General features: G+C 41.0%; 7 protein-coding genes, 1 long non-coding RNA gene and 1 pseudogene across 8 annotated transcripts in view; 4 read left to right on the top strand and 5 right to left on the bottom strand.

Moving 5' to 3' along the window:
• Window positions 1-3,500: 3,500 nt before the first annotated feature.
• Window positions 3,501-10,086, top strand: LOC115366081 (B-cell receptor CD22-like). The gene is made up of 7 exons (XM_030061315.1): window positions 3,501-3,522; window positions 4,699-4,959; window positions 5,619-5,879; window positions 8,167-8,248; window positions 8,356-8,416; window positions 9,642-9,850; window positions 9,952-10,086. Exons 2-7 carry the CDS (start codon window positions 4,710-4,712, stop codon window positions 10,031-10,033), a joined length of 945 nt encoding a protein of 314 aa, XP_029917175.1. The 5' UTR covers window positions 3,501-3,522; window positions 4,699-4,709; the 3' UTR covers window positions 10,034-10,086.
• Window positions 10,087-16,093: 6,007 nt separating this feature from the next.
• Window positions 16,094-44,647, bottom strand: LOC115357954 (B-cell receptor CD22-like). Its single transcript, XM_030049719.1, has 10 exons — window positions 44,620-44,647; window positions 43,944-44,174; window positions 43,165-43,434; window positions 42,217-42,480; window positions 22,261-22,530; window positions 20,075-20,341; window positions 18,627-18,717; window positions 18,464-18,524; window positions 16,605-16,771; window positions 16,094-16,502 (listed from the first exon to the last, which is right to left on the bottom strand). Exons 1-10 carry the CDS (start codon window positions 44,645-44,647, stop codon window positions 16,424-16,426), a joined length of 1,728 nt encoding a protein of 575 aa, XP_029905579.1. The 3' UTR covers window positions 16,094-16,423.
• An 11,211-nt stretch (window positions 44,648-55,858) lies between these two features.
• On the bottom strand, window positions 55,859-58,191 carry LOC115366119 (uncharacterized). Its single transcript, XR_003928812.1, has 3 exons — window positions 58,119-58,191; window positions 56,043-56,124; window positions 55,859-55,919 (listed from the first exon to the last, which is right to left on the bottom strand). It is a non-coding gene; the product is annotated as an uncharacterized LOC115366119 (long non-coding RNA).
• Window positions 58,192-60,332: 2,141 nt separating this feature from the next.
• LOC115357965 (B-cell receptor CD22-like) lies at window positions 60,333-65,002 on the bottom strand (the record flags this gene model as incomplete). The annotated part of the gene is made up of 5 exons (XM_030049730.1): window positions 64,975-65,002; window positions 62,569-62,790; window positions 62,021-62,239; window positions 61,270-61,539; window positions 60,333-60,571 (listed from the first exon to the last, which is right to left on the bottom strand). Coding segments are annotated over exons 1-5 (978 nt in total), but the record flags the coding sequence as incomplete, so codon positions are not given.
• A 5,703-nt stretch (window positions 65,003-70,705) lies between these two features.
• Window positions 70,706-75,361, bottom strand: LOC115357976 (Fc receptor-like protein 3). Its single transcript, XM_030049741.1, has 6 exons — window positions 75,355-75,361; window positions 74,399-74,560; window positions 72,524-72,605; window positions 72,356-72,416; window positions 71,676-71,890; window positions 70,706-71,507 (listed from the first exon to the last, which is right to left on the bottom strand). Exons 1-6 carry the CDS (start codon window positions 75,359-75,361, stop codon window positions 71,426-71,428), a joined length of 609 nt encoding a protein of 202 aa, XP_029905601.1. The 3' UTR covers window positions 70,706-71,425.
• Window positions 75,197-76,337, top strand: LOC115357982 (uncharacterized; annotated as a pseudogene).
• Window positions 76,338-82,657: 6,320 nt separating this feature from the next.
• Window positions 82,658-90,102, bottom strand: LOC115358025 (B-cell receptor CD22-like). The gene is made up of 5 exons (XM_030049805.1): window positions 90,036-90,102; window positions 84,913-85,134; window positions 84,371-84,589; window positions 83,613-83,882; window positions 82,658-82,929 (listed from the first exon to the last, which is right to left on the bottom strand). The coding sequence occupies exons 1-5, from the start codon at window positions 90,100-90,102 to the stop codon at window positions 82,658-82,660; spliced, it is 1,050 nt and encodes a 349-aa protein (XP_029905665.1).
• A 9,042-nt stretch (window positions 90,103-99,144) lies between these two features.
• arhgap19 (Rho GTPase activating protein 19) lies at window positions 99,145-112,495 on the top strand. Its single transcript, XM_030061228.1, has 12 exons — window positions 99,145-99,200; window positions 101,384-101,670; window positions 102,445-102,525; window positions 102,818-103,027; window positions 104,208-104,434; window positions 106,181-106,267; window positions 106,571-106,636; window positions 107,433-107,639; window positions 108,485-108,592; window positions 109,485-109,598; window positions 110,304-110,405; window positions 111,246-112,495. Exons 1-12 carry the CDS (start codon window positions 99,157-99,159, stop codon window positions 111,300-111,302), a joined length of 1,590 nt encoding a protein of 529 aa, XP_029917088.1. The 5' UTR covers window positions 99,145-99,156; the 3' UTR covers window positions 111,303-112,495.
• Window positions 112,496-122,460: 9,965 nt separating this feature from the next.
• The window catches only part of slit1b (slit homolog 1b (Drosophila)), a 108,288-nt gene continuing 86,569 nt past the window's right edge, over window positions 122,461-144,179 (top strand). The window contains exon 1 of the mRNA XM_030049818.1: window positions 122,461-122,696. Coding sequence (XP_029905678.1) covers window positions 122,461-122,696 — 236 coding nt within the window. The remainder of the gene's footprint in view (window positions 122,697-144,179) is intronic.

The following is a 144,179-nucleotide window of genomic DNA, read 5'->3' on the forward strand; positions in this document are numbered from 1 at the left end:
CAAAGTTTTTGCAAGCATGCATATTTTTTCAGCTCTGCGTTGCTTCACGTACAGTCTGCTACTGTAGTTCACTGAGCAGCTCAATTACAGGAGACAAAGTGCCTTGCCTTAGGTGCACTGAACTTTTCATGATATTTTTAACAGATGCTCCAAAGGTTCCCTCAGTGTCAGTGAGGCCCTCTGGTGAAATAGTGGAGGGCAGTACAGTGACTCTGACCTGCAGCAGTGATGCTAACCCAGCAGCTACTTATACCTGGTACAAGAAGAATGGAAATCCAGACCAGGAACCTTTCAGAACAGGACCACAGCTGGACTTTGTTTCCATCCAGTCCTCTGACTCTGGAGAGTTTTACTGCACAGCGCAGAATGAGCTGGGAGAGAACACCTCTAGCTCCACCTCCATTGATGTCAAATGTGAGTGACAGACTGTACAACTACTGAAAACTATTTTTGGCGATTTTAACTAAGCTATTAACAAGACAACAGCTTTACAAGTGTATATGTTTTTTTCAGCTCTGCCTTGCTTCACATTCAGTCAGAGTAAAGAAGTGTTACTTAGCCACTTTTGTCACTCAGATTTTTTCAGCTGTTGTGGGCTATGTATCTATTAAATATTTTTCAGTTAAACTGTTAAGAAACAACACATCTCCGAATAGATTCATTGGCCAATAAAAACTGTGTTTCATACAAAGCAGGTGTAAAAAGGTAATATATTGTATAACTCACCACCTTCCTACAGATATCTCAGGATACATGATTAATTGTGCCTCCATACAATTTGTCCACTAGATGCTCCAAAGGTTCCCTCAGTGTCGGTGAGTCCCTCTGGTGAAATAGTGGAGGGCAGTTCAGTGACTCTGACCTGCAGCAGTGATGCTAACCCAGCAGCTACTTATACCTGGTACAAGAAGAATGGAAATCCAGACCAGGAACCTTTGAGGACAGGACCACAGCTGGACTTTGTTTCCATCCAGTCCTCTGACTCTGGAGAGTTTTACTGCACAGCACAGAATGAGCTGGGAGAGAAAACATCTGACTCCACCTCTATTGATGTGAAATGTGAGTGAAAGACTGTACAACTTCTTCAGTTCATCTTATTTATTTTTTTCAGCTTTTATTAACAATGCAATGGTTTTGAAAGTGTGTATGTTTTTTCAGCCCTGCCTTGCTTCACATACAATCTGCTTCTGTAGTTCACTGAGCAGCTCCGGTGCAGGAGATAAAGTGCCTTGCCTAAGGGTACATTGACAGTAGATGATGAAGTTAAGAAGAGTGTTACTTAGTCACTTTTGTCACCCAGATTTTCTCAGCTGTTGTGAGGATTGGAACCATCAGACTTCTGGTCACATCACCCCATTTACTACAAACCTGATCATTTAAATCCAGTATGTGCCATTGCAAAAAACACATTCTCACCTTAAACTTATTTTCCAGATGGTCCCAAGATGCCTTCAGTGTCGGTCAGTCCCTCTGGTGAAATAGTGGAGGCCAGTTTAGTGACTCTGACCTGCAGCAGTGATGCTAACCCAGCAGCTAATTATACCTGGTACAAGGAGAACCAAACTCTGCTTCAAGGACCAGAGAGAAGTTATAACTTCACCTCCATCAGCTCTGAGGACACAGGGACATACCACTGTCAGTCTGAGAATCAACACGGACAGATAAACTCTTCTTCTGTACTGATTGATGTCCAATGTAAGTAAACAACATTAGCAAATCTCATTAAAGTTCATTAAATTATTCTATATCATCAGTCTTCAGTACATTCCAAAAGTTATTTTGTGAAGAAGTGTTGTGATTTACAGTTCTCTTGGAGCCACTTTGACTCAACCTGACTACTTTTCCCAGAATGTCTTTTGACAGCTTCAGCAGAACTTGGTCCACTCAGCTGTAGCTTTTACCTGTCAGTGGAGAAAGCAGCAGCTGTGGTGGCTGTAGCACAGCGACAGGTTTCCAGTTGAAAATAAACAAGACTCAAGCTCCTTGTCCCTTGTTTTGTAGCTATGTTGTGGTTTGTTAAGGTTGCAGTTGGTGAAGAAATTAGTATCTCTGCAGCTGCAGTGAACTCCTCCCGGTCCTTTAATTGAACAGCGGTATAATTTGTCTCCGTGTTGCCAGGAAAAAATATTGAAATTTTGCTTTTCTGGAAACCAATGCTACATTGAAATGTTATGTTTTAAAGTTTTGTGATGCAGAATAAAACAAACAAAAACCACAGCCTTCAGAGGTAGGTGAGGTGGTGGATGGCCCAGTCAACAGGAGTTTGTTTCTACAGACTGGAGTTCAAGTCCCATGTCAAACAAGAGCTGTGTTTGTTTTCAGCTAACATTCACTGGCTACTATTAGCGAATGCTAGCAAACTTTTCATAACCATAAACATGACCTTTTCCCAACCTTTTGGTGGCTAACAAAGCTAACAAAGCAAATGAAAGGCTAAAGTAGCTAATGAGCTAATGTTAGCGAGTCAGTTAATAGCAATGTGATGTTGACGCAGGCTCCGCTACTTTGGCTCGCAGTCTCAGTGTTGGTATGCAATGTAGTTATAATTCAGAAATGCTGACAATTCAACGTATTTGTTGGTTTACAGAAACATGTAATAACAACATTTTATTCAGGCGACTAAGAAAAATGACAGCTCTAGATCCAGAGACGCTGACACCAAAACCTGATCTTCACTAATGTTTTTCTCCCCTCTCTCAGATCCATGTACATGATCCTCCATATACATGACCAGCTGCCAAACACAGTAATCCTTACATGTTAAATATTGATTGAAAATGATTTTACAAGCTCCTGCCAAAGCAAAAAAACAGCTTAGCAGAACTTCAGACATAGTAATTCTAAATTAAGCTTGTGACACTGCCATTTGCCTACTCCTCAAATAAATTGAATAAATGCCTGAAAAATGTTGCATGTTCCTTTTATTTATCTACAGTATCATCTTGCTGGCACAGAGTATTGGAAAATTTAAAAAAAAAAAAAAAATTGACTGGACTCTACTGTGGAGTGATATGAATAGATGATGTGGTTTGATTAGAGCCTTCATTTGGTGCCAGCTGGGCTCTATCTATTCAGTATTTTTCAGTTAAATTGTTAAGAAACAACGCAACTCTGAATAGTTTCATTGGCCAATCAAAACTGTGTTTCATACAAAGCAGATGTAAAAAGGTAATATATTGTATAACTCACCACCTTCCTACAGATATCTCAGGATACACCATTAATTGTGCCTCCATACAATTTGTCCACTAGATGCTCCCAGGATCCCCTCAGTGTCGGTGAGTCCCTCTGGTGAAATAGTGGAGGGCAGTTCATTGAATCTGACCTGCAGCAGTGATGCTAACCCAGCAGCTACTTATACCTGGTACAAGAAGAATGGAAATCCAGACCAGGAACCTTTCAGGACAGGACCACAGCTGGACTTTGTTTCTATCCAGTCCTCTGACTCTGGAGAGTTTTACTGCATAGCGCAGAATGAGGTGGGAGAGAAGACATCTGACTCCACCTCTATTGATGTGAAATGTGAGTGAAAGACTGTACAACTTCTTCAGTTTGTTTATTTATTTTAGCTTTTATTAACATTAAGTGTGTATGTTTTTTCAGCTCTGCCTTGCTTCACATTCAGGGCTCTAGTTTCGCAGACCAGGCAAGGCGGGGGCGTAGCGCAGATGCGCTTTGCCAACTGGGTGTGGCCAGGCGGATTTTCCAAGTTTGGCACGCCATGCTCGGTGGCGCAAGTACTCCGCCGTCCCTCCTACCGGCGCAAGGGAGGAGAGAAGGCGTGGAGTGGGTTTGACACAGCCGATTCACATTTAACCAATCAAATGAGCCCCTGTCCTCGCCTTTAAAATGCGCTGCGTGAAGGCGTAATGAAAGTTTACACAACAGACAAGGAGGTCTACTGCCGCAGGCGGAGCGGAGCCCAGGAGACCGGCGCGGAGCGGAGACCGGCGAGCAGTGCGGACACGTCACCAAAACCTCACAGGCAGGCTTCCGGAATGTCAGGCACATGAACGATGCAATAAATACTGAGAAAAAACACTATTCAATGCTACGATCACAATCAGCACATACATATATCTCCATATCAACTGTCCCGTCACAACTGATGTCAGATCAAAGGAGATTGGCACCGTTTGTGCTGATTGTGAGGTTTTGGTAATTTGTGCCAGCCAGCCAAACTTCCACTGCGCCAGCTCCGCTCCACCTTGCGCAGAAAGTAGACCTGGTTTCAGATGGCGAGCTTTTGGCGCACCTCGGCGAAGCCTTTTGGCACGAAACTGTCACTGCGCCAAGTTGAATCTGTTGACACCTCCCCCCACTGCGCCACCACTCCCATTTCGGCGCAAGTCCGTCTGCGAAACTTGGACACTGTCCGCCTCTCTCTGCGCGGGGTTCGCCTCACTGCGCCACCCCGCGCTGCGCCGGGAAACTAGAGCCCTCAATCTGCTTCTGTAGTTCACTGAGCAGCTCCAGTGCAGGAGATAAAGTGCCTTGCCTAAAGGTACATTGACAGTAGATGTTGAAGTAAAGAAGAGTGTTACTTAGCCACTGTTGTCACCCAGATTTTCTCAGCTGTTGTGAGGATTGGAACCATCAGACTTCTGGTCACATCACCCCATTTACTACAAACCTGATCATTTAAATCCAGTATGTGCCATTGCAAAAACACATTCTCACCTTAAACTTATTTTCCAGATGGTCCCAAGATGCCTTCAGTGTCGGTCAGTCCCTCTGGTGAAATAGTGGAGGGCAGTTCAGTGACTCTGACCTGCAGCAGTGATGCTAACCCAGCAGCTAATTATACCTGGTACAAGGAGAACCAAACTCTGCTTCAAGGACCAGAGGGAAGTTATAATTTCACCTCCATCAGCTCTGAGGACACAGGGACATACCACTGTCAGTCTGAGAATCAATATGGACAGATAAACTCTTCTTCTGTACTAATAGATGTCCAATGTAAGTAAATAACATTAGCAAATCTCATTAAAGTTCATTAAACTATTCTATATCATCAGTCTTCAGTACATTCCAAAAGTTATTTTGTGAAGAAGTGTTGTGATTTACAGTTCTCTTGGAGCCACTTTGACTCAACCTGACTACTTTTCCCAGAATGTCTTTTGACAGCTTCAGCAGAACTTGGTCCACTCAGCTGTAGCTTTTACCTGTCAGTGGAGAAAGCAGCAGCTGTGGTGGCTGTAGCACAGCGACAGGTTTCCAGTTGAAAATAAGCAGGACTCAGGGTCCTAGTCCCTTGTTTTGTAGCTATGTTGTGGTTTGTTGAGGTTGCTGTCGGTGAAGAAATTAGTATCTCTGCATCTGCAGTGAACTCCTCCCAGTCCTTTAGTTGAACAGCGGTATAATTTGTCTCCCTGTTGCCAGGAAAAAATATTGGCATTTTGCTTTTCTGGAAACTAATGCTACATTGAAATGTTATGTTTTAAAGTTTTGTGATGTAGAATAAAACAAACAAAAAACACAGCCTTCAGATGTAGGTGAGGTGGTGGATGGCTCAATCAACAGGAGTTTGTTTCTACAGACCGGAGTTCAAGTCCCATGTCCTACAGATATCTTAGGAAAAAACAATTAATTGTGCCTTCATGTAAACTTTCCACCAGATGGTCCCAGGATCCCCTCAGTGTCGGTGAGGCCCTCTGGTGAAATAGTGGAGGGCAGTGCATTGAATCTGACCTGCAGCAGTGATGCTAACCCAGCAGCTAATTATACCTGGTACAAGAAGAATGAAACTTCACCAAAAGCATTGGGACAGACCTTCACCATCACAAACATCACATCTGAACACAGTGGAGAATATTACTGTGAAGCCCAAAACATAAGAGGACGTCATAACTCCAAATTACAGCTGACTGTTGTGGAAGGTAAATTATTAATTAAACACCCACACACCCACACCCACACACACACACACACTTTATCTGAGGTTTTTATTTTTATTTATACAGCTAATATTTTATATGTATTCTTATATTTTTATACTCATTCATTTTTCTACTTTTACTGATGTCTGTTTGAACTTGTTTGCCAAGAATGTACCAAACTGAATTTCATTGTACATTGTGCAGTGACAATAAAGTCTTCTAAGTTCTAAGTTCTGACATGCCACAGCTAAAAGCTGCAGCTGCAGGTCATCCATATCTTAATATGACACATTGTATTATTTAACGACAAAATGTAAAAAAATATTCATTTTATGTGGCTTCAGTTCATATCTTCAGTTCCTGTATTCCTGGATGTAGTGTTTAGGTGCAATCAATGTACCATCAGAGCATCGTCAGATCAAGTGGAAAATGGCTTGTGACTAATTATAGAATAAATTCACAAGCTAAAGACCACACTGGAGAGCTAGACCAAAATAGCAGATTTTTTAGAAATAGGCTCTGCTTACCTGTATTTTGTGGCCACCATGCTTTTGGTCAGAAGATGCCCCCACACTGGCCTTAGGCCCTCCTGGCTGGCTCGCCAATTAATGTTGTGGATTTCTTGCTACAGCTAGGCCAGTTGATCTTCAGGTTCTTGTTGAGCCCATTTTCCTAAATCTCCCCCACTATGGCCATCACCATTAGATATATTTTTTGTGACACTGTAGTGGTTTTCTTCCACCATTAGCTTTTAGCAATGATACAATGATGTCATTGTTTTTGTACATTGTTTGTCCAGTTCTAATGGCGTCATGTCACTTGTTCCTTTACCAAAAACAAAAACAAAACAAAAAAACACCTTCTAGACTCCCTGGTGCCCTTCAAGGTGCTGCAGATTTACCTCTCACCAGCACATTACAAACATGAGGACTATGCTAACTTTCCAGCTCATCCAGAGTAGCCCATCTGCTACTAATGAAATCCACCACAGTAGGACAGCCATATCAAGGTTAATGATAAGAACAGGGGGAGCTGTGGTGTGGCTCTGCACATAACCCTTTCCTAAAGTAGCTCTGATTCACAAGCTAAAGAACACTACAGCAACTAGTTAAGAATCATAACTTGTAATGAGGTGTGACTAGCTGATTCAGTTTGGACTCCATCCCAGGTCTCTGGAGTGAAGGTCGGTGTGATTTATCCAACCATCTTCTTCTGTTATTGACTTTGTTGGTCTTTATACTACAACACAGTACATCTGGCTCCAGCATCTGCTCCACTGCTTAAGATAGATTGAAAATAGGAATAGATGATGAAAGTTATGCTTAGGGGTGGTAACCAAAGTTTGAGTGGTTATCACAGGTTGATGATAAGAATAGATGCCAACAGTTTCATACCCACTAGACGGTGCAGTAGGGACCTACTAAACAAACCTGTGGGGTGATTACGACTGTTAACGTCCAGCCAGTTGTTTAATAATATTTGACTCAGGCGTATTATATTGATATTGCAATACGGTATAAGTCTTGCGATATAGTCTTTTCCTGGTTACATTACAGTAAAGGAATGCTGTTTTCTGCTGTAGCTCATTATCATATCCACATTACTGATGACTGTTTATCAAATATATCACTGTTGTGGCATATTATTAATATGTGTAATTCCCGGTTTATTGAGAATGGCTGGAACTGATGTAATTTAACAAATAGGCTTGGATAGGAATCAGTCCTGAACTACAGAAGTGTCAGGCGGCCCCACTTGTTGGTGTGGCTTCATTTAAGAGGGAAAACAATGTCAGCCTGGGAGTAAAGAGGTACTGCAGGTCGGCAAGACAGATCACGTGTGGTTCAGTTTTGCTTTTGTGAACTTTTTGCTTGAAGTGGATTCTGGTAAATTTGAACATGCGAAATAAGTTGATTTAGACAATTGCAACTTAAAATTGCCATCTTACCTTGTAATATTTATAAGGTGCTCATTTCAAACCATCTACATAGAAAACCAGCTAAAGCAAAATAAAGACGGTGATGCAAAACAATAAGGGAATGCAGGCAGTGAGTTAAACCTTGAATCATGGTAGCGTTTTCCTTTAAAGCACTTCAGTTTTGCATCATTCATATTTACATGAGTGTACTTTGTGTTTTAAGAGGGCTGTTATATCAAATTGTCTTTTCAGTGGTGGATATGGCCCAGAATTGTTGCCTTTTGTGCAGATATCAGTCAGAAACAGACCCAGAAGTTTTTAAATCCCCTAAATAACTGTCAGTGTCTTCATCTGATCTGAACTCCCCAGCTGCATGGAAATTAATCAGTGCTGTAGCATCTGCTACCGTTTTGCCGGCTATCATACTGACCTGTCTCCTCCTGTGGATTAGGTGAGGAGTTCTGTCTCATAGTTTTGTCTGGATTATCTAAAATACAGTTATTTATTGAATAGTTCAACTGTTCATTAATTTTATCATTCATTCGTTCTCCTAACCAGGAGAAAGAGCGCCACCAAACAGCTGTCTGCACCAGGAGAGGGACCAGACAGCATGCTGCAGGTGAGGAAGAGGAAATAATTCCTGTGAAATACAATAAAATAAAATACTCAGCCAGTCTTGCTCTCGAGTGGTGGGATGACCTTCCTACCCCAGTTGTGACTCCTGTTTTCCAGTACAAACTCAAAGATGCTCTGATTGAAAAACATTTCATGTCCTTCTTTCTTTCTGTTTGCTCCAAATAATAACGATTAAAAAAAAAAAAAAAAAAAAACATAATACAAAATACAAAATGTATACATAACACATGCAGGACATAGAAATTGAGAAGAGAAAACAATGACTTTACAAAAAAGGAAATTTTCAGAATGAGACAAAAAAAAAAATGCATAAGGGTTTGTCAGGTGGCACACCTAGAACGAGACATACAATATAAAAGCCGATATAGACAAATATATGAAAACTTTAAGGGGAATATATATTTATATAACAAGCACTGTGAAGATATATTAAGACAGGGAAAGTGGTTATGATGTTGCGTTGCTTAATTGGTCCAAAAAGAAAAGTATAGTTAACTTTTTTAAAAAGTTTGGCTGGTTGAATTTCTAATGTAATCTGGTAAGCTGTTCCAACAGAGTTAGGCCTGGAAAATAGGAAATAAATGTGTTAAGTTTTACAGTGTTCAAATTTTATATTACCTCTTACAGTCCATGTTGCATAAAGAGCCATGTCTAAGATCTGCCCTGCACAAAAGTTAGGTGTAAGTTCAATTTAAACCTGTGTTAGGTTTGTTGAAACACACAGATCATCAGTAACACAACAATTTATCTCTGTAGGCCTTCAAACTCTTGTTTAAAGGCCTACAGAGGACTACTATGTTGCTTCATCCACATTGTACATTGTAACATAAGCCATCTATAAACATTATTGACCTCTGTTAGTGACCAGATAGAGGTTAGTAAAGGTCATATATAGAAATTCTTCTACATGCATAGCACTGTCCTGTTCAGCACTTGATTGTTTAACGCTTGAAAGTTTATGCAGTTGTGTGTGTATATATACATATATATGTGTGTGTGTGTGTGTGTACATAGATAGATAGATAGATAGATAGGTATACAAAAATACAAAAATGGCACAGATGGCGCAGATCAGCTTCCACCATCTTTAAGGTGAAAATCCAGGATGATTCCCTTATTAGCAGCTGTGTTATTAGATGTCGGGGTGTGGGTGTAGGTCCAGAAAGTGAGTTTTCTAAAATCCTGTCTGTGTGATTTCTACCCATCAGCTAAACTCCATGTATGAAAACATATCAGCTGCAGCATCGAGACACCAGACAGAACAGCAAGATGAGCTTCACTACACCTTCATCCATTTCACCAAGAAACATGAAGATCCTCTCTACTCCAACATCATGATGCCTCGGCCCCAGAAACAGGAAGAAGAGAAAGTCCAGTATGCTGCTGTAAACTTTAAAACAGACAAAACTGAACCTGGGTGAGTGGGTTTCACATTATAGCTTAGGAACTTTGTGACTTTTTATTGTTAAATTTTATATATTATATTCAGAAAACACTAATTCATTATTTCTCCCTCAGAACCACAACCCAAGGAGCTGAGGACGATCCATCTGAGTTGTACAGCAAAGTCCAAAAATTCCACAAGAAACCGAGGGCCTGAACACAACACAGCTCTCTGGTGTATTATTAATACATGTTGTTCTTTCATTTTTATTTTACCACATTGTTATTAAACATATGTTTTCAGGAGAGACCTGGCATAGAAAACAACATTGTGACAACCATAAAAATTTAGCTATAAACATCATGACAACAGTATACTTATGTAAATATCTGTATGTTCAAGGACTTAGCTTTGTGTGTTTTGCTCATATAGTCAACACAGGTCAGCTACAAAGAATATGCTTTACTTCACTTCAAGCAAGTAAACGTATTCATGTGTTATAGACTGTAATTAACACTTCACTGTGCATACTTTGTTAAAATATGGATACAATTTGGATAAAATATGGTGAAAGATGAATGGTAACACATATTGGTGGATATTAATATAGTACATTTCAAATGCATGTTATATAATGTGGACATCAACTTCATTTCCAAGTGGATTCATCATCATCACACCAAATCGATGTCATGGCTCTAAAGTACCACTAGAGGGAGCAAAAACACATGAAAGTTCTTCTTTCTTTGCAGATCCCTCTGAGCCACACATACATGCAGGCCCGTGCACAGTTAGACCCCAGGTGGTGCTCACACACAAGCACTTGTAGCCTCTGACTAGATTAGTGCATTTTTTGCAAGGATTTTTTTTGCCCTAATTTCATTTTTTAAGAGTTTAAACTTGGCCCATGGCCTAAAATCTCGATTAAGAGAGAGTTGTTTCTGCATTTGAGTTCTAAGACCGCACAAGCCCCTGTCTCTCTTGTCTTTGACTTCCCTTGTCACAGCCATCACAGTTCATGCACCCAAATGGAATGCCTTGCAGAGCTTTATAATCCACCTCTGTCTGGCTGGCTTATTAGTGACAGACAGTCATTAAAAACAGGAAAAAAATAGTAGTAGTAGTCCAGTAGTGGAAGAAAACACTCTCCAGATTCTTTCCTCGGTAGATGGTCATGTTTAATGTTCATCCAACTTAAAAACACAGTGAAATGGCAAAAAATGTAAAATTAAATGGAACATTTCTCTTTTGAGGAGGGATGATCAGTCTTTATGTGGTGGAGGTGCTGTGACACTGGGGACATAAGAACAATTTCTGAGTATTTGTACATGCTCGATCTCCTCTGTGCTGCCATTTGTGGATGTCTTTTTTCCTTTGGTCAGCCTGCTGTGGTGTCTATGTGATGGGTTGCAGGTGAGCTGTGACTGTGTGTGTGTGTGTGTGTGTGTGTGTGTGTGTGTGTGTGTGGATGTGTGCGTGCGTGCGTGTGTGTGTATGTGTGTGTGCAGGTTGTTCCAGGGAGCTGATTGGTTCCAGCATCTGAGGGTGAAGTTTAAAGGCTGGCTTCTCTCAGCTCCTGTGGGCTCTCCTCTCTCCACCTCCAGCCAGCACACTGCCTCCCAGCTTGTGTTGTGAAATGTGTAACTCTATTTGTTAAGTAATACACCAGCCTGGGGTTAGTAGGGGTGGGGGGCATTTTTGTTAAGTTAGGGGTTAGGTTAGCCCTTTGTCTTTTTGTTTCTTTTATTTTGGTAAGTAGGTTTAGGCTGTCAGTTTTCATTGTCTTTTGTTTGATGTTTTGTCCTTTGCTCACCCTGAGGTCAAACCAGATAAATAAACCTGGGCTGCAAATCTCTTGTTGTCGGTGATTCTTGGGAGCTGGGAAGAGAGCAGGCTCTTTTCATTTATTGGTTTATTTAATACAGGGATAGTGCAGTGATAGTGATAAAATAACCATGAATAGATTTTAAAATTCTTGGAAACAGCCATGACATGTACAGTGATTTCTTTTTAAGTGCTCAATTAAATTGAAGAACGTTGTAGTTGATTTAAATACCAGCAAAATATCAAAGATGTCAAAGTAAACTTGCAATACCTGGCACAAACATAAGGAAGACAACAAATCCACTTGCTGCTGCGGTGAAACTCATAGCTGGTCCTCTCCTCTCTCTGTCGGGGCTTCAGAGATGTTAAAACACATCAGCAGGTAGAAAACATACAGAACATGAGAAATCTGTCCGTCATGTCACCTTTCTAATCAATGTTGAGTCTCAAAGCTGAACTGTAAAACAACATATGAAAGATGCAAAGAACAACACCTTGTAGGGGAGGAGGATATGGTCTTGAGAGGGAAGTTTCTTGTATGGCACTTCTGTTGTCAACAAACAGAGACAAACTAGAAATGAACTGGCTTCCCTCCTCTTCACACTTTGAACAACCACATATTTATGGTAAACCAGACAAAGTTTAAAGGCAAAGATTGAAATTTAAGAAAAAATTAGCTCATGTTAGGAACATAGAGAGATTCCTGCTTTGGTTCCTCAGAGAACCACATCAGCAGCATCCACACAGAGTTTGGTCCAGCTTCTGAGAAGAAGCGTCCTGGCTGGACGAACGTTGGGCATGACGTAAGTTAATGCTATCAGCCCTCACCCAACCATAACTCTCACCTTAACCACGATGGTACATCTTGCCCAGAACATTTTTTCCCTGTATTACTTCGGCCTAATGAGAAGATTCTGCAGCTAGGGGCTTTATCTTCTGGGTGCTGTTTTCCACAAAATGATCATCTCATGTCTCCATCAACCAACACAGCTCTGTTCTTTTCAAGACTTTTCAAGGGAGAAATGTCACAGGGTGATGGTGTGTCTGTGTGGTTGTTCTGCAAAATCCCAGAGGGGGGCTCTCTGGGATTTTGCAGCTTTCTACACCAATGTGGAAGGACGCTCAGTGTGTTGTGACTGGTGCACTGGTCTCTGCCTCCTTACAGCTAAATAAGGGAAAAGGGCAGATGTGCCGGACAGGAGAGATGGAGAACTCACGGATGGCAAAACAGTTGAGCAGAAATTTAATGTGCATGGATGGAAGATGACAGCCTATGGCCTGGTCACATACAAGGAGAGTGGGAAAGCCAGGAGACAAAGCCAGGACCATCAACATCCCCCAGGAGCCACGAGAGCCTCAACGCCCAGGGCGCACTGCACCCACAAACTGCTGCCAGAAAGAGGGACATGCTTGGTGGGAAAATGGAGGGGTGAATGTGCGCTTCGCCGCTCCTTACGTCCTGCTTTCAAAATTGCTTTAAATGATTGAATGTGAGGAGGCGACACAAATCTATAACTCGAAATGCTCTGGAGAAATTGATAGCAACTACACACTGAATGGGAAAGAGCCCTTCTTTTGTGTTCGTTTCTTGTTGTTTGCTTGACACATTTGGTTTATCTGTATTGGCATTTGGTTTATTTTTGTTGTCAGCTTGTGTTGTTAAGTGTGTAACTCTTTGTTAAGTAATGCATCAGCCTGGGTTTAGTAGGGGTGGGTGGCATTTTTGTTAAGTTAGGAGTTAGGTTTGCCCTTTGTCTTGTTTTTTTTTTGTTTGTTTTTTTTTCCTTTTTTTTCTATTTTGGTAGCTAAATTTAGGCTGTCAATTTTAATTCTCTTTTGTTTGTTGTTTGCTCTTTGCTCACCCTGAAGCCAAATTAGATAAATAAACCTATAAGGGCTGCAAATCTCTTGTTGTCGGTCATTCGTGGGAGTTGGGAAGAGGGTAGGCTCTTCTCATTGATAGAAATTACCTGATCTTCCAGTGATTTGTAAGGGTCCCTGTCAGTCACAGGCCCTTAGAATCATCCTAACCTGTTCACTGCCCGACTCTACGAGGCCCATGATGTCGACATTTGTGTTTTGTAGCTTTGATTTTCTTAAGTATATTAAACGTGTCACAATACAAGAAAATGTGCACTGATATTCCTTATGTAAAGAACAAGTAGCCTCCCTGAAAGAAGACAGTATTCATTTACTTGCCTCCTCAAAAATAAATTGGTGCAAAAGAGCTGAGGTCTCCCATTTTGTAGATTTGTAGATTTATTTATTTAAAAGAAAGAAATGGGACAGTACATGTTAATGCACATATAAATGTGAACACGTGAGATTGTAGCCGTGTGGCTAATTTCCATCTCTAGTCCCATTGGCAGGTTGGTGTTGTACAACGTTCAAAACAAAACAAAACAACAGAACAAGACAAGACAAACAACATAGTTGATCATAAAACATACAGGCCAAGGCTCAGGGGACCGTGCGCATTTCACCACAGCTTAAACACTAAGTTAAACACTAGAATTATATGTCGAGGGGCTGGTTAAAGTGCAAAGTGCTAAAGTGTAAAGTGCATTATTGTATTGCAAATTGCCCAAAAAAAAAACAAAAAAAAAAACATAAAGTGCTATTTTGATTGCCTAATACTCAATTGCATATTACAATAATTTAATACCAACGATGGTAATTTGATACCTAGAGTACCTAGTTATATAGAAGTATAAAGTGCTTGTTGCGTGGCAGATTGCCCCAGTGCCTAATTAGTGAAAATTGCACATTACCCGATTACATATTGCAGTAGATGATTGTATACCAACAATGGTAATTTTATGATACAGAGAGTACCCAATTATGCGAGAACATAAAGTGCGTGTTGCATTGCACATTGCCCTAGTACCTAAAAGAAAAAATAAATGGAGATGTAGCCTAATAAATAGAAAAAAAAGAAAAAAAAAAATTAATGAGGAAGAGGAGTAATAATAATGTATGTGCTCAATAGAAATTGCGGATGGAACCCTTGACATATTAATTACATTGAACAAATACACAGGTTTATGCATGGTTATGGTAACAGTGTTGTTCTTCCAGTAGCCAAGCTTTAAGCTGTTTAGTAAAAGATGTCAGAGTCGGAAGTTCACGTATCGTGCTTGGAAGTGAATTCCAGGTGTGAGATGCACGAACAGAAAAAGTGGCTTGACTACGGGCACTTTTTCTAAAAGGAACTACACAGTCACCTCTGGAGCCAGCTCTGGTTGATCTGTTTGAGTTTTTTTTTAACAAATTCTTGTAGTGGAGGTGGTGCTTGGCCATGGAAGATTTTATACATCAAGACGGCATCGGTGTGTTTAACAGTGTTGTCCCAGTTTAAGCGCTCATGCTTTTTTAATATCTGACAGTGATGGTGCGTTTTGGGTTTTTTATCTAATACTTTCAGAGCTTGTTTATAAACTGTTTCGATCGGCTTTAGTGTTGTTTTACAGGCCGCTGCCCAGCTTGTTACGCAATAGAGCATATGTGACATGATCATAGTGTCAAAATATAATTTTGCTGACTCAGGAGTTAAGTTGTTCCTAATAAATCTAAAATTGGACAAGTTAAACTTAATTCTGTTCACAATCCTTTTTATGTGTTGTTTAAAAAGAAGTTGTGAGTCAAGAGTGATTCCTAGATATTTGAACTCTTGCACCACCTTAATTGTTTTACCTTGCACCAAAACGTTGGGATCACTGTCAGTATTTGCCCTATTTGAGAAGTACATACACACAGTCTTGGATATGTTCAAGTATAGTTTTGACTTCTCAAGCCAGGTGTACACATTCATCATAGCATCTGTCAGTTCTTGAGCAGCGTGTTTTTTGTCTTTGGCATGGACATACAGAACAGCATCATCAGCATACATTTGACAGGTAACATTCAAAGGACAACAGCTTGGCAGATCATTTATAAATAAACTGAAAAGCAGTGGACCTAGGACCGATCCCTGTGGTACCCCAAGATTGTTGTTACGTGACGCTGACTTCATGTTCTGTATCCTGACACACTGTGTTCTTGAAGAGATGTATGATTCAATCCATTTCAATGTGTGTGAAGAGAAATTAAAATAAGACAGTTTGTTTAACAATATCTGGTGATTAATAGTGTCAAAAGCTTTTCTGAGGATTTTCTAATTTTCTGAGGTGCTGCTTTTTGAGAATTTTTTGACTGCTGTGAATCAGGGGTTACTTTTTCTGAGAAACCAGTTCTCATTGATTGAAATGTACTGCTGTCAACTTTCATGTGTGTTTGCTCCCTCTAGTGGTGCTTTAGAGACACAGCACTGATTTGATGTGATGAGTATGAATCCACTTGGAATGGAGTTGATGTCCACAACATATGAAACATGCACTGGAGATGTATTATATTAATATCCATCATCATTTATGTTACCATTCATCTGACAAAATTTTACATCAACAAGTCAACATATTTCATCACAAAGTATGCACAGTGAGGTGTTAACTACAGTCTACAACACATGAGCACTATGCAGATTTTTATTTCTTTGCTTCCAGTGAAGTAAGGTTTTGCAAAAGGCATATTCTTTATAGCTGACCTGTGTTGAATTATGAGCAAAACACACAAAGCTAAGTCCTTGAACATACAGATATTTACATATGTATACTGTTGTCATGATGTTGCTTTCTAAGCCAGGTCTATCCGAAAATATATGTTTAATAACAATGTGGACACAGGGTAAAATAAAAAAAGAAACAATAACATGTGTCTGTACTACACCAGAGAGCTGCGTTGTGTTCAGACTCTCATATTTTTGTGATATTGGACTTTGCTGTACAACTCAGATGGATCGTCCTCAGCTCCTTGGCTTGCGGTTCTGAAGGAGAAACAATGAATTAGTGTTTTCTTAAGATAATATATAATATTTAACAATAAAAAGTCACAAAATTATTAAGCTATAATGTAAAGACCTACTCACCCAGGTTCAGTTTCCTCTGTTTTAAAGTTGACAGTGGCATACTGGACTTCCCCTTCTTCCTGTCTCTGGGGCTGAGTATTAATGTTGGAGTAGAGAGGATCTGTATTGTTCCTGGTGAAGCGGATGGTGGCATAGTAAAGTTCATCCTGCTGCTCTGTTGGTTGCCTCTGTGTCAATGTGTACATACAGTTCATGAGTAAATTACAAAAAAATGTTTACTTTCATTTTATGTTTCACTGGCACCTCTATTATACACATGTTGGCTTTTTATCTTTTATGTTCAACAAAAATGGAGCAGCCTACACAGGCAAATGGAACAAGACAGAATGATTCCTTTTATTCAATTTAAACTTCTTCAAAGAATAGGCAGTTTGAATGCCAGTGTGTCCTGGAAAACTCACTTATTATGACCTGTTTTATTGGCTAGCCCTGAATAAATAAAGCAGATGCATGAATGAGTGAATACATGAATACATGAATGAATACATATGCAGAAAGGCTTTGTTTTGTTACATAAATGTGAACATTTTTTATTATTATTATTATTTTTTCTATGTAAGATTGCCAAAACTGCTGCCTGAATTTGATAATGACATATTTTTAAATCATAGATTATGTGCAAAATGCATGGGGAATGGGTTAAAAGGCGCTGTAGGCTCAGTGGAGACTGAGCTTCACCCTACAATAACTTTTTGTCATATAATCTCATGTCTGATGGGTGACTAATTTGTCAAGAGGAAAACAAGATTTAACTCCTTCATTACCTTTTACACAGGTTGCTGACCTTGTCAAGATCCACTGGGAATAAACAGAGCTTAAGACTGAGTTAAAGGGCTAGTAAAACATTCAAAATCCCTCCACACCACTCATGAGCAGTTTGTGCTTCGAGTAAATTTCTGACAGATCTATCCCATGTCCTGCACTCTTGAGTTTTTACCCTCAGGTAGATGGTACCACATTCTAAAATGCAAGCTTTATCGCTTTAAAAACTCATTTGTTCCCATTTCTGTTCGAATTTTAAACAAATAATAAGATAAGATATTCCTTTATTAGTCCCACGGTGGGGAAATTTCACAAATAAAATAATCACATATAAAAGAGTTAGAGCAGGGGTGGACAATCATGTGCCATAGTGAGCCGAGAGGCTGCAGGTTTTCATTCCAACCAAAAACTCCACCAGGTGATTTCAATAATTAATTAATTATTAATAAGTTATAGGGTTGGTGCAATAGTTGGGAGATGCAGGGGCAATTCAATTATTCCATGGTTTTCATGGTTTATTGACAGTATGAACGTCTCTACTGTTTTCAGTTTGGCATGTTTATATGGTGCTGTTTTGTTGTATGTTGTTTAACGGACTAGTGTAGCAGATTCTTGAGTCTAAGACAAATCTCTCCTATGGAGAAAAAAAAGTATATCTCATCATCCGTAAACTGAAGATCCGTTTTGTGAACTCTGACCAAAAATAGCTCTGATTGATCTTGTGTGGCTGTGTTTCTGGTCGATACCAGAGTGTGTCGAAAACTCATGTGGGAGAAGATCGCCTCTGTTGATGTTGGTGCAATTTTTACTGCTCACCAGTAGAGGTCAATAAAAGTCAAGGATAATTGTTTGCCCCTGTTCAAACTACGATTATGTGGACAGAATCGTCTGTATGCCTCAGTTTGGCTTGTGACCTCCCTCAGTTCGTTTGATTGAAGAAGGTAGAGGAGAGAGGCACATGAATTCCTTCTCATGAAGTTGACCCTCCAGCTTGTAACCCAGGAGTCTGAACTGGGAAGCTGAACTGTGTGAGGAAAATGTTTTTTTTTTTTTTTGTTTTTATTTTGCAATGGAATTGTTTAATACTTCTTCCTCACCTGTAACGTGCTGTCTGTTCTTTCTCCACGTTCATATTGACGTTTAAAGTTCCTCTTTATGCTGGTTAGGAGAATGAATGAACAACTGAATTACTGAAAAAATGCTGGAATGTTAGATGCTTCAGTCAACATAGGAATAGCATAGCTAAACAGAATTATTCACCTAATCCACAGAAAGTACACACAGAACAGGGCAATGATGACAACCAGGGGAACAGCGATGAATAATACAGCCACTGCTGCTGTCCTGTGACCTAGAATATTGTGATCAAAAGAGAATATTCACATTTATTAGAGGTGACAGAATTTCTAAATCTGTCAAAAAAAAAAAAAAAAAAATCCCTCAAGTCTGTTTCTTTAAGAAACTATCAGCAGCATGGAGTCCTTAGTAATATCTAGTGGCAACTACAACAACATCAGGAAACCACATCTCCTCCTCTTCCTCCACAAATCTCAGCCTCAGCACTCAGATCTGCCCTCTCTCATCCTCACACCCCTCTCATCTACAGCGGCTTGGAGAACATACAAAGTCACGCTTCACAACACTGACCAGATTTGTCGGCTTGCCAAGTGTAATTACAGCCAACATCATTCTGAAATGTTAACCCAAGAGGCAAAATATTCCTTACTGGTCAACCCTGATGTCTTAGTCTTAACTGTAGCTACTGCTGATTCATTTTCACCATCTTTTACCTTTAGCTACTTATAGGCACAGACTGTAACCAGCTGTGCTGTTCCGACTAAGCTTGGAGCTTCTCCCAAAACAGAGTACGGGCTGGATTCTGAAAGCCTGAATTCTCAGTAGCCATTGAGTTAACAGTGAAGTGACTATTGGGGATCTACTGTTCAAAGACTATATGATCATCTCTTGAGAAACTTTATGAATCAGTCTACCATGACATCATACTAAAGCTGGCCAACAACACTGGTTCTAACTTATTAGGGTCAAACTGAAGCACATTGTGTCAATCAGTCAATCCTAAACTTACATGAGGAGTGCAATCCCATATCAAACATAAGCTGAAGTGCCTTGATATCTGCACAAAGTATTGTCCTCAGTGATTGTGATTCTCTGTAAATGTATGCATTTTTTGTTTCCTGTCCGATTATCTTTTTTGTTATATGCAGTTAAAACGGAGCTGCTGTTGATACATGACAAATTTCAGCCCTAGCTGACAATAAACTGCAACTCAATCAATCAATCAATCAATCAATACATTATGGTATCAAACCCCTTGAATTTCTTTTTTTCTTTCAAAAATATTACTCTTTGGCTTATACAGATAACTTTTTTCAAACAAATCATATATATATATATATATATATATATATATATATATATATATATATTTTTTTTTTTTTTTTTTTTTTTTTTTTGTTTGTTTGTTTTGTTTTTTTACTTTTTTGTCATATGGCACAGAATTGCAGTTTTTACATACTGAAACTATTTAGATGAAGTATTTTATATACTTGTATACTGTATATAAAGTGTAACATTTTTGCAAACATTTGATCCACTGCCAAGGACCATCCACATGAATGATTTCTGTGCGTGTGTGTGTGTGTGTGTGTGTGTGTGTGTGTGTGTGTAGGTGAATGAGGATAATTTACCTGGCACAACGGTCACCTTTAAGGTGCTGCTCGAGTTATGGTGTCCTCTCTTATTCTGGGCTTCACAGTAATATTCTCCACTGTGTTCAGATGTTATGTTTGTGATGGTGAAGGTCTGTCCCAAAGCTTTTGGGGAGGTTCCATTCTTCTTGTACCAGGTATAATTAGCTGCTGGGTTAGCATCACTGCTGCAGGTCAGAGTCACTGAACTGCCCTCTACTATTTCACCAGAGGGACTCATCGACACTGAGGGAACCTTTGGAGCATCTGGAGGACAATATTTATAGAGACAAAATTCATTATAGTTTTAGATTTTAGCTTAACATCAAAGTGCTGTGGTAGCACTGTGATTTCCTGAGCTAAATATTTAATCAATGCAGTAATTTTTCCACGAGACTTAGACATTCAGCAAGTTGCTTCCCAGTTTGTGGGTGTGCACCTCAGCCTCCAGTTTGATGAGGTTTGTTTGATTTTTCCCACATTATCTTGTGTACAAATGCAAAGTGTGAGACAGAGTAGCTACTTTTTTGGTCTCTGCCAATTTCCTTGTTTGACAACCACTGGCATCAGACCCCAAGACTATTTGGTCGTAGAACATCATCATGTTGGCACTGACATTGGGAAACTGGCTTTTAAATTTTATGCTCCATAGCTGATCCCTTTTAATTAATTTAAATCTCTTCTGACTGACAGCAGTGTGAATACATGTTTTCTTTGGACTGATGGTCCTCGTGTTGATGTCTCAAGTCTGTTTGCTGCATTATCTTTTGATGTATACTGTAACTTTTGTGTGTGTTTATTGCTTTTATTTGTGCTGTATTCAGGGCATCCTTGTAAAAGAGAGCTTGCCCTCAGTGCAAATATAGGCTTTAATAAAGAGCAGTGTATGAAAAGGTGGATTTTTCCCTGGAAGGATGAGAATGGTTTTGCGGTTTTAGATCCTCAGGAAGGATATAATGCTTTCTACTTACATTGAACATCAATGTATAAAGGAGAGGTTGGCTGTCCATGATGATTCTTAGACTGACAGTGGTATGTCCCCCTGTCCTCAGAGCTGATGGAGGTGAAATTATAAATTCCCTCTGGTCCTTGAGACAGTACTCGGTTCTTCCTGTACCAGGTATAAGTAGCTGCTGGGTTAGCATCACTGCTGCAGGTCAGAGTCACTGAACTGCCCTCCATTATTTCACTAGAGGGACTCACCGACACTGAAGGCATCTTGGGACCATCTGGAAAATAAGTTTAATGTGAGAATGTGTTTTTGCAGTGGTATATACTGGATGTAAATAATCAGGTTTGATGTTTCTAATTTCCAGTACAGCTGGGGAAACCTTGGTAATAAAATACAATCAGTCAGACTCTCCTGTCCTTCAGTTACTACTGTCCTTAAGCTATGCTCTTTATCTGCAGGTGCTGTTGTCTGTAAATATAAAACAAAACACAGCTGAAAAAAAAAATTACACCCTAATAAACCTTTTCCTGGCTACTAAAAACTAACGATGACAGATTTAGGATATTTGTTCCCACATGATATCGAGAACCAGTTACATTACACTCACATTTGACATCAATAGAGGTGGAGTCAGATGTCTTCTCTCCCAGCTCATTCTGCGCTGTGCAGTAAAACTCTCCAGAGTCAGAGGACTGGATGGAAACAAAGTCCAGCTGTGGTCCTGTCCTGAAAGCTTCCTGGTCTGGTTTTCCATTCTTCTTGTACCAGGTATAATTAGCTGCTGGGTTAGCATCACTGCTGCAGGTCAGAGTCACTGAACTGCCCTCCACTATTTCACCAGAGAGCGTCACCGACACTGAGGGAACCTTTGGAGCATCTGGAGGATATGATGTTAACATACATTGACTTTAAGATTATCATATATTTTATTAGAGAGTGATTCATTCATTTGAGGGACCAGGAAGTAGCATGAATGCAAACAGGCAGCACTATAACAATGCACTTATTCTACCTTGTGTGATGACATTATGTGCTGTTAAAAATATTGTAAAAAGCTCAGCACACACGACAACAGCTGGCATTTTCTATAATCCTAGACTCACTGAGATGTGACTTCCTCTCTATCATTAGTAATGTTTAGTTATATACTACATGTACTCATATTATGAGAATTAAAAGCCACAGAAGACTAAAAATTATATATTTTATGATGAATGAGTTGGATTTCACTCACATTTAACATCAATAGAGATATAGTCAGATCTTTTTCCTCCCAGCTCATTCTGCGCTGTGCAGTAAAACTCTCCAGAGTCAGAGGACTGGATGGAAACAAAGTCCAGCTGTGGTCCTGTCCTGAAAGGTTTCTGGCTTGGATTTCGTTTCTTCTTGTACCAGGTATAAGTAGCTGCTGGGTTAGCATCACTGCTGCAGGTCAGATTCACTGAACTGCCCTCCACTATTTCACCAGAGGGCCACACCGACACTGAGGAAACATTCGGAGCATCTGGAGGACATGATGTCAACATATATGACAATTAAATGTGTATTGTCATGGAACAAAGTCAAATAGTTAACACTTCCTAGCTGTGGGACGTCAGAATCCTAAAGGTTAGAGAACCAGGTCTGTGAATGAAGTTGACAGACATGTTGATGTTGAATAACTACCTTTGTGTTAAAGGCAATTATTTTAGTGGACAAACTTTGTGTGTGCATGTGTGTACATATGTGTGTGCATGTGAGTGTGTGTGTTTTGGGGTTTGGTGCTTTAAAATACGCACTTCTATGTTACCATGATAGTGACATGCTGTGGAATAAACTCACACATTGGAGGAGAGCAGAAACTCTCATATCCTTTTACAGCACAGGAATAGCTGTTACCAGGATAAATCTTGGCTTCGTAATAAGCAACAGTTCCTTCTGTAATTTTCTCTCCATTCTTGTACCAGACGTAGGAAACAGGACCAGCTAGAGGACAGCTGCTGACACACTTCAGCTCTTTCTGGTTTTGGTAGACTGATGATCTGATCACCTGCACCTGGAGATCTGGATCTGTGAACACAGAGCAGAACTTTCATTGGTTACTACTTTAAATACTCAAACACACACACACACACACACACACACACACACACACACCCATACACACACTTTTCCTTGATTTTTAACATCATTTGGAACAACATAAATAAATTAACAATCTGATGAAAATGTTACCTGTGACTTTTAAAGTGACTCCACTAGAATCCCGTTCTTGTTGGTTTGTTGTGAACTCACACACATAGTCAGCTGAGTCACTCTCTCTCAGGTCTTTGATTGTCAGTGTTTTGTAAGGCCGATCATCATGAATCTCCACACGACTACTGTTTGTCGTTTGAATCAACCATGATACTTTTCTAATATTATCCGGATGCTGATCTTTGTAGTTGCAGTCTATGTCCACTGTTGATCCTCTGAAGGCACAGATCTCAGTAGGAGTGTAAGTAAATCCCGAGACATACTGGCCCTGTCCCACTGCAACATAGAGAACATCAAAAACCACAATCATGAACTACTATTTTCCCCAAAACCACTTTGGTGCTCATTTCATCTAAGCGTCAATGCAAGTCAGTGAGACAAAGAGGATCTTAATGCCAAGACGGTTTTCAGAAAAGGGAACCTGGACAAACCTCAAACTCTTCAGAACAACAAGTGCTGATCAACTGCAGCTGCTGTGTAAGCTCCTCATTATACACCTAAGTAATCAATAGACAGTTCCTATCAGTTGACTATCACATATTATCTTTCCAAGGATGAAGGAATATTTGAGCTTTGCTTCAAATATATAGTTAGGACCATAGGTATTTGGACAGTGACACATTTATATTTTTGCCCTTGTACATGGAAAAGACACCTGAAGTCCCATATTTATTGCCAGAGGCTACTGTATACATGTGGGTAAATATTGAGCTTAGGAACTATTTTATGTAATTTGCATATAAAAGAGCTAGTCTAATATTTTAGCACAGAATCAGTGGATGTGTTTCAGTTTTTTTTTGCATTTGCCAAAAAGTGATATATAAGGTTTAGAAGTGAAATGCGTCATTTGTTATCACGAGGTGCTGTGGCTTCGGCCTTTTTATCGTAGAGCTGAAGCATCTCTGTGAGCTCGAATTAAACTCACTCACTCACAGGATCGTGCTTAGCTGTGGGCAAGTGTGATTTGGATGTGATGGCTTCATGCTTCTTATGTAGCGGTGAGGACAGAGCAAACCATTTAAAGGGAGTGTGGACAGAACTATACGTTACTGGCTGTTAAAATTGTGTATCTGTAGCTGTGAAAACAAACCATAAATTAAACATTATTTGCTCTTCATCAAAGCCAAACTTAACTATCGTCATCAATGCCGATACAGAGAAGTAGAGCAAAGGAGTTTGTTTTCAAAACCAGAAATCATAAAACGACTGCAGACAGTTTGTGGTATTTCCAAAAAGTATGCAGTATTTATCTATATATCTTTGACAAAAAAAAAAAAAAATAATAATAATAATAGCACTGCTGGATTCTTTATAGTTTAGAGCTCTTGAATGATGGTAGAAATGTTAGCTGGCCCCTAATAGACATGTAGCAAACAGGGAATTAACCCTATATACAATGATTGAAACCTTCAGACGAATAATTGTGAGTTCATACAATTATAATTATAGGGATGTCTCCGATCCGATACTATGATCGGAAATCGGGCCCGATCACGTAATTTTCAAAGGATCAGAATCAGGTGGAAAAGATCTGGATCACTGATGTAGGCCTATTAATGTAATGTTGCGTAATGTCACGTCTATGTTGTAAACACTACACATGTGCGGAGAGTGGGCACATAGAAATATACAGACTAGAGCTAGTCATGTCAGCCCTATGCCACATATTCAATGTCACAGAGTAGGCAACGAAGCTTCTAGCACTGTGTATCTCTATGAGTGGGTGTGCCTTCATGCGTCAGTGGCGGTGAGCTGAGCCGTGAGCTGGTCACAGGTATTAGGCTAAGAAAGCGGTTTTGAAAAACTGACAAGACAAGCGTCTCAAATGTCTGCCGTTTGGAAATATTTTAAAGTGGAAAGCGAAAGCAGTGCTACAGCAACATGCGATGTCTGCAAGATGGAGATTTCGCACGGTGATACTCAAAAAAAGATACTCAAAATCAAAGGACTCGGACTCGGACTCGGACTCGGACTCAGGGGCAAAAAAGTGTGATCGGGACATCCCTAATTATAACTGTACATTCATTTGAAGACACACTGGATATGCTGTCATTAATTTACATAGTGCTTGATACAAACTATACAGCATATAGTGTATGTTTATTATATGACAGATAAAGACAACTGTGCGAGTGCGGCACTAAGACCGACCACTCAGACACCCCCAGTTCTAAAGAAATAGAGGAGGGTTGGTGTTGTAAGGTTGTAAAGGAATACATCCCATAATAACTCTACTTTAATTCTATTTATCTTATGCAGCCTAACTCACAGTCACTGTGGCTACAACCCATGCACTGCTCATTAATGTTTATTACTTGTTATTAGGACTCGTCCAGTAGAACACTATGTTGTTATCACGCCTTTAATTTCCGTAGTGTGACAAAACTGCACTTCAAGCGCATAAAAAAGTGCAAACAAAGCAAGCTAGTACTGTCATAGGACCCCCACCCCCACACAAGTCTTTGCTGAAGTCTGCTTGCCTCCTTATGTGTTTTATTATATTTGTTATTTTAATAATCAGGCCACCTGGTCGGCACACCCGATTGGCCAGGAAGGGTCCTACTCTCTCTGTGGTCCTTCTTCAAATTTCTTCCCCTTGTCTCTATTATATGTTGTTTTTTGGGGAGTTTTTTTTTTTTGCCTGTAAAGCCCACTGAGACTGTAAAGAGTGATTTGGGGCTGTACTTAACTTTGAACTTCAATGTTCAACTTACCAGCCCAGGGAAGGATATGGGGGCAACTAACGCAGATATTCATCCACCATGTGGGCTCGTATCACACCCAGGTAACTATAAAACCAACACTCCACCCAAGTTCAGCTAAGCTTATACTCATCTCAAACTTAATGTAATCTAACTGTACTTTGCATAACTATTCAAGCAAAATGACTAAAATGTAAATGTTACCTGTCACAGACAGAAGGAAGACAAGAAATCCACTTGTTGCTGCAGTAAAAATCATAGCTGGTCCTCTCCTGTCTCTGTGGCGGCTTCAGACATGTTACATATCAGCAGACAGATAATAAGATGAAAAAAAAAGATCAATTTATTAGTTAGTCACATCAAAAAACAGGTCTGCATTACCATCGTCAGAGAACAACGATGATGCACAATAATATGTTTGGCTCTCTAACTTTTCAAATGGTGGTTCAATTTCTAAGATACGCCACAAGAGAAAACATCAAAAATTATTTCTGGTAACAACTTACTGTGAAGAAGGATTTTGTCTTCTGTTGTCGACACACTTGGTTGTTCAAGAGTGACTTCCTTCCTCTGCTATATCATTTGTATGCATGAATGAGAGACAGAACGTCAGGAAATCACCTGGTTCGACGCAGAAATGACTGCTTTTGTCATCAAATTATGATTTACTTCTTAATATAAGTCTAGCTTGTATAGAAAATAGTGAGAGAGACTTGCTCTGCAGAGTGCCAATACCTCTGATCTTCCCTGATCTATAACATATCCTCTGGAAAACATGTATTTTTTAGCGCTTGGTTTTTATATTATTGGTGGAACAATTCAGCTTCTAAAACACTGATCTCAAGCAAGCTGGTTCAGCTTTTGCAACACAAATCTCAGCTCCACTGGAAGGTCCACTGGAAAACTGGCTGTGTGCAAATAATGTCTGCATATATAACAAAAGGAGACACAGAAAATTCTGGTGTGGTCTGGGTGTAGGACTGAGATTTGTTTTTTGCAAATTTAACTGGGGCACAGGAAACTGTCATGTGGCTCAAGCGGCCTCAGCACTACTTGGCCTCTTTTCCAACATGCTTCATGCTGTAAAACTCACTAATGCTAACTGGCCACAAGGTTAACTTGGTGAAGTGACTAATGTCGATGTTACCTTGGAAGCACTAAGCAGTAATTGCTTGATTTGTTAACTAAAGCGGAAATCAGAAGTTTTAACAGCAAGACAGTGATGATAACCATTAAGTGACTTTTGGCCTTAAGTTTTCCTTCATGTGTCCCTTAAGTGTGCTGCAGAAAATCACTTGACCAATCAATCAATCAAACTTTATTTATATAGCGTCAAATCACAACAGAACTTACCTCATGACGCTTTACAGGTAGAGCAGGTAAAGACCACGCTCTACAAATTATAGTAGGAAAAAAAAAACAAGAAACCCAACAGATTCCCTCCTGAGCATGCTCTTGGCGATAGTGGCAAGGTAAAACTCCCCTTTAACGGGAAGAACTCTCAGGTAGAACCAGACTCAGGGCGGGCAGTCATCTACCTCTACCGGTTGGGTGGGAGGGGAGAGAGAGAGAGACAAGGAGACAGAGACAGGGGGATAGGGACAAACTGGGACAGCAGACAACAACAGAAACAGCAGGGCATCCTGAACAGGTAGTCTAGATGGAAGTGACGCGCAGCATCCAGCCTTCTCGTCTGCAGCTGGATGACCTTCCAGGATGAGCAGGACAGTATAACCTAGACAAGACACAAAAGGCACAACGAAAGCAAAGGGGCAGAGGACTCTGGAACAATAGCATGCACTGAGTAAAAAGGAGGGGGGGTATAGAGGAGGACAGGAAGAAGAAGAAAGGAAGAGGGAAGAGGAAGATTAGAAAAGAGGAAGTGCTCAGAGCATGATATGGAGTCCCCCGACAGTCTAAGCCTATAGCAGCATAACTAAGGGCTGGTCCGGAGCAACCTGGGCTGGCCCTAACTATAAGCTTTGTCAAAAAGGAAAGTTTTAAGTCTACTCTTAAACATAGAGAGTGAATCTGCCCTCCGAACTGAGATAGGAAGTTTGTTCCACAAACATGGAGCCTGGAATTGGAAGGATCTTCCTCCCAATCTAGTCACTTGAGGTAAAATCTTAACAGAAAAGTGAAAAAAAGAAATTAAGTTTCAACGATTTAAGGGAAAATCTCAATTGAAAAAAACTTCAATGCAGGATGAGTGGGATTTGTCAGCTGCAACATTAAAAGTTGGCCCCACCTCCCACCGGCAGAGAGTTTTTGTTTCCTAGGATGGTGACGGAATGAAAGGTCCACCCAAAATGTTACATCGCCATCCTAGGAAAAGAATTTGGCCCACCGACACCTACCTGTCCAACAGCAAACAGGCCAACGGTGCGTCACTCTTCATCCTTCATCCATTATAGAACTAGGCTAGGCTTCATACAGAACTAGGCTAATGACTCCCATAGACTTCAAGTCTTTATGCTAAGCTAACACAAAATGCTACCCACAGGACCCAAACCAGAGGGGGAATGGTATGAAAATGGTATCAAACATCTTGTCCCAGTCTGCGTAAGAGATACTCCTTTACCTGTTTTCAGCAAGATTGCCACAAAACACTTACTCACTGTTTGCTGCTGTGGACATTATAAGTAGCTTCTGAACTTCTATCCATCAGGGACTGCACTGAATTTGATTCCTTCTTCGATGACAAAATTCAGAAACTTAGACAGGCAGGATTTGGAAAAACTTTCGTGCTTTTATCTTCAGTCAACTCGACTACAATAACGGTGTCTTTAAAAGTCTCTAAAAAATCTGTAAGACAGCTGCACCTTCTGCTGTAAACCATCCAGACCTGTCAGATGGTCTGGGGCAGGTCTGCTGTCTGTCCCCAAAAGCCAAAACACGGAGAGGCAGCTTTTTAGTTTTAATGCACCACAAGCTGCCAGAAAACTGCAGGTCGGCTGCAACTCAAAGTTCCTTTAAGTCAAGACTTTTCTGTTTTCCACTGCCTTTCATTAAACTGTTCTGTTTTGGCTTTTTTAAAATGTCTATTTAAGTGTCGTTCCCTTGTCTTATCTTGCTTTTATGTTTGATGTAAAGGCACACTGAATTCCACTGTAGTTGATATGTGCTGTAAAAACTGCCAAGTAAACAAGTGGATGTGATCTAAGTACATAATCAATTTTATCTTAATTTATCAGCGACAAAATGATCAGCTCTCAGTGAACACTACAGAAACAGACTGTCATTGTCACTGAATTATTGTTCTCAGTGCTTACAACAGATACATATGTGGTTAGCTTCTGTGATGCCACAACTTCCTATTTTTGTCTTCTGGAGGCGTTGCAGACCAAACTCAGTGGAGCATCTGTGACAGAAACTCCCACGTGACAACGCCAGTGGTAAACTCACTCGCATTATTATTTTAAAAATCTATTTATATTCCATTTTTGATGGAGTGGTGTTTGTCTTTCCATTTGACACCAACCACAGAGACACTGTCATGGCCAAATGCACCAGGTGCAGCAAGAGGCTCATCCTCAAGCTATTCTATGGGTGATGACACTGGATCACATTTCCTCTTGTCTGACCTGCTCTAGAGTTTGATTCACATATTTGGATGCCACCATGTATATCCAACAGATTTTACAATGTTAAAATGCACTGAAGCAATTCTTACATTATGCCATTTCCCACATAGTTAACACTCATTCATGTCCATTTAGGCAATTTTTGGACTGAATTAGTTAGCTTTTCTTCAAAAAAGAAAAGAAAGTGACCTGAAAAATTGCCAAAAAAAAAGGCTCTTGGGTTTCAATGGGTTAACCCTCCTATTATGTTTGGGGTCAATTTGACCCCAGCCAATGTTTGACGTCTCTAAATGAATGATTAACATAATTTTTTTTGCTTCATATTTAATGAGTGTTCCTAATGTAATGGGCACTACCTGGTAAAGATGAAATTGACATGATGATATGTTTTCAATGTCCTGTTCACACTTTGTAACGCATTGGTTATAAATAACAAAAATCTGTACTTAGAAATAATATAAAGCCACTAAAACACCAAAAATCAATATTTCTTTCCAATTTCAGATCAATCAGTGAGATTTTATGGTGATTTGCATATTTTTCCATTGTCGCATAATAGGAATTCTGGGTGTATAAATGGGGGTGGTGGGGAGTTATGTTTTATTCAAAGGGCTATTTAGGTCATCAACAAAGAAACATAAAGTACCTGACACATAAACTGTGATAACAATTTTAGTTATAATAATTTTGTGGAAGTTTAAACTGCAGGGGTCAAATTGACCCCAAACATTAAAGATGTTCAAAAATGTGAACATAACAGGAGGGTTAAACAAGATGGTGTGGTCTTTTGCACATACTAGAGCAAAAGCACACCAAAAGGGCTCAAAAGAGAATGCTACAAAGTCTTTTGGGCTTGTGTCAGACAGGCTGTTCATCTTTTAGACCTACGCTGATCTATTCTTGGTGAAATGCAAATGTGTGAGGGCCCCCAGATGTCTAGGGATGGGACTGATTCAAACAGAATACTATATGGCGAGATATGGCAAGATATGAAACTTAAAGCTGCACGGGGTAAGTGTGAAAGAGAACAGGAAGACACACTGAGCCCCCCGCTCGCTCTCGACTCTAACCACCGAGGCAGTAGCATTCTGCAAACCGCTTGTTGAGAAGTCAGATCAAACCCTCCTCCTTCACACTTCACCTAAACCGATCACATGCCCAACCTGCAAAATTCACTTTGAGAACAAACAGCAGAGCAATGGATTCTGGTGTAAACTGATATACTTTACTCAGGCAACATTACTTTTTCCTGAAGTCAAACAAAATGTCAAATTTTTTCTGATTTCTGAGGATTTCAGATCTCTGAGTACTGAAGTTCATGCCATTTAATATCTCTAGAATGTAGTCTCTTTTTTTTGCAGATGGTGCTTCTGCATTTCATTTTTGATATGTCAACACAACTCTGCATTTTGAGATATTTCAGCGGACAAAGTGGTTAACCCAAGAATCCACAAAGCAGGACTTTAGGATTCCCTACTATGAAATAGGTTCCCTTAAAAATCAGAAACAAAAAAAAACTACAACTAGAGGTAAGCGATTTTGGACTATTAAAAGAGTTCATGCAATCTTTATGAAGAAATTCTGAAGAAGTTGCTTTGTGGGCCCCTAGGGATTCCTTGATGTGTCACAGTCCTTGCGGGTGCTTGTCTTTGAGTGGAGTTTACCTGATGCACGCTGCCATAAATATTGTAAACTGCAAATGATGATAGTTTGGACCAAGCAGTGGATGCAGCTGTAATCAAGCATGGCTTTCTTCTGTGGCAACGCTCCTGTTCATGTGTTTGAACACCTATTCAGCAAGGGCAAAGATAACCTTACTGTCTGCAGAGTGATAATAAGAAAACAGGAAACCAGAACCTGTACTCGGTTGTGTGCACACACACACACACACACAAACACACACCCACACACACACCATATCAACCACAAGGAGAAGCCATGCCTCTCGCCTCACACATGAACTTGAGTCTCACATTCACTGTTTTGTCTTCAACGAGGATTTTGCGAGGCATGACAGAAGAGCAGCGGTAAACTGGTGTTCCACTTTAGAGAAATATAACCCAGTGCAACTGAGACACACACTGACATAATCTGTGTGTGTGTAATCTTTCTGTCATAATCTGTTTCTGTGTCTGTTGAACAGCTGTAACTTTTTTTTTCACAATTCGATCTGTCTCCCTGAATTTCTGCTGTTTTTACTAGAACAACCAGCTGTTTGTTCTGTAATGGTCCAATTTCAAATATGTTTGTCCCTATCAGTCATTTGAACCTCAAAAGTTGGAAAAAAAAAATAGGGCGCATTTTCTTAGGATCTTCTTAGGAACACACACAACCTGGGAAGATATTGGTGAATGAGGCCCAGAGTCCTCAGTCAAATCATCAGAGAGTTTAGGCTGAGCCGCTGATCGACCAGACTGCCTGTCCTGACGGCTGAGCCTGCCAGGCACTCACCTGCAGCCTCTCCAAGGCTCCAGCTGCCACGGCTGCACTGCTGAAGCTGACCAAGGCCCAGACGTTCTCATGAGGAACTCTGCTGCCCCCTATCTGCAGATATCTCTAACCACGGAAACACACGGCCTCTCACTTAGAGCAAAGAGACGAGGAGCTGCAGCTGAGATGCTGCTGGTTCTGACTGAAACAAGAACATTAACAATGCATATGATGTTATTTTAATAGTGATGAAACCCTGCGTATTTTATTAAAGAAGAGCTTTGTTGCACTGACAGAGATGAGTCAAAGGCTTAACCTCTGCTGACCACACCCAGAAGTGACGTACCACCGTGATGTGTGCACAACTACTGCAGCAAGGTAGAAATTTCAGCTACCAAAGATGTAAGGAAATCCAGATTTTGCATTTTGAGTTTGCTGTCCCTTTAATTTGTGTGCTGCTGTAGTGAAGCCACTACTACTACTACTACTACTACTAGGCCTACTACTCCTAGTAATACTGCTGTTGCTACAGGCACTAGTCCTGTTAGGACCACTGCACTACACACACACACACACACACACACACACACACACACACAGACACACTCCATACATTCCATTTTCTTATTAAAGAAAGAATAAACTTGCAGTACTTACAAAATATTCAGCAGTATGACGTACCCAGAGGTCGCGTTAACTGAATATTTTCCGTCATTGACGGGTTTTTTTAAACGGTGACGGAAAAATCTGAAGGCCATCTGTCATTTTGACAGATTGCAATTCACACCCCTGACCACTTGGTGGCAATGACAGGGCTGATAGCAGTCCGGTGCCGTGCCAGATCTCCGGCGTACTGGTGTGAGTGCTGAAAAAAAAAGAGGGTTCGGCCAGCTTTATCTAACAGACATTTCTCTGGATCCAATAGAAGCACAGCTTTCGTTCTCAGCCACACTAACAATAGGCCTACTAGCCAATCAGAAGTAGGGCTGGGGCGGGACTTGGGTGTTGACAATCAGGCACTCCATGTGGCGTCGAAAGTGAGCCTCGTTAGCCTTCAGTGACGCACATAGACATATACCGGTATGTCTATGTGACGCACTGCAACCCACAGGATGGACCGCAGGTTCATGAAGCCCGGGGAAGACAGCAAAGACGTCTCTTACACCGATGATGTCGGCGCCGACAGGATTCAGCATGCATACTTTACATATCGATATCTCCTAGACCGTTTATGACATACAGAAACTTAAAAAAAAAAAAAAAAAAAATGTCGGGAACTGGAGAAACGGAGCTTTGCGCCTATATACAGTGCCATTACGGTAACTCCGTAGGACTACTGACACTTTGACCGTCCAGTCACAGAAGAGTCCCCGGTGTGTCACTTGTTTGTGTATTTGTAATAAGAGCTTCTCATACCGTAACTCCTGAACCAATGGTGCGATCAAAGAAAAATCCGACAGTTTCTGAGAGCAGAGAACCGGAGCTTTCCAATGGTGTGCAAAAGCACTCAGTCATTGCACAATTCTGACAATTCTACAACCATAAAAAGCAAAATAAATCAAGGCGGTTTTAGTTCAATTGCAGGCTTAATAAGAATAAATGGCGATGAGCTTGGATAGAGCAGAATGGGCAATGTAGCAATAGATAGTTACAAGATAGTTAATATTTCAAATAATGTATATATGTTATATGATGAAATTTGCCGCATACAAAATGTCACGGCAGTTGAGTGTCAGAAGTTTCTTTAAATGGATACGGTTTGGATTTTCTGTTCAGCTAACTTTGGACTGAATATTAATTAAAAATGAATGAAAAAGAAATGCTATTGAATATGTCCTTCTTATCATTTAAAAAATTAAAGTGACTGGTAAAAATAGATTATGATAGGATTTTTATGACCCTGTCAGTCAAAATGACAGACAACAAAAAAGTCGGAGGTTTCCAGTGAACGCTGTAAAGACACAACTAAATGTGCAGAACAAACAGCCAAAGTCTCATTTGCTGTTCAGAAATCCACTCGTCCCTGTTTATTTTAGCTGCAGTCAGCTGTTTTTAGTTTCCTGTCGACCTGTAAGTGACAAACTGTCTTCAGCTATTAACTCTTCATTCTTCTTCATTCAAGAAAGAAGACCATGGCAGCTCTTTGGTGGAAGGAAAACAACTTTGGGGCTGAGGTGAGGTGTTGTACTTTGTACAACAGAGATAGTCTAAGGTGAAAATTATTATTATTATATTGATTTTAGTATAAATGACCATATACACTACTCACAAAAAATTAGGGATATTCGGCTTTCGGGTGAAATTTCAGGATGAACCTAAAATGCATTATAACCTTTACAGGTGAACTTAATGTGACCTTCTGTAAACTTTTGAATGCACATGTCCAACTGTTCAATGTTTCAGTACTTTTTGCACAAGTTGCTGTTCTCTAACAAGGAGTTTAACGGCAAAATTCACATCAGGTGTTTGATCCATGAATCAACCAATAAATTTCCTGGTTCAATTAGAATTGGTATTTAAACAGTCCTCCTCATCATGCTGTTCACATTTTGACATCATGAGACCAAGACGACACCTAACAATTGATCAGCAGCACCTCGCCATTGCGAGGCTTCAAACAGGATGTTCTCAGACGGAAGTGGCCACTGAGCTTAGAGTGTTACAGAGTGTCATCAGCAGGTTGCAACAGAGATACAGAGAGACTGGAAGAGTCACAGAAAGGCAGTAGCGGTTTTAGGCACGGGCGAAGCGGGCAGCCGCCCGGGGCGGCATATTTTCATGTCACGTGGGGGGCGGCATGAGCGCAAAAAAAAAAAAAAAAAAGAATCATCCATTTTCTATTACCGTATTCATCTGAATATAAGACAATATTTTTTCCACTGAAAATGCCCTGAAAAAACGCCCTCGTCTAATATTGGGGTCTAAGCAAATACACATGTATTGTGCTTGCATATAAACCAGTAGGTAGGCTCGCCTGATGCCGCGATTACCGGCGAATGGCCGCATTGCGCAGTCAATAATCAACCATGTTGTCTGTGTCACTGTCTGTTGTGCTGCTGCAGCCGCGTATGAACAAAAGTTGATTTATAATGAGAGGATGGCAGTATGTGTGTGCCGCTCACCTGTCAGATCCGGCAGACCCGGCCGGGTGGGCGCGGCACCTGTAAGCATCAAGCCGGTGCCGCGGCCGGCCCGCCTGATGCTGACCGGTGGCTTTTTTTTTATGTAAACAAGATTTTGTCCATATAAAAAGTATTTTTCCAAAAAAAGGTATTTGTGCAGGTGTTGGCGCCCCTGCTCTGGGAGGGGGGCGTGTAGCCGCCAGAGGGGCACCGGTAGCGGCCGTTATCGCTTGGAAGTTCTTGCTCCGCGCGCGCACGCACGCACGCGCGCGCGACTAGAACGGAAGGGCGCAAGGCAGTAATTTCGCCCAGGGCGGCAACATGGGCAGAACCGCCACTGCAGAAAGGCATAGAAGTGGACGTCCTTTGGCCACATCCCACACTGATGACCGCTTCATTGTGAACAGTGCCCTGTGGAACCGGATGATGAATGCCACTCAACTCCAGGCACGTTTAAGGGAGGTGAGAGGCACCCAAGTGTCACGTCAGACCATTCGAAACAGCATGGTCTGTGTGCTAGACGACCTGCAAGGGTACCTGACCACACCACCAGGCACAGGTGTCATCGTCTTGCATGGGCCAGGGAGCATTTACGCTGGACGAGGGACCAGTGGGCCTCAGTGCTGTTCTCTGATGAAAGCCCATTCATGTTGAGCAGAAATGATGGCCGCCAACGATGTTGGAGACGTCAAGGAGAGCACTATGCATCAGCCACTGTTGTCACCAGATGAGCCTTTGGTGGTGGTGGTGTTACTGTGTGGGCAGGTGTGTCTAGTCAGTACAGAACTGCCCTACACTTTGTGAATGGTACAGTGACAAGCCCATACTACCTGAATAACATCACTAATCCAGTCATTGTACCCCTGCATGAACAACACAGGCCTAATTTCATCTTCATGGACGACAATGCTCCATCTCATCGAGGTCGTATCATTAGGGAACGGCTGCTGGAGACTGGGGTACCTCAAATGGAGTGGCCTGCACTTTCTCCAGACCTGAATCCCATAGAAAACCTATGGGATCAGCTGAGTCGCCGTGTAGAGGCTCGGAGCTCTGTACCCCAGAACCTCAATGTCCTGAGGGCCGCCCTTCAAGAAGAGTGGGATGCCATGCCTCAGCAGACAATAAGTCCACTTGTGAACAGCATGAGACGTCGTTGTCAAGCTGTAATTGATGCTCAAGGGCACATGACAAGTTATTGACACTGACATTTTTTGTTGTGGTATACCCACCACTGTTGTTGGCTTTTGTTTCAAGAAATTGTTTGAGACGAGGAAATCACCAGTGCATGCTTCTACTTAAATGCCCTACTTTCATGATATAATATCACTGTAGCGTGAACTTTTTATATTTTCCGTAAATTTCACCCGAAAGCCAAATATCCCTAAGTTTTTGTGAGTACTGTAGTTTGCTATCCATGATGTTTTTTTTTTTTGTTTGTTTCTGTTGTGTACTGTATGTACTGTAACTGGCAAGTAAAGACTCCCTCTTTTTAAAGATTTAAGGCTGAGCTGCCCCCATTTGGTGAGAAGTGGTACTGCAGCTGGCTGGTGCCCCTTGGCTGCCTCAGGTGAGGCGAGGTTACTTTACTTTCATTCACTCATCTTCTAAACCACTTATCCTCAGTAGGGTCGCGGGGGGTTGCTGGAGCCTATCCCAGCACACATAGGGCAGAAGGCAGTGAAACACCCCGGACAGGTCGCCAGTCCATCGCAGGGCAGACAGACAAACACTGACATTCACACACAATCATATTTAGCTTCTCCAATTCACCTAACCTGCATGTCTTTGGACGGTCGGAGGAAACCGACGCAGACATGGGGAGAACATGCAAACTCCACACAGAAAGGACCTTGGGTGGGAATCGAACCCAGGACCTTCTCACTGTGAGGCGACAGTGCTAACCACTGCACCACCGTGCCGCCCCTACTGCCTGCTTTTTATAATACATTTTAGGTCTACATTCCTATTTTGTTGCTTTATGTTTGTGCAACATGTTAAAGTGTCTCAACACAACAAATGTGCTTGAATCAGCTCTTTCAGTTCTTGTTCATTCTCCACCTGAGGTCTTTATTCCCTCACCTGCACATATAGTCAACAGAGTCAAATGAGAAAAAATAATTCATTTATATTTTCGCTGAGTGACTCATTAAAACAGAACATTAAAGCACGCAAATGGTACACTGTTTCAAAGAGGTATAAAATAAGCAAAATTACTTGATTTGACCGTTTATTACCGGTTAGCGACATAGGCTTCTGAAAATGTTACATAAACCTGTAATCAAATTGTATTCTGACAAACTATGCACACGGAAGTATTAAAATATTTACATCTACAGTCAATCAGACATGCAAGCATGCGGCAGCGGTGACAACCCATTCATCCGTTCACATTTCAAGGTGTTTACCGTACTGTACACATCTTCACTCTCAAGTTTCAAATATGCTGAATTAAAAACATCTGGACAAAAATGTCTAATTTCGTTCAGTTAGGAGCCTTCCTAAGCAAAAAAAGACTATTCCACAACAGCCTTGGGCTCCTGTCGCAATGGTAAACTGTAGATTTGTGAAATTCTCAGCAAAATCTACAGGTTTGAACTTGAGCGCAAACACAAGCGTGGTTAGAGTCAGGTTTAGGGTCAGGGTCAAGGTTAAGGTTGGGTTTGGGGTTAGGGTTAAGGTTAGGGCAGAGTGAAGCGCTACTGTCCAAGGAAGCATGTGCGAGAGTTTCACAAATCTAGGGTTACCATCTAGCCTCAACCGGAACATGGCTTGGGCTCTGAGGAGTTTTAGCATCTATTCACTGCAAAATAGCTCCATTTACCTCTAATATTGCACTGCTAACTTCATACTCACCATCATAAACACTCTCTCTCTCTGTCTCTCTCTTACTTCTGCACATACATTCTGTGAATCTTAACATGTTAAAAATGAACCACAGAATCATGTTGAGAGTCTGGGGTCTTTCTGGGGATGTTGGACTGTGCTGTACAATGCAGACAGATCCTCCTCAGAGTCCTGACTTCTGGTTCAGAGAGAGAATAAGCAAATTAGTGCTCTCTGAATATAAGAATATATAATAAACAATATTATTTTATTTTAAAGTCACAACATTGATTGAAAAACAGATTAAAACAAATAAAAGCATTATTATAAATATCCTACACAGGGTTTAAAATGAAGACCCGCTCACCCCGGCTCAGGTTTGGCTCTTTTAAACTTGACAGCAGCATATTGAGCTTCTTGGACCTCCTCTTTCTGTCTCTGGGGTCGATGCATCTTGATGTTGGAGTAGAGAGGATCTTCATGGTTCTTAGGGAAGACGATGGAGGTGTAAAGAAGCTCATCCTGCTGCTCTGTCTGTTGTCTCAGTGCTGCAGCTGATGTGGTGTCATATACAGGGTTTAGCTGCTGGGTAGACACCACACAGACAAGATTTTAGAAAACTCACTTTCTGGACCGACACCTACACCCTGACATCTAATAATAAAGCTGCAAATGAGGGATTCAGGCTGGATTTTCACCTCAAGACGACCTTTTTTTGTAGGTCGGCTAAGCCACATATTGCATATATATTAAGCTACGACCATTCCTATCCTAATAAGCTGCTTCTTTAGTCACAGAAAAGGGCTTGATGAAGGACAGCAAGATAAAGAGAAAAGGTAGAACTATGAGGAAGAGTCAATCAGGTGACAGAGGAAAATATTATTTATTTGGGTAAGAAGGTTTGTGAAACAGGAATATGAAGTGCTCCTCGATCAGATGAGCTTTTAGTTATTATTGTTATTATCAGCTTTCATTATTATTGTTCTTGTTCTCCCTATTATGAGTAGTCGTGGTAATAGTATTTTATTGTTTTAATGGAATTATTTATCTCCTCTTCCTCACCTGCAGCGTGTTGTCTGGTCCCTCTCCTGGTGCAGACAGCTGTTTGGTGGCCCTCTTTCTCCTGGTTAGGAGAACGAATGAACAATAAAATGAATTGAACTACTCAATAAATAACTGTATTTTAGATAATCCAGACAAAACTATCAGACAGAACTCCTCACCTAATCCACAGAAGGAGACAGGTCAGTATGATAGCCGGCAAAACGGTAGCAGTTACAACAGCAGCGACTGATTTCCATGCAGCTGGGGTGTTCAGATCAGATGAAGACACTGACAGTTATTTAGGGGATTTAAAAACTTCTAGGTCTGTTACTGACTGATATCTGCACAAAAAGCAACAATACCTAATGTATATGCAGATAACACTCCTATGGGCCATATCCACCACTGAATGATGAAGAGGACTGAAGATGATTTGAAATTACAGCCCTCTTAAAATACAAGGTACACTCATGTAAATATGAAAACTCCCTTGAGTGATGGTGCAAAACCAAAGGGCTTTAAAGGACAATGTCACCATGATGCAAGGTTTAAGTCATTGCCTGCATTCCCTTATTGTTTTGCATCACTGTAGATCACTTTCCAGTGGTTCAGTGGTTTTGCCCTTATTTTGCTTTAGTTGGTTTTCTGTGTAGACGTTTAGGAATGAGCACTTTATAAATATTACAAGGTACAATGAAGAAGGTAATTTTAAGTTGCAGATGTCCAATATTAAGTTTACATTTGTCATTTGTTTGATTTTACAATCGACAACATGCTAGATTGCCATGTGAAATATGGCCAGCTGTGATTCTATTTCCAGGTTCAAATTCACCAGAATCCATCTCAATCAAAAAGTTAACAAAAGCAAAACAGAACCACACGTGATCTGTCTTTTCTCTTTACTCCCAGGCTGACATTGCTTTCTTTCTTAAATGAAGCCACACCAACCAGTGGGGCCACCCGACACTTCTCTAGCTCAGGACTGATTCCTACCCGAGCTTATTTGTTAAATTACATCAGTTTCAGACAGTCAGAGAGTTATTTCCCTCCAACCCACTTTTAATCTCAGAAACAGGCCCGACTGGCATCTTGTTTCACTGCTGTTTACATAATATTCTCAATAAATCGGGAATTCCTCTCATTTTTCATACGCCACAACCATGATATTTTTGATAAACAGTCATCAGTAATGTGGATATGATGATCAAGTAGGTAGATACTAAGAACAGAACAGCTACAACAGAAAACTGCAGTCCTTTACTGTAAAGTAACCAGGACAGGACTCTGTGTCTCATATATCAATATCAATATAATACACCTGATTCAAATGTTATCACATAACTGAGTGGACGTTAACAGCCAGTAACACACCTTTATGTTGTACGTAATCTGTTCCGGGGAGGGGAGTTTTCAGATCAATGTATTGAAATGTCAATTCTGAGTCGATTCTCATTCAGCTGCTACATAACAATATATCCTGATGTCTGAGGTTGTACCATGGCAGTGATTCAGTGAAAAGTAGGAAAAAGATTACTGCGCTAACATTAACATGTACAAAATGTAAATGGTGTAATGATACATTTAATTGGTTTTAGGAAGTATCCAAAATTCAGTTCACATGCGGTACATCATACTGCTGAATATTTTGTAAGTACTGCAAGTTTATTCCTTCTTTAATAAGAAAATGGAGTGTATGGTGTGTGTGTGTGTGTGTGAAGGTAAATGACTTACCTGTTGGAACATTCAACTGTAAGGTGGATCGATGACGTCCTCTTCTGTTTTGGACTTCACAGTAATATTCTCCACTGTGTTCAGATGTGATGTTTGTGATGGTGAAGGTCTGTCCCAATGCTTTTGGGGAGGCTTCATTCTTCTTGTACCAGGTATAATTAGCTGCTGGGTTAGCATCACTGCTGCAGGTCAGAGTCACTGAACTGCCCTCCACTATTTCACCAGAGGGCCACACTGACACTGAGGGAACCTTCGGAGCATCTGGTGGACAATTTATATGGAGGTAAAATTAAGTGTTTATCCTAAGGAAGGTTGTGACTTATACATTATATTACCTAATTATATATACTTAATTTGGGACACAGTTTTGATTGGCCAATGAATGCATTCAGAGTTGCATTATTTCTGAAAAACTATTTAATTGAAAAATATTTAATTAATACATAATGAGCCCAGCTGGTACATAATGAAGAATCCAGTCATATCACATCATCTATTCATATCACTCCATAGTAGAGTCCAATCCATTTTTTGTTTTGTTTTTGCAATACGCTGTGACAAAAAGAGGTTACTACAGACAAACCAAAGGAACATGAAAGATTTTTCCAGTGTTCATTTAATTTATGCAAGACATAGGCTACAACACTTTTGACTGGTGGTAACATGCTGAACTGCAATGTCACAATATTAATTTAGGTTAGTATAATTATGTTAATACGGTTGCATTGCTTCTAGACTGTTTTTTTTTTTTCTTTCTTTTTTTTTGGGAAACTTGTAAATAGTTTAATAAAAAAAAAAATCAGTTTCAATCAATAGTTAACATGTAAGGATTACTGAGTACTGAGATTACTGAGTATATAGATAATGTACAGGGGTCTGTGAGAGGGAAGATAGGCATCTATAGCAAAGACCAAAATCTGGTGTCAGTGTCTCTGGATCTACAGCTGTCAACACAGTCACCTGAATAGCCATCCACCTCCCCACCTGCCTACCACTTACCTTAGTCTGTGTTTTTTGCTCATTTTATTCTATGCCACAAAACTTGAAAACATGACATTTTGTTCTCTCCTTGATTTGCAGAAAAGTGAAATGCCTACATTGTTCCTAGTGTCAGGGCTGCAGATTTCACTAATGTTCAACAAAAAGTTCACTGCAGATGCAGAGATACTAATTTCTTCACCGACAGCAACCTCAACAAACCACAACATAGCTACAAAACAAGGGACAAGGAGCCTGAGTCTTGCTTATTTTCAACTGGAAACCTGTCGCTGTGCTACAGCCACCACAGCTGCTCCTTTCTCCACTGACAGGTAAAAGCTACAGCTGAGTGGACCAAGTTCTGCTGAAGCTGTCAAAAGACATTCTGGGAAAAGTAGTCAGGTTGAGTCAAAGTGGCTTCAAGAGAACTGTAAATCACAACACTTCTTCACAAAATAACTTTTGGAATGTACTGAAGACTGATGATATAATATAGTTTAATGAACTTTAATGAGATTTGCTAATGTTGTTTACTTACATTGGACATCTATCAGTACAGAAGAGGAGTTTATCCGTCCATGTTGATTCTCAGACTGACAGTGGTATGTCCCTGTGTCCTCAGAGCTGATGGAGGAGAAATTATAACTTCTCTCTGGTCCTTGAAGCAGAGTTTGGTTCTCCCTGTACCAGGTGTATTTATGCACTGGAGGGTCAGCATCACTGCTACAAGTCAGAGTCACTGAACTGCCCTCCACTATTTCACCAGAAGGCCTCACCATCAGTGAAGGCATCTTGGGACCATCTGGAAAATAAGTTTAAGGTGAGAATGTGTTTCTGCAGTGGCATATACTGGATTTAAATAATCAGACTAGATGCAAACAGCTGTGGAGGTAATGTCACTAGAAGTTTGGTGTTTCTAATTCCCAGTACAGCTGGGGAAGATTTTCTGAAATAAAAACTAAAGAATAGAATAGAATAGAATAGAAACTTTATTGTCTGTCCTTCAATAAAAACAGAAATTTGTCTTTGACACGGCTTCATCACAAATTAAAAAACACACAAACACATTCACACACAACAACAGATAAGAACAGTACAGCCTATTTTGTGCTATTTAAAACAGTTATTGCAGAGGGGATGAATGATTTCTTGTAGATGTTTTTCCAGGCCAGTGGGGTTCTGTATCGTCTGCCTGATGGCAGCAGCATGAAGGAGTGGTGCAGGGGGTGGGAGGGGTCCTCAGTGATGAGGGTGGCTTTCCTCACCACTGAGCGCCTGTACAGTTCAGTCAGAGGTAGTTGGGGTGTTCTGGTTATTTAAAGGTCTGCCCAGTGAGCACTGAGATAGGCTGTAGCACCATCCGCAACCCTTATGACGATAAGCGGCTTGGAAAATGAATAAATGAATGAATGAGTGAAAACAAAAGGTGGCAGATTTAGAATATTTGTTCTCACATGATATCGAGAACCAGTTACATTTCACTCACATTTGACATCAATAGATGTGGAGTCAGATGTCTTCTTCCCCAGCTTATTCTGCACTGTGCAGTAAAACTCTGCAGAGTCAGAGGACTGGATGGAAACAAAGTCCAGCTGTGGTCCTGTCCTGAAAGGTTCCTGGTCTGGATTTCCATTCTTCTTGTACCAGGTATAAGTAGCTGCTGGGTTAGCATCACTGCTGCAGGTCAGAGTCACTGAACTGCCCTCCACTATTTCACCAGAGGGACTCACCAACACTGAGGGAACCTTTGGAGCATCTAGAGGATAGTTAATCTGGATTAACTACAAAATGAGGATGTGTTTTATACTGTAGTTTTATACTGTGTCATACTGTAGTTAAACAGTGGTAAATACATATGTACATAGACCTAGAGCTTGGTTTGTAACTTGGCTTGAATCCTCTGAGCAGCTGAGAAACTCTTAAGAAGCATGAAATTTACAATGAGAATGTTTTTTTTTTTTTTTTTTTTTTTTTTTAAATCATGGAACCTATTTAAACTTTTAAAACTCCATAGTTGTGGGATGGCAGTCTTGTAAATGTAGGAGAAGAAAGTTTACGAGGCTAAAAATTATTTTGAATAAGTGATGAAGGTTTAATAACTAACTGGGTGATGGTAAATGTTCGGGATAAATAGCCAGATAGCCAGGGGCTGAAGTCCCTCTAAGGTAAAACATATTGAATACATGCTGTCCTGTTACAGTGCATTAGGTAAAAGCTTCCACCAGGTGGCATTATGTCACTGATTAAACTGTGGAATAAACTCACACACTGAAGGAGAGCGGAAATCTTCATGTCCTTTTACAGCACAGGAATAGCTGTCCTGATAATTAAAGTAATCTGCATAGGAAGGAGAAGTTCCTTCCTTCATTTTCTGTCCATTCCTGTACCAGACGTAGGAGGGACGACCAGCTAGAGGACAGCTGCTGACACACTTCAGCTCTGCCCAGGAAGAAGACTGGTAGATTGATCTGATCACCTGTACGTGCAGATCTGGATCTGTGAACATGGAACAGAAATGTCACACAAGCCCACACATACACACACACACACACACACATACACACACACACACACACACACACACACACACACACACACACACACACACACACACACACACACACCATTTTAGATGCTTTAATTAAAAGCCATCCAATGAAAATGTTACCTGTGACAGTTAAGGAGACTCCAGGTTCACCAGTGTATTCCCCTCCTGGTTGGTTTGTTATGAACCTGAACTTGTACACAGCTGAGTCACTCTCTCTCAGGTCACTGATTCTCAGTCTGCTGTGTGGCTTGTTACTGCTGTAATACCACTTATAATCATAAGACCTCACACGACCTTTGGACTTTGATCTCAGTTCCACAGGTTCATTATCCTCCTCAGTAAACCATAGTGTTTTTTTAACTATGGTAACATAGTAACTATGGTAATGTCTACTGTATGGGTATGTGTAGTTGCACTTCATTTCCACTGTTGATCCTTTTAAGGCACAGATCTTAGTACGAGTGTAAGTCACTCCCCAGCCATCCAGTCCCTGCACCACTGTAACACAGAGCACATCAGAAACCACAGATTCATCAGATTCATGAAAACATGAGAGGACAGACTTTGAACAGTAGTGAAGCTGATTCAGTAGAAAAGTAGCCTATGGTCTACTCTAGACTGATGATCAAGATTACCCAAAACCACTTTGGTTCTCACATCGCCTCAGTTCCACTTTAAGTGAATGAGACAAAGAGCTTAGGACCAGCTTTGTCTGAGCTTAGCTTCATACCAAGATGCTTTTGGCAGCACTGAACCTATGCAATTCACTATGTGCATTGAAGCAGGGTGTCAGTATGGAATATGGAGGTGTGTTGAACAACCATTCGAATGAAATGAGGTAGTTTTACTGCGTAGGATAAAAGCTGAAAGCATAAGCCATGAAAAGGGCTAGATGCGTGACATACAACCCTGACTGTACTTTAGTTTGTTCACACTGTTTGTTTCCTCTCTGCTCACACTGTGGTCATTAGGCGGCTGAATGGAGTGTGACAGGAAACTGCAGATATATGCCGATAACTAAGGTGTGAGAAACAGTTAAATGTGTGACATCTAAACAAGTCAAAGGCCCGTTAGTATCATGAAGACATACACCTGGTACACTCTCCATCATAATGTTTACCAGGAGGGTTTGGTACAGTTGTTTGATGATAGATAAAACAGCTGATAAAACAGCATTTGAAATTGCTAGACACATCAGTCATTTTTAAAAGAGCACAGTACTTGTGAATGTCTCTCTGTGTGTTTAAACTCTCTAATGTTGAACAAAAATGACATGTAGTCTTTTGGAAACAAACTCCTGAGTCACATAAAATCGAAGCAAAATGCCACTGTAATTCTAGCTGTACAGTCATTAATATTTCCTTAAGTTGTATATGTGTATTTCAAGTCCACATGATACACTGTGTAAATAAGAGTTGTTGCTGTAAGGTTTATTTTTTCCCTTTGACAGAGCCAGGCTAACGCTCCCATAGACTTTAATTCTTTATGTTAAGCTAACACAAAATGCAACCCATTGCATCCAAACCACTGGATGTACAGAGGTGAACATCTTGTCTCAGTAAAGTAAAGGACAACTCTGCCTTAACAGAATGGCTGTCAGGGCAGTTTAGCTGCGATACAGGAACACCTTTACTACTGATGCTTCCACTGGTACAGAGTGAAATCTAAGACAATGGTAATGTAACAGTCTAACCTTATTCTAACACTAAACCTTTTCTCCTCAATAAGTGTGCCAGCAAGATGCCTGAAATGTGAATGTACGATACCTGGCACAGACAGAAGGAAGACAACAAATCCACTTGCTGCTGCTGTTAAACCCATAACTGCTCCTCTCCGCTCTCTTCTTGACGTTAATACACATCAGCAGGCAGAAAAGCACATAGGATGAGAAATATGAGTTAATCTCAGCAGAACTCAAAACTTTAATATGAAAATACTGGAATTACTTATCTAACATTTATCAAGCAGTGTTTTGTCCACTGTATGCTGCTCTGTATAACAACTCCAACAAAGAAGCAACCCAGTGTTTTGGTTCTCCAAAATAATCTTAAATCCAGCATAACTCTTTAAATGGCTGTTAACTTCCTAAAGTAACACATACATCGAAACATTAAAACTACTTATCTCATAGAACTTACAGTGGAGAGGGACGTCGTCTTCTGTCATCAATGCGGTCAGCAGACCACAGAAATACTCAGAGCCAAGACTTGCTTCCTCTTTACATCATTAGCATGCATGGAGAGGAGACTGAGGGTAAACCACTAAGTTTAATTGCAGAACTGATTACTTTTGTTGTTGGCAAACTGTTTAAAATAGCATCTATAGCCAGCCAGACAGAAAACAGACAGAGCCTCACCTTGCAGTCTGGGAGTGTGTTATCTGTACCACCCCTATACACAGCACCACATGTAACCACAACACAGCCTCTGAAGCAACACTTTGAAGAGGAAGGAAAAAGAAACTTTCTTTTAATAATAGAACTATTTCCATTTTTTTTTTCTCCAACACATCCCACCCCATCCACACAAGATCGGACAAAATGGAAAACAGTAAATCTTTCTTTGTTTATTAAAGGTCTTGAACATTGAACAAAGAAAGATGAACTGTTTTCCATTTTGTCGGATCTAGTTTGCCTTTTGGAAAAGGAGACAAAAGTTTTCCTGATAAAGGCTCTGCATGTCTCTTGCAATATTAATGCCCAGGTATTTAAGGCTGTTTTAGACATATGAAATGGTACTATCCTGTAGTTATGGAGCCACTTCATTAACAGGGCAGCATTCACTTTTTTAAAATTCAAGATATGAGGTATACTTTGAATAGAGTCTGATAAATATAATAATTAATCATCTGCATATAGTGATAGTCTATGCTCTTTTCCTCCTCTGTGAATTCCACTTACTGATGGCAGTATTTTGAGTCTGATGGATAAGGGCTCTATAGCTAAGGCAAATGCAAATTCTGTCAGTTACGCGGCATTTACTGTTAAGACGATGTGGATAGAGAAAGAGAGAGCAGAGGGAAACAGTACAATTGAGGGAATGAATAATAATAATAATAATAATAATAATAATAATAATAATGTTAATAATGGTGTCACATGCAGCACTGCAATCAAATAGGATGAATAAGGACATGTATATGTTATTGCAGACTGTGTTATAGTACACTGATGTTTGGTATTTATGCCTTTGTCCACAGTCTCAGACTTTGAAAATCCCTCTCTTATACAACAGAATGTGGACCTTCAATAACACCAATGATTATTAACCTGCTCTCACTGTTAACAGTTATATGTGACTCCGTTTGCTTGTGAGGATTATATTTGTTGTGGTCAAAATGTACAGGGTGCAGTGATAATCAAAGCCACACTGAGACCTGCATTTCACCACAGCCATGGGTAACAGTATGGAGGTTTTTCCCTATCTTAATTCAAGAGCGTATTATATCAATTTGAGAGCATTATCTTCTGATTTCATGTTCAGATTTTGTAATATTGTCTCTCAAAACTCTGCCCTCAGACTCAAAAGCCTCTGCTTGTGCTTAAATTTGCTCTGCTTGTGCTCAAACTGTGTGCTTGCACTCAGATGTATTGCTGCTCGCACAGAATTCCTGCGCTCAAGCTCGAGCTTTGTGTGCACGCTCATGAAACTTGTGCTCTCGGATCTTTTCTCTGCTCTTGGATTTTTTTCTCTGCTCTTGGATTTTTTGAGTTGACCAATCACATTATCTCTGTTTCTTTGCGGATGCACTAGCTACTAAGAGCATTGCATACGGGCGGGCACTCTTTTAACCGGGTTTATCCACTTCCGCCCTCCAGGACTGTATTAAATGTCGTTCTCTTTATTTCTTTTTTAAGAACATTTGGAATAAAATATCAGTTAATTCATTCACGAGCACCCGTACTTTCCATTAGCTACATAAAGTATAATAATAGCCGCATGGCACACCGCTGTGCCGGCAGAGAAAACGATATTACCTTCTAGACGGTGGGCCGAACACGTTTTTCGTGTTGTCGATCTCCATCGATAGAGTACACAGGTTTTTCTGTGTGGCATTAGACAATTATATAGAGTCTAGGTAAATTTGTTGGCAGCTCTGGTTTGATTATATATTTTGACAAACTTGACTTTTATTTGTCACTCTGCTCAGGCAAGTTGTGGGACAACTGAAGCTGACGAACCAATCTGATTGTAGCTTTGAGAATATGAACCAGTGGCACACGGCCCTAGTAGGACCCCAATGTAAACACGCTAACCAGGAGGAAGCAGACTGAAAGCTCGTCTTATTTACTTCTTGTGTCAAAATCTACAGTCTGTGGTCAAAACAAACGATTACATCATGGTATAGAATCATCATCATCATCATCATCATCATCATCAATCATCATCAATCGCCAGTGCTGTGATTTTTTTTTGTATGTAATCTTCTCATATTGTTCTAATATTCAAGATTAATTTTTGTAATTTATTTATAATAAACCATAAACTGACTAGTTCATAAGCTTTTGGTGTGTAACTTGATATTTCCGGAAGCATGACTTAATAATAGGCAAGGCAAGGCAAATTTATTTGTATAGCACATTTCATACACAATGCAATTCAAAGTGCTGTACATAAGAGTGCAAGAAGCATTAAAACAGAAATAAAAAACACAATATGTAAAAACAACACAAGAAACTGTTGCAGTTGTTCTTTGTTGTCACCACAAGACAAGAACTTAGACCATTGTTTGGGTGTTTTCTGTTCAGCTGAATATATTTTAGTCAACTGACATCCTCTTCTTCCTCGTCAGTCTTGTTCTGCATTCTTTATACTCTGTTTTTCCAAGTGTGCCATCTAATGTTGGTTACCACAGAGAGTGCTATATGCAATATACCAACAAAAGGAACATTGAGAGAGCTCACAAGAGGAAAGAAAGGGCAGTACAGCAGACTGAAGGTTTGTACAACATCATAGATTTTACTTTGGACAGCACATTCAATTTTCTGATTCAAAAAATCATATCATACAGTGGTAGAAAGTATTCAGATCCTTTAAGTGACAATACTCCACTACAAATGAAAGCCTACTGTCATGTCTTCATTATTTGTGCGGTTTCCATTTGAGTTTTGTACTTCCTGTTTTATTTTGTCTATTCTCCCTTTGTTTCAGATCACTTCCTGTCAAGTTTCCCTCCTGTGTGATTACCTGCCCCGCCCTAATGTGTTGCACCTGTGTCTCATTGTCTTCCCCTCACTAGTGTATTTAGTCTGTGTGCTCCCTGCCTTCTGTGCCAGTTCGTCTTTGTCTTTTGCCAAGCAATCCAGCCTTTATTCTCGTGTTTGATTCCTAGTGATTTTGACCTCTATTGGATTTTTTAGATTTTGCCTCTGCCTTTCCCTTATTGGACTTGTTTGCCTTCTCTGACTGACCTCCGTGTACCGAACCTGTTTTTTGGATTAAAGACTGATTTTCTTGGAAAGCCTTATTGTTGTGAGTCGTGCGTGTGGGTCTACATCTTGTGTGTGTGTCTGAAGCCCTCTGACAGCACGAACTGGCCACACTATGGACCCAGCCGACCCAGCCACACTGGAAACTGCTCTCCGCTCTCAAGGCAAACTTCTCAGTGAACATGCAGGTCAACTGAGTTCCATCTGCCACGGCCTCCAGGATCTCAACACCCGTCATGGAGAGCTTCAAACTTCACTCACTGCCCAAGTGAGTGCACTTTCCAGTCAGATGCAGACACTCGTGGCCCAGCTTACTACTCCGGCTCCAGTTTCACCAGACGCTTCCCAGCCAACTGGTAATTCTTCTTCCCCAGTTTCTTCCTCAGCTGCTCTTCCATTATCCCGTCCTGAGCACTTTTCTGGGGATAAGAACAACTGTAGAACGTTTTTGGTACAGTGTGGACTACATTTTGAGCTGCAGCCTGCAGCTTTTCCCAGTGAACGCTCCAAAGTGGCTTTCATCATCTCTCATCTCTCAGGGCAAGCAGAGGCATGGGCTACAGCGGAGTGGGCTCGTAATTCTACCATATGTCAAACTCTGGACCTTTTCACGTCCACACTGTCCAAAGTTTTTGACCACTCAACCCCAGGCCCTGATGCTGCCCGGGCTCTCATGGAGCTACGTCAAGGAAGACGCACAGTGGTTGACTACGCCATTGAATTTCACACGCTGTCAGCAGACTGTGGGTGGAATGTTCCTTCCCTGCTTGATGCCTTCCACCATGGCCTTGCCAATGCAATTAAGGACCAGCTGATTTCCTTGGAGCGCCCTGCTGACCTGGATTCGTTTATCGCCTTGGCTATCAGGATTGACAATCGTCTGAGAGAACGAGAGAGGGACAGAGTCCGGCAGCACCTTACCCCTTCCTCCCAGAGGGGGCGCCCTCTTGGTAACTGGTCTCCTTCCCAATATTCCCCTCCTCGTCAAGCATCTTCTACAGTGGCAGCTGCACCCACTGTTGGGCAGGAGGAGCCTATGCAGTTGGGTCGTGCCAGATTATCTCCAGAGGAACAACAAAGACGCATGCAGGAGCGACGATGCATCTATTGTGGCCAAATGGGCCACTTTTTGAGTACCTGTCCAGTAAAAGACCAGGCTCACCAGTGAAGAGGAGGGCATTGGTGAGCCAAACAAACTCTCCTAACTATAAGTCTCGCTCTCTAACTGATGTTGAGTTGTTCTCTCCTGTGCACTCTGATAAACTCAAAGTGTTGATTGATTCAGGTGCTGATGAAAGTTTTATGGACTGGAAACTTGCTAAGAAACTGAAACTAACTATGTTTCCTCTTCCTAAACCCTTAGAAGCCAGCGCCTTGGATGGAAGATTATTATACAAAGTCACTCACCGCACTGAGCCTCTTAAAGTCATTATGGCCAAAGGACATACTGAAGAGCTAAGTTTTCACCTTTTTAGCTCCCCACTGCACCCACTTATTCTAGGATTCCCCTGGTTAGTCCAGCACACTCCCCAAGTCAACTGGTCTACTGGTGAGATTTTGGCTTGGGGAGAGAGCTGTCAGAAAGACTGTTTCCCTTCTCTCTGTCCTACTGATTCAGAACCTCTCTCTCCCCAGCTTAAGTCAGTTAGTTCAGAGTCTCACAGTGTCCCTCCATTACAGTCAGAGAGCACAGAGGTCCCAAACCTTCTGAAAGCCCTATTGTTGTGAGTCGTGCGTGTGGGTCTACATCTTGTGTGTGTCTGAAGCCCTCTGACACCTACATTGAAAACCATAATTAAATAAAACTATGCAAGCATCATCTGCAGAATGTACTTAGAGTCTCTGATACCTACAAAACACAGAGTATAAAGAATGCAGAACGAGACCAACGAGGAAGAGAAGGATGCCAGTTGACTACAATATAGCTGAATAGAAAATACCCAATCAATGGTCCAAGTTCTTGTCTTGTGGTGACAACAAAGAACAACTGTGTCACATTAAGGATGTTGGGAACATCTTTTCAACCCACAACAGAACTGTATGAAGCAATTGAAACATTTACATGTGCCCCGTATGACCTCAAAGGCTGTAGAGATGTCTACTATGCAAGAGGTCAAATGTTCAAAGGCGGAAAGTGCACAGACAGAAGTCTACCACCAAACAGGGATGCCTTATGGAAACACTCTCAGCAGGCAAACTACCAGGCAGCCATATACAGGAGGTGCTTGCAGAGTCAGCCAGATATACCCCCGCCAACGGCCCATGGCTGGAAGATCGAGGGAGACTTCTTTGGGATTGACTGGATGACACTACCCCCAGCCCCTGTTGGCATCTTGGAGCTTGTGTAATGCTCCTGTAAAAAACACAATGTGTGGAAGGGAGATGTACATGCAAAATGAACGAGCTACCATGCACAGACATGTGTCTTTGTTTAGACTGTGAGAACATTTCAAACTAGGCCTATGTGTAGGCATGTTTTTTGCCTTTGGGCAAGTTAAAAAGGAACTATCTAAACTAAGATTGATAAATGAGTAAGATTCAGTTTAGATCTTTACCACTGCAATCTCTGTCTTGTCTGGTCACTTATATAAGTGAGGATAAAACTAACTTTGCTGTAATACAGTCTTGGTTTCGTCTGGATCTGCTGGACAGTTTAATTCCACAGAGCTACAAACCAAAGAGCCTAATTTACGTTCTGGTATTACAACATGCTAGAATGCTATCGTTACATTAGACGACGTATAGTAGGCTATTTAAATGCGATGAAAGTGCTTTGTGCAGGTGTCTAGTAGCGACTACAAAAATTTAGCATACTGAGTATTGTTATAACATAAAATTATGGATTTAAAAAGAAATTTAAACCTTACCAGACCGCAGTATCGTCGCTTCTGTAGCCGTATTTACCTCCTATTTGGACATATATCATTGGCAGACTTCAAGTCAGGTGATGCTGGAACTTGAGTCTCTCTCGAGTAGTTTATCAAACATAAGCTCCGTTTTCATAAAAACATGATCAAAAACCTATCCTGAGGATCGATCATTTCAAAAACGAAAGCAGATAGCGTCCTTCGGCCCACCGTCTAATTATGTGGCAGGGCACAACATTGGAGAGGGTGGTCACCAAAGTTTTACTTCCGTTGTTGGATAGGTTCCTTAATATCCTTTACTCATAATTACGACTTTAATCTGGTAACATTGCGACTTTTTTTCTTGTAAAGTTACGAGTTTATTCTCGTAAAATTATGACTTTTTTCTCGTAATATTACGACTTCATTCTGGAAATCTCAAAAAATATTTTTTCTGCTCAATGTGACCCTAAAACTCCGTCATAAGGATGCGGTGAAATGACAAAAGTTAGTTAGATTCCCTACATTTATATGACTTTTGAACGTTTGAGCTTCCCACCCTGAGCGAGACGTCGGAGGAAGATGGCCGCCGGGTGAATATGTTCTATTCTCTGGCCAATTAATTAACTGCGCATGATCTACCACTTTTAAAAGGACATAAAAACATAATATTGTTCAATTCCCTACTGGAGTATATTCTGAGCGCATTTTTAAGAGAATGTGTCTTGTTATATTGCAACGCCCAGTAACTATAAGGAAAAAAAAAAAAAAAACACGACTGCTCAACTTGGGGCATCTCAAGACGACTCGGAGGTTTCCGACAGATGATTTGACTCATCGCCTTTTAGGGGTAGCCAGCCGTGTTATGATGTGTGAACATCGTAAAGACACAAGTAAATGTGCAGAATAAACAGCCAAAGTCTCATTTGCTACTCAGAAATCCACAAGCACTAGTCCTTGTTTATTTTAGCTGCAGTCAGCTGTTTTTAGTTTCATGTCGACCTGTAAGTGACAAACTGTCTTCAGCTATTTACTCTTCATTCTTCTTCATTCAAGAAAGAGGACCATGGCAGCTCTTTGGTGGAAGGAAAACAACTTCAGGGCTGAGGTGAGGTGTTGTACTTTGTACAACAGAAATAGTTTAAGGTGAAAATTATTATTATTATACTGATTTTAGTATAAATCACCATGTAGTTTACTATCCATGATGTTTTTTTTTTTTCTTGTTTCTGCTGTCCCTGTGCTGCATTATTATGTACTGTATGTACTGTAACTGGCAAGTAAAGAGTCCCTCCATTAATCTCTATTGTGATTTAAGGCTGAGCTGCCCCCATTTGGTGAGAAGTGGTACTGCAGCTGGCTGGTGCCCCTGGCTGCCTCAGGTGAGGCGAGGCCTACTTTACTTAGTTTTTCTAATTTCCTGCTTTTTATAATACATTTTAGGTCTACATTGATATTTTGTTGCTTTATGTTTGTGCAACATGTTAAAGTGTCTCAACACAACAAATGTGCTTGAATCAGCTCTTTCAGTTCTTGTTCATTCTCCACCTGAGGTCTTTCGTTTTTCACCTGCACATAAAGTCAACTGAGTCAAATGAGAAAAAACAATTTATTCATATTTTCGCTGAGTGACTCATTAAAACCGAACATTAAGGCACACAAATGGTACACTGTTTCAAAGAGGTATAAAATAAACAAAATTACTTGTTTTGACCGTTTATGACCGGAGGCGACATAGGCTTCTGAAAATGTTACATAAACCTGTAATCAAATTGTATCCTGACAAAGTATGCACACTGAAGTATTAAAATATTTACATCTGCAGTCATTCAGACATGCAAGCATGCGGCAGTGGCGACATCCCATTCGGCTGTTCACATTTCAAGGTATTTACTGTACCGTACATATCTTCACTCAAATCTGCTGAATTAAAAACATCTGGACAAAAATGTCTAATTTCGTTCAGTTAGGAGCCTTCCTAAGCAAAAAAAGACTATTCCACAACAGCCTTGGGCTCCTGTCGCAATGGTAAACTGTAGATTTGTGAAATTCTCAGCAAAATCTACAAGTTTGAACTCGAGTGCAAACACAAGTGTGGTTAGAGTCAGGTTTAGGGTCAGGGTCAAGGTTAAGGTTGGGTTTGGGGTTAGGGTTAAGGTTAGGGCAGAGTGGAGCGCTACTGTCCAAGTGAGTATGTGCAAGAGTTTCACAAATCTAGGGTTACCATCTATCCTCGACCGGAACTTGGCTTGGGCTCTGAGGAGTTTTAGCATCTATTCACTGCAAAATAGCTCCATTTACCTCTAATATTGCACTGCTAACTTCATACTCACCATCATAAACACCCTCTCTCTCTGTCTATCTCTTACTTCTGCACATACATTCTGTGAATCTTAACACTTTAAAAATGAACCACAGAATCATGTTGAGAGTCTGGGGTCTTTCTGGGGATGTTGGACTGTGCTGTACAACGCAGGCAGATCCTCAGAGTCCTGACTTCTGGTTCAGAGAGAGAAAAAGCAAATTAGTGCTCTCTGAATATAAGAATATATAATAAACAATATTATTTTATTTTAAAGTCACAACATTGATTGAAAAACAGATTAAAACAAATAAAAGAATTATTATAAATATCCTACACAGGGTTTAAAATGACCCGCTCACCCAGGCTCAGTTTTGGCTCTTTTAAACTTGACAGCAGCATATTGAGCTTCTTGGACCTCTTCTTTCTGTCTCTGGGGTCGATGCATCTTGATGTTGGAGTAGAGAGGATCTTCATGGTTCTTAGTAAAGATGATGGTGGTGTAAAGAAGCTCATCCTGCTGTTCTGTCTGTTGTCTCAGTGCTGCAGCTGATGTGATGTCATACACAGGGCTTAGCTGCTGGGTGGACATCACACAGACAAGATTTTAGAAAACTCACTTTCTGGACCGACACCTACACCCTGACATCTAATAATAAAGCTGCAAATGAGGGATTCAGGCTGGATTTTTGCCTCAAGACGGCCTTTTTTGTAGGTCAGCTAAGCCACATATTACATACATATTAAGCTACGACCATTCCTATCCTAATAAGATGCTTCTTTAGTGACAGAAAAGGGCTTGATGAAGGACAGCGAGATAAAGAGAAAAGGTAGAACTATGAGGAAGAGTCAAACAGGTGACAGAGGAAAATATGATTTATTTGGGTAAGAAGGTTTGTGAAATAGGAATATGAAGTGTTCCTCAAACAGATGAGCTTTTAGTTATTATTGTTGTTATCAGCTTTCATTATTATTGTTCTTGTTCTCGTTATTATGATTAGTCGTGGTAATAGGATTTTATTGTTTTAATGGAATTATTTATCTCCTCTTCCTCACCTGCAGCGTGTTGTCTGGTCCCACTCCTGGTGCAGACGGCTGTTTGGTGGCCCTCTTTCTCCTGGTTAGGAGAACGAATGAAATGAATAAAATAAAATAAATAAAATGAATGAACAGCTGAACTACTCAATAAATAACTGTATATTAGATAATCCAGACAAAACTATGAGACAGAACTCCTCACCTAATCCACAGTAGGAGACAGGTCAGTATGATAGCCGGCAAAATGGTAGAAGTTACTACAGCAGCAACTGATTTCCATGCAGCTGGGGAGTTCAAATCAGATATAGATAGTGACAGTTATTTAGGGGATTTAAAAACTTCTGGCTCTGTTTCTGACTGATATGTTTGCACAAAAAGGAACAATACCTAATGTATATGCAGATAACACCCCTCTGGGCCATATCCACCACTGAATGATGAAGATGACTGAAGATGATTTGAAATTACAGCTCTCTTAAAATACAAAGTACACTCATGTCAATATGAAAACTCCCTTGAGTGATCAAATCAATTGTTTTGCATCACTGTAGAACAATTTGCAGTGGTTCAATCAGTAATTTTTGCCCTTATTTTGCTTTAGTTGGTTTTCTATGTAGATATTTGAAAATGAGCACTTTATAAATATTACAAGGTAGGTACAATAAAGAAAGTAATTCTAAGTTGCAATTGTCCCAAATTAAGTTTAAATTTGTCATATTTTGTTTGTTTGTTTTTACAATCACCAACATGCTAGATTGCCATGTGAAATATGGCCAGCTGTGATTCTATTTCCAGGTTCAAATTCACCAGAATCCACTTCAACCAAAAAGTTCACAAAAGCAAAACTGAACCACATGTGATCTGTCTCATCGACCTATCTCTTTACTCCTAGGCTGACATTGTTTTCCTTCTTAAATGAAGCCACACCAACCAGTGGGGCCACCCAACACTTCTGTAGTTCAGGACTGATTCCTACCTGAGCTTATTTGTTAAATCACATCAGTTACTGACAGTCAGAGAGTGATTTCCCTCCAACCCACTTTTCATCTCAGAAACAGGCCCGACTGGCATCTGGTTTCACTACAGTTTACATAATATTCTCAATAAATCAAGAATTCCACATATTAATAATATGCCACAACCATGATATTTTTGATAAACAGTCATCAGTAATGTGGATATGATGATCAAGCAGGTAGATACTAAGAACAGAAAAGCTACAACAGAAAACTGCATTCCTTCACTGTAACGTAACCATTTTTTAATTTTATTTATTTATATTTTATTTCGGTCCATTTAAGAAAAAAGAAAAAATACATAGTTTACAGTCTAGTCCACTAATAGTGGTACCGAAAAGGTATAGGCTGAAGCCAAAGCTTATTTTGCCTACCCTTTTTACAAGGAAACTATGATATTTAATAACAAAAACAATGTCACAGTTCTAAAACATTGTATACGTAAACTGAAAACAAATAACCATGAAAGGACTGTGAGTCTGATATCTCAATATCAATATAATACACCTGATTCAAATGTTATCACACAACTGAGTGGACGTTAACAGCCATAATCACCCCAGATGAGCCAGATGTACTGTGTCGTAACATGAGGACCAACAAAGTCGATCACAGAAGGAGATGGTTGAGGTGGTGGATGGGTAAATCACACCGACCTTCACTCCAGAGACCTGGGATGGAGTCCAAACTGAATTAAAACCCAGGTTCATTTTTACCTCGCTAACTTTCACAATATTTGTAGCGCTGTTTTGAACTGGTGAATGTTGCATTAAGTTTGCTACCTTTAACCATTACCTTTTCCTAAACTTAGCCGTCACAACAAACCCTTTTCTAGCTACCCTAATGAAAGCTAACAAAGGTGGCTTTGAGTGGTTATCACAGGTTGATGATAAGAACAGATTATAACAGCCTCCTGACGCACTAGAAGGTGCATTGGGACTTACTCTCCCAAACCTGTAGGGTTGATCATGACAATGTTCATTCAACGGTGTGATAACAGTCGATAAAATTGACGATATCAATGTGTAATTTTGATATATTGCCCAGCTAGTCACACCTCATTACAAGTTAGGATTCATAACTAGTTGCTGTTGTGTTCCTTTGATTGTGAATTAGAGCTACATTATCCCAGGTTCATGTGCAGAAAGTGGACTAATGTGTGTGTTTGTGTGTGTGTGTGTGTGTGTGCGCGTGTGTGTGCGCGTATGTGTGTGTGTGTGTGTGTGTGTGTGTGTGTGTGTTTGTGAAGGTGAATGACTTACCCGCCACAACATTCAACTGCAAGGTGGAGCGATGATGTCCTCTTCTGTTTTGGACTTCACAGTAATATTCTCCACTGTGTTCAGATGTGATGTTTGTGATGGTGAAGGTCTGTCCCAATGCTTTTGGTGAAGTTTCATTCTTCTTGTACCAGGTATAAGTAGCTGCTGGGTTAGCATCACTGCTGCAGGTCAGAGTCACTGAACTGCCCTCCACTATTTCACCAGAGGGACTCAGCAACACTGAGGGAACCTTCGGAGCATCTGGTGGACAATTTATATGGAGGTAAAATTAATTATTTATCCTAAGATATCTATAGGAAGGTTGTGACTTATACATTATATTACCTAATTACACATACTTAGTTTGGGACACAGTTTTGATTTGCCAATGAATGCATTCAGAGTTGCATTATTTCTGAAAAACTATTTAACTGAAAAATATTTAATTAATACATAATGAGCCCAGCTGGTACATAATGAAGAATCCAGTCATATCACATCATCTATTCATATCACTCCATAATAGAGTCCAAACTGTTTTTTTGTTTTGTTTTGTTTTGTTTTTGCAATACGCTGTGCTAAAAAGAGGTTACTACAGACAAATAAAAGGAACATGAAAGATTTTTCCAGCGTTCATTTAATTTATGCAAGACATAGGCTACAACACTTTTGACTGGTGGTAATATTAATTAATTAACAATATTAATTTAGGTTAGTATAATTACCGTATTTCACCAATTAATCGCCTGGCCGCAAATAGCTACCTGGTTCTTATAAACGCCTGGGGTCTGCACCCATTTTGCGTATTACACGCCCACTCGAATAACCGCCGGGGCGATTATTTGCATTATATTGAGGTAACCCAAAATAAGGCTATTCACCTTATTTTTGCAGAAGTAAACAGTTAGCCACACAATAACTGTGCTGCACTTCCATTTTCTGTCAAAATAAGAGAGCTAGCTAACGTTAGTAAAAAAGGGTGTAGGCCTACCTTCTTAAATGACCGACTGTAAACATGTTGGACAGTAACTGTCATCACAATAATGGCCTGGTGCAGATCTGTGCAAAAATAAATAAAGGCCTGCAGCGAATAGCCGCCTGGTTATTTTAAACGCCTGGGGTCCAAGTTGATTTTGCGTATTAAACGCCCGGGCAATTAATTGGGGAAATACGGTATGTTAATATGGTTGCAGTATTTCTAGACTGTTTTTTTTTTTTTGGAAACTTGTAAATTGTTTGATAAAAAAAAAAAAAATCTGTCTCAATCAATATTCAGTATGTAAGGATTACTGAGTTTGGTGAGTACTAATGTATATGAATCATGTGCAGTGATTTGAGAGAGAGAAAATAGGCATCAATAGCAAAGTCAGTGTCTCTGGATCTACAGCTGTCAGCAAAGTCACCTGAATAAAATGTTGCCATTTTACATTTCTGCAAACCAACAAATATGTTGAATTGTTAGTTTCTGTACCAAAAATACATTGCATATCATCATTTAAAAAGTGGTGGAGCCTGCATCAGTGTCACATGATCAACTAACTAGCCAGCTAACATTAGCTCATTAGCTACATAAGTCACTTTTGTTTGCTGTTACCTTTGTTAGCCACCAAAAGGTAAGGAAAAGCTAAGCTAATGCTAATAGTAGTTACTGAATGTTACCTAAAAACAAACACAGCTGTGTTTTTTGCTCATTTCATTCTATAAACTTGAAAACATGACATTTTGTTGTATCCTTGGTTTGCAGAAAAGTGAAATGCCTACATTTTTCCTAGTGGCAGGCCTGCAAATTTCACCGATGTTCAACAAAAAGTTCACTGCAGACGCAGAGATACTAATTTCTTCACCAACAGCAACCTCAACAAACCACAACATAGCTACAAAACAAGGGACAAGGAGCTTGAGTCTTGCTTATTTTCAACTGGAAACCTGTCACTGTGCTACAGCCACCACAGCTGCTGCTTTCTCCACTGACAGGTAAAAGCTACAGCTGAGTGGACCAAGTTCTGCTGAAGCTGTCAAAAGACATTCTGGGAAAAGTAGTCAGGTTGAGTCAAAGTGGCTTCAAGAGAACTGTAAAACACAACACTTCCTCACAAAATAACTTTTGGAATGTACTGAACACCACAGACTGATGATATAGAACAAGCTTTAATGAACTTTAATGAGATTTGCTAATGTTATTTACTTACATTGGACATCTATCAGTACAGAAGAGGAGTTTATCCGTCCATGTTGATTCTCAGACTGACAGTGGTATGTCCCTGTGTCCTCAGAGCTGATGGAGGTGAAGTTATAACTTCTCTCTGATCCCTGAAGCAGAGTTTGGTTCTCCTTGTACCAGGTGTATTTGTCCACTGGAGGGTCAGCATCACTACTGCAGGTCAGAGTCACTGAACTGCCCTCCACTATTTCACCAGAGGGACTGACAGACACTGAAGGCATCTTGGGACCATCTGGAAAATAAGTTTAAAGTGAGGATGTGTTTTTGCAATGGCACATACTGGATGTAAATAATCAGGCTAGATGTAAACAGGTAGGGAGGTAATGTCACTAGAAGTTTGGTGTTTCTAATTCCCAGTACAGCTGGGGAAGATTTTCTGAAATAAAAAATAAAGAATAGAACAGAATAGAATAGAATAGAATAGAATAGAAACTTTATTGTCTGTTCTTCAATAAAAACAGAAATTTCTCTTTGATATGGCTTCATCACAAATTAAAAAACACACTTACAAACACATTCACACACAACAACAGATAAGAACAGTACAGCCTATTTTGTGCTATTTAAAACAGTTTTGCAGAGGGGATGAATGATTTCTTGTAGATGATTTTCCGGGCCAGTGGGGTTCTGTATCGTCTGCCTGATGGCAGCAGCATGAAGGAGTGGTGCAGGGGGTGGGAGGGGTCCTCAGTGATGAGGGTGGCTTTCCTCACCACTGAGCGCCTGTACAGTTCAGTCAGAGGTAGCTTGGGTGTTCTGGTTATTTAAAGGTCTGCCCAATGAGCACTGAGATAGGCTGTAGCACCATCCGCAACCCTTATGAGGATAAGCGGCTTGGAAAATGAATGAATGAATGAGTGAAAACAAAAGGTGGCCGATTTAGAATATTTGTTCTCACATGATATCGATAACCAGTTACATTTCACTCACATTTGACATCAACAGAGGTGGAGTCAGATGTCTTCTCTCCCAGCTCATTCTGCGCTGTGCAGTAAAACTCTCCAGAGTCAGAGGACTGGATGGAAACAAAGTCCAGCTGTGGTCCTGTCCTGAAAGGTTCCTGGTCTGGATTTCCATTCTTCTTGTACCAGGTATAAGTAGCTGCTGGGTTAGCATCACTGCTGCAGGTCAGAGTCACTGAACTGCCCTCTACTATTTCACCAGAGGGCCTCACCAACACTGAGGGAACCTTCGGAGCATCTAGAGGATAGTTAATCTGGATTAACTACAAAATGAGGATGTGTTTTATACCGTAGTTTTATACTGTGTCATACTATAGTTAAACAGTGGTAAATACATATGTACTTAGACCTAGAGCTTGGTATGTAACTTGGCTTGAATCCTCAGAGCAGCTGGGAAACTCTTAAGAAGCATGAAATTTACAATGAGATTTTTTTTTTTTTTTTTTTTCGATCATGGAACCTATTTAAACTTTTAAAACTTCATGGTTGTGGGATGGCAGTCTTGTAAATGTAGGAGAAGAAAGTTTGTGAAGCTGAAAATCATTTTGATGAAGTGCAAAGGTTGAATAATTAACTGTGTGATGGTAAATGTTCGGGAAAATATCTAGGGGCTGAATTCTTAACACACATTGAATACGTGCTGTCCTGTTACAGTGCATAAGGCAAAAGCGTCCACCAGGTGGCGTTATGTCACTGATTACACTGTGGAGTAAACTTACACACTGAGGGAGAGCAGAAATCCTCGTGTCCTTTTACAGCACAGGAATAGCTGTCCTCATAATTAAAGTAAGCTCCATAGGAAGGAGAAGTTCTTTCCTTAAATTTCTCTCCATTCTTGTACCAGACGTAGGAAGGAGGACCAGCTAGACGACAGCTGCTGGCACACTTCAGTGTTACCCAGGAAGAAGACCTGTATGTGGTCACCTCTATCTGGAGACCTGGGTTTATGAACATGGAACAGAAATGTCATTGGTCAATAAATTTTCAAACACACACACACACACACACACACACACACACACACACACACACAAAATCATAATCACAACAGTATCCTAGGTGCTGGCATTATGTGGGACTGAATTAAAAAGTCATCTGATGAAAATATTACCTGTGACATTTAAAGAGACTCCAGGTTCACCAGTGTATCTCCCTCTTGGTTGGTTTGTTATGAAGCTGAACTTGTACACAGCTGAGTCACTCTCTCTCAGGTCACTGATAATCAGTCTGCTGTACAGCTTATAACTGCTATAATACCAACTCTTACCCTGATACTCCAAACGGTTTGCATATTCTGAGTTTGATCTCAGATCCACAGGTTCTTTATCCTCCTGCTTAGTAAACCACAGAGTTTTTTCAACTCTAGTAACATAACCATTTTCTCTGTATGGGTATGTGTAGGTGCACTGCATTTCCACTGTTGATCCTTTCAATGCACAGATCTCAGTGGGATGGTAAGTCATTCCCAGTTTATCCATACTCTGCACCACTGTAACACAAAGCACATCAGAAACCACAGATTCATCAGATTCATGAAAACATTAGAGGACAGACTTTGATCAGTCATGAAACTGATTCAGTAGGCCTATGAAAAGTAGCCTATGGTCTAGACTGATGATCAAGATTACCCAAATCACTTTGGTTCTCACATCGCCTCAGTTCCAGTTTAAGTGAATGAGACAAAGAGCTTAGGTCCAGTGTTGTCTGAGCTTAGCTTCATACCAAGATTCTTTTGGCAGCACTGAACCTGTGCAAGCTACAAGCTCATCACCATGTGCTGACCTGCTGCGGCAGAAAATCACTTTAACAAACAATTTCTCTCAGGGATGGAGCAGTAAAGCAACAATACTTCCCTGCTGTTGCTTCTGTTTTGAAAATTTCTGTGCAAATAAAATCGGTCAAGCCAAGGTGAACACAGGCCAAGGGCTTTGTGCAGATATTCAGTTTTATTGCAAAGAGACAGTTGCAGATGTTCACATGCGTTGTCACTATGTGCATTGAAGCAGGGTGTCAGTATGGAGTATGGAGATGTATTGAACAACCATTCGAATGAAATGAGGTAGTTTTACTGCGTAGGATAAAAGCTGAAAGCATAAGTCATGAAAAGGGCTAGATGCATGACATATAACCCTGACTGTACTTTAGTTTGTTCACTGTTTGTTTCCTCTCTGTTCACACTGTGGTCATTAGGTGGCTGAATGGAGTGTGACAGGAAACTGCAGATATATGCTGATAACTGAGGTGTGAGAAACAGCTAAATGTGTGACATCTAAACAAGTCAAAGGCCTTTAGCATCATCAAGACATCATCAGACACACTCCATTATAAAGTTTACCAGGAGGGTCTGGTGCAATTTTTTGATCATAGAAAAAACAGCTGATACAGAAAAGTTGATTTTAAGAATTTCATTAGAAAATGAGAAATCTGCCATTTGAAACTGCTAGACACATAAGTCATTTTTAAAAGAGCACAGTACTTGTGAATGTCTCTCTGGTGTGTTTAAACTCTCTAATGTTGAACAAAAATGACATGTAGTCTTTTGGAAACAAACTCCTGAGTCACATAAAATCAAAGCGTTTACATGAATAACTATGAATCCATGTTGAATTTTTTAACTGCCACTGCAATTCTAGCTAACAGTCATTAATATTTCCTTAACTTGTTTATGTGTATTTCAAGTCCACATGATACACTGTGTAAATAAGAGTTGTTGCTGTAAGGTTTATGTTTTCCCTTTGACAGAGCCAGACTAACAACTCCCATAGACTTTAATTCTTTATGCTAAGCTAACACAAAATGCAACCCATTGCATCCAAACCACTCGATGTACAGAGGTGAAAATGGTATTGAACATCTTGTCTCAGTCTGGGGAAGTAGGAAAAAGGGGATTCTGCCAAAAAAAAAATTGATTTTTCTTTTAAGATAAAAAGACAAAAAGAGATGTCACTTGTTGACACATAAAAATAGTTGAATGTGTATGTTTACAATATAACCGATATAGTCAACTATGGGATTTCAGCACTAAAACTAAACACTTTAAATGTTTCGATAATTGGAGAACGTCAGGTGTTATAAAGCTGTAAAAGACAACTCTGCCTTAACTGTGTTTGTCATTTACAAACTGAATGACTGTCAGGGCAGTTTAGCTGCGATACAGGAACACCTTTACTACTGATGCTTCCACTGGTACAGAGTGAAATCTAAGACAGTGGTAATGTAACAGTCTAACCTTATTCTACTGTTAAACTTATTCAACTAAATAAGTGTGCCAGCAAGATGCCTGAAATGTGAATGTACGATACCTGGCACAGACAGAAGGAAGACAACAAATCCACTTGCTGCTGCTGTTAAACCCATAACTGCTCCTCTCTGCTCTCTTCTTGATGTTAAAACACATCAGCAGGCAGAAAAGCACAAAGGATAAGAAATATGAGTTAGTCTCAGCAGAACTCAAAACTTTAATATGAAAATACTGGAATTACTTATCTAACATTTATCTAGCAGTGTGTTGTCCACTGTAGGCTACTCTGTATAACAGCTCCAACAAAGAAGCAACCCAGTGTTCGGTTCTCCAAAATAATCTTATATCCAGCATAACTCTTGAAATGGCTGTTAAATTTCTAAAGTAACACATACAACGAAACATTAAAACTACTTATCTGATAGAACTTACTGTGGAGAAGAACGTCGTCTTCTGTCATCGATGCAGCAGACTACAGAGAAACACTCAATGCTAAGACTTGCTTCCTCTTTACATCATTAACATGCATGAAGAGGAGACTGAGGGTAAACCACTAAGTTTAATTGCAGAACTGATTACTTTTGTTGTTTGCAAACTGTTTAAAATAGCATCTATAGCCAGCCAGACAGAAAACAGACAGAGCCTCGCCTTGCACTCTTGGAGTGTGTTATCTGTACCACCCCTATACACAGCACCACATGTAACCACAACACAGCCTCTGAAGCAACACTTTGAAGAGGAAGGAAAAATAAACTTTTTTTAAATAATTTCTTTTTTGTATTATTGGTGACACAATTCAATTTATGAACTACTTGGTTGACCATTTCAAGTTTGCCAAGTCAAACACACACAACACAGTGATGATATAGAATTTTTTTTTTTTTTTTTTTTTTTACAATATACCTCCTACCCCATCCACCCACCACACAAAGAAAGATTATCTGTTTTCCATTTCGTCAGATCTAATTTGCCTTTTGGAAAAGGAGGCAAACGTTTTCCTGATAAAGGCTCTGCATGTCTCTTGCAATATTAATGCCCAGGTATGTAAGGCTGTTTTAGACATATGAAATGGTACTATCCTGTAGTTATGGAGCCAATTCATTAACAGGGCAGCATTCGCTTTTTTAAAGATCAAGATATGAGGTATACTTTGAATAGGGTCTGATAAATATAATAGTTAATCATCTGTATATGGTGATAGTCTATGCCCTTTTCCTCCTCTGTGAATTCCACTTACTGATGGCAATGTTTTGAGTCTGATGGATAAGGGCTCTATAGCTAAGGCAAATGCAAATTCTGTCAGTTACATGGCATTTACTGTTAAGACGATGTATATTATGCCACTAAAAATTAGAGAGGCAAAAAATTCATTGTGATTTAAGCATACCGTTATGTTCAGAGCTAATGTGGCCCAGCAGCTGAGGACTCCACTATGGCTGTCAGAGAGAGAGTGTGTGTGTGTGTACGTCCCCTGCAGGCTCTTCACAGAAGCCCCTTTTCCATCAAAAAGAACCTGGTGCTAGTTCGGTGCTGGTGCTAGAGCCAGTGCTTAACTGGTTCCAACAAAGAACCGGTTTGATTTCCATCAGCCAAGAGCCAACCGAAGCAAAGTCAGAGCCACGTCATTATGTCAGCGGAAAACGTGATGACGTGTGTGTGCGAGACCCCAGGTTTAGCAGTATCTTGATTTATTAGCGATGCAAATACTGCTGGTGTCTTTACAAGCCTACATTGTAATCCAGAGGCGAAAAACGCAATTATTGCTGGCTACCTGTCGCATTCGTGGTCGAAATGAATGACAACTATGTTTAGTTATAAAACAGGTGCTTCCCATCCTTAAATGTGATTGGCTGAGCCGCGTTCCATGCCGTTGTAAAACCAGTGTAACCCACGGCTTCTCGGGGCTTATTGCTTAACTATACGTTTATAGCATTCGCTGTTGGTGCTAAGTCAGGCACTGGCTCTGAACCAGCCCTGGAACCGCTTTGGTGGAAAAGGGGTAAGAGAGGTGAGGGATGACTGGGTGTAAGCCTGTGAACAGAATTTCAGCCTCTGTGAAGACAGGAGCAGTTTAGAGGAGCAGTTGTGGTTCATTTCTGGGAAGCCACAACTTCCTCTTCAGCCTTCTGCAAGTGATGTAGGTTTTATTCCAGAGGTTTTCAAGGTGGGGGGTGGGCCTCCCCAGGGGGACACCAGACAGCTTCAGGGGAGGCTCAGAGGGTGAGAGGGAAAAAAGTGAGAGAGAGAGAGAGAGAGAAAGAGAGAGAGAGAGAGAGAGAGAGAGAGAGAGAGAGAGAGAGCAGACGGACCAAAACACCTTAGCTAGCCAGGCTCCCAGTCAGTGCACTCTGTAGCAAAGTAGATAAACGTAGCCTACCTTCTGCCTGGAAGCTAGCGGATCAGGTCAGGGTATGAAGAAGCTTTGTAATCCCACCTCCAGCTTCATTGTCTTTTCAGCCACGCAGTCATTTTATCGCTAATGTTAGACATAGTGTAGCTTTGTGGTGTCTGTAGCTACTAGCTAGCTAGCAGCAGAGCCGGCCCTAAACAAGATTTTGTTTGTGGCCCCAAAACACATCCAGCACAACCATCAAATCATGCACACACTGCTCCTAACTGCATGAATGCAAACTCACACACACACACACACACACACACACACACACACACACACACACACACACACACGAGAAATGGACAAATGAATTAACAACAATTTCTTACTTTATTTTTAACAATACATCCATCCATCTTCTGCTGCTTATCCGGGGCCGGGTCGCGGGGGCAGCAGTCTAAGCAGGGACGCCCAGACTTCCCTCTCCCCAGACACTTCCGCCAGCTCCTCGGGAGGAACCCCAAGGCGTTCCCAGGCCAGCCGAGAGACATAGTCCCTCCAGCGTGTCCTGGGTCTTCCCCGGGGCCTCCTCCTGGTGGGGCACGTCCGCAACACCTCCCCAGGGAGGCGTCCAGGGGGCATCCGAAACAGATGCCCGAGCCACCTCAACTGGTTCCTCTCGATGCGGAGGAGCAGCGGCTCTACTCCGAGCTCCTCCTGAGTGACTGAGCTCCTCACCCTATCTCTAAGGGAGCGCCCGGCCACCCTGCGAAGGAAACTCATTTCGGCCGCTTGTATCCACGATCTTGTCCTTTCGGTCATTACCCAAAGCTCATGACCATAGATGAGGGTAGGAACGTAGATTGACTGGTAAATCGAGAGCTTCGCCTTTTGGCTCAGTTCCTTCTTCACTACGACAGACCGGTACACCGACCGTATCACTGCGGAGGCTGCACCGATCCGCCTATCAATCTTATGCTCCATCCTTCCCTCACTCGTGAACAAGACCCTGAGATACTTGAACTCCTCCACTTGAGGCAGGACTTCTCCACCAACCCGGAGAGGGCATGCCACCTTTTTCCGTTCGAGAACTGGACTTGGAGGTGCTGATTCTCATCCCCGCCGCTTCACACTCGGCTGCAAACCGCCCCAGTGCCTGCTGAAGGTCCTGCATCGATGGGGCCAACAGGACAACATCATCTGCAAAAAGTAGCGATGAAATCCTGTGGCTCCCAAACAGGACTCCCTCCTGCCCCCGGCTGCGCCTAGAAATTCTGTCCATAAAGATTATGAACAGAACCGGTGATAAAGGGCAGCCCTGCCAGAGTCCAACATGCACTGGGAACAGGTCTGACTTATTGCCGGCAATGCAAACCAAGCTCCTGCTCCGGTCGTACAGGGACCGAACAGCCCTTAGCAAAGGGCCTCAGACCCCATAGTCCCGGAGCACCCCCCACAGGGCACCACGAGGGACACAGTCGAATGCCTTCTCCAGATCCACAAAACACATGTGGAGTGGAGTAATATTTTCAGTGATGAGGTATTTTTTCATTTGAGCACAGCTAGCATTTTGAGCACATTCTAAACGTCTGATTGACCAATCAGATTGCTCGGTCAGATCTACGTGTTGTATAATAGATATTTCATATGCATGCGCTATCTAATTTGAGTTCTGCGGCGTTAATTGACCCTTGGCCAAGGACCCCACCACACATTACTGTCTATCTATCTATCTATCTATCTATCTGTACAGACAGGCATACAGAGAGACACAGACAGAAAGACAGACGGATAGATAGATAGATGTAAAAAATACAGAGGTAGGTGTGGTTAGAACTTAGAAAAACAATGAGAAATGAGATATCCCTCTCAATCTGACTGAAAAAATGGCTTAAAAATTTTTCGCTGGCGCGGACACTGCCTCCCTGGGATCTTTAGTGCCCCACGTGTCATTTCTTTCTGGATACGGGTCTGGGTAGCCAGCCATGTTATGATGTGTGAACGTTGTAGAGACACAAGTAAATGTGCAGAATAAACAGCCAAAGTCTCATTTGCTGTTCAGAAATCCACTAGTCCCTGTTTATTTTAGCTGCAGTCAGCTGTTTTTAGTTTCATGTCGACCTGTAAGTGACAAACTGTCTTCAGCTATTTACTCTTCATTCTTCTTCGTTCAAGAAAGAGGACCATGGCAGCTCTTTGGTGGAGGTGTAACAGGATAGACTGGTATTTGCCAAATCGAGTGACTGCTTGGAACAGTGTGCAGTGGTAGTGGTGTGGTGTGCAGTGGCATTGTGTTGGGGTGTGTCCTTCAGTGTGGTGTGGTGTGGTGTGCAGTGGCATTGTGTTTGGGGTGTGTCCTTCACGTGTGGTGTGCAGTGGCAGTGTGTTTGGGGTGTGTCTGTCACGAGTGGGGTGCAGTGGTTGGTAATTGGCTGATCGGTCACAGGTGTGTGAGGTGTGGGACCTCATGCTCTGCAGCATATTTAGTGGAGTCACAAGAGTTGCGGGGAGGTTTTGTTTTGCTGGGCTTTCATTCATGTGCAGGACCAAGTCTTTGGGCAGCTGCTGGCACTGCAGATCCCCCAAGGGCCGTGAGTGCTGTGGAGACGGGTGAGCGGAGCAGCCGTTGGTGTAACCCCCCGAGACTCCAGACAGGAAGCAACAGCAACCGGCTACGCAGCAGAACCAGCTACCTGGGTGCTCCGGACAACCACTCGGCTTCGCCAGGGCCCGGACATGAGACCAAGCTGCCCGCGATTGACTTTTTGGTCCAGTTAAGACTTCCCCCTCCCTTGACTTGGGCCTCCTTCTTTTTATCCATATTTATTGTTAGTAATATTAAATAAATTGAGATTTTAACAGTCTGTCTTTTGCCTCATTTACACTGGTGGTCAAAGCCTGAACGAGGGTGTTACAGAAGGAAAACAACTTCGGGGCTGAGGTGAGGTGTTGTACTTTGTACAACAGAAATAGTTTAAGGTGAACATTATGTCTCCTTATATTGATTTTAGTATAAATGACTATATGGTTTGCTATCCATGATGTTTTTTCCTTGTTTCTGTTGTCCCATTGCTGTATTATTATGTACTGTATGTACTGTAACTGGCAAGTACAAATAGTCCCTCCATTAATCTCCATTGTGATTTAAGGCTGTGCTGCCCCCATATGGTGAGAAGTGGTACTGAAGCTGGCTGGTGCCCGTGGCTACCTGATGGGAGGCAAGGTCAGCCTGAACAGCAGTGTTGGGGTGTAACTGGTTACATGTAATTTACATTACAAAATAAATGTAAACAGTTGCAGTAACTGAGGAAAATTAAATTACAGTAACCAAAAAAAATGTTGGTGATTATAAAGAGGTTACATCCGAATATATTCTCTTCGGTCAAAAGCTTCTATGTATAATACTCAAATTTTGAACACTGTTTCTGATTGGTTCTTGTTTGAATTTGCACTGCCTCTCATCAGCCAATCAAATCACCTGCCGTTGCTCTCAGGCCATTTTACAAGGCCAAGCCTAATTGTTTTGTGCCTACTTTACTTATTTTTTCCTATTTATAATATGTTTAAGGTCTACATTCCTATTTTGTTGCTTTATGTTTGTGGAACATTGTATCAGCACAACAAATGTACTTGAATCAACTCTTTCAGTTCGTGTTCATTCTCCACCTGAGGTCTTTCATCCCTCACCTGCACATAAAGTCAATTGAGTCAAATGAGAAAATTCATTTCACAATTCATTCATATTGTCGCTGAGTGACTCATTAAAACAGAACATTAAGGCACACAAATGGTACACTGTATCAAGGAGGCATTTATTGTATAAAATAGGCAAAATTACTTGTTTTGACCGTTTATTACCGGTTAGCGACATAAGCTTCTGAAAATGTTACATAAACCTGTAATCAAATTTTATCCTGACAAAGTATGTACAGTGAAGTGATAAAATATTTATATGTACAGTCAAACAAACATGCAAGCATGCGGCAGCGGCGACATGCCATTTGGCTGTTCACATTTCAAGGTTTTTACCGTGCCATACATATCTTCACTCTCAAGTTTCAAATCTGCTGAATTAAAAACATCTGGACAAAAATGTCTAATTTCGCTCAGTTAGGAGCCTTCCTAAGCAAAAAAAGACTATTCCACAACAGCCTTGGGCTCCTGTTGTGATGGTAAACTGTAGATTTGTGAAATTCTCAGCAAAATCGAGCGCAAACACAAGCATGGTTAGAGTCAGGTTTAGGGTCAAGGTTAAGATTGGGTTTGGGGTTAGGGTTAAGGTTAGGGCAGAGTGGAGCGCTACTGTCCAAGTGAGCATGTGCAAGAGTTTCACAAATCTAGGGTTACCATCTATCTTCGACCGGAACTTGGCTTGGGCTCTGAGGAGTTTTAGCATCTATTCACTGCAAAATAGCTCCATTTACCTCTAATATTGCACTGCTAACTTCATACTCATCATCATAAACACTCTCTCTCTCTGTCTCTCTCTTACTTCTGCACATACATTCTGTTAATCTTAACACGTTAGAAATAAACCACAGAATCATGTTACGTTGAGAGTCTGGGGTCTTTCTGAGGATGTTGGACTGTGCTGTACAACGCAGACAGATCCTCCTCAGAGTCCTGACTTCTGGTTCAGAGAGAGAAAAAGTGAATTAGTGCTCTCTGAATATAAGAATATATAATAAACAATATTATTTTATTTTAAAGTCACAACATTGATTGAAAAACAGATTAAAACAAACAAAAGAATTATTATAAATATCCTACACAGGGTTTAAAATGAAGACCAGCTCACCCCGGCTCAGGTTTGGCTCTTTTAAAGTTGACAGCAGCATATTGAGCTTCTTGGACCTCTTCTTTCTGTCTCTGGGGTCGATGCATCTTGATGTTGGAGTAGAGAGGATCTTCATGGTTCTTAGGGAAGACGATGGTGGTGTAAAGAAGCTCATCCTGCTGTTCTGTCTGTTGTCTCAGTGCTGCAGCTGATGTGGTGTCATACACAGGGCTTAGCTGCTGGGTGGACATCACACAGACAAGATTTTAGAAAACTCACTTTTTGGACCGACATCTAATAATTAAGCTGCAAATGAGGGATTCAGGCTGGATTTTTGCCTCAAGACGGCCTTTTTTGTAGGGCAGCTAAGCCACATATTACATACATATTAAGCTACGACCATTCCTATCCTAATAAGATGCTTCTTTAGTCACAGAAAAGGGCTTGATGAAGGACAGCGAGATAAAGAGAAAAGGTAGAACTATGAGGAAGAGTCAAACAGGTGACAGAGGAAAATATGATTTATTTGGGTAAGAAGGTTTGTGAAATAGGAATATGAAGTGTTCCTCAAACAGATGAGCTTTTAGTTATTATTGTTATTATCAGCTTTCATTATTATTGTTCTTGTTCTCGCTATTATGATTAGTCGTGGTAGTAGTATTTGATTGTTTTAATGGAATTATTTATCTCCTCTTCCTCACCTGCAGCGTGTTGTCTGGTCCCACTCCTGGTGCAGACGGCTGTTTGGTGGCCCTCTTTCTCCTGGTTAAGAGAACGAATGAATAATAAAATGAATGAACAGCTGAACCACTCAATAAATAACTGTATTTTAGATAATCCAGAGGAAACTTTTAGACAGAACTCCTCACCTAATCCACAGGAGGAGACAGGTCAGTATGATAGCCGGCAAAACGGTAGCAGTTACTACAGCAGTGACTGATTTCCATGCAGCTGGGGAGTTCAAATCAGATGAAGATACTGACAGTTATTTATGGGATTTAAAAAACTTCTGGGTCTGTTTCTGACTGATATCTGCACAAAAAGCAACAATACCTAATGTATATGCAGATAACACTCCTATGGGCCATATCCACCACTGAATGATGAAGATGACTGAAGATGATTAGAAATTATAGCTCTCTCAAAATACAAAATACAAAGTACACTCATGTAAATATGAGAACTCCCTTGAGTGATGGTGCAAAACCAAAGGGCTTTAAAGGACAATGTCACCATGATGCAAGGTTTAACTCATTGCCTGCATTCCCTTATTGTTTTGCATCACTGTAGATGAATTTGCAGTGGTTCAATCAGTGATTTTTGCCCTTATTTTGCCTTAGTTGGTTTTCTGTGTAGATGTTTAGGAATGAGCACTTTATAAATATTACAAGGTACAATAAAGAAGGTAATTCTAAGTTGCAGATGTCCAATATTAAGTTTACATTTGTCATTTGTTTGATTTTACAATCATCCACATGCTAGATTGCCATGTGAAATATGGCCAGCTGTGATTCTATTTCACAGGTTCAAATTCACCAGAATCCATCTCAATCAAAAAGTTAACAAAAGCAAAACTGAACCACATGTGATCTGTCTTTTCTCTTTACTCCCAGACTGGCATTGCTTTCTTTCTTAAATGAAGCCACACCAACCAGTGGGGCCGCCTGACACTTCCCTAGGTCAGGACTGATTCCTACCTGAGCCTATTTGTTAAATTACATCAGTTTCAGACAGTCAGAGAGTGATTTTCCTCCAACCCACTTTTCATCTCAGAAACAGGCCTGACTGGCATCTTGTTTCACTGCTGTTTACATAATTTTCTCATTAAATTGGGAATTCCTCTCATTTTTCATACGCCACAACCGTGATATTTTTGATAAACAGTCATCAGTAATGTGGATATGATGATCAAGCAGGTAGATACTAAGAACAGCTACAACAGAAAACTGCATTCCTTCACTGTAACGTAACCAGGAAAGGACTCTGAGTCTCATATCTCAATATTAATATAATACACCTGATTCAAATGTTATCACACAACTGAGTGGACGTTAACAGCCATAATCACCCCAGATGAGCCAGATGTGCTGTGTCGTAACATGAAGACCAACAAAGTCGATCACAGAGGGAGATGGTTGAGGTGGTGGATAGGTAAATCACACCGACCTTCACTCCAGAGACCTGGGATGGCGTCCAAACTGAATTAAAACCCGGGTTCATTTTTACCTAGCTAACTTTCACAATATTTGTAGAGCTGTTTTTAACCGGTGAATGTTGCATTAAGTTTGCTGCCTTTAACCATTACCTTTTCCTAAACTTAGCCGTCACAACAAACCCTTTTCTAGCTACGTTAATGAAAGCTAACAAAGGTGGCTTTGAGTGGTTATCACAGGTTGATGATAAGAACAGATTATAACAGCCTCCTGACCCACTAGAAGGTGCATTGGGACCTACTCTCCCAAACCTATAGGGTTGATCATGACAATGTCCATTCAATGGTGTGATAACAGTCAGTAACATTGATCATATCAATGTGTAATTTTGATATATTGCCCAACTAGTCACACCTCATTACAAGTTAGATTCATAACTAGTTGCTGTTGTGTTCCTTCGATTGTGAATTAGAGCTACATTATCCCAGGTTCATGTGCAGAAACTGGACTGTGTGTGTGTGTGTGTGTGTGTGTGTGTGTGTGTGTGTGCATGTGTGTGTGTGTGTGTGTTTGTGAAGGTGAATGACTTACCCGCCACAACATTCAGCTGTAAGGTGGAGCGATGACGTCCTCTTCTGTTTTGGACTTCACAGTAATATTCTCCACTGTGTTCAGATGTGATGTCAGTGATGGTGAAGGTCTGTCCCAATACTTTTGGTGAAGTTTCATTCTTCTTGTACCAGGTATAAGTAGCTGCAGGGTTAGCATCACTGCTGCAGGTCAGAGTCACTGAACTGTCCTCCACTATTTCACCAGAGGGCCTCAGCGACACTGAGGGAACCTTCGGAGCATCTGGTGGACAATTTATATGGAGGTAAAATTAATTATTTATCCTAAGATACAGTATCTATAGGAAGGTTGTGACTTGTACATTATATTACCTAATTACACCTGCTTAGTTTGGGACACAGTTTTGATTGGCCAATGAATGCATCCAGAGTTGCATTATTTCTGAAAAACTTTTTAACTGAAAAATATTTAATTAATACATAATCAGCCCAGCTGGTACGTAATGAAGAATCCAGTCATATCACATCATCTATTCATATCACTCCATAGTAGAGTCCAATCCATTGTTTTTGTTTTGTTTTTGCAATACGCTGTGCTAAAAAGAGGTTACTACAGACAAATCAAAGGAACATGAAACATTTTTCCAGTGTTCATTTAATTTATGCAAGACATAGGCTACAACACTTTTGACTGGTGGTAACATGCTGAACTGCAATGTCACAATATTAATTTAGGTTAGTATAATTATGTTAATATGGTTGCAGTACTTCTAGACTTTTTTTTTTTTTTTTTGGAAACTTGTAAATTGGTGACGTGACGTACCGACGTACTGACGGTGAGCGTATTGTTTTCCTTCCTGTTCTTGAGCTGTGCTCGACTAGTTTGTTGTTAGCAGATTTTAGCGTAATTTTCCACGTTTAAATAATCCCAATCTGCCTTACTTTGGGCCTGTAACTCATTAGCTGCTGTACATTAACACGTCATCTCGTTTTTACCAAGCATACAACCTTTTCCTCCTCCCTAGCGCCTTTTCTCTGCCCGTCGCTTGACATAGCTTAACTGCTAGCGATGGCTTCCTCCTCTCCCTCCCTCTCCCCTTCCCTTTCCTGCTCGGCGTGTGGTATGTTTAGCTATTCCTCTGCCTCCTTTAGCGACCATGCAACTGGTAAATGTAAGAACTGTGATAGAATAGAAGCGCTGGAGGCGAGGCTCAGTGAGTTAGAAGCCCTGCTTCGCACCAGAGATAGCCAGCCAGAGATAGCTAGCCAGTCCCCCCCCCATAGCCGGTGCGAGCAGGGCAAGCGTAGCCGCTACTCCCCCGACAGTCCCCGAGCAGCCGGGGGCGCAGGGAGGGCACGGCTGGGTGACTGCTCGAACGAAGATTAGCCGCAAAACAAAGCACACAGGACTCCCCCAACCCCTTCACGTTTCAAACCGATTTTCCCCACTCAGCGACACACCCGCTGAGAAACCATCTCTGATAATTGGAGACTCAATTATGAGAAATGTGAAGTTAGCGACACCAGCGACCATAGTCAAATGCATTCCAGGGGCCAGAGCGGGGAACGTCGAGTCAAATCTGAAGCTGCTGGCTAAGGCTAAACGTAAATATGGTACGATTATTATCCACTGCAGCACAAATGACTCTCGGCAACGCCAGTCGGAGGTCACTAAAATTAGTGTTGAATCGGCGTGTGCTTATGCCAAAACAATGGCGGACTCCGTAGTCTTCTCTGGACCCCTGCCAAATCTGACCTCAGATGAGATGTTTAGCCGCATGTCATCCTTTCGCCTCTGGCTGTCTAGGTGGTGTCCAGAAAATGATGTGGGCTTCACTGACAATTGGCATACATTCTGGGGAAAACCTGGTCTGATTAGGAGAGACGGCCTCCATCCCACTTTGGATGGGGCAGCTCTCATTTCTAGTAATATGGACAAGTTTATTAGAACCAAAGCCTGACAACCCAGAGATGAGACCAGGAGGCAGAGTTGCAGTCTTACACGCTTCTCTGCGCTTCCATTAGAGCGGCTACCCACCCAAATGCCCATAGTGACTGTATCTGCCCCCCGACCACTGAAGCCAAAAGCAAAAAGAGGAGGAATTAATCACAAAAACATGATAAAAATCAACACCTCCTCTACTAATAATGTAAATAGAGACAACAAGATAATTAAATGTGGGCTCTTGAATATAAGATCACTGTCTCCTAAATCACTACTAGTAAATGAGCTGATATCTGATTTGAATATTGATTTGCTCTCCTTGACTGAAACCTGGCTAAATGAAAATGACTATGTGGGTATTAATGAGTCAACCCCTCCTAGCCATATTAATATTCATGTTCCTCGGGATGGTCGAGGTGGTGGAGTTGCAGCTATTTTTAACTCAAAATTGGCTATAACACCAAAACCTAAATTTAAGTACAATTCATTTGAAAGCCTAATTCTTACTCTTTTTTATCCAGCTTGGAAGGCAGCTCAACCAATCTTGTTTGCCATTATATACCGTCCTCCTAACTCAGCGTATTCTGAATTTCTGTTAGAATTCCCAGATTTCTTATCAGATTTAGTTCTCAGCACTGATAAAGTGATTGTAGTTGGAGATTTTAACATCCATACTGACACGGAAAACTCTCTTAACACGGCGTTCATTTTGTTACTGGACTCAATTGGCTTCTCTCAGAGAGTAAATGAACCTACCCATAAAGATAATCACACCCTTGACCTTGTCCTTACTTATGGAATTGACATTGAACATTTGACAGTGTTTCCACAGAATCCTCTCTTATCTGACCATTATCTGATTACCTTTGAATTCCTTCTTCAGGATTACCGTCCGCTTGAAAAAAGCGTCTCTACTAGATGCTTATCTGATACTGCTGTTGCTAATTTTAAGGAGGAACTCCCATCAGCTCTGAGTTTACTACCAAGTCTAAATTTAACTGATGACTCTTATGCTTCCTTTAGTCCCTCGCAAATTGACAATCTCTGCGATAGTGTTGCAGCGTCACTACGAACGACACTTGACGCCGTCGCTCCTCTTAAAAAGAAGACTATAAAACAAAAGAGGTTAGCTCCATGGTATAACTCACATACTCATGAGCTGAAACGAACCTCACAGAAACTCGAAAGGTTATGGCGCTCTTCCAAAACTGAAGAATCTCGCTTATCCTGGCAACATAGGGCTCTAGTTTTGCAGACCAGGCGAGGCGGGAGCGTAGCGCAGATGCGCTTCGCCAACTGGGTGTGGCCAGGCGGATTTTCCAAGTTTGGCACGCCGTTCTCGGTGGCGCAAGGGAGGAGAGAAGGAGTGGAGTGGGTTTGACACAGCCGATTCACATTTAACCAATCAAATGAGCCCCTGTCCTTGCCTTTAAAATGCGCTGCGCGAAGGCGTAATGAAAGTTTGCACAGCTGACATGGAGGTCTATTGCCGCAGGCGGAGCGGAGCTCAGGAGACAGGCGCGGAGCGGAGACCGGCGAGCAGTGCGGACACGTCACCAAAACCTCACAGGCAGGCTTCCGGGATGTCAGGCACATGAACGATGCAATAAATACCGAAAAAAACACTATTCAATGCTACGATCACAATCAGCACATACATATATCTCCATATCAACTGTCCCGTCACAACTGATGTCAGATCAAAGGAGATTGGCACTGTTTATGCTGATTGTGAGGTTTTGGTGATGTGCGCCAGCCAGCCAAACTTCCACTGCGCCGGCTCTGCTCCGCCTTGCGCTGAAAGTAGACGTGGGGCTCTAGTTTCGCAGACCAGGCGAGGCGGGGGCGTAGCGCAGATGCGCTTCGCCAACTGGGTGTGGCCAGGCGGATTTTCCAAGTTTGGCACGCCGTTCTCGGTGGCGCAAGTACTCCGCCGTCCCTCCTACCGGCGCAAGGGAGGAGAGAAGGCGTGGAGTGGGTTTGACACAGCCGATTCACATGTAACCAATCAAATGAGCCCCTGTCCTTGCCTTTAAAATGCGCTGCGCGAAGGCGTAATGAAAGTTTACACAGCTGACATGGAGGTCTATTGCCGCAGGCGGAGCGGAGCCCAGGAGACCGGCGCGGAGCGGAGACCGGCGAGCAGTGCGGACACGTCACCAAAACCTCACAGGCAGGCTTCCGGAATGTCAGGAACATGAACGATGCAATAAATACCGAAAAAAAAACACTATTCAATGCTACGATCACAATCAGCACATACATATATCTCCATATCAACTGTCCCGTCACAGCTGATGTCAGATCAAAGGAGATTGGCACCGTTTGTGCTGATCGTGAGGTTTTGGTGATGTGCGCCAGCCAGCCAAACTTCCACTGCGCCAGCTCCGCTCCGCCTTGCGCCGAAAGTAGACGTGGTTTCAGATGGCGAGCTTTTGGCGGACCTCGGCGAAGCCTTTTGGCACGAAACTGTCACTGCGCCAAGCCGAATCTGTCGGCACCTCCCCCTGCTGCGCCGCCACTCCCATATCGGCGAACCTCCGCCTGCGAAACTTGGACACTGTCCGCCTCAGCCGTTTCGCCGGTCGAAACTAGCTCTGCGTGGGGTTCGCCTCACTGCGCCACCCCGCGCTGCGCCGGGAAACTAGAGCCCGTGGTTTCAGATGGCGAGCTTTTGGCGCACCTCGGCGAAGCCTTTTGGCATGAAACTGTCACTGCGCCAAGCCGAATCTGTCGGCACCTCCCCCCGCTGCGCCGCCACTCCCATCTCGGCGAACCTCCGCCTGCGAAACTTGGACACTGTCCGCCTCTGCCGTTTCACCGGTCAAAACTAGCTCTGCGCGGGGTTCGCCTCACTGCGCCACCCCGCGCTGTGCCGGGAAACTAGAGCCCATAGTCTAAAAATTTACAGAAAGGCCCTCCGCGTCGCTAAAACGGGCTACTACTCATCTCTGATAGAGGAAAACAAAAATAATCCCAGGTTTCTTTTTAGCACCTTAGCTAGACTTACAAAGAGTCATAACTCTACTGATCCTTGTATTCCTACAACTCTCAGTAGTAATGACTTTATGAACTTTTTTAATGATAAGATTCTAGCCATTAGAGATAAAATTGATAACATCCTTCCCACAATTGGCATTAACCAAACACCTCTTGAGACATCTATCAAAGATAATAAGATAGAGACCTTCTCCCAGATTAATCTACTGGAACTAACTTCAATTATCTCCTCCTCAAATTCATCTACATGTCTCCTGGACCCAATTCCAACCAAGCTGCTTAAAAAAGTATTACCTTTAGTTAGCACATCTCTTCTTGCTATGACCAATATGTCTTTATCGACTGGTTACGTGCCACAGTCCTTTAAAGTAGCTGTAATTAAACCACTCCTCAAAAAACCTACTCTTGACTCAGATGTCTTAGCCAACTATAGACCAATATCTAATCTTCCTTTTCTCTCAAAGATATTGGAGAAAGTAGTCGCTAATCAGCTCTGTAGCTACTTACAGCAAAATGAACTGTTTGAAAACTTTCAGTCAGGATTTAGATTGCACCATAGCACAGAGACAGCTCTGGTGAGAGTTACAAACGACCTCCTAACCTCATCAGATAATGGACTTCTCTCTGTTCTTGTGCTATTGGATCTTAGTGCAGCTTTTGATACCATCGACCATCACATTCTATTACAGAGATTAGAGCACCTATTTGGCATTAAAGGAACAGCTTTATACTGGTTTAAGTCCTATTTATTAGACCGACATCAGTTTGTTCATGTAAATAACGAATCCTCCTCCTGTGGAAAGGTAAAATATGGTGTTCCGCAGGGCTCTGTGCTTGGCCCTATTTTATTCATCTCGTATATGCTTCCCTTAGGTAATATTATCCGGAAATACTCTGTGAACTTCCATTGTTATGCGGACGATACTCAGTTGTATGTATCCGTAAAGCCAAATGAAACTCATCAGCTAAGTAAACTTGAAGCCTGCGTTAAGGAGATAAAGGCCTGGATGGCCACCAATTTTCTACTATTAAACTCAGAGAAAACAGAAGTTATCATGTTCGGCCCTAAATACCTTAGGGAATCAGTTTCTAATGACATAGCTACTCTGGATGGCATTACTTTGGCCCCCGGCTCCACGGTAAGGAACCTCGGAGTCATTTTCGATGCGGATTTGTCCTTTACCTCCCATATTAAACAGGTCTCTAAAACCGCCTTTTTTCACTTGCGTAATATCTCAAAAGTCCGACATATCTTGTCTCAGAGTGATGCAGAAAAATTAATCCACGCCTTCGTTACCTCTCGGTTAGACTACTGTAACTCCTTATTATCAGGTTGTACCAGCAAGTCGTTAAAGACTCTCCAGCTGGTCCAAAACGCTGCTGCACGTGTGCTGACTAGAACTAGGAGAAGAGATCATATTACTCCAATATTGGCTTCTTTACATTGGCTACCTGTAGAATCTAGAATAGAATTTAAAATTCTTCCCCTCACCTATAAAGCTCTTAATGGGCAGGCACCATCTTATCTGAAAGAGCTCATAGTTCCTTATCACCCTGCCAGAGCACTGCGCTCCCAAAATGCAGGTTTATTGGTGGTTCCCAAAATCTCTAAAACTAGATCGGGAGGCAGATCCTTCCAATTCCAGGCTCCCCGTTTGTGGAACAATCTTCCTATCTCAGTACGGAGGGCAGATTCACTCTCTATCTTTAAGAGTAGACTTAAAACTTTCCTTTTTGACAAAGCTTATAGTTAGGGTCGGCCCAGGTTGCCCTGGACCAGCCCTTAGTTATGCTGCTATAGGCCTAGACTGTCGGGGGACTTCATATCATGCTCTGAGCACTTTCCTCTCTTCTAATCTTCCTCTCCCCTCTTCCTTTCTTCTTCTTCCTGTCCCCCCATACCCCTTTTTTTGTGCATGCTTGTTCCAGAGTCCACTGCCCCTTTGCTTTCGTTGTGCTTTTTGTGTCTTGTAGGTCATACTGTCCTGCTCATCCTGGAAGGTCATCCAGCTGCAGATGAGATGGCTAGATGCTGCGTGTCACTTCCATCTAGATTACCTGTTCAGGATACCCTGCTGTTTTTGCTGTTGTCTGCAGTCCCAGTTTGTCCCTATCTCCCTGTCTCTGTCTCCTTGTCTCTCTCTCTCCCCTCCCACCCAACCGGTAGAGGTAGATGACCGTCCACCCTGAGTCTGGTTCTACCTGAGGGTTCTTCCCGTTAAAGGGGAGTTTTACCTTGCGTTTTACCTTCGTTTCTTGTTTCTCTACTATAATTTGTAGAGTGTGGTCCTTACCTGCTCTACCTGTAAAGCGTCATGAGATAACTTCTGTTGTGATTTGACGCTATATAAATAAAGTTTGATGATTGATAAATTCTTTGATAAAAAAAATCTGTCTCAATCACTATTCAGTATGTAAGGATTACTGAGTTTGGTGAGTACTCATGTATAAGGATCATGTGCAGTGATTTGAGAGAGAGAAAATAGGCATCAATAGCAAAGTCAGTGTCTCTGGATCTACAGCTGTCAACAAAGTCACCTGAATAAAATGTTGCCATTTTACATTTCTGCAAACCAACAAATATGTTGAATTGTTAGTTTCTGTACCAGAAATACATTGCATATCATAATTTAAACTGATAGCCAAAGTGGTGGAGCCTGCATCAGTGTCACATGATCAACTAACTAGCCAGCTAACATTAGCTCATTAGCTACATCAGTCACTTTTGTTTGCTTTGTTACCTTTGTTAGCCACCAAAAGTTTAGGAAAAGCTAAGCTAATGCTAATAGTAGTTACTGAATGTTACCTAAAAACAAACACAACTGTGTTTTTTGCTCATTTCATTCTATATCACAAAACTTGAAAACATGTCATGTTGTTGTATCCTTGCTTTGCAGAAAAGTGAAATGCCTACATTGTTCCTAGTGGCAGGCCTGCAAATTTTACTGATGTTTGAAAAAAAATACTGGCAGTTCACTGCAGATGCAGAGATACTAATTTCTTCATCGACAGCAAACTCAACAAACCACAACATAGCTACAAAACAAGGGACAAGGAGCCTGAGTCTTGCTAATTTTCAACTGGAAACCTGTCTCTGTGCTACAGCCATCCCAGCTGCTGTTTTCTCCACTGACAGGTAAAACCTACAGCTGAGTGGACCAAGTTCTGCTGAAGCTGTCAAAAGACATTCTGCAAAATGTAGTCAGGTTGAGTCAAAGTGGCTCCAAGAGAACTGTAAATCACAACACTTCTTCACAAAATAACTTTTGGAATGTACTGAAGACTGATGATATAGAACAAGTTTTAATGAAGTTTAATAAGATTTGCTAATGTCGTTTACTTACATTGGACATCTATCAGTACAGAAGAGGAGTTAATCCGTCCATTTTGATTCTCAGACTGACAGTGGTATGTCCCTGTGTCCTCAGAGCTGATGGAGGTGAAGTTATAACTTTCCTCTGGTCCTTGAAGCAGAGTTTGGTTCTCCTTGTACCAGGTGTATTTATGCACTGGAGGGTCAGCATCACTGCTACAAGTCAGAGTCACTGAACTGCCCTCCACTATTTCACCAGAGGGACTCACCATCAGTAAAGGCATCTTGGGACCATCTGGAAAATAAGTTTAAAGTGAGGATGTGTTTTTGCAGTGGCACATGCTGGATGTAAATAATCAGACTAGATGCAAACAGCTGTGGAGGTAATGTCACTAGAAGTTTGGTGTTTCTAATTCCCAGTACAGCTGGGGAAGATTTTCTGAAATAAAAACTAAAGAATAGAATAGAATAGAAACTTTATTGTCTGTTCTTCAATAAAAACAGAAATTTGTCTTTGACACGGCTTCATCACAAATTAAAAAACACACTTATAAACACATTCACACACAACAACAGATAAGAACAGTACAGCCTATTTTGTGCTATTTAAAACAGTTATTGCAGAGGGGATGAATATTTTCTTGTAGATGTTTTTCCGGGCCAGTGGGGTTCTGTATCGTCTGCCTGATGGCAGCAGCATGAAGGAGTGGTGCAGGGGGTGGGAGGGGTCCTCAGTGATGAGGGTGGCTTTCCTCACCACTGAGCACCTGTACAGTTCAGTCAGAGGTAGTTGGGGTGTTCTGGTTATTTAAAGGTCTGCCCAATGAGCACTGAGATAGGCTGTAGCACCATCCGCAACCCTTATGACGATAAGCGGCTTGGAAAATGAATGAATGAATGAATGAGTGAAAATGAAAGGTGGCAGATTTAGAATATTTGTTCTCACATGATATCGATAACCAGTTACATTTCACTCACATTTGACATCAATAGATGTGGAGTCAGATGTCTTCTTCCCCAGCTTATTCTGCGCTGTGCAGTAAAACTCTCCAGAGTCAGAGGACTGGATGGAAACAAAGTTCAGCTGTGGTCCTGTCCTCAAAGGTTCCTGGGCTGGATTTCCATTCTTCTTGTACCAGGTATAAGTAGCTGCTGGGTTAGCATCACTGCTGCAGGTCATAGTCACTGAACTGCCCTCCACTATTTCACCAGAGGGACTCACCGACACTGAGGGAACCTTGGGAGCATCTAGAGGATAGTTAATCTGGATTAACTACAAAATGAGGATGTGTTTTATACCGTAGTTTTATACTGTGTCATACTATAGTTAAACAGTGGTAAATACATATGTACTTAGACCTAGAGCTTGGTATGTAACTTGGCTTGAATCCTCAGAGCAGCTGGGGAACTCTTAAGAAGCATGAAATTTACAATGAGAATGTTTTTTTTTTTTTTTTTTTTTTTTCAATCATGGAACCTGATAAAACTTTTAAAACTTCATGGTTGTGGGATGGCAGTCTTGTAAATGTAGGAGAAAAAAGTTTGTGAAGCTGAAAATCATTTTGATGAAGTGCAAAGGTTGAATAATTAACTGTGTGATGGTAAATGTTCGGGAAAATATCTAGGGGCTGAATTCTTAACACACATTGAATACATGCTGTCCTGTTACAGTGCATAAGGCAAAAGCGTCCACCAGGTGGCGTTATGTCACTGTTTACACTGTGGAGTAAACTTACACACTGAGGGAGAGCAGAAATCCTCGTGTCCTTTTACAGCACAGGAATAGCTGTCCTCATAATTAAAGTAAGCTCCATAGGAAGGAGAAGTTCTTTCCTTAAATTTCTCTCCATTCTTGTACCAGACGTAGGAAGGACGACCAGCTAGAGGACAGCTGCTGGCACACTTCAGTGTTACCCAGGAAGAAGACCTGTATGTGGTCACCTCTATCTGGAGACCTGGGTTTATGAACATGGAACAGAAATGTCATTGGTCAATACATTTTCAAACACACACACACACACACACACACACACACACACACACTCACACACAATCATAATCACAACAGTATCCTAGATGCTGGCATTATGTGGGACTGAATTAAAAAGTCATCTGATGAAAATGTTACCTGTGACAGTTAAAGAGACTCCAGGTTCACCAGTGTATCTCCCTGCTGGTTGGTTTGTTATGAACCTGAACTTGTACACAGCTGAGTCGCTCTCTCTCAGGTCACTGATTCTCAGTATGCTGTACAGTGTATAACTGCTATAATACCAACCCTGATACTCCAAACGATTTGCATATTCTGAGTTTGATCTCAGATCCACAGGTTCTTTATCCTCCTCCTTAGTAAACCACAGAGTTTTTTCAACTGTGGTAAAATGGCCATTTTCTCTGTATGGGTATGTGTAGGTGCACTGCATTTCCACTGTTGATCCTTTCAATGCACAGATCTCAGTGGGATGGTAAGTCATTCCCAGTTTATCCATACTCTGCACCACTGTAACACAGAGGACATGAGAAACCACAATCAGATTCATGAAAACATAAGAGGACAGACTTTGATCAGTCGTGAAACTGATTCAGTAGGCCTATGAAAAGTAGCCTATGGTCTAGACTGATGGTCAAGATTACCCAAAACCACTTTGGTTCTCACATCACCTCAGTTCCAGTTTAAGTGAATGAGACAAAGAGCTTTGGTCCAGTTTTGTCTGAGCTTAGCTTCATACCAAGATTCTTTTGGCAGCACTGAACCTACAAAGCTACAAGCTCATCATCATGTGCTGACCTGCTGCGGCAGAAAATCACTTTAACAAACAATTTCTCTCAGGGATGGAGAAGTAAAGCAACAATACTTCCCTGCTGTTGCTTCTGTTTTGAAAATTTCTGTGCAAATAAATTGGGTCAAGCCATGGTGAACACAGGCCAAGGGCTTTGTGCAGATATTCAGTTTTATTGCAAAGGGACAGTTGCAGATGTTCACATGCGTTGTCACTATGTGCATTGAAGCAGGGTGTCAGTATGGAGTATGGAGGTGTACTGAACAACCATTCGAATGAAATGAGGTAGTTTTACTGCGCAGGATAAAAGCTGAAAGCATAAGTCATGAAAATGGCTAGATGCGTGACATATAACCCTGACTGTACTTTAGTTTGTTCACTGTTTGTTTCCTCTCTGTTCACACTGTGGTTATTAGGCAGCTGAATGGAGTGTGACAGGAAACTGCAGATATATGCTGATAACTGAGGTGTGAGAAACAGCTAAATGTGTGACATCTAAACAAGTCAAAGGCCTTTAGCATCATCAAGACATCATCAGACACGCTCCATCATAAAGTTTACCAGGAGGGTCTGGTACAATTTTTTGATCATAGAAAAAAAAGCTGGTACAGAAAAGTTGATTTTAAGAATTTCATTAGAAAATGAGAAATCTGCCATTTGAAACTGCTAGACACATCAGTCATTTTTTTAAAACAGCACCGTACTTGTGAATATCTCTCTGGTGTGTTTAAACTCTCTAATGTTGAATAAAAATGACATGTAGTCTTTTGGAAACAAACTCCTGAGTCACATAAAATCAAAGCGTTTACATGAATAACTATGAATCCATGTTGAATTTTTTTAACTGCCACTGTAATTCTAGCTGTACAGTTATTAATATTTCCTTAACTTGTGAATGTGTATTTCAAGTCCACATGATACACTGTGTAAATAAGAATTGTTGCGGCAAGGTTTATGTTTTCCCTTTGACAGAGCCAGACTAACAACTCCCATAGACTTTAATTCTTTATGCTAAGCTAACACAAAATGCATTGCAACCCATTGCATCCAAACCACTGGATGTACAGAGGTGAAAATGGTATTGAACATCTTGTCTCAGTCTGGGGAAGTAGGAAAAAGGGGATTCTACCAGAAAAACATTAGATTTTTCTTTTAAGATAAAAAGACAAAAAGAGATGTCACTTGTTGAAACCTTGAAATAGTTGAATGTGTATGTTAACAATATGACCGATACAGTCAACTGTGGGATTTCAGCACTAAAACTAAACACTTTCAATTTTTAGATACAGTGGTCCCTCGTTTATCGCAGGAGTTACGTTCTAAAAATAACCCGCAATAGGCGAAATCCGCAAAGTAGTCAGCATTATTTTTTACAATTATTCTAGATGTTTTAAGGCTGTAAAACCCCTCACTACACACTTTATACACTTTTCTCAGGCAGGCATTAACATTTTCTCACTTTTAACTCTTGTATAAACACTCTCAAAGTTCAAACCTTCGTAGAAAAATAAGTCCAGTAATACAGAATGAACGCATTCTGTACTGTACAGGAGACACGGCACGGAGGAGATTGATTGACAATGGTCTACAGTCCCTTAGCCAATCAGGACGCAGAACACAATGCGCAGGCTCTCCCTTAGCCAATCAGGATGCAGAACACAATGCGCTGTTAAAAAAAAAAAAAAAAAGCATGCAAAATTGCACTAAAAAAATCCGCGAAACTGCGAGGCCGCGAAAGGTGAACCGCGTTTTAGCGAGGGACCACTGTAATTAGAGAACGTCAGGTGTTATAAAGTTGTAAAAGACAACTCCGCCTTAACTGTGTTTGTCGTTTACAAACTGAATGACTGTTAGGGCAGTTTAGCTGCGATACAGGAACACCTTTACTACTGATGCTTCCACTGGTACAGAATGAAATCTAAGACAGTGGTAATGTAACAGTCTAACCTTATTCTACCACTAAACTTATTCAACTCAATAAGTGTGCCAGCAAGATGCCTGAAATGTGAATGTACGATACCTGGAACAGACAGAAGGAAGACAACAAATCCACTTGCTGCTGCTGTTAAACCCATAACTACTCCTCTCCGCTCTCTTCTTGATGTTAATACACATCAGCAGGCAGAAAAGCAAAAAAAGAAAAGAAATGTGAGTTAGTCTCATCAAAAATCACAACTTTAATATGAAAATACTGGAATTACTTATCTAACATTTATCTAGCAGTGTGTTGTCCACTGTAGGCTGAAATAGAGAAGCAACCCAGTGTTTGGTTCTCCAAAATAATTTTAAATCCAGTATAACTCTTTAAATGGCTGTTACATTAACACATACAACGAAACATTAAAACTACTTATCCGATAGAACTTACAGTGGAGAAGGACGTCGTCTTCTGTCATCGATGCAGCAGACCACAGAGAAACACTCAGAGCCAAGACTTGCTTCCTCTTTACATCATTATCATGCATGAAGAGGAGACTGAGGGTAAACCTCTAAATTTAATTGCAGAACCGATTACTTTTGTTGTTTGCAAACTGTTAAAAATAGCATCTATAGCCAGCAAGACAGAAAAACAGACAGAGCCTCGCCTTGCATTCTGGGAGTGTTATCTGTACCACCCCTATACACAGCACCACATGTAACCACAACACAGCCTCTGAAGCAACACTTTGAAAAGGAAGGAAAAAGAAACTTTTTTTTAATAATGTCTTTTTTGTATTATTGGCGGCACAATTCAGTTTCTGAACTACTTGGTTGACCATTTCAAGCTTGCCAGGTCAAACACACACAGCACAGTGTGTTGTCTCTTGCAATATTAATGCCCAGATATTTAAGGTCGTTTTAGACATTTGAAATGGTACTATCCTGTAGTTACGGAGCCAATTCATTAACAGGGCAGCATTCACTTTTTTAATGTTCAAGATATGTGGTATACTTTGAATAGGGTCTGATAAATATAATAGTTAATCATCTGTATATGGTGATAGTCTATGCTCTTTTCCTCCTCTGTGAATTCCACTTACTGATGGCAGTGTTTTGAGTCTGATGGATAAGGGCTCTATAGCTAAGGCAAATGCAAATTCTGTCAGTTACGTGGCATTTACTGTTAAGACGATGTATATTATGCCACTAAAAATTAGAGAGCCAAAAAAAGTCATTGTGATTTAAGCATACCGTTTTTGTTCAGAGCTAATGTGGCCCAGCAGCTGAGGACTCCACTATGGCTGTCAGTGTGTGTGTGTGTGTGTGTGTGTGTGTGCGTCCCCTGCAGGCTCTTCACAGGGAGGTGAGAGATGACTGGGTGTAACCCTGTGAACAGAATGTCAGCCTCTGTGAAGACAGGAGCAGTTTAGAGGAGCAGTTGTGGTCGGTGTTGAGAGCAGATTCATTCGGTTCACTTCTGGGACTCCACAACTTCCTCTTCAGCCTTCTGCAAGTGATGTAGGCTTTATTCCAGAGGGTTTCAAAGTGGGGGGTGGGCCTCCCCAAGGGGACACCAGATAGCTTCAGGGGAGACTCAGAGGGTGAGAGAGAAAAAAATTCATTAAGATTTTCTGACACATTCACAGGGGCAGCTGGCCCATAGTGGGCGATAGTGCATCGCCCTCCTAAAGCCAAACGAAAAAAGAGAGAAAAAAGAGTTTATTTTGCCAGTCTAGGTCTTAATATTATTGTCCAATCAGCAGCCCGAATATCACTGTGACAACAGCAGCCTGAATGTCACTTTCCAACCAGCAGCCCGGCCCCCTTGTGCGATTTCAGTCAGATTGAAAATCACCCTAGGCGCTCTCATAGACTTACATGCTGAGATTTTTTTTCACATTTTGGACCCTACAATTCATTTCTATGGGCCCTGGGAGGGCTTGCCCCAACGTGATTTCATCAGACGCACTGATGCATGCGCGAACGATATGTGCAGCGTGCGGATGCGTCGGGCGGGAGACCTTAAGATGAACATGGCTAGGAAGTAACTGCATCTGTATGGTGGAAGTGTTTTTATGGTGGAACCAAATTTATTGTATTTGAGGCATTTAACTTGATATAGCTATACAAAAATACTACCATGTCTACAATTCATGTCTGGTGTTGCCATCTAGTGGTTGAACAGGAAAACCACATTAAACAATGCAATGTAACACTGTAAAGTTAGCTATCTGACTTTTATTTATTATTGTTTTACCCACTGAACGGGTCATCTTAGCCATCATCGCAATAGTTGCCCCCCCTGAGAAATTTGTCAGGATCCACCACTGCACATTCATAAACATCCACCGGCTGAGGTAAGCAAGGGTCAGCTCAATTCACTTTTATCTGTGTAGTGTCAAATCGCTTTACAGATACCCAATTTTTACCTGCAAGGTTAAAGAGGGAGAGAGAGAAAGAGAGAGTGAGGTAGAGTGTTGGGGGGGGGTAGAGAAAGAGAGAGCAGAGGGAAAAAGTACAATTGAAGGAATGAATAATAATAATAATAATGTTAATGGTGTCATATGCAGCACTAAGATCAAACATGATGAATAAAGAAATGTATATGTATATGTTATTTCAGACTGTGTTATAGTACATTGATGTTTGATATTTATGTCTTTCTATCGCACGTGGGGAATGTGATTGGTTGCAGACTTACAGCCACTCCCCACTCCCTGCATCTCAGCCAGACTTTTAGATGTGAGAGCTTCATTTGCCCTGTACATTTTGACCACAACAAATTGAATCCTCAATTTGTTGTGGTCAAAATGTACAGGGTGCAATGATAATCAAAGCCACACTGACACCTGCATTTCACCACAGCCATGGGTAACAGCATCAGAGTAAAATACATCATTGCTGTGGTGGGAAAGGTTTTACAAAACATAAAAAAATGCACAACTGAATGAAGTTTCTGTCGGTAGCAATTTGGTTGTTTGATGCAGCACATGACATTTCTAGTGCATGATGGGCTGATGAAAACTGCCTTTATTTCACTGTTGAATGTGTTCAGAGACATTTACAGCATGTATGAAATTAAGTCTTGCCTTTTTTTGTCCACACACAGCAAAACAAGACAAATTACTAAACCATCTTCAGTTAATATTTGCTTACCTTTGAACTGAGAATAAACCCAATAGCACATGACTGTCTCCATGCAGATCAAGAAATTGTATATTCATTCTACAGATCAGATTTTTACCAAAAGTAAATTCTTTCTTGTCCTTTCATGACTGGACATGAAATATTTGTCTGCATGTAAATTTGGACACTCATTGTTTGGACCAAGCAGTGGATGCAGCGGTATGCAAACTTGGCCTTGTTTGACACTTATTGCATTCTGTAAAGCAGGGCGGCAAAATATGGACAATATTTAATACCTCAATATTTATGCCAAATATCTTGATAGTGATACAATATACACTATGACTATATGTTCCTGCTTATTTAAAATTGTAAGTGTAACAACAGTGAAAACTGAGCATTCTTCAGAAAACAGCACAATAATACCAATTAAATGTAGAAAATACGGTTACATTTTTTTGATCAAATCAGAGTAATTACTGTCTTAGGCTATACCCTAATCGTAAAGTTGATATCGTCCATATTGTTGCCTTTTGAGATACTAATATCCCACATGTTCATATCTAGATAATGATATGATAGTGATACATCGTTCAGCCGTGCTGTAAAGTGCTTTTTGTATCCAGGTTCAAGTTCAAGTTCAAGTTCAAGGTCAAGTTTTGTTTGTCACATGCCTGATGTACAAGTACAGTAGCAGTGAAATGCAATGGTGACAACTCACTGTGCAAGTAAAATGGATAAAAAAGAAATAAAAATAGAAAGAATATATATACACTCCTATATACAATCCTATATACAATATACAATTACAATTATGAACATAAGTGTGCATTACTAATAAATAGAAGTAAGAAAGGAAATAGAAAATGAATGGATGGATGGGAACGTGAAGGCACTGACCCACATCCATTTGAGCTGCCAATACAATGAAGAGAAACTCACTCCGACGGAGGTTCAGGGTCAGTATGACACCATGAACCAAGTGTCAGAACCTGACTCCCGGTACTGGGATTCAGGAACTGTCCGACTTGATCCGGCCTTTCCCCTCCAGTCCTTGCGTGTTGCTATCTATCGGTAGTGTAGTGTGTAGTGTAACAGTTGCAGTTGCAGTCCGTTCGGGAGTGGGGGTGAAAGTGTCAGACAGCTGTTGTACCTGCACAGATGTTACCTCGCACAAACCGACCATCCTCCTCAGCACTAACGCTGAACACGAAGGAAAGAGCCCTGACCTTTTGGGTGAAAGAATAGAAGATTCTGGTTAGAACAGACAAGCAGACAGACAGACAGATAGACACACACACACACACACACACACACACACACACACAACATATAAACCACAAGGAGGAACCTTAACTCTCACCTCTCACTGACTGTTTGACCTCACATTTTCTGTTCCTTTTTTAGCATCACACTAATTTTGTCAGTAATTTTGTTGTTATTTTGCAATAATTCTACAATACAAATACAAAATTTACTAATATGAACATGAGCTTTTGAGAAAAGGGAAACGGGCAAAGTTTTTGCTTATTGCACCTGGAGCGATAAGTTCCTCATTCTGCTTCTGTCTCAGATTTTAGTATCAAAATCAGGTTCAAGGAAATTAACCTGCATCCCTGTCATTGTCAGTGGAAACACTTCTGAAACCCTTGAAATAGTTTTCACGGCTTGGTGTGCCCTGGTAAGTTCTTGTGTTTGAAAAGAGCCAGAAGTAAAACTAAATTCTTATCAGTTTCCTGTCATGCCTTATCATTCCGATGGGTGCAGTGGCTTTGCCCCTTCAACTCATTTCTGTGGAGGAGTCATGAGATTAGAGATTAAGGAATTGAAACTTCTTCTGCAGGTGCACTATTGTGTGTAAAGTGTTGAATACATATATAGAAAAACCTCTATACTGCAGTAATTCCCCTACATTCAAATTAACTAACATTTTTTATCCATTGGGGTCAGCAATTTAAACATCCAGAGAATTATTATAATAAGAATTTTTGCTCAAGTTGATGCGTCAGGAACTTTTTTCATTCTGAAATCATTCCAGTGTACTCTCTCTTTAGAAAAATGATAAATACTTTGATAGCAGAATGTATTGATCACAGGTGTTACTGCTTCATTTTATTGGTAGCCAATTGGTGGAGTAAATAAATAAATAAATGAAATACAATAAAAAAAAAAAAATAAAAAAAAAAGCCCTGACAGAGCCAAACAGTCATGACATTTACCGCAGGACAGATCCTGGAGCAGGTGAAGGTGTCTCACACTACTGGCAGAATTCTTCACTTGTTTTCACAAAGCAAAATGAAACAAAACAAAACAAAACAACATTTTTGTACTGCACAGAATATCAAATACCTTTCTTAAATGGTCGTTTTTATAATGTAGACTGGCGTAACACTTCAAAGGGCTTCATCATAGAGCTCCTCTGTGATGTAACAGCTGTTCTAAGTAGAGAAAGGCAACAGGCAATTTGGCTCATTTGACCTGTCAGCATCCATTCCGGAAAGGTAAGAGTCCACGTGTTGTGTAGATAGTTTCTTAGATATATAGTTTATCAGCTAACCATTAAATTAGTTACGTTGATCGGTAGTTAGCAAGATATTTTGTAGGCTACTCTAGTAAAATGGGCTAGACGAGGAGCGAGTTCAATAGATCGAGTTTTTGTGTTGTTTAAAGTCCCTTTACCTTTTCACAAGCAAAGTTAAAGGATAACACTGGTCTAATTTTGTGTCTGTGAGTAGTTTACATTACCTTACGTCACTGCTAGACTACAGATATGTCACACCTAATTAGATGTTGGAACATATCTGTGTTTTCTGTGTAATTTTAAATTCATGATCATCCAAATCCCAAACCTGATTTCAGTTTGACACGTGTGATTCAAATGAAATCCTAGATGCGACAAAAGTGTTTATAAGGTGACAGAGTAAAGATGAACTTCCCACAGGCACACACAGACACCACACCACAAAAAATAAGTAAGTCACTACTCTCTCTTGCTGCTTCATTAGAGGCTTGGGCTTTCGGCTCCAAAGACAAAGGCCTAAATCTGATTTCTTTGCCTATATGTGACACAGATCAGATTTTTTTTTTTTTTAATCAGCAGTGTTAACTCAACAATCTCATCTTTTCAAATCAGATTCAGGCCACTTTCCTATGTGGTCTTAAATCAGGTTTGCGTCTGTGTGAACACTCAGCTCAGAATGTATGTGGGTTTTTTTTCCCACTGAGCATGCACATGTCACTGTCAATCCATCATCCAAATCAGAATCAGCTTTATTCACCAAGTGTGTACGCACGTACAAGGAATTTGACTCCAGTTGCTCTCATGTACTTACACAGAATTAGACACACAAGCAACAGTAAACAAACATTTAACTGCTATGTACAGATCTAAATATAAATATATATCTATATAAGTATGAAAAAGGAAACAAAGTAACCAAAAAACTGCTTACTATTGAAAACTGAACTAGAAGACAATAGTGCAATGGTGCAGAGTGCAGAGATGCTGGAATAAATATTGAATGGATAATGTAACAGGATATTATATATGCATGAGGACAGAGTGCTAAAATCTGTACTGACAATAATGTTATATTAAGAAACTGTTGAAACTACAAATATAAATAGAATAAATGAGTATGTACAGTGGATGTTACAGGTTTACTGCACAGGGAGTTTTTCATCAGTCACTCTGTCAGCAGTGGTGGGCCAAAACAAAATATAGAGGATAGCAGCAACAACGGGGAGACAAGGAGGCTGCAAATACAATAAACATACAGGGGGACGCCCTTTTTCGCCGTTTTTGGTCTGTGCAGCTGATGGACTGCCTTCACGACACTGTTACTGCCGCACACAGTTTAAGAAATGAATGCCTGCTCTGCTATTTCAACTTTAGTCTTTATATTGATGTGTTTTTTTTTTATCCTAATTTGAATCACAATTTAAATGTTTTTTTATGTGAGGAATGGGGGAAAAAAACAAAAAAACAGTAATTTTTGTGTTTCCATGACATTGAACATGTTATTCATGCATTGGTGATGTCAGTTATTTCAATGTACTACCTGCCAAATCAGTCTCTCTCTCTCTCTCTGTGTCTCTCTCTGTCTGTCTCTCTCTCTCTCTCTCTCCCTGTGTCCCTCTCTGTCTCTCTCTCTCTCTCTCTCTTTCTCTCTGTGTCCCTCTCTCTCAGTGTCACCATGAGTGGAAAACCTGGAAAAACACCCGGTAAGTCGACCTTAGACTTACTGCACCAATACAATTTAATGATAAAGTGATAATTAACGAACCTGTTCACGTTTCCTAATTAAATTCACTCTCGTTTCAGCCATCCGCCCGCTGCCGGCTCAGCCATCTGTCAAAAAGACAGACCCAGTGGCCAGGTAAGTGACAACCTCTGTTGAAGTCACTGAACATTACTTTTGCACAGGGCGGCTCTGAACAAGCTGCATCTCATTTAAAATCTGTTACTTCAAGATGAACATTAGTGATTCTTAGGGACAAGAATGACATAGATGACAACATAACAAATAGTATTGTGCTAATGGAGAGTTTATATTGGACTTTTCTTCTACCCAAAGGTATTTCCAGTATAAAGCGTACTGGGAGAAGCGCAAATCCCCAGGGGAGGAGGAGAGGCGGGCCCTTCGCTGGGAGATCAAGGTATGCAAATATCTTGAAAAAAAATGAGATGTGATTTTTTTATTTTTATCCAAATGTAAATACTCATTAAGACGTGAGTACAGTTCTGCTTCTTTCATTTGAGGAATATATGAAAAAATAGTATTTTTTTTTTTAATGTGTTCATGGCATTGAACATGTTATTCATGCCTTGGTGTCATCAGTTATTTACATGTACCACCTGTCTAAATCAGGCACCCTGGCTCAGCTGTGGTTGATTCAAAACAGAAAGATCATCTCTCTCTCTCTCTCTCTCTCTCTCAGCACACCATGGATGGCAAACCTAGAGCTGCAACTTGTAAGTCACTGCATTGCATCGATGCAATTAAGTGATAATTAACGAACCTGTTCACATTTCCTAATTAAATTCCCATTCTCATTTAAGCCATCCGCCCACTGCTGGCTCAGCCATCTGTCAAAAAGACAGATCCAGTGGCCAGGTACGTAACAACCTCTGCTGAAGTCACATAACTGAACATTACTTTTGTACAGGGCAAAAGATACAGATAAAAATAAAGATAAACATTAGTGGTCAATCATTAGAGAAAAGAATGACAGAAATGACAGCAGAACCAACAGCATTTCCATTGTGTTAATGTAAAGTTCATATTGGTTTGAGTACGCTGATGTTATGGTTTTCTTGTACCCAAAGGTATTTCCAGTATAAAAAGTACTGGGAGTCATGTAAATCTCCAGGGGAGGATGACAGGAGGGGCCTTCGCTGGGAGATCAAGGTATGCAGAGTATCTTGAATGGAAGAACAAACCTTAGGGCCTGTTTCCATATGCAAATCAAAGTGAGGAGCTGGGCCCTCACTACGCTGCCACTCTGGTTATTAAATAACGCGGAATCTGCTGGCGACCCCCCAGTGATCTCATGCTGTCAGCTTATGGCATCAGTGGCCTCGAGTTCATCACTTCCTATTATCCAGTTTATCAATTCAGGCTGTGAAATGTAACTTCAATTATGGGAAATGTTGCCCGTCCACACGCTGGCACACAGCCTACTATTGGGTCTAGTCAACATCATCAGTGGCCTAAATGAATTGCCATGAAAATAAGCCAGCTGTTGTTCTATTTTTTGTTTTATGATAAATTTTGTTCCCTTTTTCAGGAGCGGCTGGCATGCCACCCTCTGCTGGTAAGTATTTGCCTATTTAACAGTGTGCAAAACCGCCCCTTCCATCTTAAAAAAGCTTCAGGTGATTTTTTTTAAAGAATGCATTTGATAATAGTTGTTTATTTGTTGTTTATTGTGCGAGCAGAGAATGAGAACTCAGCGCTCTGGCGGCAAATGAGCGATTCAGCCACCACTGTCCTGCCGTCTTGCCACAGTTATGCTATAAGGCAATAAAGTTTTCCAGCAATGCAACAGAGATCCCTCATTTAGCTCCCAGAGCAGTGAACCAGAAAAGAGGAGAGGGGAGGGAGGCTGCTGTAGTCTAGCAACACTGTGTGTGTGTGTGTGTGTGTGTGTGTGTGTGTGTGTCTGTGTGTGTGCAGGAAAATTACTGATTTGGCCTGACTGACTACAAATCACTTTCTATAAAAAAAAAAAAAAAAAAAAAAAAAAAAAAAAAAAAACATAATAAAACCCAAAATACTGCAGGTTATGCAGGGTTTTTCCACCTGGAGCTGCTGGATTTTCTTCTGCCTATATTCATGATTTTGATATCGAGCCCAGACATGTGACACACCTAAATGTTGATCGTGACTCTTGGTGTGATTTTGGACCCAGGAAAACTCGGGAACTTTTCTCCTGTTCAGTTCAATCTGACGGAGTCAATCAAATGTTGACGGCATGCTCCAAACTATGGTTATTTGTATTTGTAACAGTATGGATTGTATTATTTGCTGTTTTATCCATTATGGGGTGTTATGCTTTATACTGAAGAGAGTGTGGCTTTTGGAGGGTAAGCGTCCCATGGCAAAATGCATTCCCTCTGTACCATGTCATATAAAATTCAAGTTCAAAATTTCTCAAAACTTCCACAAACAGTTGCTGCTGATTTTTAACACTTCAACACTTGCAGCATAACACCTGAACAATTCTTGCTTCAAGGACATTACCTGGCAGATGAGATACTACTCACTACTCTCTTACTGCAAGATTGTATTCATATAAATAGCTTAACTGTAGAGACGATTCATTTGTATGTACTATACAAAAAGATAATACAGAAAATAGTACAGAAAAGAAACACAAGGAGCTGTGAGAACACCTCTACAATATACACATATGAATTATCTAAAATCTGGAATCTGTCTGTAATCAGTCATCCTCTCTCCATGTCCATCTGTTGCTTCATTTAAAAAAAAAAAAAAAAAAAAATCTTCAAGAATGCAATGTGATTTGCAACCAACTTGAAATGTATTCACATTTTGGCCCGTAAAAGTGAAAATTAAAAATGAAACAGTCACCTCTCCTTTTCTGTTTCCATAACCTCTGACCTGACATTTGTGCTCTTAAAGCTTCTGAGAAACCAGAAAAGGTAGACGTTCACATGAAGGGCAGTTAAAGTCACATTAAATAAGATTTCAAGAAAGATTGTCAGTTCCCTGGTTAGTAACGCTTTGACTTTGTTCAGTGTTAATACTAGTAATTAATGGAATAATCAGGCTCATTAAAGAGTAACTAAACCCCAAAGTCAAACCTCTGTGAAGCCTGACCTCTAGTGGTGAAAAGCAGTGTGCCTGGTCTTTGGTGCCTGAAGTCCAACTCTGTATAACTACATCAATGACAAACCACAGCAGAAATAACCCTGTAAACTCTATAACAGGCCTTAATAGCATGTTGCATTTCCAGTGGATCTTAATGTCAGCAATGGCAGGAGTATCTGTTACTTCAGGATTATTAAAACAGCAGTGTTAAATACTCAAACGTGATCGGTCAGTACTCTGGACTGTCACTTCAAACGATGTGGTTTCTGAAAGTGATGACACAAATTTTCATTCTGAGTTTGAGTTTACTTACATTCATGCTCACAATTGACAACTAAATAGAAGCAGAATTTACATTAATAAAAAATAGAAAAATGTGTAGGCCTATACATGATCGTACATCAAAAAAATATAAAACTACATATCCACATACACACATGCATCCATATGTTCATGCTTATATATTCACAAATACAACTGCACACTTACATACAACCATGCATGCATTTTAAAGTACCATAAAACAGCAGTATACAACACAAACACACACAAAACAAGCAAACAAAACTATGATGACGTTTTAGTGCCATTGTAAGGAGAAAAAAGCTCAGAATTTCCATGATTAAAGTTGTAAATTTACTGGAAAAAGTCCCAATTTTATGAGGAAAAAAAACCTGAAAATGCTGAGATTATAAAATACTCAGAAAAAATAGTTATCGCCTCAACCAAAGCATTGCATTCTTTCTTCTGTTTAGGCCAAAGTCATGGCAGTGTCTCTTCAAAGTCCGGATGCCAATGAGAATATTGTACTTCTGGGTTAAAATCACAAGGATTTCCTTCTTACTAAATCTGATTTCTGTTCTGTATTTGTATTAAAACATTTGAGGAAAAAAAAGCACTGGATGGAGGATAACATCACAACTTAATTTACTGTGGGTGCACATCTTACAACACCACAGCAACACCGCCTGTCTTCTTCTTCTCTGTATGAAAAGTGCTATATAACTAAAGTCTGATTGATTGATTGATTGAAAATGTTTAAACTGTCACTTTGTAAAGAAAAAAGGATTATTGACTAAATAAGTTAATAAAGGAAAGAAAGTAATGTAAAGTTTAGAATAGCAACATACCAGGGCAAGAGATTACAAAAATTAAAAAAAAAAAAAAAATCTGCTCCTTCCATAGAAAAGATGTTTATGGCCCTTTCTGTGTGCAGATGCTGTTTATCTTTATCCTCAGGGCCAGGGAATTCAAACCGACCAATCAGAGTGAGGGGCATGCAAATTAGTTTGACAACCTACCAATGGTGGTCAAGGTGGGCGGGGCCTATGGGACAACAGCGGCGGATTCAAACTGAACATGGCTGCTGGTAAGGACATCGATGAAAACACACAAAATAGGAGGTAAGAAAGGGCTGAATACGTTATTATTATATGTTAATATTACTCACATTGACGAAGTATCGGGCGTACTCGCTGTTTATGTCGAAGTTAAGTTACAGTTGGTTAACGTTTACTGCGTCAGTGTGGCTGATTGACAAGCAGGTAACTGTCACTTCACCCCGGCCAGAGGCTGCAAGTGAATGTTAGCTAACAGTTAGCGTATGCTAGCTAGAATAAACGTTCACGTAAGTTACAGTTTGGTCGCCAGACGGTGTTTACGGATTAGCCAATTCGACGGTTATGCTAAAGAAGTTAGTATACATTTTCATCTTTGAATTAAACACGTCAGCAGAGGCTTCTTCAGCTTGCTATCAGCGAACTAACACTTTACCTTAAGCTAAGCTAACCCTTAAACCTTTAACGTTGTATGGTTTATGGTGCCACGGTAAGCACGCAGCTATTTGCTTTACTTTTTATTTTTCTGTGGTTCATGGGGCATAGTGAGTAAATCCACTTATGTTAAGACAAAGCTATACTTGCATGTTTTGTTTTCTTGTAGCCATCTGTTTATTGTCTCCACGTAAATCCAACACTCACGGTCCATGAAGCACTTGTCAACTTTTACGACTGGTTTGCATATGACTTTTATAATCTCATTCCACCAAAATACACAAGTGGGCTTAAATCCATCCGGGAAATCAAAAAGGCGTCAGTTAGTTGGATTTTATAAAATAATCCTGCTTGGTGGATCACTAATGTGACATGAGTGACATCTTGTCTCATACAAAGAGTGGGGCAGTATGTGTTATAGCGCTGGGAAGATACACTACTCACAAAAAGTTAGGGATATTTGGCTTTTGGGTGAAATTTATGGAAAATGTAAAATGTTCATGCTACAGTGATATTATATCATGAAAGTAGGGCATTTAAGTAGAAGCATACACTGGTGATTTCCTCATCTCAAACAATTTCTTGAAACAAAAGCCAACAACAGTGGTGGGTATACCACAACAAAAAATGTCAGTGTCAATAACTTGTCATGTGCCCTTGAGCATCAATTACAGCTTGACAACGAAGTCTCCTGCTGTTCACAAGTCGACTTATTGTCTGCTGAGGCATGGCATCCCACTCTTCTTGAAGGGCGGCCCTCAGGACATTGAGGTTCTGGGGTACAGAGCTCCGAGCCTCTACACGGTGACTCAGCTGATCCCATAGGTTTTCTATGGGATTCAGGTCTGAGAAAGTGCAGGCCACTCCATCTGAGGTACCCCAGCCTCCAGCAGCCGTTCCCTAATGATACGACCTCAATGAGCTGGAGCATCAAACACCTGATGTGAATTTTGCTGTTAAGCTCCTTGTTAGAGAACAGCAACTTGTGCAAAAAGTACTGAAACACTGAACAGTTGGACATGTGCATTCAAAAGTTTACAGAAGGTCACATTAAGTTCACCTGGAAAGGTTATAATGCATTTTAGGTTCATCCTGAAATTTCACCCGAAAGCCGAATATCCCTAACTTTTTGTGAGTAGTGTATGTTTGTCTCCGGAGTTAATACTATCACAGTACTTGGGTGCCGATTTGATATGTATTGTGACTTTTTTATTATGTTATATTGTAATTTTTGTTTTTTGAATCATTCTCTACTTTGTGGAGGTAAAGTTTGATGAAGCTGTGAGGTCACTATAGGTCATTTTATACTGTGATGTCAAGGTCAGTGGTCTCACTACTGTGAAATGGCTTCTATGGGGGCTAACATCATCACCCTTGAATCAAATGTGGCTCATTGAATCCACAAGAGTCTCACCTTTCTAGCCAAACCCAGTTGATGCAACACCAAGACTGTTTAGGCCCCAGTCTGCACACATACACCATTTTACAACAGGCCAAAAGAACATATTTAAACTGCATGGGATAAGCAGAAGGTGGGCATGTCTGCAAAAGGATCAAGGGACCGCTTTGAAAATGGCCATGACAGTTTTTCCCTTGCCAAAATTTTGCCAAACTTTGGAGATACGATATTTAGCCCCCTTGCCGACAACCTAACATGATACACTTGGTACCAATGAATTCCTTAGGTTGCCTAGTTTGACATGATATCTTTATTTTAAATCGATTAAAACTCATAATAAAAAGAAGTGTGATACTTAAGTGAATCAATCCCCCCCACCCCCACTCCTAATGTATTATCTGTCTCTCTTCCTCAGAAGTAACGTTACAGTTCGCAACATGGTCATCAATCACGAGGAGCAGTCACCAGCAGACTCTCACGCTGGCCACCCGCCCATCATCTTCAACCCAGACTTTTTTGTAGAGAAGCTCCGCCATGAAAGGCCAGAGGTTTTCCTGGAGCTGGTGCTTAGTAATGTCACACGCCTCATCGACCTGCCGGGGACAGAGTTCGCCCAGCTCCTGGGAGAGGAGGGACCTAAGACCCCGACAAATGGAAACGGTGGAGGCTTCTTTCGCTCTTTCAACTTCCTTAAACGCAAAGGTCAGTGGTCAGCCAGGCGTCTTTAAATATTTATAACAAGCAGTTGCCTAAATGGCTGATATTTTCTCTTTCTCCTCGTAAGTAAGAGAGAGGCACATCAGACTCCACTCAGAAATCCAGTCTTCCTTCCTTACTGATCCCCAAAGCTATATTTTCAGGCAGAAGTTGTTAATACACAGCATGCTGATATTCAGTATTTTAGAATTTCCCTATTTTCCAATATTCCCTATAATGCCAATAAAATGCAAGCATTAAGTGATTCCATTAGAATTGTATTCTTGTCAATGTGAAGAAGTTTCTAAGACAGCATTTACACCATGGGAAAACGTCGCATAAAGGGTTTCCTCTATAGATAATCCGTTTATTTATTGTTTTTGTAATAAAAAAAAATAGTGTGCCATTCAGAGCTGGTGTACCAAACACAAATTCATTTGTGAATCAGTAGTTTGCGATTTATCTAGCATGAACCATGTCTGAAAAAGAATTTAGAGGAAACTAGCAGATGGCAGTGGGGTGACTCTATATGTCCTGTATTCAGAAGATTTGGGGATGGGCTGTGCGTGTGTGTGTAGGGGGTAGTATGCTGCTTCCTGACTTCCAGCCCATTTTCAAATAAAAGAAGTGTTTCCCAGTTAAAATATTTATTGCCTTAGCTGTACGTGAGGAGACTGAACTAATGAAATGTCGAGCAGCAATAAGAAGGGCTGACTTTCTAGAAAAGTCTGTAAATAGACTGTATTCATGTCATGCTTGTGTTTTCTGTTCCTGTCACAGATAAGGGCATTGTGTTTGGGACTCCTTTGTCAGAGGGCAGCATTGCACAGATCTACCAGCTCATCGAGTACCTCAGCAAGAGTGAGTGGTCCAGTAAAAATACACTGATTACTCTGTCACAATAATCGTGAGATCCTGTACTCTGACAGCTTGGCACTACAAAGGCAAACAACTGCAGCAACTAACTGTTGGTGTTTTAAATGTTGAAGCATCGTGGAAAGAGTTATGATTTAATTTAAACAAAAATTACTCTCAGAATTGCTATTCAGCATCAGAAGTACTTTATTGATCCAGAGGGGAAATTGGCTATTAAATGATTGATTAGACTTGGGAGTTTTTACAAGTTGGACATTGTTTGCTCTTGTCCATCCAGATCTGCATGTGGAGGGTCTGTTCCGGGTGCCAGGGAACAGCGTCCGGCAGCAGGCCCTGAGGGAGCTGCTCAACAGTGGGGCCGATGTTGACCTGCAGTCCGGTGACTTCCACCCCAATGATGTGGCCACGCTGTTGAAAACCTTCCTCGGAGAACTGCCTGAGCCCCTGCTCACACACAGACACTTCCACGCACACCTCAAGATAGCAGGTTGGTACACAGACACAGCATTCAAAAATCCCCAAAAAGCAGATTGTGCTTTCAAAAATGGTGGATGCAATGTTTTTTTTAGGCTAAAACTGGAAAAAAAGAAAGAAAATAAAATATGTTCCTCTATTTGAAAACTACAAAAAAATGTATAATATGCTTCACTTACATGTTGGCAAACCAAAAAAACTGTCTGATTGGCTGTATGATTTTATAAAAAAAAAAAAAAAAAAAAAAAAAAAAAACTCGATAGTGATGCGCTAATCGATCTTCCAGTAGCCAGATTTATTAATTAATTAATTAATTAATTTTTTTTTTTTTTTTTTTTTTTTTTTTTTTTTTTTATGGCAAAGAAATCGACTATTTGTGTAGCTGGTCGCTGATTGCATGTAGCCACCCTCAATCAAATAATTAAAAAATTAAAAGTCCAAAAGAGAAATGTTGTTCCCATCAAATAACACTTCATGTGACACTCAACACATGACATTACATTTATTTCCAATGTCTGTCCGTTATTTTTTATGCAGAGAGATATCATTCAGAGTTTGATCTTTAGATTTATTTGGAGATGAAAGATCCTTTTTTTTGATGTAACAAATACTCAAGGCAAACAAGTCTTTGTTATATATATCATTTTGTTAGATACATTTAAACTTCTGTGTGTAATAAAATGCATGGTGATTACAAGCTCAGTATCAGAAAGTAAGGCTGTCATAAAAACCCCAAATTGCAACCAGTGCATCCCTCTTATTTAAATGGTGGATGTTTCTCTTTGGAAAGGAACTTGATTTATCACATCTATAGTCCAGATGCTTTGACTCTGATACTATGATCGGTTTTCAGTGTTTGTGATCTATGAATGCAGGCTTGCACCGCTCTTGTGTACGTTTAAAGGCTAATGTAGCTTATTTTCAACATGGCACTTATTTTACTCATTTTGACATATTGAACAATTTTGTTATAAAATTCATCATTTCTGTCACTGTAGGGAATTTATTCCTCCAAGTGTTACCTGTCCGTTCTACTTACCTTCATTGTTTTTAATTTGTACGCCATGAAGTACACCACTAAGTATGCAATATTTTACAGAAAATTAAATGGTTTAAAAAAACAAAACAGTAACAGTCTTGTGTTACCATATGGAGACTCAGTGAAAGATACTGTTTCTGTATCCCTCCTCCAGACATGACTCTGTTCGACGAGCAGGGTAACAAGACGGTTGTGCCCGACAAGGAGCGTCAGATTGAGGCCCTGCAGCTCCTCTTCTTGCTGTTGCCCCAGGCCAACCGCTCGCTTCTCAAGCTGCTGCTGGACCTGCTCTACCACACCGCCAAGCAGCAGGACAAAAACAAGATGTCCGCCTTCAACCTGGCCCTCATGTTTGCCCCGCACGTCCTCTGGCCCAGACATGTGAGCTTTCTATTCTGTAACAGGGTTTTCCCAAACCTGCTAAGCTGATGTGATGAAACCCCATTGGATAAGATTTTGTGTTGCGACTCCCCATCTGAGGAGATATTTAGTATTGGACGTGTCTTAGTCCGGAATTTATACTAAAATCTCTGACCAGAATAGATGTTCTTGGTCGTACTGCAGCCAGTGATTATATTCTTTATCAATTGATACACAGATTATATATTCAGTAGATTTATTTTTTAAGTCATTTTGTGTATAAAGTGCCAAAAATAATAACAAGGTATCATGGGAAGCCAGCAGAGTTCAAAGTGATGTCGTCTAGGCTTTCCACCGATCTGATTGGATATATCGGATCGGCTGATATTTTGCATTTTATGCAATTTGTGTGATCGGCTGTAATATCTTAATTCGCCGATCCGATCAATGACGTCATTGTCGTGTTGAAACTTTTTGCAGATGGTCCCGTTGCATTGTTTTATCTGTCTCATTTACTCCGAAGAAGTTCCACACCACCGCCATGTTAGTTTTGAGCCCTGTCACTATGTGACGGACAATAAAGTTTTTTGAATCTTGAATCATTCGCGGTCGGATTCAAAGAAACATGTCGGTGGTGTGGGACTTCTTCATAGTGTCTGAGACAGATAATTGATGATGACAGATGATTGCTGATACTCAGTAAACGGTACATAATTATATACAGTAAATAAACAAGTTATTTAAATCGACAAATTGCTCCCTCATGTGATCGGATCGGTGATCGGTTTATTTAAAGCCACTGATCGGTGATCGGCCCCAAAAATCCTGATCGTGTAAAGCCTAATATCGTCGAATTGTTTCCTTAGTCTGACCAGCAGCCTCAAAAAATATTAATTTCATAATAATGTGAACGGAGAAAAGACAGACATCTCAGTGATCTTAGTGGAACTGCAGTCAGCAAATGTTGGGAATTATTATTTGATATATTACTTAAAACCATTAATCCTTTACTGAAAATATAATTGATTATTTTCTGTCAATTGACTAATCTAGGAATGGTTTCAGCACTAATTCTCAATGTGTTCTCCTATAGTGAAGGAATAATTCACTGCTGGAATGATGGTCTTTTCATAAATCTGGGCCGTCTGTATAGTCGAAAGGCACAAATATTTTGGAAATTGGTGCTACATGACCAGAGAAAAGGGCAGTGGTATTCCCTTTGGCTTAGAAGGTAGAAAACCTACAACAGCAAGCACAGACAGCACCACCGAGTAACAAACTGGGGCAGCGTATGTGCCAAGCTAGTCTTGAATAGGCTTCATAAAAACATGTATTGTATGTTTTCACACTGTAATGCTATTGTATTAGTAATAAAACACTGTTTTATTACTAATGGCTGACTGTTCTGTGCAGATCTTTACCCGGAAAAACCTCTCGGGCACAGGGAGTGATGCCTTTCTGGTAGCAGCCACAACACCTTCTTTGTTATAAATACAAGGACTAGATAGTTAGCAAGAGCAGTGATAGCCACCATGACTTGCACAGACGAAGAAAAGAGCACTACTTACAGAAACTCAGGCATCACAGTGCCACCCACACTGTTTTATTGGCAGGTGAACTCTGGGAAGTGCAGAACAGCAACACTGCAATGAGCAATTACTGCAAATAGATGGGCACAAAACCAACAGATCCAAGAAACTTGATAACTGCAGCTTTAAGTAGAGTAATACAGTAGAATAATCTGAGTGTTTATCTGTCCTGCTCCAGATGACAGCTGGTGATCTGAAGGACAATCTGAAGAAACTGAACAACGGCATGGCCTTCCTCATCAAACATTCCCAGAAACTCTTCAGGGTGATTATTGACCACACACACATGCACACGCCTACAGACTCCTTTTGAATCCCAAAATCTTGTTTTCACTATTTCACATTAACTGTTTCACAGGGCTGCATGAATCTAGAATACAGTGGGACCCCATTCAGATTCAGATTCAGATTACCTTTATTTGCCATCTTATGATAATACATAATTGGAACGTGTCAATGGCTAGTAGAACAAACAAGTTCACAAGATCAAAGCCAGACAAATGAACAGGATCACAGATACTGCAGAAAGGAGTGTTTTATTTTGTGCTGTCTGCTGTGTTTTCTCCAGGCTCCAGTCTACCTGAGGGAACATGCTAAAATGCACTTCACTGGGACCAAGAGTCTCCAGGCCAAGGTGAGTGGAGGGAGTTTACACTGGATTACTCTAGGTGAGTTTGCAGGAGGTTTTGGGTGCAAGCCGAATGGTGTTGGTATGTTCAGGGTAGACCTTTGTTAGGAGGAGGAAGGAGGAATTTTATCTCCCTTTCTTTTTAATGTATATGTGGATGACCTTTCAAAACAGCTAAATGAATGTAAAACGGGTTGTAATGTAGGAGATTATGTTGTCAACCATCTTATGTATGCAGACGACCTGGTTGTACTCTCTCCGTATACTGCTGGGTTACAACAATTGTTGAGGATATGCACACAATATGGCAAAGAAGATGACATTAACTATAATGCCAAAAAAAGCAGGATCATGGTTGTGAGATCTAAGGAGGATAGGAAATCAATTTTTCTTGTCTTTTACCTCTCAGAGGGCTCCTTAGACATGTCGAGGGAATTTAAATATCTTGGGCATATTTTTTCAGATGATCTTACGGACGACAGTGACATCCGTCGTCAATGCTGTAAAATATATGCTCAGGCAAACATGCTGCTGAGAAAATTTTTTATGTGTTCTGCAGACGTTAAAATTCTGTTATTCTGCAACTTGTAATTGATATTTAGGTGACAGACAAGTGTTTTGAATAATGTATTTATACTAATTGGTGTACAAATTGCCATTCTGGTTCATTTTAGGTTTTGGTAAATAAATATATATAACATTTCAGCTATGAAATTGCTGGACTGGAGATAAATTTGCGCTGAACACACTGGGGTGTCATCATGACGTTCTCCTTCCTTACACACTCCTCCTCCTCATTTAGGATGATCTGGAGCTTCTGGCTATGAGCAGCTCTCCTGTTCGGCGGGCAGGCGTGCCGCTGAAGAGGCCGGCTGTTCTGGGCCTCGGCTCCGATCAGCAGTACCAGTCACCGGCCCAGCATCACACTGAGGAGGCTCTGAAGGAGCTCTTCAGACATGTGCACCATAACATGCCGGACTCCGCCAAGAAGAAGAAACTCATCCGACAGGTTCTGTTCATTCTGCTTGTGTTGAGGGTGGATTGATATATCTGCAGACAATCGGTACTAAATCATATAACCTTTATAAAAAACAAACAAACAAACAAAAAAACAATATCTGGATCAGACCAATGTTATTTCTATTACTAGTATTGGGCTGATTGTGAAATTGGCACTTGTGCGTTTCTAGGAGTTTTTATTGCCATGCAGTCAAGCTGGCTGGATGGCTACAAATGAAAAAATTGACATAAAAAATGTTATTTTATTGTACATTTGGCCGTCTGGATTAGACCTTGAGCTAAAAGCTGAAAATTGTGCAGGAAAAAATGTTCCAGGTACTCCAAACAAGCAGAATCAATCATCGTTTTTGCAAACTTAAGTAAAAAGCCACCATGTTTTTACCACACCGTCATTAGGATGTAATCGTAATTAGATACCTGTCCTTAATAAACCACCCAAAATAACTGACGCTTTAACATTCTGACTAGGGACTGAAGATGAAAATTACTTTGGTTAACCCTGGCACATTTACACTTCAAATGGTTATTAATGTGCACCGTTCCAGACAAATAAACAAATAAAGCAATAAATCTAATCCTTACATTAACAGGGCACACAGTCTCTATTGACTGCAATACTCCAGAGGAACTTTTTTTGTTGTTGTCTTAGTTATAAGGACTAATTTGTTTTGCTTTAATTTTTTTTTCTCCATTTTTAACTCTAAGCCTATATCTTTCCCACTGTTTCATGAGGACAATTTTTAAGATCTTATTTAATTGTGTTGAGCCATGATCACTTAGTATTTTTCCCTGTTTTGTAAGATGAAAGTGTTACACTCTCTTCTCTACGTCCAGTTAGCCAAGCAGACCACCTCAGAGACCCCCAGCAACAAGCATCACGAGACGCCCCCAGGCCCCGTCAAGAAACACCCCCGTTCACGCTCCTTCGGTGGGCTCATCAAGGTACAGTGCTCTTAACAGCTCTGGACAGCCACAGAAAGTACTGGAAATGAAGATGATCATTTTCAGATCTTACTGAAGTAGATGAAGTGAGAGGAGAGCATGGAATTTAGACTGTGGCCGAAAAAAATATGTCCTTATGTAACCATTTATTTGATTGTGTTTCGGACTCACCCCCTTTTTCAGATATTATGTTAACTTGTTGTAAAGAATAAGCTTTCAGCCCTATGGTGCAGAGGCCAGTTCAGTGTCATGTTTCTCAGGTACTCTCACCACACATCATATTAGTCAGAAAATGCATGTTGTCACAGTTTTTTTGGATGGATGTATTCATAAAATGTTTTTGAAATGATATGATTATCAGGATTTTTTTTTTGTATTGGAAAGTGTTGTGTATTTGGCATGTATTCGAATGATCCATCACTACTAATAATGACAGCATTACATCAAGGCTTTACCCAGAAACCTTGGCATGTTGATGGCGACAAATGTCAGCGAGAGTTAACTGTTGGAGAAATTTGAATTTTAAGGCCCAGAAATCCTGTTTTTGTGATGTCTGTAAACTGTACACTGTAAATTCATGTTTACCCACCTGGCTGGTCAGTGAATAATGGGATGACAGGATATCACTCTTTGAATTGGATTCATTGCTTCCTGTGGGTTGAGGTTTGGGCAAATAGAGTGAATCTGATGTGTCTCAGTGGGGATGAGAGGCTCTTCTCTGTAGCAGCCCCAGTTTCTGATGTGGACTGATAAGGCAGGTGAAGTTTTGCGTAAAAAATCTTTTAGCTTTTAATAGTAAAAAAATCATACATATGGCATGCATCATAAATCAAAGCCAGGATATTTTTTTCTTGTCATTTGCCTGTGTTTCTAAACTAATTGTCTGGCACAGCGTAAAGCACGGGGCGAGCAGTTGACCACGGACAGGAGGGTCAGGCATGTTTCCCCGGATATTGTCACCAAGGCAACAGGAAAACCCGGCAAAGAGAACATTATGCTGCAGGCGGTGAGCCATTTTTACTATGCAGTAGGCTGTTGACTTTCTTTACTTTTTCAACATCAAGGAACTCAGGTTCCTTGATTTTGACAGCATTTCAGTGACTGCATTCACATGCACTTAAGGAAGACGATTAGTCACTATATACAGAAAGTATATAGTGTATATGTAAATGAGAAATCCAGTTTCCATTATCGAGGAAATGGATTAAGAGAAATCAGGATTAAGGCAGCTACATTCCTCCAGCAGAAACCTTATTATTGTGCCATGTAAACCACTGCTTACATATCTGATTGATGTTTCTGTTTGCGCATGTGCTGGAAAAGAGAGTGCATAAAGAAACACAACGCCTGAGAGAGCAAAAACTCACAGGTCTACATTCACCGAAGAATGCTAAATCATTTTGTGTCAACACGGCATCTGTTGAAAATATAAGGAAACAAAAAATTATTGGAGAGTGCATGTCTGCGGAGCTTTTGAGTAATCAGAGTAATGCATGTAAACACGTTACCTGATTTCCTCACAATAATCTAATTTCTTATGTGCATAAGAATGTTGTAAGTGATACTTTTTTTTTCCTTTTTCCAGAAAATTAGTACATCACCCAAAACTCATACATGAGGATGTTTTTATTTATTTTTTAATTTTTAAAATTTGTGTGTGTGTGTGTGTGTGTGTGTGTGTGTGTGTGTGTGTGTGTGTGTGTGTGTGTAGGTTGGCAGTCCTTTGAAGACTCCTGTGCTGGGGAAGGCGGGGCTGGTGGTGAAGACCTCAGACTTGGCTTTCAGTAAGCAGAAAGATCTGAAGGTCTCCAAGGTACGGCACAACGGGCCCCTTAATCTTCACCCAATAACACCAGAAAATCATTTCACAACACACAGTCCTAGATACAGGCGTGCCATCACACCCATGGAAAAGTTTTCAGGGTAAAAAAAAAAATAAAAAAAATATTTATTGGTTTTTAAATATATTTGGTCAGTAGGTTCACTCTGCTCAATTCCAAGTGAAACACGGCTTGTAAACAAAAACAGTCATGTTGACGTTCCAGTCTCAATAAACATCAGTGCTGATACCTCCTCGTGCTTCTTGTGCTCACACATTTGACCAAACTGACAGATGAAAGCTGAAGACATTATCTATTAGTATTTTATTTTAGTTTGTTTTGTACACAGTGCTGTTTCTGTTGCCTAAAGTCTAAAGTCTATTTTTATTTCAGTTAACTAAAACGTTTTTTTTCCCCACTACTAGTTTTAGTTTTTAGTTTAACTTTAGTTTACTATAATAGCCTTACCCTAGTGTTTAAGTAATCCTCTGCAACATATTTAATGTGAGCACACCCTCTGAGTCAAATGCTAAAGCCTCTGTTAAGATGAACATTTGTTTTTTTTAATTTATTTGTTTGCACTGTAAGTATTATCTTTGCAGGTTTGGATGATTACATCATTTCCCAGTGTGTAAAAGTAACGCGTTCTGGATCAGCGTCACACAGGGCTCACATGGGTCATGGAACTTCGAGAAATCTTTGAAAAGACAACAATAATTGAATAATTAACCACCTTTCTTTCCATGGTCCCATCCTATTTCTCCTTCCCTTCCTCCATGTCTCCTCCCTCCTCTCCATTTTTCCCTCTTTCTTCTGCTTCCTCTCCTCCCCAGGACTCTCCCTCTCTCTCCAGGATGTGTTTCTCTCCCGCTGCAGAGATCTCAGTGTAGGCTCCTCCTCATGCCTTTCTGGGACGGGACTTGGACAGTATTACTCCACTGTTTAATCATTGTGTTAGTGTGTTTTTTTCCCCCTAATAACTATTTTACAGTGACTAATACAGCAGCATTAGCTTTTGTTGGACCAGCCAAGCCAAGGCCAGGATTCCTGTTTTCTTTCAGCCCCTGGTTGTTTTTCATGCTGTGTCACTGTTTACAAAACTGAAAATCAACTTCATGAATCCCAGTGAAGCTAATGTACTTCAGGGGGTGAAGAGTTGAATTTTGGCTTCAGTTTGTGGCTCACTTAGGCCTGTATGGACAAAATTAAGCCTTCAGTAAACATGAGAAGGTGTTTTGATAATGCTGTTACATTTACTAGAATATTCACACATTGAGCTGTCAGTTTGATGTTATTTTCAGGTAATATTCCCTAATATGCCCACATCTCATTTTATTAGGGATTTTCAATGTATTTACAATCTATCATTAATCTAGACAGCATCATTGTGTACCATGTTAATTATTTCATTACTGCTTGAAAGATGATAGATGTTGATGCATTATTTCCCAGCACCCAGGTTCTGGGCAAAATAGATGAACAAAGTCTTGAACTGCTGCAGGCAGAAGTGCAAATTTGATCTTATGATCACATCGTGAAGATTAACTTTCTATTTTTAATATTGTTACTTTTAAATTTTATAAAGTCGAGGCATTATGATTAAGCTGTTTTCTGCATTACTTTTGAACTGGTTGTCAGTCTGACTGAGCCTGGCTGATCTTAGGCCAGGCGGACGTTTTAAAAACTTTTGTTTTTAATCTTGATGAATGCATTGTATCATGATTGGACGTGGGAACGAGTTTTAATGATACATGCAGCCAGGATCTCTGTTTTGTCTTTTCTTGGCTTGGCTGGGGCCTGCTTATACCAGTTATTCCTTGAAACATGTTTATTATTATTATTATTATTATTTTTTAGCACCTGTTCAGAACCTATAACCACTAGCTCACTGAGCCTACGGTATGTTGTAGTGTAGAATATGTGTATATGTTGTACAGCATGTGTATGTTTTTTAACTACTAGTATATTTTTTTTATTCTAATGAAACATTTTAGGACTATATGGGATCAGTCAGTTGTGGTTTCAGCTCTTTTTTTTTTTTTTTTTTTTTTTTTTTTTTTTTCAGCAGTACTACGCCCCAGGAAAGTTTGGCCCATGTTTATGAATTGCTTTCCTCCATAGATGTGAACAAGAGAAGGGAATTTGTCCCATCTTTTCATCTGTGATGACATGAAGACTGACCACCCAACTGTGAATACTGTAGAAAAAGGGGGTCAGTGTTCCCAGTTATGTTTTGAAATGATAACAGCACCATAATTTAGAATTTATATGAATAAATGTGGACAAACTGCATAACTTCACAAGATCAGTCAGCTGATCTGGCAGTGGTACAATTTGACCACAGAACCTGCTGAGTGTTGGTCTCGTGGTTTTGGAGGAGAAGTGTTCATGCTCATAGACGTTGACCTGGCTGCGCTTGGGCCGTTAGTAGAACTGGAGGTACTTCTTAAAATGGGTGGTATTGCCCTTTAATAAGTGTTGAATAATGCTTACTTCATTGGGAGAATATTCGAAGAGTTTGGCTTCAAAATGTTTGAATGTACAAAGTTCAAATGAAGCTAAAGGTCAGGGTATAGTTTGGTGATTCGTGATTGCCAAACTATAGACTGACCTTTAAGCTTGGGGGATCAATAATCTAATTTATTACACTCTTCACTTTCTGGGTGGTCACAGGAGTGCTGATCCAGTACCAGTGATCAGGACTGAGGTTCTTGCTAACTTAAAAAAAACAAATAAATCACTGGAATCCCTGTATGTGAATGTCAAATATGAAATGTTACATTCCCAGTTTGTCATGAGGCTAAAACTTTTTAATCATTGTTTTATGTTTTTACTTTTTACTTTTTTATTTTTACAGCTGGTCTACAGAGTTTTTCTTTCTTTTTTTATTCAAAAGAGGTTGGGTATTTTGGGTTGTTGATGGTTTTATGAAAGTCGGAAGAGAGTATTGGTATGTAATTTCTGAAGTGGAAACGAGCAGAAATCAATGCAGTCAGCTCCTCTCGACCTGTCTCATCGTAGCGTGTGTTTGGTCACTTGAATGCGGAGATTAATCATGGTGTCCTCGGCACAGTGTAAATCTGTGTTAACCAGTGAACAAGGAGAGGAACTGAGCCAGTGTGTGCTTTTGAAAACGATTAGCATCAACATTATTGCTGTTAAAAATTAACACATCAGCGCGCTATCACATACTAGCTGCACGGATGTCTTGGAAATTACACATTTTCAGAAGTGTGTGTGTGTGTGTGTGTGTGTGTGTGTGTGTGTGTGTGTGTGTGTGTGTGTGTGTGTTAAAGGGGCATTAAGTAACTTATGAATTGATCAGCTTGGTTTCATGCACAGTTTTTGCTGACCTGTGCTTAAAGTAATTCTGCTCAACAGAAACTTCTCATGAGGAAGTCTTTTATCACCATTCCAAATATGGGAAAATGCTTGACTTTGGTAGTCTATAAAGAGATATGCAGGATTATATCAATTTAGCATTTATGAACAGCAAAAAAAAAAAAAAAAAAAAAGCCCCTGTACAGAGTTGGACTCTTATTTTGCCTTGAGATTCCTTTCTTCATGCACCAGGTCTCAGTTCCTCTACCTTCCCTCTTTGTGACTTGACTGAATTGAATTTTACCCGTGTTATGTAGCAGGGGTGGATGCACCGGTGCCATCTTTCCATGTCCAGATCTGAATTTAAATGTAATAACAAATGAAAATCCTTTCTTTTTCTTTTCTTTTCTTTTTTTTTTAACTGAACAGTACAGCGATGTGTAACTGTTTCTGGATGGAGAAAGCCGCTCACCTGACCTTTTTACAGGGAGCCAACATCCAGTAGCTTTGTCTTTCGTTTCTGATGTGTTACATTTTAAACCTGGTATGAAAATGTACTTGGAAATTTTTCTGTGTGCTGTTGGGAGCTTGTATCGGTGCATCCTTATTAGAAAGCGCTGTGGATGTCGCGATGATGGTTTTGTGGAAGTTGATTGAGGTGTTGAATTTGAACAGTATGTCAAGTGCAGATGGATGTTAAAACACTCAACCCCTTCTTATTTTATGTAAACATGTTCAAGGGTCATTTTGTACATTTGTACAGTAGCTGCCCCCTCAGGAGAAACTTTTTTTGCCCTCTTGCCCTAACTTATTATCCTTTTGTATACTCAACAGACTCTGTATACAGTTCTTGATTGCGATTTCCAGGGACAGCTAAATTGCATATTCTTTATTCAGCTTATACATGTTTGTATAAGAACAATATAAAATGATTGATGGTACATTTTTTCCCTTCCACACTGAGGACTCAAACAAGACCGGTTTCAGGGTGCAATGTGAATTACCCAGCGCTTGAAGTTTGAAACGAGAAATGCCCTTCGGAACCCTGTTACTGAAACTTTGTTGGCGTTGCACGTCTCTTTTCACGTTTTCGTTCCCTCTTAACAGAAATGTAAGATACTCGTTACTGATCTTTAGCCTCTCTGTTTGTGGTCCCTGATGTGTTCACCATCTCCTCTGTGCTGTGACAATGACAGACTCGACAAAAGGAGCTGAAAGCCTGTCTGTCAGAGATGCTGATGGCAGCTGCGTGCGACAAACCTGGACACGCTGAATTTTATAGGCTCTATATTTTACATAACTTTGCACCGTGGCACTCTCAACATGAGGTGTTTTTTTTTCCCTCCAAGCACCAACCTTTTGGTGAACTCATCAGGGACTATTATGTCATTGTGTGTGGTTCATTCTGTGGTAACCTGTGTTTCTCTTTGTATTTATGTGTAAAATAAGTTAACCCTGTATAATGGATTCCTTTGCAAACCGGTCTGCTTTGGATTAAAACCTCTTTGTTTTGTTTTCTACAGTCTGCCTGTGGAGTTTTTTTTCTGTTTCTATGTTTTAACTTTTTAGGGGCTTGTTACATCGATTTAAAAATGAATCTACAAATCTGACGTGTAACAGTCTAACAGTGATAATGTCCTGTACATTCACACCAAGCACATGCCTTCCTTTGCTCACAAGAGGGCGCTGTTGGATCATAGAGCGAGACATGTAGCCACTTTGACCTGTGTTGGTGAAAATGACAAGTGCAGGAAATTTAAAGATGAAGTCTTAACCCTCTTAGCCTATCAGATAACTGTTTCATTTACCAAATAGTGTTTTTTCTTGTCACAGTCAAGCAGATTTAAGTGTGAGAGCATTTTATTTTTCTGACAGGATGCAGTTTACATTTTTTTTTTTTTTTTTTTTTTACATATTTTCCATTTTCTAGTCATATGTCTGGGTTGATACTTTTAACAGAATATGAAATGAATAAGATAACCATTCATAATGTAACTTGCCATTAAGTTAGTTGCAGTATTTTAGATGAGGCTTTACTCTGGTGGAAGGAAGAACGTGAATGGTGGCTTTGAAACAAAAAAAGAAAACCCCTAAAATGTTTTGTGTTGTTATAGTTTATAGGTGTTTCATAGTCTCGGAGACTCTCCAGAGATGGTAAGATTAATGTCATATTTCACTGATACCAATATTGGGGAATTCTATCTCCCTGCAGGAAGCTCAGAGGTCAGGGTCAGCCACAGAGCAGCATCTCTGGAGCTGGTAGGGACTCGGTGACTCGGTGAAGGACACTTCAGCAGGTTAGGGACTTGAGCCTGGCTCCTTTGTTCAGTCTGTCTGATTCCAAGGAAAGTGGGAAAACTGTTGAGTTTACTGGACCTTTTCCATATGTGGAGTCCACTTCATCATCATGTCATCAGATGTCAGTCACAGTGTGACAGTTAACATACATTATGGAAACGTCCCCGCATCTGACCAGGTTTCTTCTGGGTTTCTGTGGGTCATGGAATTCCTGGAAAGTCATGGGATTCTTAAATGTCTGGGAATTTAATGTATTGTTTGGACAAATCATGGATTAATTTTGTCTGCCACAAAAACAAAACAAAAAACAAGAAAACTAAAATAGTAAGTGTGTTACACATACATAGAAGCAGCTTTCACCAATTAATTTTAGTAATGGAAAAACCTCATTACATTTATCTAGTTCATGGAAATTGAACATTTTAGTCATGAAAAAATGGAATGTTATTTTTGTCACAATGGAAAAGCCTGAAAGTGGAAAAATGACTTCTAATAAGAAATTTTTTTCATTGTGATGAGTTGTGATGAACCAGTCTGGTCACCAAACTATTCAGTCAGAGAGAAAACTGGTCCAGACAATCTTAAGATAATTTAAGTTTTCCAGATTTAGTAACTTAGGTTTTGCTTGATCTTTGCTCTCTTATGTAATGATAGCACCTCTAACCCTGCACCAGGCAACCCTTTGTTGCAGTGAGAGAAACTTGAAAAATGTTTTGCCATAGAAAACCTGGAACAAACTTCATCAACCTGGCCAGTCTCTCAGGCTTTATAGCAAAAGAAATAAAAGTAACCAGAAGCACAAGTCATTTGATCTGAGTGCGTCCAGAGCTGCTCACTGCTGTTCATGAAAGGATTTGGATTTTCTCTTTCAGGAATTTTAGCTGAGCAAGAAGTTAATACAGTTTGAGTATTAAAATAAACTTTCCTCATTTTTGAATGAATGATACAAACAGAAACAATAAAAACAAGAAAATACACAATTACCGTTTTAGGCAACAACAATTAACATAATCAGGCAAGCTACACTAAAAAATGTACCTGTTCTTTAATGAACTTAATGGTCTGCATATAAAACAGTAAACAGTTGTCTCAAACACTGTAGCCTACCTATCTGACATTGGCTAATACAATCGGCTTTATTCAGACATGCTGGTCTCTTGATCTGGTGTAAAATCGGTCGGTTCCAACATTGGGCGATCAATCGATGCACCACTACACATCACATTGTCACCAAGTCCAAAATTCGTCCAACTGCAGCTACATAGTCGGACTGCCTTTCTCTTTCCAACAATAGTATTAGCAGAGATGGTTAAAGACTGACTCATTCTGATTCAGCTATGCACTTACGGGATATTAAGTTTTTAATTTTTATCTTTACTTTTTCATTTGTCACCTCTCGTGGGGAGAGAAACATCTATACCTGACTCCCGAATTTTATTTTGCCAAACAGGGATGAACCATGTCATCTGTGCCAGTGGGGATGGGAGGTCACACTCCTCACTGCTGCATCCTCACTGGGATTTTAGGCTGACATGTAAATGTTAGCATAATCTCGTTCAGTACAGTTTAAAAATCACACTTACCATATCGTCAGCCTCATAGCATAATTGCCTAAGTCATTTTTTGGCCAAATTGAGATTTCTGCCTAACTCTACTCTCCTAACAATGCTGCATCACCCTGCCTTATTGGCTACGTCCTCAGCCTATCAGAATGGTTTTTATAGTCCAAAATCACTATCTGCCTAAGTCATCTCCTTGACTTAGGCATTTTTGCCGCAATGTACAGAGATGGCTGACCGTACAAAAAAGTTGAACAGAAGTGAAGTATTACATCTTCTCTTTGATTCATCTGGTAAGCTGGTTTATTCCTCCAACTTTCTAGACAGTAAGGGCCCTATCTTGTGCCACCCGCTATCCGCTGCCACTACCCGCTACCCGCAAATTGCGGATTTAGGAGCTTCCGCTATCCCTAAACGGTATCTTGCGCCACCCGCTACCCGCTATCCTTATGCCGACTCCGTCATTTGCGCCTGGAGGTGTGTCCGTGGGCGTGTTTCATGCGCTATCCCTAAAGTTGCTATCTTGTGCACACACTTTAGGGAAAGCGGATAGCGGGTGGTCAGGACCACCCGCTATCCGCTATCCCTAAAGTTTGGGCTGTTACGAGAGCGCACCCAGGCGGCTTCAATGCGCGCCCCGACGGAGCCTCGCCACACACACGGTCGGACTGATACCGGGACGCCGCCGGAATGGACTGAGTATATTACTCATATAGACTGTTTAGAGGAAAGACTGTTTTAATTGGACACTTACGCAGGAACGTTTTATTGTTTTATCATAAGCCAGCAGCTGTGCTATATTTTTATTTTTAATATTTTATTTGCCCAATCGACCTTGTCAATAAATTAGTTTACACATAGTTCCACCTCTGCCTCCTGTGTGTCTGTGATGTGGCCCGGGGATTTTACTCAATCAGTACAACCTTGTGACACGTCCACTTGGACACATGTGGCTCCACCTCCCGAATTAACTCGCCTATAATAAAATATATAATATGTATATAAAGCCAACTTGCTTTAGCCTCAGTAGAACCCCTGAGAAAATCTACCTCCCTCTCTCCATCGCGGGTTTAGGATTTAGGATTTAGGATAGCGCATCCTGCCCTTAAAGGCAATGGCACCTGGCACACTGATTGGTTTAGCTGGCGTAACACCCAGAACACGCCTATACATAATATAGCGGGTAGCGGAGATGTTTTGCGGATAGCGGGAGGTGCACAAGATAGCAACTTTTACGGGGGAACGCCTCTTCCTAAATCCTAAATCCGCAAATAGCGGGTTTAGGGAGTCTGGCGCAAGATAGGGCCCTAAATGTACTTTCAGTCAAGGAGATTAGGAACTGTGTTTAAACTTTTAATCACATTTCTGCAACAAGATATAATGTAGTGCAAGAGCTAGCTAATGCTAGCAAAACATGATTACAATTTGAAATAAAATACATTTGTTTAAAGTCCTTTTCATTTTAAGAATGTGCTTGGCTCATCAGTATTACGATGATCTCCCTCATCATTAACCCTCCTGTTATGTTCACATTTTTGAACATCTTTTATGTTTGGGGTCAACCCCTGCAGTTTAAACTTCCACAAAATTACTATAACTAAAATTGTTATCAAAGTTTATGTGTCAGGTACTTTATGTTTCTTTGGTGACGACCTAAATAGCCCTTTAAATAAAACATACCCCCCCCCCCCACACACACTCCCACTTACACATCCAGTATTCCTATTACGCGACAATGGAAAAATATAAAAATCACCATAAAATCTCACTGATTGATCTGAAATTGGAAAGAAATATTAATTTTTGGTGTTTTACTGGCTCTATATTATTTCTAAGTACAGATTTTTCTGAGCTGAAAATGAATTCACACATATAGAAATGACCACATACAGTGGGAAGATATTTCATTTCTTTTAGTTTACCTTTTGCCACAGTACCGGCACCTTGACTTACTGCTGTGCACGGGCATTTTTGTATTTTTTAGGAATTCACACATATTTACTGTGTACGGAAAAAATGCCTAAGTCATGGCATATTCTGCCTAAGTCAGTTTTTCATGTTATGGAATTGATGTTGTGTTTTTTTCTTTTTGCAATCTTGTTCACAGTTCTGGATGAACTAACTGTTACTTTTTCAATAAAAAATACCAATGTGTTTGCTAAAAATTGTGTTTTTTCTTGTTTTCCAAAAATGTTCAAATATGAGTTAGGCAATTATGCTATTAGGCTGACGATATGTGGATCTGCAGTGTATGTGGCGTACCTGACTCGACCAAAGTGAGGCAGCTGTACTTGCACAGGCTGTGGAAGCCGTGCTGTTTTCGGTAATCATTCTGTCTCGTCTTCTTATCCTAATGGAGGATGGATGTCACTGGAATCAGTTTGGTGTAGAAAGATGAGGTGGCACTCACTATGCCTTTAACTACATGAACTCAAGTTTTTATTGCTGTATTGGAGAGCAAGGATGGAGAGGAAATGGCCAGAGCTTTATTTTAAAGCCTTATTTAAAAAAAAAAAAAAAAAAAAAATGACAGCAGGGCAGTTTGCAGGAGCAGTGTTCCCTCTGCACCTCTAGTGTGGTGATCTCCAGTCACACTACATGTAATAATGCATCACATTAACCAGATCATAATATCCTGTCTGTCATCAAGTCATTGCTCCACTTGTCAACAAAAACGTGGAGGGATCGGACTTTTCGGTGACAGATGATATTACATGCAGGGATATGAGATATTAGATGCTACTTTTCTGCAGCTAAGGATTTATTGAGTTGACGCTTCTGGGATTCATGCATCTGCTGCTTCGTCCCTCCAGAAATCAATTCAGACGCGTCTGCAGTGAACCCCCTCCCACCCCCTCTTAGAAAAAAGCTATTATGGCCCTAGAAATAGGGGGTCCACCCCCCTGGAGATGTCAACATCTCGTTCCTCCCTTTGTTGCAGATTATCGCAGAATGAGTCATTCAGTTGAGCTGCACAATGGAGGCAGCCGGCCTCTGCCTGTGGCCAATTTGTTTTCCATCATGTTTGAAGAGTGCCTGGTTAAATTAACCCGTCATACTGAGTCTATAGGGAGAAGACAAGGTGAAGCCAAAAGCAATAGTCACTCTTGTTCCGTTGTAATAAAAAGGGGGCAAATTACAACCTCCATTTGATGTTCATAGGGGAAACAGCCACTAGTGTGAATAAAATCAGTTCTATTTTCCGAAAAAAGAACTGATAATATTCTATAGTCACTATGTAAAGGCACTAGATTATACAAACCACTACTGATAATGTAGAAAATTTTAAAAAATGGGTAAGAAATGACTCCCAGGCAGTCATCATCCATACGAAAAGCCATGAACATAACAAAACAATTAAAATAGAATTATTCAGGATTAGAAAAACTTTTTTGTATTTTATTTATTCTATCTTGACAAGCCTATCCTCATTTACCTCACTGTATTTTTGTTTGAAACTGCTCACTGCAACATGTACCTCATAAAAATGTATGTAAGCCTAAAAAGGAAGTGAACTCAGAAGGTGGCTGAACTGAAATTCGGCAGCTTTAGCCTCCTCTACATCCCTGAGAATAACGATTAAGATTTTTCCCCTCCTTTTCCGCTCCTTGGTAATATGGCAATGACAATAGCTGAAGCCAGCGTTTCTGTGGAGATAAAAAACACAGCCAGGCTCCATTTGAATTTCAAAGCCTTCCCAGTGAATTCATAATAGACTTCTGAGTGAGCTCTGTGGCAGCTTATGGTATTCCAGTTATGCCAGTCCCACACGAAAACCCCCGAACCAGTTACTGCAGCCCGGTGCACTGGTTTGGCACAGGGCCTCAACAAAATATTTAGCATATTTAACACACGTCGGTTGTTGTGGTGATGGTGACAGGGTGAGAGGAGAAAGAGAGAGAGGGATAGAGAGAGAGAGAGAGAGAGAGTTGGATTTGTCTCTTGTCTCTTCCTATCTTGGACTCCCTACTTGTGTTTTTCACGTTTGCTGGTTTGTCTCCACAAATTGTGTTTGTGTGGACTTCTTTTTGTGCATGCTTCATCATGATCACAATTTCCTCCTCTCTCTATCTTTCTCTCTCTCTCTCTCTCTGCATGTCCAGGCAGCCTCAGGCCTTTTTCTTTCCCATGGGAGGTGGGCGAGAGAGGTAGAGAGAAAGAGAGAGAGATAGGCTACTGTCACTGGAGGTGGCTCCCGCTACTGCTGCCACTGAATAGATGTGAGTTCACTCAGGGTGCTGCTGCTGTGTGTGTGTGTGTGTGTGTGTGTGTGTGTGTGTGCGATTGAATGGGGGAGGAGGGGGTAGCGTGGGAGGAGTCTCGGGGCTGTTATTTGTAAAAGCTTTTGATGGATGATTGCTGTGAGAGAGAGAGAGAAAGAGGGAGAGAGAAAGATAGAGGGAGCGAGGGAGTCCCCTTTTCTTTTTTTTCCTTTTTTTTGGTGGCTCACTGTTCAGAGCACAATGACTCAATGAAAAGTGGAGGGGAGAGGCAAGCACACTGTACGGCTGCACAACAGAGGAGAGAGAGAGAGAGAGAGAGACAGAGCACAGGAGAGTAGAAGAAGAGAGGCTCATTGGAGAGGGGACCAAAGAAGAGAAAAGAAGAAGAGGAATAAACTATTTGCTTTTCTCTCTCCCTCTCAGTGAAAGGCCACTCCAGGATCAAGTGGCTGAGCTGAACTTCACCTGACTGCACTGATATCTATCCCAAGTATTTTTTTTTTTTTCGCCTCCAGTGTCTGTCCACAGAGTGTGTGATTTCCTTTTTGGGTGGTTGTAGTAGTGGTGGTCATCGTCCCAGGGAAAAAGGGAGGGTGTAAGGGGAAGCTGCCGGCCGGAGGAGGAGGAAGAGGAGGAGGAGGAGGAGGATGCCTGGCGGGAGATGCGTGGTGGACGGAGCCGGGTCGGGGCTCTGCGGGGCAGCCGGTCGGGTGCTCCGGGCCGGGCTGCTGGCATGGGGCGTCCTGGTGCTGGCGCTGACCGCAGGAGGGGGAGGCGTGGAGGCGTGTCCGGCTCCCTGCAGCTGCCTGGGCAGCACGGTGGACTGCCATGGCCTGGGGATCCACGCCGTACCCAAAAACATCCCCAGAGGCACGGAGAGGCTGTGAGTACTCATGTAATGACCACATGTGGGTGTGTGTGCATGTGTGTGTGTGTTCATGTCTTTCTGTACTTTTGAGGACCATATAGGTGCAGAATGGTGAGGATGTATTTGTCCTCTCCTTACTCCAGTTTAGGATTCATATTTGGGTTATGATTGGAATCAGGATTAGATCTTGTTAATGTTAAGATTTAGGAGTGAAGGTCCTCACAGGTATAGGAATGCAAATGTGTGTGTGAGTGAGTGTTACACAGAATTCAAGTGTGTGAGTTTGAGAAAGAGAGAAAATGTGGAGAGACAATGAGATAATGTGTGCATGTGTGATGTGTGTTTGTAGGTACTCAGATAGTGTGCAGCAGTCGATGTGACTGCATCAGTGTGACTCAGCCTGTGCAGTAATATCATCATCCTGTGTGTGCATGTGTGTGTGTGTGTGAGAGAGAGAGAGAGAGAGAGAGGGAGACACACACAGACACACATTCCTGTGTCATTGCTGTGCTCATGCTAGTTCTCACTCTGTCTGCCAGTAAGTAGTCTGCTTAACTTCATATCACACACGCACACGCACACACACACACACACACACACACACACACACACACACACACACACACACTCCACTAACAAGCACATCGACTCTCCACTTGACTTCCTCTCAATTCTCTAAGTGTTGCCGTTTGGTGACTGTATTCCTGTAACTGTTAACGTTTGCAAATACTTTAATTTCTAGAACATCTAAAATGTCTGCTAATTTATTTTCATTTCCGTCATTTGTGTTTGTTTATATACCCTCCAGTTGCTCTTGGCCATTATTTAATTTTTTTTTTTTTGCTGTATGCTGTTACAGCTTGCTGCTGCAATGGCACGGTTTACCCACAGTGATCACTTCATCTAATCAAAATTTCTTTATTTATTTATGTGGATCCCCACTGCTAAAGCAGCTGCACCCCTTCCTGTAGTCCATACAGAACACATTGGACACAAATCACACGGATTAGCATGTAGATGCACACACACACCATGCATTTATTTCTACATAGAGGGTCAGATTATATGATGAAATGAAAACAAAGACCATCTCACTGGAAATAAATTGGACATTATTAAATAGGACATATTTTGAAATGTTCTTCCAGAGTCTTTTTGAAGCATATTTTTCAAATCACAGGTGAAATTTTATAGGACAAGGACAATATGCCATTTTCAGTCATCAATATATTGGGACAAAATTATTGATAATTATCAATATTTTATTGTATTCACAGTATTGTCATTTCGCAAAAGACCAACTATCAGTTTTTTTTCCCATAAGGAGGCGCCAAATTATCAGTCCTTGATAATAAACGATAAGCATTCCCAGCCCTCAGATTTATTTTGCTGCTTCTTTGAGTCACAGCATTTTTAAACAAATGTGTTATTTGTAATGCAGATGCCCTGTTGTGCCTGCTGGTAGTGCTAGAGGGGAGGTCATGGAGTGACCAAAATTGACAGATTTCGTCCTCTAGCCAACATGAATGTTGTCAAAAAAATTTAACTTTTACAAGCACTGCTGCTATCGCTGTAACAATAATTCGCCCTGCTGGTGGCGCTACAGGGACGGTCATGGAGTCACCAAAGCTGGCTGGCATCATCCGCTAGCTAACAGGAATGTTGTAACTAAATGTCATGGAAATGATGAAATAGTTGTTGGCCTGCTGGTGGCACTAGAGAGAAGTTCGTGGGGTCAACAAAATTGTCAGGTTTCATTCTCTAGGCCAGCTGTTCTTGATCTTTTTGGGCGATGACCCCTTAAAACAAACCAGTGTGTGCTTGTGATGCCCCTCCACAGGCTGCATGTGCAGAGTGGTGAACAGTCTACCTGAGGAATGACCACCTGCTCAGGTTGTTTCATTTATCAGAGGAGGCATCGCGTTTTAAAATGACGCAGTATTTCACAAGACAAGAGAAAAAAGAGTAACATATTAAAAAAATAAACATGATAATTTCGCAGATCACATTTTTTTTTCTTTTTGTCTTTATCTTGCAACCCCCAAACACTCTGGAGATGTAGCCAAACTACTGACCGACCAACAGACTGACTGACAGAGTGACTGACCCCCTGCTCTCCCGTGGGGCAAAAGTGCAGAGGAGTTCAAACATTTTAATTCAGCTGTAATATTTCAGGTAAACCTGTTCACTTTTGTTTTGTTTTTAGAGTGAAAATATTTCAAGTGAAGAGAAAGTAAGACTTATTTCCTCACAACCTGTCTTGCTGCTGCATTGCGTTTCTTGTCTATCTGCTGCTCCTGTGGTGGGCAAATTTGGTCTCAGTGCTTCTTCCGTGATAGATTTCTCCCTGTATGATCATTCAATGTCGGAGCAAAATAGCTGCTCTAGAAAGAAGGCCCCGCTGTTTGATTGTGACACCAGAAGCTGGAGTCTCAAAGCAGAAAATGATTTTGCGATCCAAAACCTTTCCTGATGTCAAACTCCATTGTAGCTACCAGAAATATCTGAACGTAAGGTCGATTTGTCTTAATACACCCCCCACACAACAAAATGAGCCCAAAAAATGCATCAGCAGCTTTTTTCACAGTTCTGTGGTTCATTCTTCATTTAGGAACTCTCTGCAATAATGTATATTAATCTTTTAATATAATCTAATTAGAACGACGTATAAGCCACAGCTCTGCAGGTCAGTGTTGTTCCTTCACTCCAGCAGCCTCTCTGCTTCTGCCTAAGTGTATATATGTGGCTCTCAGGCCAGAGGTACCATGTATGCGCAGTGTGTATATACATTGTGTGAGTGCATGTGTGTATCTCTGGTGTTAGAGTGCCTGTGTGTGAATTATTGATGATCCTCAGGGGTTCCAGCAGAGCCTCAGATACATTACCCGCGCTCCTTCCTCCTCTCTGGTTTACAGTAGTGTGGAGGATGTTTTCCCCTCTGAGGCTGATAGCTTTATGATCGGGGATGAGGGCTTGGGCTGCCGGTCCAGGGGAAATGGCCTGGAAAAAGCTCTGAGCCTGCAGAGCTGCTTGCCCATCCGTCGCTTTACATTACTGACACGTTAGTGTTTCTCTGGTCAAGGTATTCCCGCTCCAAAGAGCCAAGAAGCAATAACTGAGAAGTGAAAGTGAGAAAAACAACTTCACCTGCAGTATCCTGCTTTTTATCTTTTCAACTACTGCCTCCAAAAACTACAAAAATCCTGGTAAAGTTTTGGAACCTGAAATTGTGTTTTCCAGGTTTGGAAATGTCTTGAAAAATGATGAAATATCCCTAAAGTTTTGGAAAAGCTATGGAAATTTTTCAATAATGATTGTAATCTTGACAAGAAGAGGTAGAACCTAAGAGGAGAGAATAATTAAGAAGCATTTATTTCCTCTTGTATTATTCTAGGATACCCACCATTCAGAGCCAACAGACATGGGAGTTGCTATTACATGTATTTCACCTGTTGTGCGACTCCCTAGTTGTAAAGGTTTCTTTACTCATTGCACTGAGAGAAAATACAGGAACTTGGTGTATGGTTATGGAAAGGACATGGAAAAGTTTTTGAATTCAATTGCCAAAGAAGAGTGAGCACCCTGGAAAGTGCACTTTGTTCACTGAGAAAAAGTGTGTAAAGTGATGCAAATTCACAAATGTTTATGAAATTTAAATGGAATCATATAATAAGTTTACAATTGAGGAGTCTATTTGCATCCATATCCAACAAATAGTTGGCATCGTTTGCTGTGTTTGGTCAAACATGATGAGGAGGCTCTCTGCTCTCTGGTGAAAATATCTGATGGAGAAGCTCCCCTCCATTTGGTAAAGATGTTTGAATGGGGAGCCGGAGTTTACATTGCAATTTTCCAGGCTAAGAGAAAAAAAAAAGTTCTATGTTGGCCCGCAGACTATTCACAGTGATTAATATTGTCCTGTTTAACCATTTATTTGAATGGTATGTCTGAGTACTGCTATGTATTTACATATTTACAAAACGGTACCACTTCTACACCAATTTGATTCGTTCTAAAATGTCAGATGGATGTTTCACCTTCTGATAGTCGATACATTGAAAGATTACGTTGAAATACATCAGCAATTCTTGTCAGGTACCTCACACTGACAAGAATCTGACTTCCGAAAAATTATGTTTCTGTATGTTTTATATCTGATGATTTTACATCTCTGGAAAACATTATGGTAAAAATGATTTCATAGTCGGGGTACCAGTAGTAGTACTAGTAATGGCAGTGGTAGGGATGATTGACATGGTGGTAGTAGCAGAGTCTGTAGCTGTGAAAGTGGTGCTGTAGCAATAGATGTACTGGCAGGAGCAGAGGCAATAGTCTCAGTAATGCTTGTAGTGGCGGTGGTAGCACTTCTGCTAATGAGAGTAATAGTCATGATTTAAAGTTGCACATGTAGAAGTGATTGTATTTGCAGTAATACTTGTCCAAATAGAAATGGAAAACTTTATCATGCTTTATGGAGATGTTTGTAGTGGAGCGATTGATCGTAAAAAAAAAAAAAAAAAAAAAAAAAAAAAAAAAAAAAAGCCAATCCACTCTCTCTCTCACACACACACACACACACACACACACACACACACACACACACACACACACACACACCACAGCCTCTGTAGAAACTGAAACTGCAGCTGGAGCATGACAGTGGCTGTGCATGTAAACTGATCGCAAATAAGTTTGGATTCTTGTAGCATCAGATGGTTCTCAGGTCAGCCTGCGGGTAACATCCCCATGTAGAAAGCTTAAAGGACACGTTTGCTATTTTGGAACCTAGACTCTATTTACAGATTATCTGGCAATGTCCTCAGACGTAGAGAGCATCATTTCACCAGTCGCTTCAGTATTGATCCTGATCCTAATGCTGCAGGCTCCTGCTCGGCTACACCAGCGGTCAGTTGGGCAATCGTAAATGGCTTTGAAAATCTAAGTTAATGGTACTTTTCCGAAACAGCAACCTCAGTGTATACTCTTAGGATGTGCTCCTGAGAAAGTGTTCACAAACAGAGCATTTTGTCAGTAGTTATGGGCTTAGACAGTAGTATCTTTAGGGACTTGTTGTCACTGCCGCCACATATGACTCTAGCTATATGATGTCTAGCTACAGTGTGGAAGGTTACAGTTTGAAAGTTTTTTTTGCTTTTGTTTTTTAGGGCATTTCTGCTTTATTAGACAGGCACAGTAGAGAAAGACAGAGCAGAGAGAGAGGATGACATTCAGCAAATGGTCTGGGCCAGATTCAAACCCAGACCGCTGCGACTTAGCCTTAGTATTACGTGCTACGTGCTCTACACAATGAGCCACCAGGGTGTCCCACGTGTGCTTCATGAAATAAAGTAATTCTGTTCCAAACGGAGCAGTTCTGTTGATTAAATGATCCCATTTGCGAAGCCTATTTCAGGAAAACATTCTGAGAGTATACACCGAGCTATCCATTTCGTAAAAGCACCGTTTACTTCGTTTTTCAAAGCTGTTTACGATTGCCCCATTGACTGCTGCTGTAACCGAGCGGGAGCCTGCAGCATCGATATCAGGATCAATACTGAAGCGACCAGTGAAATGATGCTCTACGTCTGAGGAGGATGCTAGGCAATTTGTGAAAAGGCTCCAAAATAGAGAAATTGTCCTTTAACCTGAACTATTAAGGCTTTAAAGGGATAGTTTGGAATTTTTGGCCTGAGATTATTGGAGTTAGTGACCAGTAGTACTATGCTATTGAGAACATAACCAATAACCCAGCCCTGGCTCGGAGGGACAAAAACAGCAGCGGGAAACAAGATGAACTGATGAAAAAAAACCCATTTTAAACCCACAACAAACACACACATACAAAACATTCTGTATCCACAACAGAAAGCAGCATTTTGTGCATTTTTGCTGCCTTACTGTGCTTTCAGACCACTCCTTATTTTGTTTGTGGAACTATGTTGTTTGCTGCGGTTCAAAATGTTTTTTGTGAGTTGACCCTGTTTGCTGCCGCTGTTGTTTTCCTCTCGGGAGATCTTTGAGCAGAGGAGCTGAGGGTCTATCCATGTAGCAGTATATTAGTCAGTAAAGTCCATTTTATAGTCGCCTGTAATTACTGGACTTCCTGTGCACAGACATCATGCTATGATCAGCCAGTCAGAGTAAACAACCAGGCGTAGATTTGACACCAAACAAATAGAAATAGGTCATGTGCAGAGAATCTCTTGATGCCTGATAAAGTTTTTTGCTGTCTGACACAGTTTGCACTTTACTGTTGCATATATATGTATATATATATATATATATATATATATATATATATATATATATATATATATATATGATTCAAGCAGGCTATAAAACCATTTTTCTGCATCTCCTGCAACCATGAATGCGAACGTGATGGGATAATTCCTGCAGAGATGGATGTTCTTACTCATTAAACACTGATGAAAGTATGAAATAAATTAAGCATTAAAATTCGAAATAAGCTCCACAGCAATCGCCATAAATTTCTAAAAGTAATTATAATCTGATTACCCTATTTTAAACGGTAACTGTAATGGATTACAGTTACTTTGAATACATAATCTTGTTACATGTGTTGTTACTCCCCAACCCTGGTTATTTATTCTGCTGTTACTGCCCTGAGAGTCCAGTGAAGAGCAAAAAGGTAGTATGCAACATGACATGTATCATATAGATTTATTTTTTATTCATTTCATACTTGCAGTATAAGGAGATGTGGCTCCTAAAAATTTAATTTGGCTTCTGAATATTTTTGGTTTGGGGGACAATGACTGCTATTTTTTGCATTATCAACCATGCATTATCAGCTGAAATTAATTATCAGGACAATAACAATAATTTAATTTTCTCATTTATCGGACAATATCGACGGCTAACGTATTGTGCATCGCTTAAAGTTCAGGTCAAACAAATCAGAGCCACCCCTTTCACCACAGGAGTACGATCGGTGACCATGTAATCAAAGCCAGCGTGACCTTTTGACCTTTCCTGGCGTTTCCTCGTCCCGGGGCTCCAGCGGCTCGGCGGTCTGCAGCCGCCCTGCCCTGCCCTGCAGTGAGGAGTGACTCATTAAAGAGCTATTTGTTAAAGGGCTTGTCGGCCAATTAGCATGTAAAGTGATATGAGTGTGTTAGCTGGACAGTTAGTCACTGAGGGAGAGACTGAGTGTGTGTGTGTGTGTGTGTGTGTGTGTGTGTGTGTGTGTGTGTGTGTGTATGTGTGTGTGTGTGGGTGCACATATGCATATGGTGTGTGTGCCCTCATGTCTGTTTGTAAGTACATGGACAGACTGTGTGTGAGAGTGTGTGTGGACAGTATTCCCTTGGCGACAGCCGGCAATAAGAGGGTAATTTATCAAGGTGACTGCACCAGTCAAACTATACCCCTTTCTCCCCCTCATTGCATTGTCATGGCAACGCTGAAAAATGGATGCCCCTTTGGGCCCTGATGGGAACGGTTATTTGAGCAGAGAAGAAGGAAGAGTTTCTGCGTGTGTGTGCGTGTGTGTGTGTGCGTGTGTGTGTGTGTGTGTGTGTGTGTATGTGTGTGTGTGTGTGCGTGCTTGTAAAGTTACTGTGTGAGAGAAAATGGGTGAGATACTGTAGGTGAGTACATGCAGGTGTGTGTGTGTGTGTGTGTGTGTGCATTAATGTGCATCAGAGAAGGGGCTGTGATGTTAAATGCTGTTTGTTGATGACTCACCAGTGCCTCAGTATCAGGATACAGAGTGGTTACTGTAAGCAGTGATGAGGTTTGGACGGTCTGTGCTCACTTGTCTTCTGGAGTTTCAGTTACACAAATATTGGTGGCTGCTCCACCCATTGAGGTCGATCTTCACCTGTATGATATTTTTTCTCCCGTCAGAGCAGCTCTGCGTCCAAGAAATGTTTGCTGAGCCTCCACCTGCTTTGTGCTTTTTCATTGGTTTTCTCTGTTTTAACCTGTCAACAGTTTTAAATGATGCAGTATTATCTCGAAGGCCAGATTCTCTGTGTAGACAGACGTGGAGTGTCAACATGCCTCAGTTTTGTCACTTGTATAATATCAATAATAATTAAGAGGACTACTGGAGCAGCTTTATCAAAAGCAGAAACACATTTTTGCTGTTTTCTCTGCATCATGTGAAAGCAGTATCAGTGTAGCAAACATTTTGAGGTCAAAGGTTACAGTGTCTCTTTGTTCAGACTGCCAGCCCAACTTATTTTTCTGGCATTCCCAGATTGCATCCAGATTAATGTAGAGAGTTTTGACAACAGAAAAACACAAGAAATGCAACTTTTGCGAATCAGATCCAAAAACCACATTTATTGGTGATTTGAAATGAGATTCCAATCAGATTTCTACAGATGCGTCAGAACGGCTGAGCTTAATCCATGCTGCCAGCAGAGTGGTATGGAGACACCGAACTGAACTGTCCGCTGGGACTCTGAGGGGAGGCTGCTGGACATTTTTCCTCCTTCCGTGTTGGAAAGACTGGTCACCAGCGTATATTATTATTGACGCTTACATTGTTAAAGCAAACCAAGGCGATAGCTTGGTGATGTCTGGACACACAAATCCGATCTGATCTCTTGGCAGTGGCAGTGCGTACAGTCTGTCTTAAAGGTCTGATTCGAGAAACAAATCTGTCCGTGTTGGATGTCCGTTTGTGTTGGATGTAATTGCCTTTTTGTGTATTCAGGGAAGCTTTGTTTCACATTCTTGTTATCTTGGACAGCGTTCAGAGTTACTGCAGCAGAGGAAGGGCTCTTTAGATGGTAGCGGCTGAGGAAGGGCACAACATTACTCATTCACAACCCCTACAGAGATTTACCAGCGTTAATCGACAACAGAATATGTGATTACTCTGGCTGGGATTGCTGCAGGGTCACTGAGGAAAATATACAGTAAGACATAATGAGGTAAATATTGGACTGGCTACAAAACCCGCGGGGTATGTTTTCAAATCCGAGAGCGGCTACGTGGGAAAAAAGACAAAGGACTTCTCAAGAAAGTGATCATAGAGAGGCTTCTGTGTGTGTGTGTGTGTGTGTGAGATGCTGAACTATTCATTTTCCACATCTGATTCAGCCAGTTCTGTAGTTTATATTACAACACTGTTTGGACATGATGTGCTGTTCTCACAGTGAATCTCTCGGCTTCCCATTTGGTCACGTCGGCCAAATCGCTGATGCACCCTCGGGTTGCAAATAAATAAACTTTGAGGACCTTCATCCCATTCTTATGTTCCTTTTGCTTGGAATTGAACCTCCGGCTTTCGATGTTACATCAAACATGTCGTGGAAGTCATAAGAAAAATGCATCAAAATGAGCACTGAGGAAGACTGTGCTGTAGATTTGTTGCACAAGATGTCTGAAGAAATTTGATGGATGTCTCACTCTTTTTTTGTTTTTGGATCATCAAACTGAAGTGGACATTTAACTGTAAACAGTGACTGGATTTCCATTTTGAGCGGAGCCATTCCTTCATGAGCCAATCTGTAAACGACCCCTGCTTCTTCTGTTTCCTTCCTCCCGGTCGCTCGCTGACAACCAATTAGAACCTGCTGACATGTTACCAGAAGGTCAGAGGTCAACACCACCACCCTCAGACCAGGAGCAGGGAAACTTCATGGGAAACTTACACAAACCCCTCCTCTGTCAGCCCATGTGTGTGTGTGTGTGTGTGTGTGTGTGTGGTGAGAGAGAGAGAGAGCATGAGAAAGAGGAAGAGTAGGTGAGAAGGAGAGTAGGTGTGTATTGGTGTAAGATGTTCTCTTTGTTCGTGCATGTGTGTGTGTGTGTGTGTGTGAGATTGTGCAGAGCAAAGAAATAGTAAAGTGAATGGACCAGAGTGTGTGTGTCTGTGTGTAGTTTGGTTTAGTTTCTGGATACTCCAACACAAACAACTCGCAGCGAGGCTCTGAGCCCATACCACAGTGCGATGAAGACCACAGAGTGAAAAAACACACACTCTAACTCTTTGTGTGTGTGTGTGTGTGTGTGTGTGTGTGTGTGTGTATTCTCTGAGTTTTACTGTTTATTTCTGTTCCAGGATGCATTACAGTATAAATTCTGAGTGAATTTAATAAGAAAAAAAATTACACTACGCTCAATGTGTGTGTCTCCTGTATTTGTGCATATGCAGGCATGTGTGTGCACGGGGGCTGTGGATATGTGTGTGTGTGTGTGTGTGTGTGTGCATGAGTTTTTATGTCTGTGTGTGTTAGTGCAGTGCGTGTTTGCTGCCAGTGAGGCGGCTAATCGAGTGTGAGGGATATTAGCTTTAGTGGACAGCATGGAGCACAGAGAGCGGGAAACCAGCACTGAGATACTACACACACACACACACACACACACACACACACACCAACAGTTAGTTACCACAAACACAGTTTCAAGCTCATCTTGGATGCCGATCTATGATCTACTTGCCCTCTTGAAGCTGAGAGTAAAAAACAGGACCAACAAATTCGCTTCCATGTATTTAGAAGCTTTTAGCAGACGTTCACATTGCTCCCGTGTCCTGAAGAAACCACAATTCGTTATTTGTTTTCTCCTTCACTGCCTTCACTCCCTATTCCACCCTGTGTAGTGCCCTTCACGGTTCATCAGAATGCACCTTGGTACCTACAGTACCTCACCTCCTTTTCTCCCCTTTGCTCATCAATACTTGGTTCTTGTCTTGACCCTTGTTTACCTGGTGAAGTTCACCTGTTCACTCAAATAAAGACTGCGTTCTCTCTCACCTTTGCAGAAATCTGCATTTTCCTCTGTTTGTTAGCAGGACATCTCAAAAAGCTGGCCTGTCTTTATGTACGAAAATAAATCAAAATAAACAAGGTAATCATCACTGCCTACACGCTTCCACACGTCCTTTATGTTAAGCAATAAATCCACGAGAGGGAAGCTCAGAGTCAAAAGTTTCTGACTACAAGAAACATAGCAACAACCTGCTGAGAAAGAGGCAAAAACAGAGGCAGCAGTGCAAATGGCGGTGGTTCTTTTCTCTAATATCATCGATTTCTCAAATTTCTTCTATGTGTCTCGCTCATAGACTGTTTTGCTTGAAGTATTGGCTACGCTGCCCCCAGGATTTCTGGTGGTACTGCTCCATTTCATCCTTATCCGTAAGCTTTCTGAAAACATGCTCAAATATGGATGAAATGAACAGAGTATATGTGTATTTAATGTTGAGCATAAATGAGCCTTGACGTGGTAGAGCGCGTGTCTCATACTGCCGTCACAGTGGCCAGGGTTGAACTCCGGCCTCTGCTGCATGTCCTCCCCTTCTCTTCCCTCTTCCTTTCTCTTTTTACCGTCACTGTGAAGAAAAGGAGAAGTATCTGGTGGAAAGGTCGATCGTGTGGCAGAGAAGCGCTGATTCGTTTTTCACACCGCTTGACCAAAGCGGTGCGTGGCAGGACGAGATCAACTTTTGGTGAATATCCCACATGTTGGCGGAGGAATGCGGTACTGAGTGCTCTCTAGTTAATTATTAGTCTCTCGGGGCTCTCCTCAACTTCTCTCGGCAAACTACATCTGGGGACGTTTAGGTTGACAAGTGGTTGTGGATGCTGGCGAGGCTGGCCAGCGATACATCCATGCTGATTGGCTGTACTTCAAGAACCTGCGTCCTCGAGAGAGAAACTTCCGCCAGTCGGTGCGGTAGATGAAAAAAACATTTTCAGTAAAGGATCAGAACACAAACGCCATCTAGCTAGCAAATGGACGGCTTCCAAATGGACATTTTGTAGGAGAAAAACATACTTTGATTGCTCCCACCCACATTTAAGACAAATCTCTCACAGAGGTCTCTGGTCGCTCAGAGCATCGTCTCTTGACGGACAAAGATTGCAGTTCCTCCAAGCTGCATGAATCCAAGAGAACCAAAGGAATGTGGGAAAAAACGGCTACTTCTGGAGAACAATTGACATTGATTTAATATTATAAACCAATGCTCTCTGGCTGCAGCAGCCTCCGTTCTACCCTGACAGAGTTTATTAGATCCTTTTTTCAGCCGTTCTCAGAAAGTAGGCGATTTTTTCCCCCCTTTCCTTTCATTATCTCTCTGGCCACCAGCTCCCCTTTCTCTTGCCCATCCTCTGACTCTCTCTCTCTCTCACACATTCTTTCTCTATTTCATTATCTGTGGCTGCCAGCTCAACTTCCTCTCCCCCCTCCTCCCACTGTCATGATCTGTCTCTTATAATCATCTTGCCATTTCCCCTGCAGCTCCTCAGTGGCAAGGATGCCACTAATGAAGTGTCATTAGACCTGCTTGTGTGTGTGTGTGTGTGTGTGTGTGTGTGTGTGTGTGTGTGTGTGTGTGTGTGTGTGTGTGTGTGTGTGTGTGAGCTCTCCACACACATACACACACACGTGGATGTGTGTGGTAGCTAATGTCAGCCAGGTCCACTGTGCTGCTTCTCAGAAGGAGGAGGTGAATGAGGGAGAGGAGGAAGCAAAGAGGAAAAGGGGCCAGAGGGAAGAGAAGGATGCAGGGGGGGCGTGGAGGAAAAGGGAAAGGAGGAAGACAGTGGAAGAGAAGAAGATGAGAAAGATGAAAAGAAGGTGGAATGAGGGAGGAGGATGAGGAAAGGGGATGAAAGGTGCTTTCACGCATGCAGTTTTTAGTTAATTTCAGTGTGTTCAGTAAGTCCAGTGTGTTTCCTTCCTTGTTGCGGTTCGTCTTGTAAGGTGTCAGTGCAACATTCAGGTACGTGCACCCAAGCGACCGGTCTGACACCACGTCGGACAGCTGGTCTCCGGCCACGTCCAAGAGATCACAAGTGAGGTTCAGTTCTGTGAGAATAAAAATGATCCCTGATTAACCCAGCTATGGGAGGTTAACCAAGCATGCTGCCTTTTAGTTTTACAGGTTGTGGTAGGATTGATTGGCTAAAAAAAGAGCACTTTTGCACACCTGTGGATCGACAGGTGCGTTGGAGAAGATCGTAGGTCGACAAAGACAGAACAAAAGAGTTTTCATTTAATAACATTTCAGTACAGAGTCCTTCATGATGTTATTTTACAGACAAAAGATATCAGAGATCATCTTAAATGGGTTGGTTGACCCACACGGACCAATCAGGTTGTACCACAGATTGACATCCCTCATTAAAAGAATGAAGTATTATATATAATCACATCATGGCACCATAGACCTACAATTGTAGCCTGAAACAATGTCTTACCTCATGCAACAACTATATTATAAGTAGCCGAAAAGCTTCCATACCAAGATAAATGTTTAAAATATGTGATTCAAATCTGGTTGGAGCTTGACAAAATTGTTCTCGAGACTCTGCCTTCAGACAAGAAAAGAGAAAAAAAACTAAAGTTGAAATTGACTGTATCGCATTTTGTGGTCATACCGACATCTGATAACAACTTGTCCTCTTTGGATGAGGATTAATGCCACGATCACCAAACGTTACTGCAGTACCAGCTTCATGTTTGGTTGATTTCTTTTATTTCTGCGCTCACTTGCAAAAGGTTTGCTTACATTTTTCTGCTGCTGTATAATGCGATATATTTGCGAATATGTTTCCAGTCCTGCTCTTTCCCAAAGACCACTCAAAAAATGTTTTCCATTTTTTGGCCCACTTAAGTTTGTGTAGTTATGAATCAAATTATGCCAGATTTTTTTCACTCTACAGCATGATGTGTGATTGTCCGGTCAGGGGACAAGTTGTTTTTTTTGTTACATTCATGCTTTGTCTTGCTTGTCATTAGACGTTATTGTAAACAATATTTAAAGCAAGTTCATGTATCAGTGTGTGTAGCAGGGTGGGATCACGATCATGCTCAGATCTCAAATTAAGCGCTCCGGGGTCGGTTCAGAAATGTACCGATAAACCTCCCTGGCAATAACATGTCAGTGTGATTGTCATGTTTTCGTTTGCCTAAACAAACTGAGCCAAGGAGGAAAGGTTGGAAAGAACTGCTCTAAAAAGCCAACCAGGTTTGTTATAGTGTTTTCATCGGCTACATTTGTTGTCCCTGTCTGGTTGCATTCACGCCAGCCATGTTTTGAGTGATTTATTTCAACTCTGTCACAACTGCCCCTTTACTTTGGTTCCTATGTCCACTTCAGAACAATGCCATTTAGACTCAGGTGCCACCAAATAACCTCACCAAGATGCCTGAAAACGTGAGCGTGTCCTCTTCCAAGAGAACTGCGGCGTGGTTCATTAGGAGTGATCCGAACCAACTGAAGGAAATGGCCCCAAAACACAAGGGATTAGTGGTATAAGCAGATGGATGTTGATATCTGATAGCCAGCAGTTCTTCATGCTTGGAAAGCCTAACATAACAAAGTGAATGGAGGTCAAACCGCAATCTGGGCTGATGCTCGTATTCAGCTGTATTTTTATGTGTTCTTTAACCGGTATGAACACCAGAGAAGAGAAATTGTGGAAAAGAACACAGACAAGTCCTTCATGTTTAGTTACACCTACAGGGGCTGGAATCTGATTTTTGTTCTCCGTGCCAGTGGGATGACAGGTTCCCAAAACTCTGTCCAATAAACAAGCTAGTTGTGAGTCATGTGATGTTTGTTTACAAGCCCTGCTTCACTTGAAATTTTGCAGCGTGAGCCCAAAACAAACCAAATACAGAAAATGTAACAGTAAACTTTTCCACTGTGGCTCAGACCAAAGAAAACAAACTGGAGGTGCGATCACACCATCAGTCTTTCTCTCCCTAATGACTGTCTTTGTGAGCCTCTGCGCAAAGGAGCTCTTTGTGTACGGTTTGTGTGTGGGCGTGTGTGTGTGTGTTTGTGTCTTTTCATACTCCACTGGACCCGCCGTTGTGCACAGATGCTCAATTGATCAGCGGATTAAAATTAGCCATCTGCACTGATTGGCTGCATATGGGCCCTAATGTAGCCTGCTGTAGTGCATATGCATGCATGTGTGTTGGTGTGAATGTGTGTATGTGTGTCTTTGCCTCTCTGAGTGTGTGTTTGTGTAAGCGATGCTATTGTGATAGACTCTATCTCTAAATGTGGACATTTTCTGGCCAAAAAAATGACAGGAAGCTAGTGTTTCCCCCAGAATTTTATTCTTCCCAGGGCGGAAAAGCTTCTGAAACAGAATTTACACCATCATAGGATACTAAACCTCTCCACTCAAACCCTGATGAAAATTTTGTTGGTTCAGCGATGGGGTGAGGCAGGTGTCATGCAGGGTTTTTTTGGTGAGGAGGGAAAAAATGTCCTGGACATCACTGGAAAACAGCTCCGATCGGCCACTATCCAGGTTTTACCCTTTGTTTTACCCTTTAAGTGAAAAAATCTGCCAGAGTGATACAACTCGTTTCCAATGTGATGATTTTTTTATGAATCAAGTGTAATTTTCTTGATACTAGCTGGCTGATCTGCCTCATTCTGTCATGTTTCAAGGCATTTACACTTGTTCCCAGAAAAAGTCCTTAAAGAAGTTAAACTACAGGTGGACAAAAGTTGAATCCTCTAAGTTTGACCTTTCAGCTCCTTCCCTCATGTGAGAACCGAACGCCTCACCAGGACTCTTCTTCTCCAAGATGAATGAAGTGGATCTGGCCCAGCAAACAACACGACGCCCCACAGATGAAGAAAAATGTTTTGAAGGATGCACAACAACATCACGTTTGCTCAGGATTCAATAGCAACACTTTTCCACTCTTCTCTTGCTTACTGACTGGTGGAACTACTTTGTTCCAGTATCACTACGCAGCAGCTCCCCTCAGCGCCGTCTTTTTGTTTACACAGCTGGTAGGTGACGCCGGTGTGTAGTGACACAGAAACAAAATAGTTCCACCAGTCAGCAAGCAAGAGGGCTGGAATGAATCCTGAGTAAATGCAGGTTGTTGTGCATCCTTCACATCGTTTCTGCAGGTCATAATCGTGCTGTTTGGTCGTCCAGATTCACTGATTTTGGAGAAGAACATGTCATGTGAAACAGTTCTTGTACAAGGAAGCAGCTGATTGTCAAACTTGAAGGATCTTTTACACTTGTTTCCAACTGCAGTTTAATTTGTTTAAGGATTTTTCTGGGAACAAGTATAAATACGTTTATCTGTGATATTGAGCAAATTCTTTCCTACCAAAAAGACATGAGACTTCCCTCACCCCATCGCTGGACCAACAAAAATAATTTCATCAGGGTTCAAGTGGAGAGGTTTGCTCTCCTCTGATGGCATAAATTCTGTTTCACAAGGTTTTCCACCCTCAATAGAATACTATTCCAGGAGTAAGAGAAGATTCCTGTCATTTTTTTCCTTTTTGTTGCTGGTAAATGTTTACATTTAAAGAACGTGTACTTAAAGTTGGAGAATTTTTTGAAATATCGAAGGGCATTCGTAGCATACCTGCAAACTGTTTTGCAGATATGCTGCTGTTTTCCTTTTGGTACATAGGGTTGTGTCTTCCTGAAGTATCAGTCGGTTTGAAGCTCCCACTGTTGCAGGCCTGGGTCAAATAGCATGGATGTTTTATAGCTTGTTTTAACCTGTTTCTGTGCCAAGGTGGAGGAAGGGGGGGGTGGAGTTTCCACGTACCAGACAGACACACTGAGTGCCAGAAACATTAGATAATGTCAGCAGACGATCTGAACCTCAGCTTGGTTCTCTGTCACTGATGACCAACCCAGCTCTGTCTGCACCGAGCCTCGTCGAGATGTTTGGGGAGCGGTAACCAATGGTAACAAGGTCCACAGTGCCATGCTGGAGGAGTCGCAACAAAGGGAGGGATCAGGATATTTTTACACACACATGCACACACATACATACACAAACTGTCAGCCTCTCTCTGTACTTACCCAATGTAAATTCCTCTGTTTATCTTTGTCTCTCTCTCTCTCTCTGTCCCCACATATTTTTTTCTCGTCAGTGTGCTGTTTCAAATGTGGAGATCAACGGCTTCACTGCCCACAGAGGCTGTGATTTGCTCTGTGTGTGTGTGTGTGTGTGTGCGCGCGCGCATGTTCATGTGTGTGAGACGCGTTCTGCTTTAATGAGCTATTGTTTGGTGGAGTCGCCACTCGAGGGGAGTCTGTCGCTCAGCTGACCCCTGACCCCGCCATGCCGCACAAAACTCAATTAAGCACGCCTCATCACTCTGCAGGCGTGCACGTGTGTGTGTGTGTGTGTATGTGTGTGTGTGTGCATGCTCATTTCCCCCTTGTGTCTCTCTCCTCTCCAACCCTCCTTGCTCTTCCTCTGCTGTTTGTCTTCGGCGTACAGTTGGAGTTGGAGAGCGCGACAGTTGTCTTTCTTTCAAAGGCCTTGCAGAGTGGAACAGATGCTCGTCTTCTGCTGAAAGAGACATGCTAGCTAAACGGGTCCGTTGGCCTTTTGTATGTGACTTGCTGGAAAAGTAAATCCAAACACGTTTTCAAGGCTGAAACACGTTGATCTGCTGCCTCTGCTGTATTTTAAGAGGAAAGTGTTGAAGTTAGTATGTGGAGAGCATATTTGTAGTGTATTTCTTTCTTAACACAGTATTATTTCCACCATGTAGTCTGTGGCATTTTAATCTTTAGACATATGTATGCTATTCCCTCATTTTTGTACTTGAATGTGCATCTAGTGCATCTAAGACTAGCATATAGTTTTGAATGCAGTGTCTGAAATTATGCAGGGAGCTGCTGGGAGCTGGTAAGGCAAGAAATGCGATGGAAAACCCACTTAAAAACATGGATTTTATTGTTTTGTTGTTTGATTTTGTATTGGCTGGAATATAAGAAAACCTTTGGGAAAAGACTTTTTCCAAAAATCTTGTTTTTTTTTAATGTGAAGTTTTTTGTTTTGTTTTTTTGACAGAAATGAAGAAATAAACAAAGCATAAAGAAAGAAAGGTAGGCTGATCTGCAGCATATTTTAAATCAACCAAAAACAAAGAAAACATTGTAGTGCATTAAAAAAAGTGCATTAACTTACAACATTTAGTCTTACTGTAGATTAATAAAACAGAGGAAAAAATGAAAAAAGAAATAGAAATTAGCTGACTTCTTTAGCCTAACTCTTTTGGCTACAGGCAACTTGACAAATCAGCCCTCAGCTTTTTTTATTAATTCTTTTTTTTTTTTTTTTTTTTTTTTTTAATTCCTTTCAAAGGTCCTGTGCACAGCTGGGTTTATTCTTGCTGACCCCAAATATAGCCATGTCGCCCCCTTTTGTTTTGAATGCATAATGACACTGAACATGCATCCTAGCATATCGGACGACCTCACTTTTTCAGATGTATCTTCCAGATAAAAGTCTTGTCTTACTTTCTGGCCAATATGGTATTCTTGAGTTCTAGCTTCGTCATCCACCAAAATGTGAGAGTTAAGTAATAAAATGGAGTTTTAATCCATTGCAGCAGGGCCGGGTGGGCTTTACTTCCCCTTGTATGGTAACAAAGACCAATCAGCTGTCCAGCAAAGAGAAAATATCCTGTTGAACTGAAACTAGCACCGCAACAACATGTTAGCTAAGATTTTCCTAGCTATGATGTGAGAGAGTCCACATCTGACATGAAGCGCCTTGCTAGCCCTCGCCTCTTCTGGGATAACAGTAGATTTGTGAAATAACCTTTTGCGTGCCGTGCTAACAGGCAAACAGTTGCTGTTCCTCGCAACCGTTTGATGAGCTGAGTAGGGGTGAACGTCTGCAGATGAAGGCTGTCAATCAAACGGTACCGCTCCACTCTCACATGTGAAAGTTAACTTTTCATCCACATCAGAACAGCTGGTTTGGCTCAGGAAGAATCAGCTGATAGCACAGACTTCAGACTCCAACAGCTTCATGATTCGTTTTCTACTCCCAGTGATGACAGTTAACATCATTTTAATTAAAAAATTGCCATCCCTTTAAGAATGATTCAAGAACGGTAAAGTCCTAAAATGAGCCTTGACAGATGAACACTCAGTCACTGAAACCATTTTGTATTTTGTTTCGTATTTTATCATGAAGTGAAGCAGAACAACCAAAAGGAGGAGACAGCCGAGAGTTCACATGTTTTCAAAAGCTACCTTTATCCTTTTAAAAGGACCACAGTGGAAATAAGTCACTGACTTTTCTGTGTTATCCTGGTTAGTTTTTGCTCTTTCTTTTTAAGACATTCTCTGTGTCTTTTAAAAACTAGCGAATAAACTAAAATAAACTAAACTAAACTACCGGGCAGCGCGGCGGACAAACTTTACCGATTTATCCACCAAAGATAAATTTTTATACATTTGGTGCTGGGCGGTATAAATGTGAGGCCGCGTGCATGTTCGATGCATGTTGCAAAGCTCTCAAGTCTCACGCGTTGGACGTGAGACCAGGGCCGGCTTTTGGTAGGCATGGAAGGGCGCAAGGGAGTCATTTTGCCTAGAGCACCAACATAGGCATTTCAACCCGTTAAAACGCCACACCTTGGATTTCACGCAGAGAAATTACCAGGATAACGTCCATCAAGTTGCGCTGCTATTTTTTATATCAGTGGAACAGGTAGAGGAATCAAGTTGAGCTCCAGGTGGAGTTCAGAAGGCCCTGCCACACACCAGCTGATCAAATCAAAAGAATATTCCAACGATACATTGATTCACGCGCGCGCTGAAGTAACTACAGAAGAGCCCCCCCTCCCGTCCCCCCATCCCCCACCCCCGCTGCCACCGCTGCCGCCAAAATCTTACTCTGAACTTGAGAGCCCTGATGTTGTTATGGTGAAGTGTGATAGGTCACCTCTCTCTGTCTCTCTCTCTCTCTCTCTCTCTCTCTCTCTCTCTCTCTCTCTCTCTGTCCCAGTGCTTGTTTTCCTTGTCCGGTCTAACTGTCAGGGTGATTTCACACACATCGAGGGACTGATTCTGGACCCCCTGCCACAACCCATCTCCATCCTTCCTTCCTTCCCTCCCTCCATCTCAGCCAATGCCCTGCCTCCGTTAGCGACTGAAACCGTGATCCTCCCCCTTCAGCCCTTTTTCTGGAGGGCTCACTCTTGCTATTGACCCGCGTTTGCCTCTGCTTCTTTTTTTACATGTTTTCCTCTCCGGTTGCATCTCTCCTCATCCGCTTTTCTCATCAACACAAACCCGCGTGCTGTTGTTTTTCCTCGCATTTCCACGGGTGACGTCTCAGTCGGGCTCTCACACCCATACTGCAACACACACACACACACACACACACGACACCTACTCGCTGCCTCTCTCTCTCTCTCTCACACACACACACACACACACACACACACCTCAAAGGACTGAACAGGATGAACAAGGTCAAACTCTGCTCCACCCTTTACAGTAGTGCAGGAACATGACACCACGCACACAAACACACACACACACACACCGGGCTCACTTTACCTCTCTGTCCACAAATCCTCGTGGGAAGAGTGACATCATCCCCTTTCTGCCGTCCCAGCTGTCAATCACAGCAGACAACGAGGTCACAAGGCTAAACCACTCCCACTGTCAGCAGCCGCTTCAGCAGCACTGCAGTGTTTGGCGCAGTATCTACAGTATCACAATAGCACATACTGCATAGTGGCATAACAGTTTGTTTTTTTTTTGTGTGCATATTAGGTGATTTGAAACCTGAACACTATACCAGAAATTATGACAAAAACGCTATAAGTCAGTGCAGTCAGAGCTTTTCCTGGGTCTTTGTGAGCCACCAGCAGAAGAGGCCTTTGAAATTTGTCGCTATTTGACATAAATCTGTGCTTCTGCATGTGATTTCAGACCATTATGTGTAAATATACAGTACAGGCCAAAAGTTTGGACACACCTTCTCATTCAATGCGTTTTCTTTATTTTCATGACAGTTTACATTGTAGATTCTCACTGAAGGCATCAAAACTACGAATGAACACGTGGAGTTATGTACTTAACAAAAAAAGGTGAAATAACTGAAAACATGTTTTATATTCTAGTTTCTTCAAAATAGCCACCCTTTGCTCTGATTACTGCTTTGCACACTCTTGGCATTCTCTCGATGAGCTTCAAGAGGTAGTCACCTGAAATGGTTTTCACTTCACAGGTGTGCCTTATCAGGATTAATTAGTGGAATTTCTTGCTTTATCAATGGGGTTGGGACCATCAGTTGTGTTGTGCAGAAGTCAGGTTACTACACAGCCGACAGCCCTATTGGACAACTGTTAAAATTCATATTATGGCAAGAACCAATCAGCTAACTAAAGAAAAACGAGTGGCCATCATTACTTTAAGAAATGAAGGTCAGTCAGTCCGGAAAATTGCAAAACTTTAAATGTGTCCCCAAGTGGAGTCGCAAAAACCATCAAGCACTACAGCGAAACTGGCACACATGAGGACCGACCCAGGAAAGGAAGACCAAGAGTCACCTCTGCTTCTGATGACAAGTTCAAGTTCCCTGGGTGTGAGTCCACATGGTGGTGAAATCTCACAACACTGGATTTGTGTTTCGCCATTTACTTCCATAGCAAACTGCTCCCAAAATACCACTTTTAGCACATAAACAAATGCAATCAAAAAGGCACTGTGCCACTATAAAAGTCCTGTTTTTTTCTCTCTTGTGTAA

The sequence above is a fragment of the Myripristis murdjan genome, chromosome 1, assembly GCF_902150065.1.
Source record: "Myripristis murdjan chromosome 1, fMyrMur1.1, whole genome shotgun sequence".
In the NCBI taxonomy this organism is placed as follows: Eukaryota; Metazoa; Chordata; class Actinopteri; order Holocentriformes; family Holocentridae; genus Myripristis; species Myripristis murdjan.

What these genes read in the sequence shown, in the direction of transcription:
- LOC115366081 (XM_030061315.1), top strand. Translation starts at nt 4,710, where the DNA reads ATGCCTTCAGTGTCGGTCAGTCCCTCTGGTGAAATAGTGGAGGGCAGT. An exon ending in TGTACTAATAGATGTCCAAT is followed by an intron (nt 4,960 to 5,618) that starts GTAAGTAAATAA and finishes ACTTTCCACCAG; the next exon opens with ATGGTCCCAGGATCCCCTCA. An exon ending in GACCAGACAGCATGCTGCAG is followed by an intron (nt 8,417 to 9,641) that starts GTGAGGAAGAGG and finishes TCTACCCATCAG; the next exon opens with CTAAACTCCATGTATGAAAA.
- LOC115357954 (XM_030049719.1), bottom strand. Translation starts at nt 44,647, where the DNA reads ATGAAGTGCAACTACACATACCCATACA. An exon ending in GTGTACTTTCTGTGGATTAG is followed by an intron (nt 18,525 to 18,626) that starts GTGAATAATTCT and finishes TCTCCTAACCAG; the next exon opens with CATAAAGAGGAACTTTAAAC. An exon ending in GAACAGACAGCACGTTACAG is followed by an intron (nt 16,772 to 18,463) that starts GTGAGGAAGAAG and finishes ACATTGACACAG; the next exon opens with AGGCAACCAACAGAGCAGCA.
- LOC115357976 (XM_030049741.1), bottom strand. An exon ending in GACCAGACAACACGCTGCAG is followed by an intron (nt 71,891 to 72,355) that starts GTGAGGAAGAGG and finishes TCCACCCAGCAG; the next exon opens with CTAAGCCCTGTGTATGACAC. An exon ending in AGAGCCAAACCTGAGCCGGG is followed by an intron (nt 71,508 to 71,675) that starts GTGAGCTGGTCT and finishes TCTCTGAACCAG; the next exon opens with AAGTCAGGACTCTGAGGAGG.
- LOC115358025 (XM_030049805.1), bottom strand. Translation starts at nt 90,102, where the DNA reads ATGTACAGGGCAAATGAAGCTCTCACATCTAAAAGTCTGGCTGAGATG. An exon ending in GCAGGGAGTGGGGAGTGGCT is followed by an intron (nt 85,135 to 90,035) that starts GTAAGTCTGCAA and finishes TCTGTGTTACAG; the next exon opens with TGGTGCAGAGTATGGATAAA. An exon ending in TTTCTGCTCTCCCTCAGTGT is followed by an intron (nt 83,883 to 84,370) that starts GTAAGTTTACTC and finishes ACTATCCTCTAG; the next exon opens with ATGCTCCCAAGGTTCCCTCA.
- arhgap19 (XM_030061228.1), top strand. Translation starts at nt 99,157, where the DNA reads ATGGCTGCTGGTAAGGACATCGATGAAAACACACAAAATAGGAG. An exon ending in CATCGAGTACCTCAGCAAGA is followed by an intron (nt 102,526 to 102,817) that starts GTGAGTGGTCCA and finishes TTGTCCATCCAG; the next exon opens with ATCTGCATGTGGAGGGTCTG. An exon ending in ACGTCCTCTGGCCCAGACAT is followed by an intron (nt 104,435 to 106,180) that starts GTGAGCTTTCTA and finishes GTCCTGCTCCAG; the next exon opens with ATGACAGCTGGTGATCTGAA.